Source organism: Salvelinus namaycush, chromosome 33, assembly GCF_016432855.1.
Source record: "Salvelinus namaycush isolate Seneca chromosome 33, SaNama_1.0, whole genome shotgun sequence".
Lineage (NCBI taxonomy): Eukaryota > Metazoa > Chordata > Actinopteri > Salmoniformes > Salmonidae > Salvelinus > Salvelinus namaycush.
Window position 1 is genome coordinate 14380746 of NC_052339.1, and position 144179 is coordinate 14524924.

The following is a 144179-nucleotide window of genomic DNA, read 5'->3' on the forward strand; positions in this document are numbered from 1 at the left end:
TCTCTCTCTCCATGGCTCGGAACAACGTCTGGTAGAACAAACTGAGGCTGTGTCTTAAATGGCATCCTATTCCCTATTTAGTGCACTACTTTTGACCAGGGCTCATAGGGTGACATTTGGGACGTAACCTGAGTGTTTACCCAGCAGCCTGGTACAGTGAACCCATCACCTTTATCCACAACACAACACACAGCTGGCAGACTAACAGACTTTACACTCCAGATAAATTAACTGCCTTTTACCTTAGCGCTTCTAACAAGCATATGTACTGTAGTCTGTATCCCGATTGGGGAGAAAGAAACGTGGACGAACAAGAGACAAAGCGCTAACATGATATTAACAATTACTCAGTGAGTTTTCTTGCCACCCATTACACACGCAGTGCACCTTTTCACCTTGTTAGCAGTGCCAGGCAGGCGGCACGCTAACCGCTGCTCCAGAATATCTCTCCATGTAATTAAAGGGTATCCCAGGTGCTAGATTTATGGAGATTGGGGAGTTGTGAGTAAAATTGAATTCTCAAATCTAATGGAAGAGAGTGAAGGGGGGGTGAGAGAGAGAGAGGAAAAGAAAGAGAGAGGAAAAGTGAGAGAAAAGAGAAAGAGAGATAGAGAAAAAAGAGAGAAAAGAAAAGAGAGAGAAAAGAGAAAGAGAGAGAGAGAAAAAGAAAAAAGAGAAAGAGAGACAGAAAAAAAGAGAGAGAGAAGAAAAGAGAGAGAGAAGAAAAGAGAGAGAGAGAGAGAAGAAAAGAGAGAGAGAGGAAAAGTGAGAGAGAGGAAAAGAGAGAGAGGAAATGAGATAGAGAGAAGAAAAGAGAGAGAGAAGGAAAGAGAGAGAGAGAAGAAAAGAGAGAGGAACGTGAGAGAAGAAGAGAAAGAGAGAGAAGAAAAGAGAGAGAACAAGAGAGGACAAGAGAGAGAGAGGAAAAGAGCGCGAGAGAGAGAGGAAAGGAGAGAGAAGAAAAGAGAGGAGAGAGAGAGACAAGAAAAGAGAGATAAGAAAATAGAGAGAAGAAAAAAGAGAGGAACGTGAGAGAAGAAGAGAAAGAGAGAGAAGAAAAGAGAGAGAACAAGAGAGGACAAGAGAGAGAGAGGAAAAGAGTGCGAGAGAGAGAGGAAAGGAGAGAGAAGAAAAGAGAGGAGAGAGAGACAAGAAAAGAGAGAGAAGAAGAGAGAGAAGAAAAGAGAGAGAGAAGAAAAGAGAGAGAGAAGAAAAGAGAGAGATGGAAAGAGAGAGAAAAGAGAGAGAGAGATGAAAAAAGATAATCTGTTTTCTGTATCAACGTAGAGCAATACTTCAGAGAGGCTGTTCAAACACGGAGTTAAAACAGGCTTATCTGCTCAAAGGTTAATGAGGAGCAAACATAGTGGTGGTGTGTGTGGTCTGTTTGTGTGTGTGGTGGTGATGGGGAGGAAGACACAATAGAGCACTCAGCAGAACAGGAACGTGCAACACACACACACACACACACACACACACACACACACACACACACACACACACACACACACACACACACACACAAGGGTGGCTTGCGAGTGAGGGAAAGAGAGTTAGGTGAGGTGTGTGTGAGTCAGGTGAGGTGTGTGAGTATGTGCAAGTCAGTTGAGGTGTGTTTGTGTTTGGGGAGACTACGTCAGGTGAGTGTGACGGAGAGGCGACAGATTGCTCTTTCCAAAGAGAGTGTCTCTGCTGGTTGTTCATGGTGCGGTTGGCAGTGTGCTGGGGCCTGCTGGAGTCAGGTGGAGGGCTAAAGTGGAACACTAATTGAAGTCAGGGAAGCGGCATGCGTTAGGTTTGGGCCATGCCTCAGTCCCATCGCCCGGCACCGCTCCCACAGGGTGCGTGAAATTGTTTTGTGCTTCCCACCAGTTCTAGCTGTGTACTTTGGACCATTGGCATCTCCTACAGCAACCAACACCCCCCTCCATGAATATCAGTAAGTTAAATGGAAAACAAGTTGGCACTGCCTGTCTCCTTGCTCCACTTTTGCCTGTTACCTGAAAGCCAACTGAATCTATGCTCATTCAAACTAAATTCACGAAGGAAGCATTTAATTGGCTTGGATTACAGGCTAGTTACAGTACCTGACAGGATACATTAGCATTGCAACATTTGTATGTGGAACTCTGGTGGTTGTGTTATTACATGTTGTAACCCCCTAGAGACATGTAATTCCTCTCAATGTAGAACTAAAGAGCATTTGTGCTGTAAATCCTGCATACAGACTGTTATAGTATTTCCTTTAGATAGATTTTGTGGCCATTGAAAAGTATTCTAAAAGTCTGCACTCTACTGTACAGTATGTCAACCTCTCCCACTGAGGTACACATTGTTTTTCACCTGCTTTAAACTAAGTGCCTGTCAGTCTTATCAGCACAGCACTGTGTTGAGTCCTGGCAGGGGAGGCCATGCGGGCCAGACGTGCGTGTGTGTGTCTAGGTGTGTATGCTGTTCTTTCAGTGCAGTGCAGTGGTGGCGTCTCCCTGGCTCTGGGCCTCTGGGCTGTGGCAGCAGGGGCCAGGGTGGGAGATGAATGGCCCGCTGCTCTCAGCCCACTAAGTAATACAGCAGATGATGAATCACTGCTTTCACTATCACCAAAATTGGAATCATTGGGTGCAGGAGCCAAAACTAAGAGGGTTCCTTGGTGGTGGTGTGTAGTCATCTGTTACCATGGCCACCCCAGGGCCAAACAGGGTATTCCCCCTCAACCAAGAACCAGATTAACCCATGTCTACAACGGAAATGTATAATATCCTTGCTAACTGATGGACAAATCTGAAGATAACAAAAAAATAATAATAATAATTTATAAGGAAAATATTTTTTGACACTGGAGGTGTCACTTTTTTATACGATCATAAAATGTATCTGTCCTGTTAAGACACTTTTACTAGCTATGCTGACTCCAAATTGCATTCATTTACACCAAACAGAATACATTCTGTGGGGCATTTTGATATTGTACTAAATATAGTTGGAGGACGTTAATGGGTTAAAGGAAAGGTCCCTGTTAGAATGTGCAGACGTGGTGTTACCGTAATATCGGCCATAAAAAGGGCCCTGCTGTGGCCTAAAGTGGTCTAGCTCACTGGTTCCCAAAATGTTATTTTTTTCCTTTTTTTTAAGGAACTCAGTCTGGATTTAAACTTCCTCTTTAAAGTTGAAATAGTAGAATGCACAAGGTGCGATTTGAAATTGGGTAGTGCATCATCAGTTCCTCTTGTCATGTCAGTCATGGCATACCTTAGAGAGCCCATGTCAGCTAACTTTTTGTTCATAAGTTTTTTTAGCCCATAGATATTCTTGAATTTTTTTGTCATACAAATATCACATGAATACACATTAGACATGGCAAAATGTATAGAATTGCAAGAAAATTAGCTTTAAAACTGCAATATTATCTTTGCACCCCATGACAAAATGTGTAGAAATGCATGAAATAATCTTTAAACCTACAAAAGTCTCTGCACCAACAAGAGATGTGTGAACAGTTTGTGTCATGAACAGTAGATGTCGTGCGTGAGCACACACGGGATGGGGGACCCCGAGGGGAAAAGTTTGGGAACCCCCTGGTCTAGCAGGTCACATACAGCTGCAGCATGTGTTTGAATCCAGTCCACTGCTTTTTCAGAAAAATCTATTTTTCCTGTTGTCTCTCCTCTATCCATTAAAGCATAAAATGCCCGAACTATACACAATAAAAAGAGAGAGAATTGTTAGCTGTGTCTGGTAAAAGGCAGGGCCAGTGCAGTGAGGGACTGCACACTAGGCTTCTTTAAAATGTGAGTGCTAGGTTAATTAATTGTTAAAAGCTCCACACAAAAACAGACTTTTGGTATTTTTGTCATTAGTCCCTGTTGATACAGTCCCAAAATCAAATCCAAATCAAATGTTTTACATGTCAGGTTTTCAAGATATTGGACTTTTAAGAAGCAAATGCATCATCATGATGATGTGGCAAATGACAGTGCTTCTTGAAAATCTATTATCTTGATAACTTGACTACTGACATGCAAAACATTTTGGGACTGTAGCAACAGTGGACTAATAAAAAATAAATATATATATATATTGTTTTTTATGTATTTTTTCCTTTAACTCTGTCTAGTAAAAGACAAAGAGCTAGGGAGCGCTAGGCTAATTCAAAGAGTTAGCACTAGGCTAATTCACTGCCTGGCAGGCAGGCAGCGTTGGTGGCGTATGTAAAACAAATCCTTGAACACAAAGGATGACTTAATGAACTTAATGAGGTTTTCGTAATTACAACAGAGCAGATAAAAGTTAGCCGTGTCAAATTAGTATTTTCTGCTCTCCTTGGCATGGATTAAGAAGCAGGTCATTCAAATAAGACCTACATTATCCCACAGTATTAAAGATCAAATGGTAGCCAACCATATCTACTGACACATTTACACCATGCATGTTGAGCGTCATGTCGTTTTTTACAACAGCTATTTTTCAAATGTGCCCTATTGTTTTTCATCTATTGAGGTTATACTGTTTGTAGTATAACAACATTTGTAAAACGTCCTCTTCCAACTCCTCTGAATTGTTGCGATTCCATACCCCAACATACTGTACATGTCTAGGCCAGCCCAGGCCAGCATATGGTATTGCAACACATAGCATCCAGAGTTAAACCAGTCACTCTAATATAGTTATGTTTCATTCCTTCCACCACTGTATTCATTATTATGCATTCCTGTAAGAGGGTGATTTACTTTGTCATCAAAACGCATCAGACAACCATGAGTGTATATTTCAAAGTCATCAGATAACTGATACTCTTTAATGACATGAAGAAACATAATTAATTTTTTTTAAACATCTAATTTATTTGTTCTGTAAACGAACCCGCCCCATGAAAGCATAAATCCTGTCTGTTACTCCAGCTAGAAATTAATTTATGTGTTCCGTTCGCGTCCTTTGAGAATGCAATTATCTCAACAAACAGCTCCTCGCTCGGTGGTAGAAATACATTCTAACTCGTTCTACAGCAGCCAATAACCAGCCAGCGTTGGCTGCCATGTTATTAATCCCAACGCTCTTCCTCAATATCATGAGCAACACAGCTAACATGAAATCACCCAGCATGAAATGTACTACCAACCTTTCAAACTGTTCTCTAATGAAGTACAGCATTTTTTAAAGAAAGATAGCTTAGTTCACCCAACACATAATACATATTTAGCCTAGTGTCTACCATTTATTGTGTATGTTTAGTGGGATGCTTTGCGCATATTCATATACAGTTGAAGTTGGAGGTTTACATACACCTTAGCCAAATACATTTAAACTCAGTTGTTCACAATTCCTGACATTTAATCTGAGTATAAATTCCCTGTCTTAGGTCAGTTAGGATCACCACTTTATTTTAAGAACGTGAAATGTCAGAATAATAGTAGAGAGAATTATTTTTTTCAGCTTTTATTTCTTTCATCACATTCCCAGTGGGTCAGAAGTTTACATACACTCAATTAGTATTTGGTAGCATTGCCTTTAAATTGTTTAACTTGGGTCAAATGTTTCGGCTAGCCTGAAAAACGAGTTTTAATGACTCCAACCTAAGTGTATGTAAACTTCTGACTTCAACTGTATATACAGTATATATAGGCCGTCATTGTAAATAAGAATTTGTTCTTAACTGACTTGCCTAGTTAAATAAAGGTATTTAAAAATATATATATTTATGTATATATATATATATATATATATATATATACTATATACACTGCTCAAAAAAATAAAGGGAACACTTAAACAACACAATGTAACTCCAAGTCAATCACACTTCTGTGAAATCAAACTGTCCACTTAGGAAGCAACACTGATTGACAATAAATTTCACATGCTGTTGTGCAAATGGAATAGACAAAAGGTGGAAATTATAGGCAATTAGTAAGACACCCCCAAAAAAGGAATGGTTCTGCAGGTGGTGACCACACACCACTTCTCAGTTCCTATGCTTCCTGGCTGATGTTTTGGTCACTTTTGAATGCTGGCGGTGCTTTCACTCTAGTGGTAGCATGAGGCGGAGTCTACAACCCACACAAGTGGCTCAGGTAGTGCAGTTCATCCAGGATGGCACATCAATGCGAGCTGTGGCAAAAAGGTTTGTTGTGTCTGTCAGCGTAGTGTCCAGAGCATGGAGGCGCTACCAGGAGACAGACCAGTACATCAGGAGACGTGGAGGAGGCCGTAGGAGGGCAACAACCCAGCAGCAGGACCGCTACCTCCGCCTTTGTGCAAGGAGGTGCACTGCCAGAGCCCTGCAAAATGACCTCCAGCAGGCCACAAATGTGCATGTGTCAGCATATGGTCTCACAAGGGGTCTGAGGATCTCATCTCGGTACCTAATGGCAGTCAGGCTACCTCTGGCGAGCACATGGAGGGCTGTGCGGCCCCACAAAGAAATGCCACCCCACACCATGACTGACCCACCGCCAAACCGGTCATGCTGGAGGATGTTGCAGGCAGCAGAACGTTCTCCACGGCGTCTCCAGACTCTGTCACGTCTGTCACATGTGCTCATGTGCTCAGTGTGAACCTGCATTCATCTGTGAAGAGCACAGGGCGCCAGTGGCGAATTTGCCAATCTTGGTGTTCTCTGGCAAATGCCAAACGTCCTGCACGGTGTTGGGCTGTAAGCACAACCCCCACCTGTGGACGTCGGGCCCTCATACCACCCTCATGGAGTCTGTTTCTGACCATTTGAGCGGACACATGCACATTTGTGGCCTGCTGGAGGTCATTTTGCAGGGCTCTGGCAGTGCACCTCCTTGCACAAAGGCGGAGGTAGCAGTCCTGCTGCTGGGTTGTTGCCCTCCTACGGCCTCCTCCACGTCTCCTGATGTACTGGCCTGTCTCCTGGTAGCGCCTCCATGCTCTGGACACTACGCTGACAGACACAACAAACCTTTTTGCCACAGCTCGCATTGATGTGCCATCCTGGATGAGCTGCACTACCTGAGCCACTTGTGTGGGTTGTAGACTCCGTCTCATGCTACCACTAGAGTGAAAGCACCGCCAGCATTCAAAAGTGACCAAAACATCAGCCAGGAAGCATAGGAACTGAGAAGTGGTGTGTGGTCACCACCTACAGAACCATTCCTTTTTTGGGGGTGTCTTACTAATTGCCTATAATTTCCACCTTTTGTCTATTCCATTTGCACAATAGCATGTGAAATTTATTGTCAATCAGTGTTGCTTCCTAAGTGGACAGTTTGATTTCACAGAAGTGTGATGGACTTGGAGTTACATTGTGTTGTTTAAGTGTTCCCTTTATTTTTTTGAGCAGTGTATATAAAACGTATCCCATGTGCAGTATCAGAGAGGATCATGCTGAACAGAAAGTACATCCACACACTGGTATAATGTTTAATAGACAACGTTCAACCCCAAACTGGGTCTTCGCCGGGACTATATCTTGTGTAACAGTATTTCTCCAGTCAGCCAACCCTATAGGCTTCCCTGTTGGCCCTTGGTTAATCCCAGTCAATCTGATGTGTTGATATGGGATTCTGAGGGTGGTGGCTCCTGGTGACCCAAGCAGAACCAGTTAAGGTCCTGTCACATATCCAATACAGTAAAAAGCAGTATGCTTCAACTCAGTTCAACTCAGGCCAGCAAGGTTGGTTGAGAGAGGGACTCAAATTGGTCACCCACATACACTTTCTCACAGTACAACTTCACACTCAAAATCAGGGTTGTCAAACTCAATTCCTGGAGGGACTTAATAAGGCACGAATTGAAAGGGAACAACAAAAATCAGCAGACACACGGCCCTCCAGGAATTTGAGTTTGACACCCCTGCTCTTCTATGTTATTTTACTCATCGTCTTTTAAGAAATCAGAGATTGATAGTCAGGAGGAAGTCAGTAAGTGAGATTCTGAATTCAGATCCATCAGTGCATCTATCCATTTCAACCTTGAATCATTTACCTACCAAACAGGCTGACCCTGGTGAGTGTCTGACCCGGGGGTCGGCAGTCTTTTAGCAGGTCGATTAGAATGCTCCTGGGATCTGTGGAGAGGCAGAGGTGGAGGTCAGCTAGTGTCATCCATAACACGTCCGCAAGCAGGAATGGGATGTGTGTGTGTGTGTGTGTGTGTGCGTGCGTGCGTGTGTGTGAAAGTGCATGCGTGCGTGTGCAGGAATGGAGATGAGCCCTGCCACAGGACAGGCCAAGGTTGGGCAGTTGTAAAAAAATATATATAATAATCATTTTTTTTAAAGAACACACACACTGTTCATTGCACCAGAAGCTCAACAGCTCAACATTATGTAGGTAGCTGTGACACATCTAGTACCTGCAAGTTCCTGAATCTGCATACACTACTTCGAAACAAGATTGGTCAGCCAGTTCTCAACTACTGCATATGTTACTTATCATTGAAACCTCAGGATATCAATCTGAAACTGCCATTATTAAAAGCACTGATTGGTGTACTGTACTCTACTGTATTGAGATCAGTTTGCGATAGTGAGCTTCAGTCATGTGGTTTAACCTATTAATTGCACACATCAGGTGCATAGACAAAACCAAAGCTGGTTGACCGGTGGAGGTCAGTGCCGTTTATGATGAGGGAGGACGATTTTTTCATGAGCATGGCCTTATTTCTATTACAGCATGTTGGATGACTGTCATTAATATTCCATTCACCCAGGTCAATGTAACATCAGGCTACTACATAATACAAACATTTTCCATATACCCATCATGAGGTTGCTATAACCTAGCCTATGAATAAAAGTTTACAACGTAAGTGCACACAGGTCGATAGAAACATTTGAGATGAAAGACAGTGACACATTCAATACCGCCTTGCAAACAAGAATTTCTATTGGACAAATTCGGGTATTTTTTATTTCCGTTTTTCAACACAATCGACGGAATTTAATAAACCCCTGATCACACATAAACACAGTTCACTTTTATAGTAGCCACGTTGTATTCCTTCTCGCTTCCATGCACTCTCACCTTTTCCCTTCGTTTGTAGACTTCAATGAACAACACATCAGCTGTATGTGACCAGGCGAAAAAAACGTTCCAAGCCAAACCATGTCATAAAATACAGCCTACATCGTTGTCCCCATATTAGCTAAAGTAACGTCCTAGTCAACATAGCTAATAGAACTAATGCGTTAGTAAACTTGCTACAATAATGCAGTAATGTTGCAGCGTATAGTCAGTAAGCAGTTACACCGGCGGGCCCCGGTGGCAATAAGTTAATAAAACCAAAAGCTTACCTTGACTTGGAAGAGTTCCAGTGTTGTGTTGGATAGTCATAGCCAGCTAGCTAACATAGCATCCCTCTGTTTGAGCCGGCTGTTTGAGTAACTAAACTAGCCAGCTCCATTTGCTAGCTAAGTAAATGAAACTGAAACTGAAATAAAAATGACGAAATCTCTCTCTCTTGCTTCTTCATTTTTTAAGAAATTAATTTGTTGAAAACTGTTAAACTATTGTTTTTCTCTCTCTTTGAATCAATTACTCACCACATTATATGCACTGCAGTGCTAGATAGCTGTAGCTTATGCTTTCAGTACTAGATTAATTCTCTGATTTTGTATTGGTTGAACAACATGTCAGTTCATGCTGCAAGAGCTCCGATAGGTTGGAGGACGTCCTCCGGAAGTTGTCATAATTACTGTGTAAGTCTATGGAAGGGGATGAGAACCAAGAGCCTCCTAGGTTTTGATTTGAAGTCAATATACCAAGAGGAGGACGGAAGCTAGCTGTCCTCTGACTATACCATGGTGCTACCCTACAGAGTGCTGTTGAGGCTACTGTAGACCTTCATTGCAAACAGTGTGTTTTAATCAATTATTTGGTTACATGTGAATATATTTAGTATAGTTTTATCTAAAAAGGATAATTTTTTCAATGTTTTTACTGAGGAGGATGGTCCTCCCCTTCCTCCTCTGAGGAGCCTCCTTGTCACGTTCCTGACCTTATTTCCTTTGTTTAGTCTGTGTTTAGTTGGTCAGGACGTGAGCTGGGTGGGCATTCTATGTTTTGTGTTTCTATGTTGGGTTTGTTGTTTGGCCTAATATGGTTCTCAATCAGAGGCAGGTGTTTGTCATTGTCTCTGATTGGGAACCATATTAAGGTAGCCTGTTTGCACTGTTGGTTTGTGGGTGATTGTTTCCTGTCTTTGTGTTCTGCACCAGATAGGACTGTTTTCGGTTTTCACATTTATTGTTTTGTAGCTTGTAGTGTTCACGTTATTTATTCTTTATTAAACATGTTGAACACTAGCCACGCTGCGTTTTGGTCCTCTCCTTCATCCCAGGAAGAAAGCCGTTACACTCCTCTGTGGTTGACGTACAGTAAAATTGGCATTGTAGTATGTAAAAGTCACTGAGCATAAAGGTGTCAGACAGAATTATGTTGGGGTAGAAAAGGTTTTTCTTTATTCCCAGATGGTATAGCTACAGTGTAGACACATTGTCTGAATATAAGGGGTTATAGCCAGTGTGTTGTGTGTGAAGACTGGCAGCATGAGACAGAGGGGTGTCTTTACTGATCATTCTCCCTCAGGGGTGGGAGGGAGGCCAGTGTAAATCAAGCAGCCTCAGGGTTACAGAACACATATACTGCCTGCTTCTTTATGAGAGAGAGAGAGAGAGAGAGAGAGAGAGAGAGAGAGAGAGAGAGAGAGAGAGAGAGAGAGAGAGAGAGAGAGAGAGAAAAATGCATGAAAACTAGTTGCCTGTCATTGAATGACAACAAACATTTAATTGAAGAATCCCTACTATTGACCAATCACCGACGAAGGGGGGTGGACTTTGGCTACGTAACTCCGACAAACCAGCCGAACACCAAAACAGACAAAAACGTCACAAAATGTTGTCATAATATATGAGTGACTGGGAAACATATGGTAAGCTTAAGACAGAAAGGGTAGGAATACACAGTATAGAGTCATCTTTGATGCCAGGTTTATCTGATGTTTACTACAGTTACTGAGAGCTATATTAAGTCCACACACTGACTGAGTGTGAGAGAGATCTCTGCATACACACACTGCAGGCATAATTCCTCTATAATAATGTGATGTGGGATTTTAGGGCCTCTGAAAATAGTTCTGTCTCAGTGCTTCAAAGGGAGGAACGGAAATGAGCACTAACACACCAGTCAGTTAGTGGTTCAGATACAGATATGAGTCAGGTGTGCCGTGCACTTCAAAGTCAAAGAAGCCATGAAGGCAGCACAAATGAAGCCCTCTTCACCAATTCAAGCAGTGTGTCTTACTAAGGGCCTCGCTCATCTCCCAGCTATTCCCCGCTCGCTGCAGAGTAGCAATGTGAAGGGTACAAACCACGTCAGTCAGCCAGTGTGTTGCCAGTGTATTGTGTAAGTCTCCAAGTACGTAGCTGAATGTATGAGAGACAATATGTGAATGGTGAACTTTCATATTTGTGTGTTGCATAAAGCATATTTCTGTCCTAATGATTTGGCCACATGCACATGCCTCTATTGATTTGATCATAACTGTTTATGTACAGTAATTCTGACAGAATGTACACTCCTGATAAATGCAACGGATTGTCCTGACATAAGGCACATTGATTTGGGACTAGAAAACTGTATTGCACTTAAACAGAGTTTGCACTTTGTCTGAAGTTCATTTCGAGTCGACTTGGAGTTCACATGGAGACCTATTTGAGTGAAGGTGTGTGTGAGCTAGGCAACACTGTTGGCCTTAAAATACCTCAGGGTCTATGTGATCCATGACACTTGATTCTGACAGAGGACACGCTCTTAGCAGCATTAGGACACGGTGACGGTGACGAGCGTTCCACATCAGTGAAATCCTAAAGAACCACTCGCAGGAGAAATACAACGAAACCCTTTCACCACGTATCCCTGCAAAAAAATCCCACAGTTGTATTATTCAAAAGGGCACAAAAAATAGCCAAGTAGCTTATGAATAAAGGGGTTTTAAATGGTCTACTGAGGGTGCTTTGAACAATTTGGGAGGTTTCGCCCTCATGTTTTTTCATTATTCAAAATTCACATACATGCATACTTCATTTCGCTTCTTCACGTAAATTATCCATCCCCATTTTCAAAGAGCGCCCAGCGTCAGATTACCAAAAACGCGCGCTCCTCCAAACTATTGAATCCTCCTATAATGCCATATCAACTGCATATATATATTTTTTTATACAACGCAGCGATACAATTGGCAGGAGCCTAGTAGTTTGTATAGACTTGTGAACGTTATGCGTAAAGACATTTAGGCCTACGTGTGCACACAGTGCCATGGAACGAGAGAAGCGATTTATGATATCATGCTTCTGACCAGATCTTATTTAGAACTATTGTTGTTGGTTTAAAAAGCAGATTGATTGTTTTTCGTTTAATTCATTTAAAAACCAAACATATTGGAAATATTCACCATCCATGGGTTTATGGTGATAATATAAGCTACATGGCTCGAATGCAATGCAATTCCATCTGCTATTTCTGGAGAAGTGAAAACATTACATTTGCGAGCAGTATAACGGTGAGGGGACATTCCCCCTATCTCTTTATATTGGATCTTTATACAGCTCCTGTAAAAGGTTTGGATGGGCGTAAAACTCTCCATAGTCTTAGTTGCCTTGTCTGTATTATACGAACTGTATTTAGACATAACCTATTTAAAACAAGTTGTTTTATTTTGATTAGAATTTCATTAAGAACCTTAGTTATTGACTATGTTTGGCATGTCTGTTTCCAGTCCGTTTCCAGTCCGTTTCCAGTCCGTTTCCAGACTGCAATTTACAGTAGGCCTAGCCCCTATATCAGTGCAAATGCTATAGCGTGTTTAACAATGTATTTCCATATTGAAAGCAATGCCATTAGAACAATGTGGACTGCATATTTAGCAAATGTGGGGAAGTCTATTTAACAAACTAGCTTATAACGGACTAACATTCCAATTGGAGTTGATGCCAATGCAATACATAAAGGACCATAAATACACAACTTGAAGCAACCACATACACCACATGACCAAAAGTATCTGGACACCTGCTCGTTGAACATCTCCTTCCAAAATCATGGGCATTAATATGGAGTTGGTCACCCTTTTGCTGATATAACAGCCTCCACTCTTCTGGAAAGGCTTTCCACCAGATGTTGGAACATTGCTGCGGGGACTTGCTTCCATTCAGCCACAAGAACATTAGTGAGGTCGGGCACTGATGTTGGGCGATTAGGCCTGGCTCGCAGTCGACGTTCAAATTCATCCCAAAGGTGTTCGATGTATATGTATTTATATTTATATATATATGTGTGTATGTATGCATGTATGTGTATGTGTATACATATATTTACAAAACAATATATGGGGGATTGGAAATGATACAGACTATCAAGGCTCAGGCTGTTACCCAGATGCAGACACAGTGAGTTTATTATAGGTCAAGGGGCAGGCAAAAGGTAAGTCAAGGCAGGCAAAGAATCATAGTCCAAATCAGAGTCAGGCAGGTACAGGATGGCAGGCAGAAAGGTCAGAAATGGGAAGATGAGAATAAACAAAAACTAAAGCACAGGAAACACGGGAACACACTGGTAAGACTTGACGGGACAAGATGAACTGGCAACAGACAAACAGAAAACGCAGGTATAAATACACAGGATAATGGGGGGAGATGGGAGACACCTGGTCGGGGGTGGAGACGAGCACAAAGGCAGGTGAAATAGATCAGGGTGTGACAGCAGACAATTACATTGATGGAAGCTACAATCTATTTACAATATTCAAGCTGATCTACCCCCCAAAATGTTTTTAAATAAAAGGTGTTCAATGGAGTTGAGGTCAGGGCTCTGTGCAGGCCAGTCAAGTTCTTCCACACTGATCTAGACAAACCATTTCTGTATGGACCTCGCTTTGTGCACGGGGGCATTGTCATGCTGAAACAGGAAAGGGCCTTCCCCAAACTGTTGCCACAAAGTTGGAATCACAGAATCGTCTGTATTTAAGATTTCCCTTCACTCGAACTAAGGGGCCAAGCCCGAACCAAGAGCAACAGCCCCAGACCAGTATTCCTCTTTCACCTAACTTTATAGTTGGCACTATGCATTGGAGCAGGTAGCATTCTCCTGGCATCCGCCAAAACCCAGATTTGTCTGTCTGACTGCCAGATGGAGAAGCGCGATTCATCACTCCAGAGAAAGCATTTCCACTGCTCCAGAGTCAAATGGCGGCAAATTGTACACCACTCCAGCCGATGCTTGGCATTGGAGCATGGTGATCTTAAGCTTGCGTGCGGCTGTTCAGCCAATGAAAGACATTTCATGAAGCTCCCGACGAACAGTTCTTATGACAGACGTTTCTTCCAGAGGCCGTTTGGAACTCGGTAGTGCAACCGAGAAGAGACTCTTTTTACACGCTACACACTTTAGCACTCGGCGGTCCCGTTCTGTGAGCTTGTGTGGCCTACCACTCCGCGGCTGAGCCGCTGTTGCTCCTAGACATTTCCACTTCACAATAACAGCATTTACAGTTGACCAGGGCAGCTCTAGCAGGGCAGATATTTGACAAAGTGACTTTTTGGAAAGGTGGCATCCTATGACTGAGCCACGTTGAAAGTCACTGAGCTCTTCAGTACGGGCCATTCTACTGCCAAAGTTTGTCTATGGAGATTGCATGGCTGTGTGCTTGATTTTATACACCTTTCAGCAACGGGTTGTGGCTGAAATTGCCAAATCCAGTAATTTGAAGGGTTGTCCACATACTTTTGTAGTGTATTTAGCCAGGAAGCGTGTTCTGATTGGCAGGAGAGGGGCCAAGCCTCGACACACCCACAACTGGTTTATTCATCAAAACACGGCCCTTTCGAGACCACTGCCAGCAACTGCAGCTATAATTGTGGTGGTGAAAATAGCTAAAATATTTCTGCCTCACCCCCAAACCTATAGTGGTACCACCAGCGCTTAGACTCACCATTGCGTTAGATTTGTTAAAATAGATCCCCTAGAGGAGAACTCTTATTCTAATGACCATGTGCAGTCACCGCTCTACTCTCCTCATCTGTGACTAGTGTAATGTATTCACGAGTACGCTTTTAGCATTCTTCTTTAGCAATTTGTCATTAATGTCTACAGTACTCCTTCAAAAAGGTTTGCTTTTCACCCTCCAATATACTTTGGACCAGTTTGAACCACTTAGCCAACCACAAAAGGAAGAAGCACCTTTCCCTTCCTCCATTTAAATGAATGTTAAAAATACATTTTACATGTAGACATACAATAACAAAAGACACACTGCTCTCTGGGATGTTTCCCCTAATGCAGCTGATATTGCCAAGCCTAATCCCCGTTGCTACATTAATGTACTTCTCAGGGACTTGGGAAGTGGCTGTCCTTTGATAAATGCATCTGGTTTTGTTCAAAGAAAAAGATAGATTTCTGTACTAGTGCCAATGCCATTTACATTCCACATCAATTGCACTAGTACATCCCAGGCCCTTTAAATGTATTTTTGTAGTTTAGAATGCCTAGGGAAAAATCACAAAGAAAGAATCACATCATTTACATTGTCCCGACCAGCACAGGTCTGTATTTTACATTTTCCTCACTGCCTTATGGTAGAATGCTGTACACAGGTTAGCACACACACACACACACACACACACACACACACACACACACACACACACACACACACACACACACACACACACACACACACACACACACACACACACACACACACACACACACACACACACACACACACACTCACAGGCAAGAGCAGTGCTACACCATAGTAGTAAATACTACCAGCCCTGTGCTTAATTTCTGAGTCTGAATGGATCAACATCAAACAGTTCTTTAATTGACTCTGAATCACACTTAGTGTGGAGCATAGGATTGGAAATGGGATATCATGAGCTGTCAGTTCATATTTATCGCAATTTCTAGCTGCAGGATTGTGTGAAATATAGAGGGCAGTCAGTGCCTGAATGGAGGGAAATACACCATAGTGTTAGGTTAAGTCCTAAATATCACCCATTTGCAGATACAGTGCACTACTTTTGACCAGGGCCCATAGGGTTTTGGTGAAAATAATGCACTATATAGGGAATAGAGTTCCATTTGGGATGCAGCGTTAGTTAGCCCCCCCCCCTCACACTCAAACATCTCTCGTTCTCCATATTGTGAAATGTGGTGCCAGTTGGTATTTGTCTCTCGTTTACCCAGGACGTTAATTGTTGGTGAGAAGTCACATGACTACATACACATGGGAAGAGTGTAGCTTATTATGAGATATTATTTTTATTTCCATTGTATTCCAATAACCATAATATCTCCATAATACTTATTGTTGTGTTGCGCAGTAGGAAGAATTAAAACATAGTAACATAATTCAAACACCGCTGATGATTCATGGTGAAATTATGTCTGCTTTAAATCAGGGACACATTTTATCATTTTTTTCTACGTTTCCTCCTTCCTTCCGTTCCTCCGTTCATTTCCATCAGTCAGATGGGCTGCTCCTGTAAGTGTGTCCTGAGTGGCCGCGTATCTGAAACTTATGACTAGCCAAGTCTTCAAACATCACGCCGCGACGCAACCAAAGCATGGCAGAATGACAGATAGTCCTTTCAATATATAGTGACAAACAAATTAGTGCAAAGATGTTTCCTCGCTGCATACCAGATGTGTTGGGCGCTGTCGTATGGAACAGGCGATGAAAAAGTGTCCGTGTCCCATCTGTGCTTCCCGGGACCATCGGTGCAGCAATTTCTGCTGAACAAAGTAGTGTAAACACAGAGCCTGATTATAGGTGTCCTAATAGCCGCATAAAGATGGCGTCGCCGTAAATCAGACAGCCAGGTTCATTTTGTTCATGAGGCTCCCCTAGGCAGAAAGAGAAAGAGATGGACAGGTAGAGGAATAGATGGATAGAGTGGGAGAGAGATGGAGGGATGGAAAAAAGGATGGATATATGTAAAGTATATCCAGACTCGTACACAAGTTATCTGTCATGGAAATGTTGCAGTCTGGTATTTCACCTTTCACTCCATCTCACTCATCCTCCTTTCGTAAATGAATACTCAGGCTGTGGTGTTGCTCTCTAGAGTCCCTGCTGGTCTGGATTACGCACGGTGCTCATGGAAGTTTTACATGCGGAGGCCAATTAATCCCTAACTGTACACCTGCTGAATGGTAGCCCAACACTCTGAGATTGGAAGGCGAATGGAGCGTCACAGTGGTCTGTCTGGTCATGCCCTGATGGATAGTTATGGGGTGGAGAGGATAGACGGGTGGATGGACAGGCAGACAGGCAGGCAGACACGCAGACAGATCCTTACAGAATGCAAAACACTTTCCAGTGCAAGACGTAATCACAGACCTGGCTGCATCATTTCATTACACTCCAGACTTATCTGTGTCTCTGTCACTGTCACTGTACCTTGTAAATACATATGAGAAGTTTGTTATCAGATTATTAAGGCAACAGACCCAGAGGGAGGCAGCACATCAAATCTTTGTCTGTCTGTCTGCGTGTCTAGTCTTTATCATGTTTGTTAATTAGTCTCCCTCATGGATGACGGCTCGACTGACATTAATATTCTGTTAAAGAGGAAAAAGACGACTGTGCATTAAATCCCCTGTTTATCAGGTAGTAATCATCATCCGTGAACACTATCAGACATAACGGAGAAGAAAAGAGACGAACAGTTTTAATTGGGTGAGGTTAAGAATAGGAATTCAAGTGCATTGTGGGTCCACGTTGGGAATCTCTGTCGGTTTCTCTTTTCCCATCTACCCTGAATTCGTCTTGTAGAAGTCCTATTCCCTTTCTGGTACCATTTCACAAAGTGAGTGCAATTTTATCCCTGAAAGCACTGGAGGTTGAAGACAAGGACATCCACCACTATCTACATTAGGTGCAAATGCAGAAATCATGCAATGCCAGGTTTATTTATTGAATGCATTAGGCCCAAAATCCTTTTGTCCCGTGCAGTATCCGAGCTCTAACATTGAAAAGCTTTTATGATGCAAAGAAGGAAGTCGTATCTCTCGTGTCACAGTGTTTCTGTAAAGAACCACTAGCGCTCTTCGGTGAGGTGAGTGCTTTAAGAAGAGAGGTAGGTGTGTGTTATGTTATGGGGTGTGTTTGACAGGAAACCTGCTCAGTTTAATGGGTCCTGCTACCATAGCATCAGCACAGACACTGGAGCAGGCCCTTCAATGATACTCATCCACATCAAGCCCCTTTTTGAGACTGTGTGAGAGTGAGTGGGTGCTATGTATCTCTCTGTCTAAAAGCCATAATGGAAGAAGAAGTGTTATTGAATTTTTCCTCTCCTCACTATCAATGATTCATTGACACTGTTTTTTTTCCTCTGCATTTCCCTGCGTAGTCACAATGGTGTGTAATAACGAGTGCCCACTTCAGTTCAGTTCAAGCACAGCTTTGATATCTTCTCAATGCCCTCGTGGCTTTGCATTGCTATGCTGGCCTCACATTCCTCCTTTATAATAAAAATACTTTGGATTCAAGAGCCTTTCCATCGATGTGCAGTATTGTTTTTGTAAATATGTTTCTTTTTAGAGCCTGACTGTATCAGTTTCAAGATTTGAAGATTATATGGCCTTGCCTTCCTTCTCTGAGTTTTGCCCAAATGTGAATGAGCATGAATCTGACACGATTAAACTAATTCAATCAAGCATCATGCCATACGATTGGTTAACTGGATGGTCCAAGCTAGAGCTTAGCTTGGGTTGGCGCTCGGGCTGCGGAGTGGGGGGTTGGACTGGGGCAAGACTGGGGCTGGGGCTAGGCAGCTGGCACTGGGGGGGCTGGTGCTGGGGTTTGGTGCTAGGGCTGGTGGTGTTGGGGTAGAAAGATAGGGCTGGCTGTGGGCTGTGTCTTTGGGTTGGGTTGTCTCCTAAAGCCCTGTCCTTGGCATGGTCGTCCAGGAGAACACATGTAAAGCAGATGGCCTGGCTCCTCTGTCTTCTGTGGCACTAATCAGGTGCTAAATATCCATCCGACTGCTACCCAAAACACTGGCACACACACACACACACACACACACACACACACACACACACACACACACACACACACACACACACACACACACACACACACACACACACACACACACACACACACACACACACACACACACACATACACACACGCACACCCCAATCACTCAGTCCTTGGATGACATACTGCTATTCCCACCTTGCCTGTCAATATGTCTGCATAATCCTTTAATGAATCCTATAATGTTTGGCACAGCCTATCATGCCATTTTATGACAGCACTTGAGATTGTTGGTATGATCTGAAGCACTGTACAGACAAGAGATTATCGAATGTAGAAAGGAATTGGGTGAAGAAGTATAAAGTTAAAAGTTAAATTAACGCAAAAAAACTAGTAAAATAAAGAAATAAAGATATGTCCCAAATGGCACCCTATTCACTTTATAGTGCACTACTTTTGACCATATCCCTATTGGCCCTGTTCAAATGTAGTGCACTATATAGGGAATATGGTGCTATTTGGACCAACCCGGGACCTAGCTCCAATACAGCAGTTAAATGCAGTCATGAATCTTGGCTGTAAAAGATATGTGTTGGTTTTTAATGTAAGCCAGTGGATTTATGTGTGTACACACTGACTGGAGAGTAATTTACTCACACACACACACACACACACACACACACACACACACACACACACACACACACACACACACACACACACACACACACACACACACACACACACACACACACACACACACACACACACAAGCTGTTTATTTATGCAGCTAGTGATCAGCTGCTTAGCGATCAGCTGAGCCATCGGACAGAAATCAGATTTTAAGTGTGGCCGGCAGCTCACTGAGACAATGCAGCCTCTCTCATTTACCAGTTCAGAGCTGTTTAATCTGTGGCCCGCGAGACAGGCAGAGATGGAGAGAGGGGGGGGGGGGCAGAAAGCCAGTCAATGATTTCCCTCAGTGCCTATTTCTAATGTCTCCCGTCGCTCATCTGACCCATCCGTTATGTGGAAGGAACCACAGGGAAATGTGATTGGCTCATTACCCTCCCTCTGCACTGAACCAGGAAAAGAAAGGATAAAGTAGACAGGGCCCTTATCATCTGCTCATTGTGAATTTGCATACACACACACACATGCATGCATAAACACACACTTCACTTGCCAAACTTGGCAAACCTGGTTTTAATAAGAGCCCTATTATACAACAGGTAAATCCCTATTTTACAGGGTGTAGGTTGTTCTCTTCACAATCCCCAGTGCCCAGTATCAGAATCTCTGTCCTTACTGTATGTATGATTGACTTAATATCTTATCAGTTTACCTGAGCAATACCTACAGTATGTTAAAACTTGTTTTTCTTTACTACTGTGCCATACCTAACTAGATCTAAGATCTGAGGCCAACATTTACTGTAAACCTGTCCTGAATGAGTTCCATCTCTTTGTTAGTCTGGCTGATGATGTCATACATATCAGTGGGTTGGTTCTGTCTTTCTCTCTCTCTAGCCCCTCACAGCCCAGTGAGTGTCAACACTTGGCAGAGGTTGTTGAGTTGAGTGGGTGGTGCAGAACCTAAGGCACAACACGATGATAAAAAAATACATTAAAGGCTTCTGAGGCCCACGTGGAAACTTATGCCGGCATGTGGTAATTGCCCTCCTCATATTTTGCGCTGTGTTTTACACTTTGTGTGGACGTTTGTCTTTTAAGGTTCACGGTCAGAAGACATGTCTTCAGAAACACTTCAACAGCTACAGTGTTAGATGGTGTTCTTGATCATTTCAGGATCTAACGTTTGAGAGAAAACACTGCAACGACAATAATTACGTAGGTAGAAACAAGTTGCCCTCTAGAGACATAGCTAACAGCATATAGATTGATTTATCTAGAAACTAGTCAGTGTGTGCCGAGACCTTCTGCTGCTGTTTTCTCTAATGGACAGACCGACTAACAGCTGCATTTTGCTGGTGTTAGTTATACTGTAATTAGGTCACAATGCAGAGTGGTATATTGTAATTTCACCCCACTGGGACACGGCTGATCTGTCCACAGCTCTTAGAGAGCAGCCGTGTGTGTCATTGTGAATCATCAAACCCTTCAGTATTGTTCAACGGGGAGGGAGGGAGGGAGGGAGGGAGGGAGGGAGGGAGGGAGGGAGGGAGGGAGGGAGGGAGCGAAGGAGTTCAAGCAACGGATTGGGAAACAGTGGTCTATTGTAATTAAAGGGGATGGGTACAGTAATATGTGGGCTGCTGTGCCATCCCTTTAAATACAATGGATTCAGGTTGTCTCCCTAGAGGTCCCCCTGGTGCTCCTGCCTCCAGGTGTGCGTGTTGTTTACAGTGTAACACCCTATTAGAGTCCATCACAGCTGGGTCTGGTGCTTTCAGCCCAGGCTGAGCATACATCGACAGGCCAGTCAAACCCCTTTAATTAGAAACCACTTCTTGACTTCCCCAACACCTAATATCTCTTAATGATCAATAGTTTGAGCACTGCACTCTAAGCAGAAAGAGGAGGAGGAGGAGAAATGGACTGAGAAAGACAGGATAGACCAGCCGTACTCCATGTGTAGAGTGTGTAGGTAGAGTGTGTTTACATGTCAGTGTATCAGTAGCACTGTTTCATTCCACAGTAGCACTCATGGTGTGTTTGTCTGTCTCTTTCCTCTCTGTTCACAGAGAAAGTCAGCATGCTCTCTGCATTGATCGCTCCCTTCAAGTACATGAGCCCTGGGACCACCAGCACAGAGGATGAGGACACTTTAAGTAAGTCACACCACTCAGTATATTCCTCCCAACATACTGGATGCACAGCCACTGGTGATATGATAGCCTATGATATACTGTATTCATCCCAAGGAGAAATTTGTCTTGGACAAATTACAGTACTGCTTCCACATATTGTAAATACACTGTACTGTAGACCAGATATGAAAGTGATCTATCTGTACATTTTCTGGTTTTGAAACAAAAATTTGTGAACATTTTTCAGAAATGCAATATGCTTCTTTGTCCCTGTAACTAGGTTTGAAGAGCAGAGCATGATAGCACAGCTGCTCCAACTTTGTCCTCATAGAGAATAGAAGTCTGAAATAAGGCCGATAGCTTTTCTCTTTCACTCCCCAATGTGTGTAACTTTCAATACAATACAATCCCCCCATTACAAAAGAGATTGCTGCTTTGCATTGGGTACAGTAACAAATACTCTCCCACTTAAACCTCAGAGTCACAGAACCAATTTTGCAGCAGATTACAGAATGATTTGGCAGATAATACCCCATTTGAGGGGATTTGGATTTGAATTTTAGAACACTTAAATAAGATAGCCTCCCTCGCTATGAACTTTGGGGACTGTCGACTGGGGGACGCTGGTAGATCTGTTCATTACCCTTTCATTGTGTATCAAGTGGCTAAATCTGCCCCAAGAGCGTTGCTTTCTGAATCTCATTCTATTGCACACTGAAATATAGTGAAAATGGAGCGCCACACAGTTATGTCTGCATTTATTACTTACTTTTATTCTGAACAATGGTTTTATTGCTCTAAATTGTTTTGTTTCCTTTTCTTGTCGTTGTCAGGCACCAGTAGCACTGAGGTCAAAGAGAATCGAAATATTGGTAACCTAGAGGACTGCTGTTCTATTGTCCCCGGCGACCGCCAATCACTGTTCAAATCGGACACATCTAGAGGTGGGACTTCCGGTCTGAAGAGGAAGCGGCCGTTGGAGGAGGACAATAACGGACACCTGTGCAAACTCCGTCTGATCTACAAGAAACTGTTGTGGTCGGACTCACCAAAGAATGCCCTGGTGCAGCTGAATGAGCTGAGGCCAGGCCTCCAGTACCGCATGGTATCCCAGACCGGCCCGGTCCACGCACCCCTGTTCTCAATCGCCGTAGAGGTGAATGGCCTCACCTTCGAGGGCACGGGCCCCACCAAGAAGAAAGCTAAGATGAGGGCGGCCGAGCTGGCCCTCAAGTCCTTCATTCAGTTCCCCAACGCTCCTCAGGCTCACCTGGCCATGGGTAACCATGGCAACCCCTCTGCAGACTTTACCTCGGACCAGGCGGCAGACTTCCCAGACACTCTGTTTAAGGAGTTTGAGCCGTCGTCATGTGGTGGCGTAGTCGGCGACAGCTTCTCCCTCTACCGGTCGGCGTCGGAGAAGAGCGAGCTGCGCCTCTCCAGCGCCCTCCGGCACGGCCGATTACTTCGCCACACGTTGGACCTAATGGTGCAGGCCAAGCAGCGGCTGGCAGGGGTCCCTGTGACCATCCCCGCCGAGGCCCCCAAGACCCCTGTGGTGCTGCTCAACGAGCTGCGTCCAGGCCTGAGGTACGTGTGCCTGTCCGAGAGGACAGAGGGGCGGCGGGCGCGGAGCTTCATCATGGCAGTCCGCGTGGACGGGAGGATATTCGAGGGCTCTGGACGCAGCAAGAAGCTGGCCAAGACCCAGGCGGCCCAGTGCGCTTTGCAGGCCCTCTTCAACATCAGGCTGGCTCCTGAGGGGAGAGGAGGCCTTAAACCCAGCAGGAATAGATGCCCTCATTTGCCCCAGGTGAGTAGCTTGGCTTTTGGTTGGGACATCTGTCAGCTTCTTCTCCCCCATACAGGGTCCTGTAATAGCCAAAGCAGCAGGAACACAGCAGAAACACTATCGCCATCCAACAAGTAATTAAGAGGGAGGAGATATGGGTAAGGATGAGCTGACAGGGGGATGAAGAGAGGGAGGAGGGATGATGATAAGGGAGATTTGTAAGCATGCTGACTTATCATTTACTTTGGACGGGAAGTGTGACGACTGGGTGGCGTATCTAGTGGAAACATGCAAATGGTGTGTGTACGTTGGAAGGCTCAGGCTGCGGGTAAACAAAATCTGCTCAGTGATCTATTCAAACGGAAAGGGATGTAAATGAAGCAAATTATTGGCCTTGTGCCTCCGACACAAGAGAAAACAGAACGGCTCCCAAAATGAGCTTTTCTATTTTGCGTGTGTGTGTTTCTAGAGCTATAATTGGTAGAGTATTGTAATTTTGCACAATCTCTTGTTTCCCCAGGTGTAGCATCTACAAACATTAATTCAATCTCTTGCCCAAAGGAGATCGAAAAGCAAAGAGCAAATCGACAAACAAACCACTGACCCAATCCCGTGCTCATTTACTCAAATATGTAAAGAGCAATCAGACCAGGCAAACAAGTTTTGAGGAACTTTTCCATTTTAGACCCCAAAGTCATTCAGGGCTGGATTCTGTGGTTGGACATTTTAACCTTCAATTCAGCATTTAAGGTTGTGTGCAAAATGGCACCCTATTCTCTAGATAGTGCACAGGGCCTCAACAGAAGTTGTGCACAATATAGAGAATATGATGCCATTTGGGACATGAACAAATATATCGAAGGTAACACTACCAGGGAAACATTTTCTAGCTCATTCAATCATTAGCTGTGAATGTTATTTTCACTTTAGACATGTTTATAATCACACAAATCTAGGTATCTAGGAAACCTAGGCCAACAGTATCATTCATTTTGTTGTAGGCTCTAATAATTAACAATATTTATTCTATACATTTAAGACAAATAGTTGATACATTGTTCATCAATGTCAAAAAATACACAGATACCTGTAGCTATGCGTGCATGGGTGCGTGTGTGCATGCGCGTGTCTGTTCATACACGGTATTTGTGTGTATGGTGTATGCAGTGTAGTCTGAGTGTGTGCGTAGTGTGTACTAGAGGTCTTAATGGGTCCAAAAAGTTTGGTCCCTTCCGAAATGGCTCCGTGGCTTACCAACGAAGGTGAATGCCTACCGTATAGGCCTACTCAACAAACGACACGATATCCATAAAATAATTTCTGATGTGTGTGTCAGACCCGTTCTGAAAAGGACCGTTGAAAACAGACCCAAACAGACCCGTGCTGGTTCGGATCCGAGAGACCCATTCAGATCTGGGAGAAAGAGAGATAGAAAGAAACCTCGTGCTGGGCGCCGTCAGCACCGTCAATAAACAAGCATATTTGTCAAATGATCCACAGTTACGTGTCCTGACAAACTGCCTATAACAAATTACAAAAAATGTGTTTTGTTTGTCTTTCGATGTGAAGCATTAAAAAACGTTGTAGTCTATTCTTTTATTGGTTTTTACGTTCCTCAAACATGATTCAGCTGTCGGAGATTTGAGTGATAAATGCATCAGGGCATTGCATGCATATAGGCCTATAGGCTTAGACGTCCATGATATGATATTCATATAAAACATATATATATTAAAGGAGATTCCTAGCCCTAGAGAGACGGAGAGAAAGATTGAGATATGCCAGCGCCATGTTCGCACCGTTGATATGGATTTCTTTATACTTGTCAGATAGGCTACTACTGCTATTCAGATAAAGGCATAAATAAGGCTAATTCCTTAATTTTTATAAAGATAAGCATTATATTGTTAGATTAAAGGAGTAACTCTGGTAGGCCTAAAACATTCTTCCTCACCTCAAGTTGAACTGTCGGAGTCAGTTGGAGTGCCGGTGCGCACTGCTTTCATAGGCCTGCTGTAGCTAAGCCTAATAGTAACCATAACACACCAAACCTTCACAAAAGATGCTTAACATTATTAGGGTAATATCAAAAGTAAGTCAAGTCATTGTTTATAGAGAAAATGTAAACAGGTTACTATATTGCGGCATTAAATGAATTACCAACGAAGGTGAATGCCTACCGTATAGGCCTACTCAACAAATGACAGCAATAGGCTAATGCTAGGCTATTTATTTGAACTTTAAACTAAATACGGAGCACAAAATGAAAGGTATAACTTAATTTAGTAAACGAAAATGTCTCAATAAAATTAAACAAAACACTTTTTGCAAAGGCTTTTTGTAAAGTACTAGTTCAGATTATTAAATAGGCCTACAATAATAATAATGATTTACAATAATAATAATGACTAAACAATTGCTAAATACGAAAATACAAAAATAAAAAAACTGCATCGTGCTCTCTCCTCAGCAGCAGGCGCACGTGAGGTGAGCAGCCGGAACCAGTTTCAGATGGGTATAAGCTATACGTTTTTTGGAGTTACAATTGGCTGACATACACTACATGACCAAAAGTAAAGCTATTGTGGACCTTTAAATGGGCTATGTCCTATTAGCATTCCCTTCCATGCTTTGAAGGAATAGACAAGCAAAGTGTCCTTCCTTTCCCGAACAACATCAGCCAAACAACCTGCTCATGTTAGCCTGGGAGAAAACTTTTATTTTTTACCTCCTGTCATGGTGTTTAAAAGGATTTTAAGAGGATTTGCCTCACCCGTTTAGTTCCAGAAAGCAGTCGCTTGTGGAAATTCTTGAAAGTCAGCCGTGCTGTCTGCTTGCTCCTGTCGAATGGGGGAAAGGGGGAACAGTCATTTTGAAGTGGTGAAGGACACACACATCAAACACACAATCCTTCTAAGATTGCTCTGCGGATTGTCTAGTAGCTCTTAGTGTCTCTTACAGAAAAACCACATGAATTTCACATGTGATATCTGTTTCACATGTGATTACATTGATCTTAAGTTAATATAATAACGTGACATCATGTAATAACATGAAACTACTCGTGTGAAATAAACGTGACAACATGGGGATCTACATTTCAGCAAAGTTTTTTACATGTGAGAGTTAGAATTTGAGGTGAAAGAAAAACATCAAAATTTCACGTGTTTTAAGTATAAGTTAAGTACGCTGTTCAGCTAAAATAGTATAAACAATCTTCAATCAATGATAATCTGATTATATTTGACATGATCACTTATTACTGACTTTTCAATTTTGTGTACGCTGATCTTTCTGCTGCGTAGCAGCATTTCTGCATCTTGGCATTCCTCTACATATTCATTACCAACAAGTATAATACATCTCTGCACTAAGATAAATAGAGCCATCTGCACTGCTATTTTAGTCATCAGTTAATCTGACTATTCTCTCGTCATTGATTTAATTTACTATTTCAGCAATTTGAGGGTTTTTCTGTATTGTTGTCTGTTAGTGGGGAATATTATTCTGTTTCAGGGGTTGGAACCTAAATTATTTTCTAATCATTTCTTTCTGAATAGAACCACATTTGTTTTTGTTCTGTTCCACTGTTCCTACCAGCAAAATAAAGTTCAGTACCGGTTCGAAACAAACATTTCTTTACGGTTCATATCGTTCCTTTATGTTCCTTTTTTTAACCTGTCAAATCAACCGTTTTTTACATTTACCCCATGAAATTATTTCACCAATCAGTGTGGATAGAGCAGGCAAGCTACTTGTTTAAATGTGTGATGGACAGACAAGTGTAGCCTATGGTGCAAGATGGGACTGACATTTTGCGGGTGGGGAGAGAGCAAGAGAAGATTGAGGAGGCTTGAAGCGCTGGGCATTCTGTTTTGACATGCACTATCTGCTGTGCATTCAGAAAGTATTCAGACCCCTTTACTTTACCCACATTTTGTTACATTACAAAATGTATCAAATGTCTTTTGTCCCTCATCAATCTACACACAATACCCCATAATGACAAAGCGAAAACAGGTTTGTAGAAATGATTGCAAATGTATTAAAAATAAAAAACAGATATCTTATTTACATAAGTATTCAGACCCCTTGCTATGAGACTCACAATTGAGTTCAGGTGCATCCTGTTTCCATTTATCATCCTTGAGATGTTTCTATAACTTGATTGGAGTCCACCTGTGGTAAGTTCAATTGATTGGATATGATTTGGAAAGTCACACACCTGTCTATATAAGGTCCCACAGTTGATGTCAGAGCAAAAACGAAGCCATGAAGTCGAAGGAATTGTCCGTAGAGCTCAGAGACAAGATTATGTCGAGGCATAGATCTGGGGAAGGGTACCCAAACATTTCTGCAGTATTGAAGGTCCCCAAGAACACAGTGGCCTCCATCATTCTTAAATGGAAGAAGTTTGGAACCACCAACACTCTTCCTAGAGCTGGCCGCCCGTCCAAACTGAACAATCGGGGGAGAAGGGCCTTGGTCTAGAAGGAGACCAAGACCCCGATGGTCACTCTGACAGAGCTCCAGAGTTCCTCTGTGGCGATGGGAGAATCTTCCTGAAGAACAACCATCTCTGCAGCACTCCACCAATCAGGCCTTTATGATAGAGTGGCCAGACGGAAGCCACTCCTCAGTAAAAGGCACATGACAGCCCGCTTGAAGTTTGACAAAAGGCACCTAAAGGACTCAGACCATGAGAAACAAGTTTCTCTGTTCTGATGAAACCAAGATTGGTTTCATCAGAGGGAGGTTTTTCAGCAGCAGGGACTGGGAGACTAGTCAGGATCGAGGGAAAGATGAACGGAGCAAAGTACAGAGAGATCCTGAATGAACAGGGCAATGATCCAACAGGACAATGACCCTAAGCACACAGCCAAGACAACTTAGGAGTGGCTTCGGGACAAGTCTCTGAATGTCCTTGATTGGCCCAGCCAGAGACCGGACTTGAACCCGATCGAACATCTGTGGAGAGACCTGAAAATAGCTGTGCAGCGACGCTCCCCATCCAACCTGACAGAGCTTGAGAGCATCTGCAGAGAAGAATGGGGGAAACTCTCCAAATACAGGTGTGCCAAGCTTCTAGCGTCATACCCAAGAAGACTCGAGGCTGTAATCGCTGCCAAAGGTGCTTCAACAAAGTACTGAGTAAAGGGTCTGAATACTTTGCTTTGTCATTATGTAGTATTGTGTGTAGATTGATGAGGGGAAAAAAACAGCAATTTCATCCATTTTAGAATAAGGCTATAATGTAACAAAATGTGGAAAAAGTCAAGGGGGCTGAATACTTTCCGATTGCACTGTAAATTAGATCCACAGAATTATAACTTGGAGGAGTGGCTTCAATGGCGGAACTTTGAATGTCCTTTGAGCTTGCTAGCTAACAAGCTTGAGCTAACTAACAAGCTTGTGTGTGCAGAGCAGCACCATGATTAAAAACCCGTCATCACTTTACCTCTACCTACATGTACATATTACCTCAATTACCTCGACTAACCTGTACCCCTGCACATTGACTTGGTACCAGTAACCCCTGTATACTGAATATAGCCTCGTTATTGTTATTTCATAGTGTACCATTTTTTGTATATATACAGTATATTTATTTTTACTTTAGTTTATTTTTCAAATGTATTTTTGTGGCAAATATTTTCTTACTTAAAAAAACTGCATTATTGGTTAAGTGCTTGTAAGTAAGCATTTCATGGTAAGGTCTACATCTGTTGCATTTGGCACATGTGACAAATACCATTTGACTTGATTTGATTACTAGGCCTATGGTAGCTTGATTTGATTACTAGGTCTATAGTAGCCTTAACTATCATTGAATTAAAAATCTCTCTCCCTATCTTCTGAATTACGATTGTAACGTCAGTACAATAGCCTATGCTTCGGAGAGGGGCAGGTAGTCTAAACATGCGGTGGCAAAGATATTCAGCTTGCAGGCAGACACTGAAATACGTTTGCATAGGCGCTTTGCTGTGTCATTTTTTTGTTGGAGTCAAACAATTTCTGAACGTAAAAGAACGATCTTAATCGGTTCCCATACTTTTAAAATAACGGCTCTGTTCCAGAACAGTATGGATCACTTTCATTCCAGGTTCTGTTTATGTTCCTTGAAAAAAGTTATTTTCCGGTTTTCGGTTCTGTTCCCTAAACCAGTTCCAACCCCTTTTTAATGGTACTCCTGAATCAATCACTATGATGAATATAATAGTTTTTCTTGAGTGTATTTTTAACAAAGCTGAGATTTACTTTACTTATAGTACCAGTCAAAAGTTTGGACACGCCTACTCATTCAAGGGTTTTTCTTTAGTTTAACTATTTTCTACATTGTAGAATAATAGTGAAGACATCAAACTGTGAAAGAACAAATATGGAATCATGGATTAACCAAAAAAGTGTTAAATAAATCAAAATATATTGTATATTTTAGATTCTTCAAAGTAGCCACCCTTTGCCTTGATGACAGCTTTGCACAGTCTTGGCATTCTTTTCCAACAGTCTTGAAGGAGTTCCCACATATGCTGAGCACTTGTTGGCTGCCTTTCCTTCACTCTGCGGTCCAACTCATCCCAATCCATCTCAATTGGGCTGAGGTCGGGTGATTGTGAAGGCCATGTCATCTGATGCAGCACTCCATCCCTCTCCTTCTTGGTCAAATAGCCCTTACACAGCCTGGATGTGTGTTTTGGGTCATTGTCCGGTTGAAAAAAAAAAAAAAACACGCTGGCTGACTAAACATACAAGACGAACTGGCACAGAGAGACAGGAAACACAGGGATAAATACACTGGGGAAAATCAGCGACACCTGGAGAGGGTGGAGACAATCATAGGAACAGGTGAAACAGATCAGGGCGTGACACTTCAAGACTGTGGGAAAAACATTCCAGGTGAAGCTGGTTGAGAGAATGCAAAGACTGTGCAAAGCTGTCATCAAGTCAAAGCGTGGCTATTTGAAGAATCTCAAATATATAATATATTTTGATTTGTTTAACACTTTTTTGGTTACTACATGATTCCATATGTGTTATTTCATCGTTTTGATGTCTTCACTATTATTCTACAATGTAGAAAATAGTAAAAAATAAATAAATAAAAAACTTGAATGAGTAGGTGTTCTAAAACTTTTGACCGGTAGTGTATTTTGATTTGTTTAACACTTTTTGGGGGTTTTAACATGATTACATATATGTGTTATTTCATAGTTTTGATGTCTTCACTATTATTTTACAATGTAGGAAATAGTAAAAATAAAGAAAAAACCTGGAATGAGTAGGTGTGTCCAAACTTTTGACTGGTACTGTAAGTCCAAAGTGTAGGAATACATGTGAAATCAGTCATTGACACAGACGTGGTGGTGTAGCAGGAATGCTGTGAACCAAGAGGTTGTGAGTTCAAATCCCATGTGAGGATATGAATAATAATTACTTTATAAATAAACATACACAATGTAATCATATAAATTTGTCAAATATATACGTAGAAAACATTGTCAAAAGCCCTGTTTGTGTGTGTTTGAATCCACATGTGAAATATCATCATGTGAAGTGTTCCAAAAACACATGATGTGACATAAAATGTCACTTGCAAAACGTGGAAATTTCACGTGAAATCATGCGTTTTTTCCTTATTGGGTATGCGTGCGCGTGCTTATGTGCATGTGAGAGGTTAGGAGTTCAATAGCCACCAGATGTAAGGCCTGGTATTGGGAGAGTGACAGACTTAGTCCCTAGGCCAGCTCAGTAAAGGCCGCTTTCCTTTTACAGAGACTGACTCAGGCTTTACCTTAAGGCACCCACTTTTACTGGAACTCCATCGTAGTCGAGGAACTCCATCGTAGTCGAGGAACGCCATCCTAGGTAAGGAACGCCATCCTAGGTAAGGAACGCCATCCTAGGTAAGGAACTCCATCCTAGGTAAGGAACTCCATCCTAGGTAAGGAACTCCATCCTAGGTAAGGAACTCCATCCTAGGTAAGGAACTCCATCCTAGGTAAGGAACTCCATCCTAGGTAAGGAACGCCATCCTAGGTAAGGAACTCCATCCTAGGTAAGGAACTCCATCCTAGGTAAGGAACGCCATCCTAGGTAAGGAACGCCATCCTAGGTAAGGAACTCCATCCTAGGTAAGGAACGCCATCCTAGGTAAGGAACGCCATCCTAGGTAAGGAACGCCATCCTAGGTAAGGAACTCCATCCTAGGTAAGGAACGCCATCCTAGGTAAGGAACTCCATCCTAGGTAAGGAACGCCATCCTAGGTAAGGAACGCCATCCTAGGTAAGGAACTCCATCCTAGGTAAGGAACTCCATCCTAGGTAAGGAACTCCATCCTAGGTAAGGCGGAAAGGCATGGGTTATTATAAAGACCTTGCTTCCTTTGAGTTTCTCTGTAGATGGAGAGAGAGAGTGAGAGAGAGAATGGTAGAAACCTACAGTAGGTCAACTTTGCAGAATGAAAGAGGGAGAGTAGAGCCAATAGAAAGCGAGAGAGAAGCTGCTGTTTGTCAAGGACATCATATTGTCTTGGAGGAGAGGAATCCAGAACCACGCCAGGATGATAGCCTCAGGCTAACCTGAACAATAACTTGAAGACTAGCTCCAATGTCCAGCTCCTAAATGAAATATTGAACCTCATCCAATGTCTGGTATTGTGGTATGCTGCTCACACTCCGGTATAGCTCCACACATCTCTAAATAATGACGCAGGCGCACACACAAACACGCACACCCCTGATGGCACCGAACATCCGACCATGCAGGTTTTTGTTCTCCATCATCAGAAATAAGACAGTGTTAGGGTCAGTTACAAAGTTATTGCTACTTTGTGATATAAACAAAATGCAGCCCTATTTTAAGAGTTTCAAATATACTCTGTATTCTCCTGTCGTTTTTATTAAAACTATGTTCTAATTTGACAGAATCAGTATCGGATACTCAAACTATATTTCTTTAACAGGTTACTTAAAGACAATTATCCGTCAATGCTGTTCTCTCACTTTGTACTGTACAAAGTGAGAGAACAGCATTGAACACTCTCCAGTCCAGGCAGGTCTGGGTGGGTGTAATTTATCCACTGCAGTGTGACTGTGAGGAGAGAGAGGAGAAGAGAAGTGAATGTAATTTGGCATCAGGATTCCGGTCACATGACTAAGTGGAATGATTACCCCTTGTTCCCAGGTTGATTGGCCACTTAATCTCTCCCTCTCTATCTTCTCGCCTCACGGTGCAGTTGCCGTTCTGACCGCCGTGACAAAGATCTGCCGCGTTGCCAAGTCAACATAAGAGTTCCGATCTTCAAGACGGCGACGGGCAGGGTGGCGGGCAGGGTGGCGGGCAGGGGGGTAGCGGGTGAGTCTGGGCCAGTCTCGGCTGACTGAAGGACAACTCCAGGTCATTGGTCGGGCCATTGTCGGCCACCCCGGCTCTTTAACCTTGGATTAGAGACATAAGGAAATGCACCGGCAAGACAGAATAACAATGGTGGGGACAAGGCTAGGAGGAGGGGGAAGTACAGAGATGCATAAGAATCAAATGTGATTTTTAAACCTGGTAGAAGGTTGGTTAAAAGTACACTCAGTGATTCAGAAAATCTTTATTATATAAACACACCAAATATGATGCCATGATGACGGCAACTTCCTGCTTACAAAAACAACAACATTGCCACTATTGACTGTTCTGTAAGCAGGTTGTCACCCCACTTTGCATGATGAATATGTTTAGGTTTAATCCTTCATCTCAGTAGCAGACTGTACTCAGTCATTACACACTTTTAACACACAACACTAGATATTCCAGATACAGTCAGATCCAAAATGATTGATAAAGATGAGCAAAAAAGACTGTATAAAATAAATAATTTAAATACTGAGCTACATTCTACTGCACAGTAAAATAAGCATTTCCCTGCATCTGCTATAACACCTGAAAATCTGTGTACGCAACCGATACACTTTGATTTGATTTATATTGTATGTTCGAGAAATTATATTATTTTATATTAATGCAATTGCTCAGAGAAATATATTTTGTTTAACAAGTAATATTTTGGGGAGAGAAAATTTATTGTGGCCTTCCACGGCTTCCTGTTTCACTGGGGTATAAAAATTAGGTAACATGCATCTCTTTGTCATCCATCACCATAGGGAAATGCAAAGAGCTCACAAACAAAAAGAGACAAATGGTTGTTGACCTTCATTAATCATACCACTATTAAGGCAAAATTTAAGACGTTTAAAACCACTGGAACAGTGGTAAACTTGCCTGGTATTGGACGCAAGTGTATCTTGTTACCACGCACAGTGAAGAAGATGGTTCGGAAGGCGAAGGAATATCCAAGGGCCAAAGTTGGAGAATTCTCCAAATCTACAATTAGACGTCACCTCCATGCCAATAGGCATATGCTCTTCGGAAGGATTGCCAGCATTTTAAAATTATTATTGAGAGCAACTAACAACTGTAATTGCATGGAGTTTGCTAAACGGTATTGGAACTTGGATTGGAAGCGGTGCTATGGTCAGATGACGCGAAAATAGATCTCCTTGGCCGCGGACGCCAGTGGTGGGTTTGGTGTCGAAAGAAGAACCCCATTGAAAACCTGTTGTTTGTATTGAAGAGGGCAGTCCCTAAGTACAGATAAAGGATATCAAGGATCTAGAAAGATTCTAAGATGGAGGAATGGTCTAAGATCCCTCCCAATGTGTTGTTCAGTCTCATAAAACATTTTAGGAAAAGGCTTAGTTCCATAATCCTCTCAAGGGGAGGGTGCACAAAGCATTGAAAACAGGGTTGCCAATAATTTTGACATCTATCTTTTTGAGACAGAAAAAGGCTCAGTGCTGTAATCCTCGCAAGGGGAGTGTGCCGGAGTAAGGAAAATATGGGTGCCAATAATTTTGACACCTATCTTTTCGAGAATTTTTTTGCATTACTTGTTCAATAAAGTGTCTTTCTCTGAGCAATTGTATTAGTACATCAGAATAAAATTGGAGCAACATTTTTTGGGGCATACATTATAGCTCAGCATTGATATGATTTATTTTATACATGTTTATATGCTCATCTTTATCAATGGTGCCTGACTGTACATGCTCTTGATTAAAGAAACAATTTAAATCCAAATACCAATGATCTAATAATATTTCACAGATGCATTTCATAACATTTCTTTACAGCGTGCTGTATGCTGTATGCTGTATGGTATGCTTTCCCCTCTGCTGAACGTGGTCTCATTGAGCTCTTCTGAATGCAGGCCGTTACTAGACAGAAGATACGCCTAGCTATGGAATCATTTAGCCTGGTAATTTCCCCATGCCGGCAAATTGAATATGATTTGAGACACCAAGGTGACCCCTGTCAGCCACCAAGCATTTCACAGATTGTTTTCTTTTTCTAATCTCTTGACTTCTAATCTGTCTGAATATAAACAGCCATGAAGCGAAAATCATTAATTAATATTGCCACAACAAATTAACGATGGCAGCGGCCAAGCTAGGCCAGGCAAGCAGCGATTTCAAGAAATAGAAAAATTATCCAACAGAGGAGAGGAAAGGAACGTGTGAAAAACGAATGAATTATTACAGAAATTGATTTACACCCTGAGGCCACCTGCAACAGAGTGTTTGCGTTCCAAATAGACCCTATTCCCTATATGGTGCTCTCTTTTAATCCAGGGTCTACAGGGCTCTGGTCAAAAGTAGTGCACTATATAGGAAATAGGGTGCAATATGGGACGCATAAGACAGTGTTACAGACTTATAGAGTGGATGAGCTGCCTGTCTGCCTCACATGCTTATACACTCTTAGAAAAAAGTTCTATCTAGAACCTAAAAGGGTTCTTCGGCTGTCACCGTAGGAGAACCCTTTGAAGAGCCCTTTTGGTTCCAGGTAGAACCCTTTTAGATTCCATATCCCTTTCCACTGAGGGATCTCAGTGGGTTATTCCTGGAACCAAAACGGGTTATTTTATGGACACAGCCAAAGAACCCTTTTGCAACCTTTTTTTCCTAGGAGTGTAGAGACCTGTCGAAGCCTGTTTTATTCACAGATAACAATGACTTCAATGACTTCTAATACCCGATAAGTACCTTTGGATCAAAGGGTTAGAGAGTCAGTAACAGTAAACTAATGGCATGCATTTGCACATCTGATAGCTATTTTTTAAAGTCCTCCTAATTGGATATAACAAGGATATCTAGCTGTTGTCAGTGGATTTTCTAGTTGCTGTAATAGCCTGATACGTATCCTGTCCCCATTGGTGTTATAACTCCTGGGGAATTGAAAGGAAAAGAACGGGAGAGATTGGTGCCTGAAATTATGGAACAATAATGTTTTTACATTTAATGGAAGCACTTTGTACACGGAAAGGTTAGAACCGTCATGAACTGTCTAATACTTATGCAAAATATGACCTATAAGACTGTTAAATCTCTTCCTCCGCCACGTCAGCATGCAGTTTGTACCAGGGCAGGAAAAAATCCCTACACAGGTTGAAATGAAATTAGCAGCGTTCCTCCTGTAAGGTTGACTCCAGTCACCTTTTCTAACTCGTAATGCCCCTAACTAACCTCTCTTAGCCTCGACTGTGACGCTCCCGCTAGCACCTAGTTGTTATTCCCACCGCCATCACTGTCGCTCTCTCTTCCCTCTCTCTCTCTCTCTCTCTCTCTTTCTCTCTCGTCCTCCCTCCTTTTTTCTCTCTCTCTCCTGGCCCCTGCTATGCCACGCATGGTGGCTGTACTGTAATCAGTCCTGAGGAACCCTCACACTTCATTAAAGCATAATCAAGTTCATTACAATTTCATAGACGCTCAGGTACCAAATGGTTTCCGATAAATCACGGCTATTGGTCTTGTGTGCCTGGGCGTACCCGTTTATCTCCCCCACTCAGGCACGAGAGAGGGAAGAGAGGAGAGGAACGACAGAGACAAAATATGAGGATCTGGTTGTGCCCTTTGAATGACCTTAGTGCCAGGAGGCAGGGCACTCCCTCTGTGCTAGACCATTACCACAGTGTCCTTGGATAACCTGAGGACCGGGTAACTATTTACAGATGGAGGTCTGATTGTATGGCAGTGCACCATTTGGTGTTAAGGTGAATGTAGAGATCCATGGGTAGCAGTGTCGTGGAAATGTTCACCTTCACATTCTGTTCATTACCATTCTCAGATACAACTAATGTAAATATTTGTGGATACACAAATATACAGAAATAGAGTGAAAAACAATCCTGAAAACATAATGTGTTCACAGTTCACTTTATTCCACTGGCCAGCCCAAAGTCCAAACCAACAGACACTTACGTTTATATCCTGGGGGTGGTGGGGGAGGAGAGGTGGGACGAGGGGGTGAGGAGGAGGGGGAGGCATTGAGAGGTGGCAGGGAAAGATGAGGGGCTGACTGAGCCGGGCAAGAGAGGACATACCAGGAGAAGAGGATGGATGGAGTGTTGCAGTGGGGGAAAAAAGAGAGAAACCTCAGCGGAACAAAAGACCTTCAGGATTAATTAGGCGTCAGATTGGTTGCAGGGCACACTGGCTCTGCTCTGATTGGTTGCAGGGCGCACTTTTTCTCTGTTCTGATTGGTGGCAGGTCACACTGGTGCTCTGCCCTGATTGGTTGTAGGTCATAGTGTCTCTCTCTCAGAGTTTAGCATTCAGGAAGACCTGCCTGCCTGGACACAGTCCTCATATTTCAGCCAGACAGACCCTGTGTAAACCTAATAGTTGCAGTCGCAATGTTCATTATGGATGTACTGTCCTGTTCATGATATTCCACAGGGCAATAAGGTCCATGACAGGGTCATGTATGTAATGCATATTTCTACATGACATTTACACTCTTTTTCCGTTTACGACAAAGGCATGTTTTGGCTCATATCCACACTGAATGTTTTATGTATGTGTGTTTGGCATGAGGGGAAAAAACTACTTGTATGGTGCTTAAGTTATATTTACATTCTCAAATACTGGATTTGCTTTTTTGGTCTTTGCCGAAATAGAGGAATGCAGCACATGATCTTAGCAAAGATTCACTCACATACAATTTAGCACAAATGTAGTGCCATTATCACCTTTCTGTGCATGGAATCGCATGCATTACTGTTCAATTTCCTAGTCCAGTCAATCACGTCAAGCTTTCTGAAACAGACCCGAGCTAGCTACCAGTTAATAGGAATTGTACTGTCACTGTCATTGAGGCTTGTCTCCTCCTGTGACCTTTTGATTTCACCAGTTTCTGAGGCACAGGAAGTGTTGAACTGTGCATACGGATGACATCGTCAGGGCAGTTGGCTAACCATGACTCACAGCCTAATGTCTGATTCTGATTCTGACAATGACTACTGGTGTACCGGTTAAAAGATTCATTAAGTCCTTTGCTTGCAGTGAGGTTTCAGTTGATGATGTTGTGCGTCCCAAATGCCACCCTATTCCCTAAATGGGCTCTGGTCAAAAGTAGTGCACTATATAGGGAATAAGGTGGTATTTGGAACTCAACCTATGTCTTGGGACATTTTGTGCTTGATCATATCAGTTCAGAAGCAGTTGGTCATAACTTCAGCAAATGTCCTCTGTCTGAGCTTTGGCACGTAGATATTTGGGCAGACCAGTCAATGATGTGATTTGCTCTCATCTCTGAGCATTTTCATTCGCATCAGATCTTGAATACTCATCGTCTGCTTTAGTCGATGACATATCAATAGTATTTTTTCTCTCTCGGCTCTTTCTGTCTGTGAAAATAAAGCTTTTCTACTCTTACATCGGTAAAGAAAACAGAGTTGTAACCAAAGTCTTGAAAGAGTTAAGTTAGATACATTAAAGGAACTGGTTTTGAGGTATTGTCCTCACAAGCAACTCCTGAAGTTATCACCAAGTCAGCCATAGATCTTAGGAGTACCTTACTGCCTTGACACCTAGTTCATTTCAACGGACATACACAAAAAATCCATTTCCACCTGCCTGTTCTGTTCTAACCCAGGTGATTCTTATAGCCACTCCTGTGTTCACTTCTGTCCACTGCCGGCATCTACGATGAACTACCTACCTGCTGCCCTAATGGAGAAACCCAGTAGTGTATGTAAGCACCGGCACATTAGAATGAATGAGTAATGATGATGTGGTTCTGTATGTCGTCAAGGGAAGGGAGAGACTGTTGAGACTCCATCAACAGTTTAGCCCCCTCTTGTGGAATCACGTGAACTTTCCTAATCGGTTAACTTACAACTATCATGATTACAGCTAGATGGAGATTTAGAGAGTGAAATGAAATAGTGATTTTAGTTCTATGATTGTTTGTGCATCATCAACTGAAGTGTTCATTTGCAACAGAAGCAGCCATTTTTATCCACTTGTTTTAATTACTGTGAAGGAGAATGAAGATTGACACTGTGCCGTGAGTCTCCTCTCCTCCTAAACTTTCCCGTGTTCCCACCACACACACACACACACACACACTGCTCTCCCAACCACGCACAACCCCTTACCTGCATGTTAAAAGTCTCACACACTTAGGTGCTTTGAAAAGAGAGAAATCTAGTTTTTATAAGAAGAGGTTTGAAAATGAACGGCATTTGTTGTTGCCACTCTCGGTTGTCTTGTAAAGATGTGAAACTATTCAATTAGTGAGTAGAGGCACACACACACACACACACACACACAGATGAGGAAAGAGGGATGGTTCTCCTTCTCTCTCCTCTGTCTGCTATCCATCCTGCGCCTCACCACAACAACAAAAAGTGGACAAATATCAGCCTCAAATGAGCAGCTAATGAATAAACGATGCTGTTGCTGCTGTTTATAATAATGTCCACCCCGTGTTTTGGATAGAATGGGGTCATGGATTGATACAGTACTGCAGTCTGGTAGTAGCTGTCTGACATGCATCAACAGGGGAGAAGGGAGAGGATGATTCAATATAGTATGACGGATCCCTTGATAATTAGACAGTTCTTCTGCCAGATTGGAAACACTCATCACCTGGTGTTGTTTATCTCTGTCTCTCTACACACATTCTTTCTGTCTCTCTACACACCGTCTCTGTCTCTCTACACACAGTCTCTCTGTCTCTCTACACACATTCTCTCTGTCTCTCTACACACAGGCTCTGTCTCTCTACACACAGTCTCTCTGTCTCTCTACACACAGTCTCTCTGTCTCTCTACACACAGTCTCTCTGTCTCTCTACACACAGTCTCTGTCTCTCTACACACAGTCTCTCTGTCTCTCTACACACCGTCTCTCTACACACCGTCTCTCTGTCTCTCTACTCACAGTCTCTCTGTCTCTCTACACACAGTCTCTCTGTCTCTCTACACACAGTCTCTCTGTCTCTCTACTCACAGTCTCTCTGTCTCTCTACACACAGTCTCTCTGTCTCTCTACTCACAGTCTCTCTGTCTCTCTACACACAGTCTCTCTGTCTCTCTACTCACAGTCTCTCTGTCTCTCTACACACAGTCTCTCTGTCTCTCTACTCACAGTCTCTCTGTCTCTCTACACACAGTCTCTCTGTCTCTCTACTCACAGTCTCTCTGTCTCTCTACACACAGTCTCTCTGTCTCTCTACACACAGGCTCTGTCTCTCTACACACCGTCTCTCTGTCTCTCTACACAGTCTATCTGTCTCTCTACACACATGCTCTCTGTCTCTCTACACACATGCTCTCTGTCTCTCTACACACAGGCTCTGTCTCCCTACACACAGTCTCTCTGTCTCTCTACACACATGCTCTCTCTCTCTCTACACACAGGCTCTCTGTCTCTCTACACACATGCTCTCCGTCTCTCTACACAGTCTCTCTGTCTCTCTACACACAGTCTCTGTCTCTCTACACAGTCTCTCTGTCTCTCTACACACCGTCTCTCTGTCTCTCTTCTACACACACCGTCTCTCTGTCTCTCTACACACCGTCTCTCTGTCTCTCTACTCACAGTCTCTCTGTCTCTCTACACACAGTCTCTCTGTCTCTCTACACACAGTCTCTCTGTCTCTCTACACACAGTCTCTCTGTCTCTCTACTCACAGTCTCTCTGTCTCTCTACACACAGTCTCTCTGTCTCTCTACTCACAGTCTCTCTGTCTCTCTACACACAGTCTCTCTGTCTCTCTACTCACAGTCTCTCTGTCTCTCTACACACAGTCTCTCTGTCTCTCTACTCACAGTCTCTCTGTCTCTCTACACACAGTCTCTCTGTCTCTCTACTCACAGTCTCTCTGTCTCTCTACACACATGCTCTCTGTCTCTCTACACACAGGCTCTGTCTCTCTACACACAGTCTCTCTGTCTCTCTACACACATGCTCTCTCTCTCTACACACAGGCTCTCTGTCTCTATACACATGCTCTCTGTCTCTCTACACACAGTCTCTCTGTCTCTCTACACACATGCTCTCTGTCTCTCTACACACATGCTCTCTGTCTCTACACACAGTCTCTCTGTCTCTCTACACACATGCTCTCTGTCTCTCTACACACATGCTCTCTCTCTCTACACACAGGCTCTCTGTCTCTCTACACACATGCTCTCTGTCTCTCTACACAGTCTCTCTGTCTCTCTACACACAGTCTCTGTCTCTCTACACACAGTCTCTCTGTCTCTCTACACACAGTCTCTCTGTCTCTCTACACACAGTCTCTCTGTCTCTCTACACACAGTCTCTGTCTCTCTACACACAGTCTCTCTGTCTCTCTACACACAGTCTCTCTGTCTCTCTACACACAGTCTCTCTGTCTCTCTACACACAGTCTCTCTGTCTCTCTACACACAGTCTCTCTGTCTCTCTACACACAGTCTCTGTCTCTCTACACACACTCTCTGTCTCTCTACACACAGTCTCTCTGTCTCTCTACACACAGTCTCTCTGTCTCTCTACACACAGTCTCTGTTTCTCTACACACAGTCTCACTGTCTCTCTACACACAGTCTCTCTGTCTCTCTACACACAGTCTCTCTGTCTCTCTACACACAGTCTCTCTGTCTCTCTACACAGTCTCTCTGTGTCTCTACACACAGTCTCTGTCTCTCTACACACAGGCTCTGTCTCTCTACACACAGTCTCTTCTGAGAGTAGTGTGTATGTGTGTGTATGCGTGTGTGTGTGTGTATGCTTGTGTGAGAGAGAGAAAGAAAGAGAGAAAGAAGGAAAAAGAGAGAGAGAAAGAGATATATAGAGAGAACACTATTAGCAGTGTGTTGTGTTCATAATATCCAGCATAATGCTTACTCTGCACACTGCATGTGATGGACTTTGTATAATGTTAAGAGAGCAGGGGCCACAGCCAGACTTATTTCTGTCACACTGAAAAGGGCATTCTTATACAGAAATGTGCATTTATTTCAACGTGGTGTGAAGTGCATATAGTATTAGATGGCTGCATATACACTAATGTTGTCACTGGCAGACAGACACACACACGCACAAATAAACACACAAGCACATTGGACAACCCATTAGAACAAGACAAGTTACCTGAGCTAGCCCTTTTCTTTACCAATCTCAGACATGTCATTCTCTCCATCCAACACACTGCACCATTGACATTTTCCCTTGATACCTTGTTGACTGCTTAGGAATGAAAAAAGAACACCTTAAGCTATAAATCAAATGTCAGGTGTTGCAGTGTAGTGGAACCATATCAATATTCCATGATATATGACCAGCCAGGGGACTTTATAAAGGGCCGCACCCATAGACATGACATTGGGGGACACACTCGTTTCACGGCATTTCGCCCGGTGGCGGTGCTATACATCATGGTGGGAGTGGGTTTCAAAGTGCAAGGACTGTCCGATGCCCGTCCACATTCAACCAAGAAGCATTCGCCTGGGACCTCATTCATAACTTCATCACCGGCATCATTAAACTTTATACTTTATAGTTTACAATTGCACTTTCATATTAATACATTGTTTTGCTATATTTGAAGTAACCATAGCTAGCTACCAAGGGGCTGGACCAGTTTTCCCAAAAGTTAACAATGTGTAACGTTAAGTTTTGCTTGCTAGCCAACCAACAAAGTCAATGCCGCTATCAAGCCAATCTACTTTTCCCCGAATTAAATATATGAAACTGTTCATGACTAGATTTGATCTAATTTCACTCATTTTCTTTTATCTCAACATGCAAAAGTACACTATATATACAAAAGTATGTGGACAACCCTTAAAATGAGTGGATTCGACTATTTCAGCCAAACCCGTTGCTGACAGGTGTATAAAATCGAGTACACAGCCATGCAATCTCCATAGACAAACATTGGCAGTAAATTAGCCTTACTGAAGAGCTCAGAGACTTTCCACGTGGCACCGTCATATGATGCCACCTTTCCAACAAGTCATTTCGTAAAATGTATGCCCTGCTAGAGCTGCCCCGGTCAGCTGTGAGTGCTGTTATTGTGAAGTGGAAATGTCTAGGAGCATCAACGGCTCAGCCGCGAAGTGGTAGGCCACACAAGCTCACAGAACGGGACTGCCGAGTGCTGAAGCACGCAGCGCGTTAAAATCGTCTGTCCTTGGCCGCAACACTCTACCGAGTTCTAAACTGCCTCTGGAAGCAACATCAGCACAAGAACTGTTCGTTGGAAGCTTTATGAAATGGGTTTCCATAACCGAGCAGCCGCACACAAGCCTAAGATCACCATGAGTTATGCCAAGCAACGGCTAGAGTGGTATAAAGCTCACGTTCTCTGGAGTGATGAATCATACTTCACCATCTGGCAGTCCGACAGACGAATCTGGGTTTAGCAGATGCCAGGAGAACGCTACCTGCCCCAATGCATAGTGCCAACTGTAAAGTTTGGTGTAGGAGGAATAATGGTCTGGGGCTGTTTTTCATGGTTCCGGCTAGGCCCCTTAGTTCCAGTGAAGGGAAATCTTAACTCTACAATGACATTCTAGATGATTCTGTGCTTCCAAATTTGTGGCAACAGTTTGGGGAAGGCCCTTCCTGTTTCAGCATGACAATGCACCCGTGCACAAAGTGAGATCCAAACAGAGATGGTTTTTCTAGATCGGTGTGAAAGAACTTGACTGGCCTGCACAGAGCCCTGACCTCAACCCCATCGAACACCTTTGGGATGAATTGGAACGCCGACTGCGAGTCAGGCCTAATCACCCAACATCAGTGCCCAACCTCACGAATGCTCTTGTGGCTGAATGGAAGCAAGTGTTCCAACATCTAGTGGAAAGCCTTCCCAGAAGAGTGGAGACTGTTATAGCAGCAAAGTGGGGGACCAACTCCATGTAAGATGTTAGAAGAGCAGGTGTCCACATACCTTTGGTCATTTAGTGTACTTCACAATAATATTGTGTGGATTTCTTCAACTACAAAAAACAGATGTTTTATCCAGCTGAAGCAATCTATGAACGTGTATAATGTGGTGTGAGTTTTACAGTAGACTAGGCTACATAAGCTTTGCGTATCTCTCTCTCTCTCTCTCTATTTCTCTCTCTCTCTCTCTCTCTCTCTCTCTCTCTCTCTCTCTCTCTCTCTCTCTCTCTCTCTCTCTCTCTCTCTCTCTCTCTCTCTCTCTCTCTATTTCTCTATGTCTCTCTCTCTCTCCTCTCTCTCTCAATCTCTCTCTCTCTCTCCCAATGTGCAAACTTTTTTTTCTTCCCCAAAATTATTTGGTATCAGCGTTGCTGGTTTCATTAAAAACAGTTAATCTAGTGGATTGTGGATGTTCTTATTTATTTGTTAGGGGTCCTATAGCAGTGCTCTCCAACCCTCTTCCTGGAGAGCTACCGTCCTGTACGTTTTCACTCCAACCCTAATCTAGCACGCCTGATGCTAGTAATTAGCTGGTTGATAAGCTGAATCAGGTTAGTTACAAATGCGGTTGAAGCGGAAACCTACAGGAGGGTAGCTCTCCAGGAACAGGGTTGGAGAGCCCTGACCCACACAGTACACAAGGCAAACTTTACCATATTATCCTGGATCCATACTTCCACAAGATTACTTTACATGAATGATATCGCTCAGGTCTAAAAAATTTGAAATTTAAATACAAAATCGTGTATTTAGCTTCTATCTATTCTGTGGCTGCATGAAAGAGAAAACATAACGTGAATTCGGCTATGACAGTTGTTTACGTCATCTTTGTGTCCTTGATGAAACAGAAGAACATCCATAACTGTACTGGCTGTAGGTATAGCCAACCAGTACTCTGTGGCTTAGCGGTGTGTTGAATCAATGCCACGATTGGGACTTGAGCCAGTGTTCGTCTCGTTCTCAACGTGGTGTGCAGCCTCAAATCTACGCCCACCGTGACGTACAGCACCGCCCCGCCGGGCGGAATGGCGTGAAGAGAGTGTCATGACATTGACCATGCTGCCTAGTCACTCACCCAGCCAGTCACGAGCAGTCACAAGCAGTCACAGGCAGTCACAAGCAAAGGGGCCACAATCTCCCTTTGATGCTGTGCTAAAATGGCTTCTGTTTTCTAACCATACTTTTTCTGGCTCAACAACCCACTGAAAACATGTGCTTGAAAACAGTGCTTTCCCATATGCACATTAATGTGCCAGAGACTGTTTTGCTACAGTGCACCAAAAACAACAAAAAACATCAGTTGTGTTTCCGTCCTGCGTTCTCCCTCCTTAATCTCGGAGCCATGTGCGGCTCGGTGTTTGGCAACAGACGTTACGGATCTGTTCAAAGACGGCGTCGTGGGGACGAGGTTTGAAGTCTGCTGATTGCCTGGGTCAACCCCAGAAACAGGCGCTGTCTTGATATCTTCAAGAACGGCAGAGATGACGGTCAATAAATCGTCCCTTCAGAGGATGGCATCGCAGCACTTCACAGGACACGTTTCAATGGTTCCCTGCCTTTCAACACATGAAAGGAGATGCTGGATCCTACCGGGCGGAAAGATCGTGAAGCAGTGGGCATATAGGACTGCAAAATACAAGTACAATTATTCAGTGTTATTTTTCCATATTTCCCTATCCCTCTCTGATGAAAATTAAATTACTCATGTTGGTACAATTTGTCTACATCATTTTCACAGTTAACTTAAAGTAGAGTAAAGTATTGTCAACTATCATCTCATTAAGTATATTCACAATAATATTTTCTAGCTAAATGTATCTTAAAACTGTGTTGCATTTTTATACTTCTTTTGTAACAGTTTAGTCTCCTCTCCCACCTGTAGTGTTTAGCCCATCTCCCCTTTGTGAATTATTTTCACACACAGAGTAATACAGGTAACTGCCAAAATAAAGGAAACACTTGAGCAAATGAGGGATACAATTACAAAGTATATTGAAAGTAGGTGCTTCCACACAGGTGTGGTTCCTGAGTTAATAAAGCAATTAACATCCCATCATGCTTAGGGTCATGTGGAAAAATGACCAGTTGCCCAATATTTTAGCTACCATGTCTAGAAGAAGATATCTCAGTGACTTTGAAAGAGGGGTCTCAAAGGAGCATAGGGGTTTGTGTGTTTGTGTGTGTGTGTGTGTCTCAGTCACCAGATCTCAACCCAATTGAACACTTATTTGAGATTCTGGAGCGACGCCTGAGACAGCGTTTTCCACCACCATCAACAAAACACCAAATGATGGAATTTCTCGTGGAAGAATGGTGTTGCATCCCTCCAATAGAGTTCCAGAAACTTGTAGAATCTATGCCAAGGTGTACTGAAGCTGTTCTGGGTCGTGGTGGCCCAACGCCCTATTAAGACACTTTATGTTGGTGTTACCTTTATTGTGGCAGTTACCTGTATGCAGCATAGCGAGGCAGGTCATTAATGTTAGTCATTAACATCCTCAGATCCTTCTCTCTCTATCTCCTTGTCTCTCTTTCTCGCTCCACTCTCTTTCTCTCTCTCTCTCTCTCTCTCTCTCTCTCTCCCTCCCTCCCCCTCCTCCACGTGGCCCTCCTGAATCATGGCCAGATTAATGAGCAACGTGTGAAAGGCCCTCACGGCCACTGGAGTGGCATCCCTCCTTTTAGTCTCAACTAGAGAGAGTTACGCTCGTTAAAAGCCCATCACTGGCCCTCTCATTTCCTCTCTCTTCATGTAGCTATCTCCCCCCCTTCCCTCTCTCTACCTCTCTCTCTGTCTCTCTTTCTCTCTCATTCCTCTCTCTCTATCGCTCACCCTTTCTCTCCCCCAACCCCTCTCTCTCTATATTGTTCCCTCTGTCGCTCTTTCTCTCTATCCCCCTCTCTTTCTTTCTCCTCCTCCCTCCCTCTGTCTCTGTCTTCCTCCCTTTATCTCTCCCCCTCCCTCCCTCTCTCTTGGGGGTCGGTCATGTTATCCTTTTGAAGGAGCCACTCTCCCTGGCCTTTGATGCATAATGCATAAAGCCACTGATGTGTGTTTTACACCGTCTCTGACATTATTAATTCGTCTCAGCCATATCTCTCTTTTTATCTAGAGTGATCTGTACTATGGCTGTTAACATACCATCTCTGCATGTCAAATCTCTCCCTATTCCCTATAGTGCATTAAAAGTACTTGGCTCTGGTCAAAAGTAGTGCACTATATAGGGAATAGGGTGTGATTTAAGATAGGCCCTAAGGTAAAACTCTGTTAAACCAGGTCAGGATTGTTCTTGTCATCACCAGGTTACATCAAACAGTGGCTTTGTCCCAACAGGCACCTTACCCTATTCACTATTTAGTGGACTACTTTTTTAATCAGAGCCCATAGAGTATTGGGAATAGGATGCCATTTAGGATGCACACACTGTCCCAGATGAAGTTGATCCTGATAGCAGCTTTGTTGTCGTAGTTTATGGATTTGTTGGGATCTGTATGTTCAGATGGACCCAGTTCGGGGTAGATATGAGGTTTAGTCAGAACCTGACCCGCATCCAGCATCTGTTTATCAGAAGGTCAATACAGGCACTGGGTCATGCCATGTGGATTAGCTTTCTTTGTTGAGCCCACACAATGTTGTGTTGTGTTCAACACCACCATTAAACAGCTGTGAAACTAACGTCTTCCTCCATCTAATGAATGAATTCAAATATTTTGGAAAAGTTATTACCCATCCCTAAAAGACTATTGCAGTATATCATGTATTTGCTAGTATTTGTTTGTTCTACAAAGATTTGCTCTGTACCTAGGCTATAATGGGGTTGTGTCCCAAAAGGCACTCTATTCCCTATTTAGTGCACTACTTCTCACAAGTAGTGCACTATGGAATAGGGTGCAGTTTCGGACAAAGCCTAGGACTGTCTTCCTATTACTGGTTGTGATCTGAGTGTCAGGTGACATTAACGGTCATAATTATCTCTGATGCGAAGTCCCTCCCAGGGCTGTCCTGTCAGTCAGGACACTGTGCTATCAGCACATCTCGCCAAACATGTCGACAGTAACATAACGAAATGCCACCCCCTGTCTTTGTCTTTTTACAGAAGGCAGGCAACGCCAGCGAGACGCCTTCTGACATGATCACCTGAACCTGACGTCACACACACACACACACACACACACACACACACACACACACACACACACACACACACACACACACACACACACACACACACACACACACACACACACTCTTCACCTGCCTTGCCTGTCTGCTCGCAGTATATCTCTCTGTTGCTCTGAGAGAGTATGTACCCGATGCAGCGCTGCACTTAAACTTTCCTCTTTATTACATCTGACATCATTCATTCATCCTTATGGAGCTGCTTGATTTGAATGGGTGGTTGTGTCTGTTATATACCCATGTAGGTCACATCCTAATGGGTCAGCTTGATCTGGCTCTGGCTCTGGCTCTAACCCCAATGTGGTTACGAGTTTATCTTTCTAGATCGGCCATTTACAGAAAACAATGTGAAGTCACCACGCGGGTTCGCCAGGTGCATTGTCGGCGGCAACCTCTCGGCGGTGTCGCAGCCTAGCTCTTCCCCCATCCATGGAAACAAGGACAGGAGGCACAGAACCAGAAGCAGACAAAATGCCCTTACTCTCCTCCCTCCGTCCTTTTTTACCCGCCTTTCATCACTCTTTTCTTTCTGCTCTACATCAAGCATGTGGTTGATAGGAAAAAGCTTTTTTCCTAATGATTGTGGCTCAGCCTGGCCGATCTGACTGACAGCACCCTGCTGATGATGCTAAAAGCATGGTGGGGCGGAAATCTGTTCCGCAGGCTGCATGGCCATCTGGACATGATACTAGGAAAGGTTGGACATGGTTTGAGGCAACACGGCAGCAGTGCACGGCTCGCAAATCTGTACACAGTTCATCTTCCAGCCAGTCCTCTTGTCACACGACGTTGTCTGTTGTGGCAAAACAAAAGCAAACCAACAGGACGAGAGATGAAAGGAGAGAAATGTTAGTGTGTTGGGTGTCTGTGATGGAGCTTTGAGAGAGAGAGAGAGAGAGAGAGAGAGAGAGAGAGAGAGAGAGAGAGAGAGAGAGAGAGAGAGACTAATGGTACAGGTTATAGAGTACAAACAAGAGGAGAATCTGTCTCGCGGTGGGTGCCTGGCACTTTGAGAATATAAAAAGCCCCCGAGGCAAGGTTTCACACGTTGAATGGATATCGCCTTTCAAAAGCCTCGCACTCGGCGGCAGGGGCGAGGGAGGGATGATATAGAGGCAGCAGGAAGACACTATTAAAACTTGGAGAATGAATTGTTAAATACCTCTATAAAGAAATATAAGACATGGCCCCATTTTTATGCAGCCATCGCTGCTCTGGTGGCACCTGATAAGCCATAGCGACAGCATGGGGTGAAAAAAATGGCCTCCACTCGTGCAGACATATGATTGGATTTTCTTGAACTGGAGATTGCAATGCTCTCGGCCGTCATGGATGTGCTGCTGGTAATGCATGCTAGTGCCCCCCACACACAATAACCGGCGTTAATTGCAATAGTATTAGCGTCTACCATCTCTGCAGTTTCCCAGAGACCTTTTACATGATTAGGATAGGGAATTCCCTGCTTATAAATTTTACTTAAAATACTACAGAGGTAGGTTATTTTAGAGGTGGCCCATTCAATTTGGTGTGGATCGGGTTTTAGGATTAAACACATTAAATCAATTTCAACGTATTAAACTTTTACTTTGAAATTGATGGAACTACTGTAACGTTGTCAAATATAATGTAATATAACGTAGCCATGGCAACAGAATTAACTCCCAAAGCCACTTACAGTACATGAAATAGAGGAAAACCTCACTGTGGGAAGGTGACGAAGGTCTTATCCTCAGTTGACACCTGGAGCATGGTTATCAGCTAGCAGTATTGCCACATCCTGCTTAGTATTAACCTACAATATTTCCCTCCATGGTAGATTATGCAGTGTGTTTTAGTTCTCCCCATCAGCCCCACGGGCCCCCAGAGAGGGAAAAGTGTCCCCCCCCCCCAAATGACAACCCATTCCCTATATCATGCACTACCTTTGACCAGAGCCCTATGAAGCCTGGTCAAAAGTAGGACACTATATAGGGAATAGGGTGCCATTTAGGACGCAGAAAAAAGACTTGTGGGTAGACTTCTGGGTCAAGGCTCAGTGTATGTCCCCGTTGACATTTGTGTTCCTGGCACAATATTGACTTATGAGGGAGACGGAGACGGCAGGAGAATTGGCAATGACATTCTACATTACCTTGGAGATAAATGTTCCACTGTTAGCGGGGTTAGTCAGTAGAGCTTTTAGCAGGACATTTTGTATGCTAGTTATGTTTTGCGTCCTTCTGGTTCATGTTTAACATTCAAAATTTCTGCTAATATTTAAAAAAAATTGTAACAGCTGCTTCATATTTTATGGAACCTTGTTCGTTTCAAATGTATTTTGTACACATTACTGTTTAGTGTCACTATTCATTTGCAGTGACACTTTCGCGCATGAAGGTTGATCAGATATAGTCATATACCAATAGGGACACAAACATATTTGCCCCTTAACCTACGTTTCACCTCTCAGTCTGTAACTTATATCCACGATTCTCAGTCTATATTTCCATGAACAGTCAGTCCCCTCCTCATCTCTGTGTCTTTATAATGCACCACGTTTTTCTCTCTCTCTCTCTCTCTCTCTCTCTCTCTCTCTCTCTCTCTCTCTCTCTCTCTCTCTCTCTCTCTCTCTCTCTCTCTCTCTCTCTCTCTCTCTCTCTCTCTCTCTCTCTCTCTCTCTCTCTCTCTCTCTCTCTCTCTCTCTCTCTCTCTCTCTCTCTCTCTCTCTCTCTCTCTCTCTCTCTCTCTCTCTCTCTCTCTCTCTCTCTCTCTCTCTCTCTCTCTCTCTCTCTCTCTCTCTCTCTCTCTCTCTCTCTCTCTCTCTCTCAGCGTAGCCTCCGAGTCTTTACAACTGTCACAGCCAATCTCCCTGACAGCTTTCCCTGTCTGCCTTGGCCCGACGGTACTGCGGTGTGTTTAGGCACTACAGTGCTGCTCTGTGATTGTCATAAACATTTTGTCCCCTCCTCCGATATCTCAAATGGACTCCATCAACTGCCAGAGTCCCTCTGAATCAAACAGAACAACATTTCCCTTTGCCTCCAATGTCCTGAATACCAAATGATGTGGAAAATGTCACCTAGTTGTCATTCAAACTTTATTTTTCAGCTCCTGAGGCTAGTGTAATGTTGCATTGAATGGCCTCTATTGAAACTTCGCAACATGCTCTATGTCTTGTTGCCATTTCCCTATATGAACGAGCTTGTACAGCTATTAGATGGTGTTTGCTGGCTTTCTCTACCAAATATGTGTGACATTTTAAACGGTGAGAAGTAGCTAGGGTCTAGCTGATAGAGTTATTAACCTTGTTGTGCATCCAGGGGGAGAGCAGTCAGTTGGGAGGTGGCCCTCCTTTCCTCTCCTCCTCCTCCCCTCATCTGGGTGCACATTACTGTCTAGCAAGCTTCTTGGCCCTGTTATTCTGCAACATTACCCCCATAAGGGTGGCAGTGGTGGGTGGCAGTGGCACCAAGCTACCATGAGAGAGACGGCTGGGGAGAGAGCACGTCATTTCCCCAACGTTGCTGTACGTGAGAGAAAGTCATGGCACATAACGTTTCACCTCAAGATCAGATCAGACGTCCACGGGTCTGTGGAGGAGAGGCGGGGGAGAGGAGAGGAGAAGAGGAAGAGGGGGGAGGAGGAGAAAGCAGGGCATGATGCCAGAGAACATTGCACCTTGGCTCTGAGGGCCAGTAACACCTGCCAGTTCCCTTTAACACACATAATGTCATGAATGAAATACTTAAGTGGCAAAGGACTTGACATAGTTAAATTGTGACCAATCGAGACGCAAGAACCCAATTCTGCCCCAACCAACAACAGTATTCTTACAGTTGGTTAGATCTCACTACGAGAAAAGAAGGACAGCGAATCCCTTGTTTTCAGGGATTTTAACCTCTGAAGCCACTCAGATACACATTATCATTCTAATCTATGACTAGGAGCTTGACAACTGTTTTTAACGCGTTGGCCTATCACATTGCCAGAACAGAAATCTATGTTTGGTTGAAGTTCTCAGTGTGACAACAAGTCATAATGCTGTACAGAGGTGAAGAGCAGCATAGCATAGCATCATGCCACCACAGTTATCTCCCTGTTTCTCCCTGAAGATGACAGTATCTCACACTTTGACACCTCCCAGTTGCCTGGTGTCTTGAACGGGCAGAAGCACTTTACTTTTCACCATTACAAACCAACCAAATGACTCACATACAGTGTAATTGTAGTCATCTTATAGTGATAGATCAGAGCGGTATGTTTCTCACCATTCTAGATCCTAAGTATGCCCAGAGGCATCATGGGAGATCCCAGCTCTCCCCAGGGGCATGCTGGTCCTTACTACCCAGGCTGTTGGTGGCGGTGCGTTGGTGACAGTGTAGCACCACCAAGCCTTACAGCTTCCCCTGAGAACGCCACAAGCTGTGAACGCCCTTGTCACCATTACCTCTTCCATGTGTGAGAGGAGTGCTTCACGGCCAGGGCCCAGCGACGAGGCTATAAAGAGAAATATGCTCCCTAATCGTTTTTTCTTTTCCTTTTTTCTCTCTCTCTCTGTTCTTTAAGCGGTCGCCTCCGTGTCTGTTTATGTCCTCTGAGCTATCGGCTATCTGCTCAATCTTTCGGCGGCTAACTGCTAAGGGACAGAGGCTGGCTGCCTCTCTCTCTCTCTCTCTCTCTCTCTCTCTCTCTCTCTCTCTCTCTCTCTCTCTCTCTCTCTCTCTCTCTCTCTCTCTCTCTCTCTCTGTCTCTGTCTCTGTCTCTGTCTCTGTCTCTCCCACCACATTGTAATCTCTACTTGGCCAGGGTGAGAGACTGAGAGACTAAACTGATGATTATTACACAGAATAACTTCAATAACAGGCACGGGGCTTGAGATGGTGTGAAATCACTGTGCACAGGTTGCCAACTTATTTTAGTTGATAGTATGGGTTTCTTCAGTTGGCTACGGCAGGCTGTCTGAAGGAGGGCTGGCTACTTTGGTCTACATAAGGTTTTTGGAGGGACCAGGGGTGGCTAGGCTTGACTGGGCTATTGTGTTTCTCACCAGGCCGATTGTTATGAACGAACCCTAACCCTAACCACACTAGTGAGAGTGCTTTAGACAACAAATGTTTTTCTTCTTGTTCACACATTTAGTTTTGTGTGGCTATGCATTTATGTTGGATAGTCAGAGGGAGGGGAGGTATATGATTAAATGTAAACTTTTGCCTGAATCAATTTGTGTGTTGCTACCTTTTCTAGTGTACATTTAAATGTGAAATTGACTTAACTAATGTAATCATGTCTGTCTTCAACATCGCCTGTGACCCTCTTAGCACCTCCACTCTTCTCTGGTTATCTATGTCCGTTGCTAGGCTAATCTGTATAAATAACACTTCTTAACAATAACATTTCTTTTTTCTTCTTCAAGGGCTATCTAACCCATATGAAAACAATATGTTTTAAACCATGTATATCGAAATAAAGAAACTGATTGTGTCTTGCAGGACTTTGCCGATTCAATATTCCGCTTGGTGAGGGAGAAATACCACGAACTGGCAGACAGCTGCACCCCCATGCATGCACGACTCAGAGCCCTGGCAGGCATCGTAATGACCAGAGGTATGGTAAATTTCATTGACTTTTATATCACATTACATTTTTAACCAGGCCAATATATATATATATATAGTGAGAAAAAGAGAGAGAGACCACTGCATCCTCATGCACTTGCAGAGCGTCATATACTTCTGATATGAATGATGTATTGACCGTGGTCCCTGGGGGACATGAAGACAGACATTGTACCCGTGTCATTCATCCAGCTATACACCGCGCGGCAGAACCTACACGTCGGTTTGACAGTAGCTCCGCTGGTTTTAGAGAACCACAGAAGGGTTTAACTCCCTCAATAACTTTCTTAATATTGTCAATCGTCAGGAGTGCATTACCGTGTTATTCATGTAAAAAAAATTGGACAATAGCCCTGTTAGCCAACAAACGCCATTAAAATGTCCATTGTAAACACACTTTGATTTGAGTGCATCTATTATTCCCAGTCTTTCTCCTCACCTGGTATTTATATTGGGCCCTCACACACAATCTGTGTCTTTTAGCAACTAATAACCCTATTAGCCTATTAGCCAAGTGAATTAAGAGACATTAATAAACAAAATGTCAATTTAGTGCTTCAATAATATGTATTTTAAACAGACTTTTGATCTTATATCTTATATAGACATTTCAACCGCTCCCCAAACGGCACTCTATTCCCTTCATACTGCTAATGGTCCTGGTGAAATGCAGTGCACTATAAGGGGAATAGGGTGCCATTTGGGGCGCACCCTGTCTTTATCTCCACCTGGTATTTACATTGGGCTCTAGCTCACATCTCCCACACAGAGCTGTAGTGTGCTTAAGTGGAGAGCTTTATCTCTTTGCCTGGCTGCAGTCTGTGGGGCTCAGTGTGATGGCTGTGTGGTGGCTGGTGAGGATGGATCAGTATCTCCACCAGTCTGTCTGTCGAGAGCGGCGGCTCATCAATTTAGACTTCACTGAGACCCGGCTCGCCTTGACCTAATCTTATTCCGCTACTCTCCCTGCCGCTCAATAATTGGCACTTTTTGTTTATTAATAGGCAGTGTTATCTTCAAAGATCCAGACGCGTACACAGCTGTTGCTGGAGCTGCCCAAGTATTTGTGATTGTGAGAGAGAGAGAGCGCGAGAGCTACAGCGAGCTAGCAGGCAGCAGACACAAACTTGACAAGAACACTAGGGGTTCTGTTTTCTGGTCACCTCTCTCTCTCTCTCTCCCTCTCTCTCTCTCTCTCTCTCTCTCTCTCTCTCTCTCTCTCTCTCTCTCTCTCTCTCTCTCAACATCTATTGGCTGTCTCAGCCCTGTGCACACACCACCGACATATTAATAGAGGGACGCGACTTTGAACCACAGCCCCTCCCCCTGCCCAACGTACTCCCATTCAAGGCCTGTGGAGACAATTCCAACCTGGGCGAGATTTGATTTGTCACTGGCACAGTGAGGCTCTTATTGGTTATGTGGCTGTAGAAGGCAAAGTAAACAGAAAACTCATTGGGTTAGAAGGTGTGGATAATTTCATTTGTATCTAAGATAGTGTTGGTCCTTGGAGATGGAAATTAGTTTAGGACATCAGAGTTCCCCTTGTTCCCCATGCAGAGGGAGCGCATGACAAATGCCAAAGTCTTTTTTATTGACTACTTGTTTGGTATGGAGATGTTTTAACACAGCCTGAAATTCAGTTAGGATATGTGAGTCTCTCTTCCATAGAGTGAAATCATAGGAGATTAAATAAAAACAGTTCAGAGAGTGAGAAGCAAGTAGTGAATTATTGCTTTGTAATGTTTTGAAGTCTGGTGCTGGGTATCCATTTCCACAGAAGATTTCTCTCTTTTTATACTTTTTCTTATCTCTTGTTGCCTCCCCTGCTTTTTTATGAATTTGTCATTCAATAATACCCCGTTTTAAAAGGCTTAGAAGTGAGGTTGTCAGAGTCGGGTTAGAGGTGCGGAAGGTTGGAGCTGATGGTCGGGGGCCCGGAACATAATGATAATCATTTGTACACTGCAAATTGACCACAACTAAGCCCAAAAAGAGATTGTACTTGAAAATAACAATAATTTAATATCTTGATTACATTGAGCCACGATCACATATGTAACATTTTTCATTTGTGATAATACTTAGGCACAGATTTCCTAAATTAAACACATTTTTTGCTGAATTCCTGGTGATTTTAGTTTTTTTTTAAACAAACAAAAAAGTTCTTAATTAAATGTATATACAGTATACTGAGCAAAAAAATAAACGCAACGTGTAAAGTGTTGTTGGTCCCATGTTCCATGAGCTGAAATAAATAAGCACAAAAAGCTTATTTCTCTCAAATTTTGTGCACAAATTTGTTTACATCCCTGTTAGTGAGCATTTCTTCTTTGCCAAGATAATTCATCCACCTGACAGGTGTGGCATATCAAGAAGTTGATTAAACGGCATGATCATTTCACAGGTGCACCTTGTGCTGGGGACAATAAAAGACCACTCTAAAATGTGCAGTTTTGTCACACAACACGATGTCTCAAGTTTTGAGGGAGCGTGCAATTGGCATGATGACTGCAGGAATGTCCACCAGAATTGTTGCCAGAGAATGTAATGTTAATTTCTCTACCATAAGCCACCTCCAATGTCGTTTTAGAGAATTTGGCAGTACGTCCAACCGGGCCTCACAACTGCAGACCATGCCAGCCCAGGACCACATCTGGCTTCTTCACCTGCGGGATAGTCTGAGACCAGCCACACGGACAGCTGATGAAACTAAGGAGTATTGTTGTCTGTAATAAAGCCCTTTTGTGGGGAAAGACTCATTCTGATTGGCTGGGCATGGCTCCCCAGTGGGTGGGCCTATGCCCTCCCAGGCCCACCCATGGCGGCGCCCCTGCCCAGTCATGTGAAATCCATAGATTAGGGCCTAATGAATTAAAATCGTTGAAATTGTTGCATGTTGCGTTTATATTTTTGTTTTGTTTTACTAAAAACATTGGGGGACCAAAAACGATCACTTGCGGGCCGGTTTTGTTCCACGGGCCGCCTGTTGCCATCCCTGGGTAAGACGGCTGTATGGCGACAGCACTGTCAGGACAGAAAGGCTAATAACACTGTCAGTTCAGAGGGCAGGGGATTGTTTTTGAATGGAGTGCATTTGTAGGTCAAATTTAATTATCATCATGAGAATGATGTTTAATATTTTTTCGTATCAAGAGATTGAAATGACCCTATTGTCAACACTACTGTAAGGTCATGGGTCATAGTTATTAAAACTAGTAGTACACTTTGTATACATCCCAAATGGCTCCCTATTACCTATACAGTGCCTTCGGAAAGTATTCAGACTCCTTGAAGGGTACCCAAACATTTCTGCAGCATTAAAGGTCCCCAAGAACACAGTGGCCTCCATCATTCTTAAATGGAAGAAGTTTGGAACCACCAAGACTCTTCCTAGAGCTGGCCGCCCGGCCAAACTGAGCAATCGGTGGAGAAGGGCCTTGGTCAGGGAGGTGACCAAGAACCCAATGGTCACTCTGAGAGAGCTCTACAGTTCCTCTGTGCAGATGGGCGAACCTTCCAGAAGGACAACAATCTCTGCAACACTCCGCAAATCAGGCCTTTATGGTAGTAAAAGGCACATGACAGCCTGCTTGGAGTTTGCCAAAAGTCACCTAAAGACTCTCAGACCATGAGAAACAAGATTCCTGGGTCTGATGAAACCAAGATTGAACTCTTTAGCCTGAATGCCAAGCGTCATGTCTGGAGGAAACCTGGCACCATCCCTATGGTGAAGCATGGTGGTGACAGCATCATGCTGTGGGGATGTTTTTCAGTGGCAGGGACTGGGAGACTTGTCAGGATCGAGGCAAAGATGAACGGAGCAAAGTACAGAGAGATCCCTGTTGAAAACCTGGTCGAGAGCTCTCAGGACCTCAGACTGGGGCGAAGGTTTGCGGTCCAACAGGACAACGAACATAAGCAAACAGCCAAGACAATGCAGAAGTGGCTTCGGGACAAGTCTCTGAATGTCCTTGTGTGACCCAGCCAGAGCCCGGACTTGAACACGATGGAACATCTTTGGAGAGACCTGAAAATAGCTGTGTAGCGACGCTCCCCATCCAACCTGACAGAGCTTGAGAGGATCTGCAGAGAAGAATGGGAGAAACTCCCCAAATACAGGTGTGCCAAGCTTGTAGTAGTACACTATGAAGGGAATACGGTAGGGTGGCATTTGGGACACACATATAATACAATTCCGTCAATTCTAGAGGTCGTTAAAGAGTTGCACACCCAGAAAGATTTCAAGGTTCAAAAACATAATTTTCTCTCCTAGCTACCCCTCCCTGTCATTGTATCAGATATATGTTCATATTGATTCTCATGATGATACACATCTTAATTTCACATTGAAGATCTTCAAACATCCTGCGTTCATGAGTCTCTTTATAGCCTAGTGGCATGCAAATGAGTTCACTTGCGTTAACCTTGGCTTGGCGACAATTCCTTTTACTCCAGGAGAAGAACATCATTTTAATGCTCCTTTAGTACTTAAGAATAATGGGTTCTTATTACAGAAAAATATTATTTCTGTCTATTAACATGTCTCTTTGTCTACAGCAACAAAGAAACTGGAAAGGTCTGTGAATAAAGAATACAAACTTGATTTAGCTGATAACAGAGCTGATAACAGAGTAGAAAATTGGAAAGTTGAACTTTATAATAGCCTGTGTATCATTTAATACCTCTTTACTAAACTGAAATATGACTGAAGTTAGTTACTCCAGAAGGCTTCCTTATGATAATAGTCTTATGATGATAGAAACTGATGAGACAAACCTAATTTGGAAAATACCTGCTTGATGATAGCTATTAACCCCACTTAAAATCTCTCTCACGCGCTCTCGCTCTCTCTTTCTCCTCTCAGAGGGGGGAGGGGGGGGCTGCTTGGTGGCAATTTCATGGTGAGATGAAGAGCAGCTAGGAGAAATTATCCCCCGCAAAATGGATCTAAACAATTGCTAAGTGGAACATCAGAGAAAAAGGAGGGGAAAAAAGGAGAGTGAAAAGGGTGTTGCAGTTGGCACGTTTAACTTGTATTATCTCCCCAGAACGAGGCATGTTGCTGCATGCTCAGGGCTGATGTGGAGGATAGATGAGACCTGGAGCTGTTGGTTTGCTTCCACACTAAGACTCAACCTGGCACTGTACAGTAGATGACACAACAGAGGATGAACCATGGTGAGGTTATTGGACCAAGCTATTACCCCACATAGACTAGTCCTGAGGAAATCATTTCGATCAAGGGGAACGTCCCAAACGAAATAGGGTGCCATTTCGGAGGCAGAAAACATAGGTTTAGGTGTCTCAAAATATGCTGCTAGAGGTAAAGTATCTGTTCCTTCTCAACTTGGCACTCAACTTGCATTATGGTTTTGACTTGGCTACTGAGCCTGTGCAGAGCTGGCACTAGTTGACATAACAGAGCAGGAGCAGCCAGCATCTGGTTTGTCCTTAACATTAATCTTGTAGTTCCTGGCGTGGGTTCCCTGGTCTGGGCTGGTGTTGCAGTGGTTCCGCTAAGAGCTAGCCAGGGCACCAATTTCTCTGAGTGATTGTGTTAGTGGAGTTTCTACAACCAAAGAGCATAATTTATTCATTAATGGCTTGATTTTTTTCTCTACGCTAGGTGATTCATCTGCTACATTGTTGCCTTGGTTTGCTGCTGTTAGCAGACTGATCATACAGTGCTTCACGGCTAGAAATGATATTGTGCTAAATAACATCACGGTTGGAATGCACTTTTGATCAATCAGATTGCGCGGCCAGAACCGTTTCGTAATCAACAAGGCAACAGCAAACATGTCGTCCCCCAAGAATGGTGCAGCCCCCACCCCTTGGGCCAATCAGTGTAATTTTGTCAATTATGGATCTCTATGGCAAGACGCATCATTCACCCAAGTTTTGTCAAAATCGGGTCAATGATGTCTGAGATATCTTGTGGGTTAGTTAGACTCCAATCCCTGAGCATGTGTGACAAATTTCATCAAACAGATCAACAGATACGGTATAAACATGTGCCCATTATAACGTGTGGTCTATATGAATGTTCTTGCATATGTTGAGTCTTGCCGGTGTTCGCAACATTTGTCCTGGCTAAATTCCCAATCTGGCCCCCACCATCAGAGCCACCTAATCATCCACAGCTTCCAATTGGCTCATTCATCCCCCCTCTGCGCCCCTGTAAGTAACTATACCCCAGGTCGTTGCTGTAAATAAGAATGTGTTCTCAGTCAACTTACTTTGTAAAAAATGTAATAAAATAAGCAACACATTTTGATACAATACGAATATCCTTGACTGATTTGTATGCCTTTGTTCCGTTGAGAGATGTTGAGAGACATTTGTCCATAGATGCCATATATCAAGTTTCGTGCAGATCGGTCATTCGTTGCCAGAAGAGTAGCGTTCTAAAATTCAAATTGGTGGAAAATCCACATTTCTTCATGACTTTAGGTCAAATGGGGTGAGTGGCGTGACCTTTCAAAGTTTGCATTTTCAATCTCTTGTTACAGCGCCACCATCTGGCCAATCAGTGTAATTTTGTAAATGACAGATCTTAATGGCAAGACGCATCATTCACCCAAGATTCGTAAAAATCAGGCCAATGCTCTCTGAGATATCGCTTGTGACTAACGGACTAACTGACGGATCCAAAATCACCTCCCCGATTTAATCGTGGGGGACAACAATATAGCATTGCTACAAGAACGTATAAAGAAGCTAGGAAATGCATCATGAGAAGAACCATATCTCTTTGTCTCCGTCCTCCTTTGCTCTATCCAAGCAGCCACTGAGTCAGAAGGTGGTTAGTCAAAGCTAGCCGAATGGATTTCAGAGGCCATGACTTTAACCCCACCTCAATATGAGCTGCTCTTATTGTTAATGGCAACCTGGCAGAGGTGGCTCGTCGCCTGTCTGCCTGCATGCACACACACACACACTCTCTCTCTCTCTCTCTCTCTCTCTCTCTCTCTCTCTCTCTCTCTCTTCTCTCTCTCTTCTCTTCTCTCTCTCTCTCTCTCTCTCTCTCTCTCTCTCTCTCTCTCTCTCTTTCTCTCTCTCTCTAGCCTGCCTGTCTGTCTGCTTGCCTGACTACAATACCATCTGGGCCACAGCAGATAAAAGCTCATATGTTGCACCCGCGTTGCCTCCAGGTCCGGCGGACGCAATGAACCCTGAATTTGTGAAGCGATGGAGAGATTTGTGGCAGGCAAAGGAGAGGAGAGCGGAGGAGAGAAAAGGAGACTGACGGTGGTTAAAGCATGCTGAGCCAGCCCCGTCACACACTCATGGTTTATGCTGTCAAAAATCCTGCTGCTGAAGCCCATTTTTTAACCACAGTGCTTTTGAATTAAAATCAAACAAATAGGTTTCAGGGCTGTGGCAGGAGGGGATCTATGGGATGCAAGGGTGGGTTTCTTCTTACTGGGTTCACTAACAATCACGTTTCAAAGAGTGGTAGTAGTGTTCACCTGAAGTGTTCCCCTGAAGTCTGACATGGTATTTAAATGATCTGTGTCCCAAATGGCACCCAATTCCCTACATGGGGCACTACTTTTGACCAGGGCCTGGTCAAAAGTAGTGCACTATATAGGGAATATAGTGCCATTCAGAAATGGCCTATGGTATCTGGTTAAAGGGATTTAGGTGTGGAGAATTGTTGATGGAGTCCACTGTTATCCCCTAACTAATGCAGACTCTAGACATACTCTTGTTTCATAGTTTTCACACCACATGATTACTTGATAACATGGTGTTCTGTCAAATGACACAATGAAGTGTGAGTCATGAGTTCTAAATTATATTTTAAACGTAATAAAGCTATTTTATTTCTAACACTTGTCTCCCTTTTTTTCCTCTCTCTGTCTTTGCCAGGTTTGGACCTGAGACAAGTCCAGGTGGTAGCGTTATCTACCGGGACCAAATGTATCAAGGGAGAATATATCAGTAACCAAGGACTGGTGGTCAACGACTGTCACGCTGAAATCACAGCCAGGAGAGCCTTGGTTCGCTACCTCTACTCTCAGTTAGAGCTCTTCTTAAGGTAACAACATCGAATGCTTCTGTAACATATTATAAACCGTATTATAAGGCCTGATTGTAAGGGCTCATACAAGCTTATAGCATCTAATAAAACATTATACCTGCAGGCTTTAAGTAAAGTGTTGATGTGCTTCCTCTACTCTCAGTAATAACATCTAATTTTGTCTCCTTTGAATAGTACAAGAGTAGGCAGGGGTGTTTTACTAATTATCCTTACAAGTAAAGTGAGGGATATGTAAATTAAGGTGATATACTGGATGTGTTTTTAAACCACTATTCATGAGTTATTTTTCATAGATGTTCATTAAATGCTCCTAAAAATAAGATTCTAAATCAGGTTATATTATAGAACTTGTAGCTACGCTTAAATTACAATTCTGTTCTTACTTAGCACCATGGTAACAGAGAAGCGGTATACAACAAAGACATTTTCACAATCAAGCGTCATACTGTAGGCAGACTGGTATTGTGTCAAAGCAATGAATTCCTGATTAAAATGATATACGTTACAATCTTTAGCTTGTGAAACCGCTATAACTACCTCTCCAAAACCTAATATTTTCCCCACCAGAGAAGAAGAATAGTCTTCTAAAAAAAATTGTTTTTAGTTTGAAATTCTCCTACCTACACAACCACTTTGGTAAATTGCATCATGTGCTACTATGAACCAATCTTACCTGCCAGGCCCTTCTGGCTACTAAATTGCCAGCTTGTCAGATTAGAGTAGAAAAGGCTAGTTCCTTTAATGTCATATTAGCATAATACAGCGTATTGACTTTTGTCTTTCCTCAATGTCTAATACAATCACTGGGCCAGAGTCTCAGCGGCTGAGCAAGAGAAAGCTAATGGGAAAGATAAGTCCTATGAAAATAGCCAAACATAATGCCACAACTGACGTATATTCACTCTATTTAAAAATATATATATATATTTTACCTTTATTTAACCTGGTAGGCCAGTTGAGAACAAGTTCTCATTTACAACTGCGACCTGGCCAAGATAAAGCAAAGCAGTGCGACAAAAACAACACAGAGTTACACATGGGATAAAAGATCGTACAGTCAATAACACAATAGAAAAATCTGTATACAGTGTGAGCAAATGAAGTAAGGAGGTAAGGCAATAAATAGGCCAATAGTGGCGAAGTAATTACAATTTAGCAATTTACACTGGAGTGATAGATGTGCAGATGAGGATGTGCAAGTAGAAATACTGGTTTGCAAAAGAGCAGAAAAACAAAAACAAATATGGGGATGAGGTAGGAAGTTGGTTGGATGGGCTATTTACAGATGGGCTGTGTACAGCTGCAGCGATCGGTAAGCTGCTCTGACAGCTGACGCTTAAAGAGTGAGGGAGATATAAGTCTCCAACTTCAGTGATTTTTGCAATTCGTTGCAGTCATTGGCAGCAGAGAAGTGGAAGGAAAGGCGGCCAAAGGAGGTGTTGGCTTTGGGGATGACCAGTGAAATATACCTGCTGGAGCGCGTGCTACGGGTGGGTGTTGCTATGGTGACCAGTGAGCTGAGATAAGGCGGAGCTTTACCTAGCAAAGACTTATAGATGACCTGGAGCCAGTGGGTTTGGCGACGAATATGTAGCGAGGACCAGCCAACGAGAGCATACAGGTCGCAGTGGTGGGTAGTATATTGGGCTTTGGTGACAAAACGGATGGCACTGTGGTAGACTGCATCCAATTTGCTGAGTAGAGTGTTGGAGGCTATTTTGTAAATGACATCGCCGAAGTCAAGGATCGGTAGGATAGTCAGTTTTACGACGGTATGTTTGGCAGCATGAGTGAAGGAGGCTTTGTTGCGAAATAGGAAGCCGATTCTAGATTTAACTTTGGATTGGAGATGCTTAATGTGAGTCTGGAAAGAGAGTTTACAGTCTAGCCAGACACCTAGGTATATATAGTTGTCCACATATTCTAAGTTAGAACCGTCCAGAGTAGTGATGCTAGTCGGGCGGGCGGGTGCAGGCAGTGATCGGTTGAAGAGCATGCATTTCGTTTTACTAGCATTTAAGAGCAGTTGGAGGCCACGGAAGGAGTGTTGTATGGCGTTGAAGCTCGTTTGGAGGTTTGTTAACACAGTGTCCAAAGAAGGGCCAGATGTATACAGAATGGTGTCGTCTGCGTAGAGGTGGATTAAAGAATCACCAGCAGCAAGAGCGACATCATTGATATATACTATGAAAAGTCTAGGGTTGAGACAGAGAGCGACATAGGGAATATACTGTAGTATCATGCAATGCCTAATGTCTCCAATGATGAAAAATCACAATGGCGAGCTCTGAGTCTATTAGTATATGGTAGAACTGAATTATTTAAATTCAAGGCATCAAATAGTAAACATGTGGCGTGGTTCAATATGGATTTGTGAAATTAAAGTATATTTGAGTAAAACAAATATCTGCAGCCTCAGTTCGTAGTAGCAACTACTATCACACATCACAATCAGTAGCTGAATAACTGGCTGGAGTTTTAGTGGGTAGCCTAGTGTCTAGTATCAGTCAAGGATCATAGTCATTTCAACCATTCAGGGATGATGTAGGAGAAACTGGTATACACACACACATATACACTCAAACACACACACATACCAGCAGCCCTCCGCTCTTCGTGATGTATCATCCAGTTGAGACAGACTGAGTAATGTTCAGGGGGCCGACAGTGACAGAGAGAGAAACTGCTTTGGTCAGGGAGAAGGCCAGTGTTTGTCATCACTCGCTCTCTCCCTCTGTTTCAGTTCATCATTGAAAAATAGACGGGGGCCGGGGGGGTTTATGTGTGTGCTGTGATAGATAGTGGTCACTCTCTTTTTCCTCATCTCTTCTTTCTTTTTCTTTGTCTTTGAAGCAAAAGGCGAGAGGACTGGGAAGAGTCGATATTCGTCCGGCACAAGGAGTCAGGGTACCGGTTGAGGGACAACGTCCATTTCCATATGTACATCAGCACGTCACCCTGCGGAGACGCTCGCCTCAACTCGCCCTACGAAATCACCACAGACCGTAAGACAGACTCTCTCTTTCCATCTTCATCTCTCTCGTTATCTCTCGTTTATTTTCCCTCCCTCCCTCTCTCCTGTCTTCCTCGTGGTTTGGTGTCTTTTTCTCCTTTACCAGAGTTTTTTTTTTTTAAAGGGATCATCTTCTGCCGGCTGATATGTTGAAAGCGACTGCTCTGCTTTTGTCAGACGCTGTCAGAAAACTGGCATCCCTTTCATGTCACATTACATCCACAGGCCTTTCAGACTGCCAAGCCACTGTGCTGAACAGATGACATTTTAATGCTTACTCCATAAAAAAATGTATATTCATTTAGATGGCGACGGCTGGCATTCGTTTTTATGTGTGACTTACAGGGTTAGCAATGTAATCTGCTTGGCAGTTTTCCATCAAAAATATTTCCCCTCCTTTTTTCTCTTAGACAGATCTATTCAGCACTGTAGCCATGCTGCTGGTGTATCATTATATTGACGTGGAGGTTTTCTTACACACACACACACACACACACACACACACACACACACACACACACACACACACACACACACACACACACACACACACACTAAAATGAAGGAAAAAAACATTTGAGGAGGCAAATGAATCACGCCAGTATGAAAGGAACTGAGAGACTGTCTCCCTGGAAAGCTTTGAACTTCAATTTCTTGGTCATTAAACCTTTTAAATGTTCATCAATCAGCTTTTACAGATTAGAAAATTACTTATGCAGAAGGGGCTCCCATAATACCTTTCTCTGCCTTGTCCTCAATACTTCAGAGGGGAACTCAAGGCTTAACTTTAACCTTAACTTCATTGCATCGAGAGAGAGAGAGAGAGAGAGAGAGAGAGAGAGAGAGAGAGAGAGAGAGAGAGAGAGAGAGAGAGAGAGAGAGAGAGAGAGAGAGAGAGAGAGAGAGAGAGAGAGAGAGAGAGAGAGAGAGAGAGAGAGAGAGAGAGAGAGAGAGAGAGAGAGAGAGAGAGAGAGAGAGAGAGAGAGAGAGAGAGAGAGAGAGAGAGAGAGAGAGAGAGAGAGAGAGAGAGAGAGAGAGAGAGAGAGAGAGATGTAGTGGAGAACTACTTGGCAAAGGGTTTAGAATCATTGCCCCTTTTGGTTGATTTCCATATGGGATGAATATGAGGTGGAATTGCAGGCAATAGTGATGTTCAGAACATAGAGACACAAAGTTATGCATGATCAATGTGTGCTACGTACTGAATAGAACCAGTCAGATACACAGACATGTATGAATGAATCAATTAACACACACACAGACACACAAATAAGACTGACCGTCCGGCTCGGTTCTGTTCCCAGTGCACAGCAGCAGACACCTGCTGAAGAAGTTCCACAGCCACCTGAGGACCAAGATCGAGTCCGGGGAGGGGACCCTGCCTGTGAGGTCCTCCAGAGGGGCAGTCCAGACCTGGGATGGGGTACTGCAAGGGGAACAGCTCATCACCATGTCCTGCACAGACAAGATCACAAGGTTAGATCATCACAAACACACCATCAGTGTCATTACCATGAAAACACACTTTTCCCCTCCCTTGTCGAATTTTAGGACCTGCTATGTCATCAAAGGTAAAGCATATATGATCTGCCTATATGACATTTCAGAGGATCTGATGAAAATTGTTGAATCAACAGACAGACAGTCATAGCCAGAGGTAAAACAAAACAGTAGAAGTCAGAAAGTAAAGGGCGATGTTCACAGAGGCCAAACTCTGAGTAATCCACACGCTCCACAGACAGGAACGAAAACACAGCCATCTATTGATCTGAGGGCTATCTTTATTAGTGGATTACCTTTTTATGAAAACACATGATCCCTGTTTAAACAGAGCATTTAAAAATATGGCTTTATTGACTACAGAGAAGGGTTGGGATTGGTCTGGTATTTACTCTGTGTGTGGTGGATAAATCTCTTCCCAAGAGCAGGAGAGACAGAACAGGAGCAGGGAGCCGGAGATGTCAGTCAGTCAGTCAGTCAGTCAGTGATTTGTGTTGTTGATTTTTCTCCTGTTGACTGAAAGACGCTTATTTTCCATATGAGTTTGCATAGGATAATCCTACACTAATTAGTTCATGTAGGGATCGTCCATTGTTTGAATCCCCTGACCCTTAATCTACCTCCTGGTCTTAGATTGCCTAGTGCACTACAGGGAATAGGATGCCATTTGGGACAACCATGGTCTTTAACAGTACACCCACAGTACAGTGAATAAGGGCTGCTACCTCGGCTGTGTGATATTCCTCCACCACCTACCAGTCAGAGGGTTCTGAGATCTGACATGAGGGGAGACAAGGCGGTAGTTTATCGAGGCTTAAGTAAATGTTCAGGGTGATTTTTTTACTCACCACTAGTGTGTTTTTTTCTGAGGCATCTTTTGACAGCAACGAATGATCTCCTTGTTCTCGATACGGTGGTTGAAGAAAGGGATGTTACATTAAATCTCTAGTTCTCACCCTGTCTCTTTCCACCGGGAGGTGAGAGCATGAGTGTCCACACATTAGCTGTATTATCTCACTCAACTAGGGAGAGATGTGGCGATGGCAGCTAGCAGCACTGTTTCCCTACAATTCTCCCAATATTTGGAGGCTAATTGGTGCTGCTAGCATTTTTTTTTTACTGATAGGATACAACAACATCTGCCTGGCCATACCTGTCTATGATCTTGATACATAAAGTTAACTGCCAAAATAAAGGAAACACCAACATAAAGTGCCTTAATAGGGCGTTGGGCCACCACGACCCAGAACAGATTCAATGCACCATGGCATATATTCTACAGTGTCTGGCACTCTGATGGATGTGACGCCATTCTTCCACGAGAAATTCCATCATTTGGTGTTTTGTTGACGGTGGTGGAAAACGCTGTCTCAGTCGCCGCTCCAGAATCTCCCATATTGTAAGTATTCAATTGGGTTGAGATCTGGTGACTGAGACACACACACACACACACACACACACACACACACACACACACACACACACACACACACACACACACACACACACATATTAATTACTTAAACAACTCAGAAACCACACCTGTGTGGAAGCACCTGCTTTCAATATACTTTGTATCCCTCATTTACTCAAGTGTTTCCTTTATTTTGGCAGTATCTTGCTCACTCAGACTAACTAGTCTCTTAGCAGAGATGTTTTAAGCCATAGAAATAGTATTACTAAAACGGACATGCCCAAAGTCAGTGGACCGGTGGCCTTATTGAGTGTACCCTTGAGTATACCATTCAAATGATCATGGTCAGTTGTCCGTTCTAGTCATTATATTTCTATGTAATGATTTTATTTGACACTTTATGTGCAGCGAGCAGGGAGGGTTAGGCCCTCGACTAGCTAGCTACAGATACACTATGTTACCAAAAGTATGTGGACACCTGCTCGACGAACATCTCATTCCAAAATCATGGGCATTAATATGGAGTTGGTCCCCTCTTTGCTGGTGTTTCATGGGGTTGAGGTCAGGGCTCTGTGTAGGCCAGTCAAGTTCTTCCACACCGATCCCGACAAACCATTTCTGTATGGACCTCGCTTTGTGCACGGGGGCATTGTCATGCTGAAACAGGAAAGGGCCTTCCCCAAACTGTTGCCACAAATTTGGAAGCACAGAATCATCTAGAATGTCATTGTATTCTGAAGTGTTAAGATTTCCCTTCACTGGAACTAAGGGGCCTAGCCCAAACCATGAAAAATTGCCCCTGACCATTTTTCCTCCTCCACCAAACTTTACGGTTGGTACACGCACTTGGGCAGGTAGCATTCTCCTGGCATCCGCCAAACACAGATTTGTCCGTTGGACTGCCAGATGGTGAAGCGTGATTAATCACTCCAGAGAACGCATTTCCACTGCTCCAGAGCCCAATGGCTGCAAGCTTTACACCACACCAGCCAATGCTTGGCATTGCGCATGGTGATCTTAGGCTTGTGTGCGGCTGCTCGGCCATAGAAACCCATTTCATGAACAGTTCTTGTGTTGACGTTGCTTCCAGAGGCAGTTTGGAACTCGTAGTGAGTGTTGCAACCGAGGACAGACGATTTTTACGCGCTCGCACTTCAGCACTCGGCTGTCCCATTCTGTGAGCTTGTGTGGCCTACCACTTCGCGTCTGAGCCGTTGTTGCTCCTAAACATTTCCACTTCACAATAACAGCCCTTACAGCTGCCTGGGGCAGCTCTAGCAGGGCAGAAATGAGACAAACGGACTTGTTGGAAAGGTGGCATCCTATGATGGTGCCACGTTGAAAGTCACTGAGCTCTTTAGTAAGGCCATTCTACTGCCAATTTTTGCTATGGAGATTGCACTGAACTGCACTGAACTGTCAGCAATGTGTGGCTGAAATAGCCAAATCCACTAATTTGAAGGGGTGTCCACATACTTTTGTATATATAGTGTATTCTGAGGTGGCTCTCCTCTTTCCCCCTGAAAGTGACCGTTAATCTGCCCAATATGATTCAGTTGGCCGGGGCTGGAGACGCAGCGATTACATCTGTCTAGGTCACCACCATAGGTGAAAGCAATTACTTGGCAAAAAATAGAGGGATATGACACGGCAGTCAGGGGAAAGGAAAAGGGACATCCTACTTCCTTTCTTCCTTTCTTTCTTTCTTTCCACCAAGCTAGATACCGTCCGACACCCTTTCTCTCCCTCTCCACTCCTCTTTCTCCGTTTTAGATCCTTGTAAATTATCCTTGGCCTCCACTGAAGTGAGTGGGTCAGTAAAGGCCGAGATAATTAAGGTCAGGGTGAAAGAGAGAGGGATAAAGAGGGTGGAGAGAGAAAGAGAGAGAGGAGAGGGGACTTTAGCCTTTTATCCTAGTGTAGCCATACTATTTGAGCTGTAAATAGACACATCCGAGGTGAAGCCTGCCCTACTGCCACTGTCTGTTTGTCCCACAGTTACACTCCTTGTTGTATCCCTCCCTTCATCATATATCTCCCTCCATTCATTCATCCCCCACTCCCTCATGTCATCATGTCTGTTTGCATAGGCGTAAAGTTATGTTACGGTAAATGAACCACCATGAAAGCTTTTTTTCATATATTTTTTTTAATCATCATTACTATTGCTGTAATTATTGTGATCGTTACTACTGTCATTATTGTTATCGTTAGTGTTTTTGAAAAAGCACAACAGGGTTGGGCACCTGATTGACCAGAGAGTGGATGTTTGATTAAGTCAATGACTTGTTTTAATTGAAGGGCCTAAATGGCTTTCATATGACTATGAACCTTTATCTTCCATTTGGATGTTATGTAGATGAACACATTACTTTAATGGTCTCCGTTTACGGAGAGGAGGAGGGAGGGATAGAAGGAGGGATAGAGAGAGGAAGGGGGAGAGGGAGGGAGTCTCCCCCTTTAAAATCCATGCAACAGCCAGATGGCTGTCTTTTCTTGCATGAGATTAAAATATGTTTCTAATTCACAGCGTTGCTTCCTAGGTAAATTAATATTTCAAGCTAAATCATTTCTGTTTTGGTGGAAGTAGCGGGAGGGGAAAAGAGAGAATAGAGCTCTTTCTTTTGTTTGGAAAAGGTAGGACAGATCCCACGAACAGATTGTGGTGGCGCAGGTACAGCCGGGGCGGCAGTTAGCGCAGTTTAGCGATTCTTGGAAAACGTCGATGTTAATTGACTGCTCGGGGAAGCAAAAAACATAATGACTCATTATTAGTCATGAACGGGGATGCAAGAGGAAAAGATAATTGCAATTATTGCAGCCATGATAAAGATACATTGATTAACAAAAAGAACAATGGTGTAAAAATGAGCAACATAATGTTTGCCTCTGATTGCGCTTCTCATAAGGTCTTTAGTCCAATGCTTGTGTGAGTACACAGCTACACAACCCAGGTACACACAGAGGGCTTCTATATCTTTGTTCTCTTGCTCTGAAAGGAGGAAATCATTATAAACATGGTAATTATGCCTCATCCATTTGTTAATGTATTCTGGAAAATAGATTAGTCTAAACAGCAAATGACAAGGCAGTCTAGAGACATCTAGACCTACTATCTCTCCACCATTCAGATCTGGGTTCAAATATTATTTGGAGTGACAGATGGGTGGGGTTTTCAGTTTTGCAACTAAATTATTTGAAAATATTTAAAATAGTACTTGAAACCAGGTCTGCCACCAGTGTACAGTAGTACTATCTCGCCACCAGTATAGTATCATCTCACCCCCAGTATAGCACTGCAGTATCTCACCACCAGTATAGTATCATCTCACCACCAGTATAGTATCACCTCACCACCAGTATAGTTTTGCAGTATCTCACCACCAGTATAGTATCACCTCACCACCAGTATAGTACTGCAGTATCTCACCACCAGTATAGTACTGCAGTATCTCACCACCAGTATAGTATCATCTCACAACCAGTATAGTACTGCAGTATCTCACCACCAGTATAGTATCATCTCACCACCAGTATAGTATCACCTCACCACCAGTATAGTATCATCTCACCACCAGTATAGTATCATCTCACCACCAGTATAGTATCATCTCACCACCAGTATAGTATCATCTCACCCCCAGTATAGCACTGCAGTATCTCACCACCAGTATAGTATCATCTCACCACCAGTATAGTATCACCTCACCACCAGTATAGTTTTGCAGTATCTCACCACCAGTATAGTATCACCTCACCACCAGTATAGTACTGCAGTATCTCACCACCAGTATAGTACTGCAGTATCTCACCACCAGTATAGTATCATCTCACCACCAGTATAGTATCATCTCACAACCAGTATAGTACTGCAGTATCTCACCACCAGTATAGTATCATCTCACCACCAGTATAGTATCACCTCACCACCAGTATAGTACTGCAGTATCTCACCACCAGTATAGTATCATCTCACCACCAGTATAGTATCACCTCACCACCAGTATAGTACTGCAGTATCTCACCACCAGTATAGTATCATCTCACCACCAGTATAGTACTGCAGTATCTCACCACCAGTATAGTATCACTTCACCACCAGTATAGTACTGCAGTATCTCACCACCAGTAGAGTATCATCTCACCACCAGTATAGTATCACCTCACCACCAGTATAGTACTGCAGTATCTCACCACCAGTATAGTATCATCTCACCCCCAGTATAGTATCATCTCACCCCCACTATAGTACTGCAGTATCTCACCACCAGTATAGTATCATCTCACCACCAGTATAGTGTCATCTCACCCCCAGTATAGTATCACCTCACCACCAGTATAGTACTGCAGTATCTCACCACCAGTATAGTATCACCTCACCACCAGTATAGTACTGCAGTATCTCACCACCAGTATAGTATCATCTCACCACCAGTATAGTACTGCAGTATCTCACCACCAGTATAGTATCACCTCACCACCAGTATAGTACTGCAGTATCTCACCACCAGTATAGTATCATCTCACCACCAGTATAGTATCACCTCACCACCAGTATAGTACTGCAGTATCTCACCACCAGTATAGTATCATCTCACCACCAGTATAGTATCACCTCACCACCAGTATAGTACTGCAGTATCTCACCACCAGTATAGTATCATCTCACCACCAGTATAGTACTGCAGTATCTCACCACCAGTATAGTATCACCTCACCACCAGTATAGTACTGCAGTATCTCACCACCAGTATAGTATCATCTCACCACCAGTATAGTATCATCTCACCCCCAGTATAGTATCACCTCACCACCAGTATAGTACTGCAGTATCTCACCACCAGTATAGTATCATCTCAGAACCAGTATAGTATTGCAGTATCTCACCACCAGTATATTATCATCTCACCACCAGTATAGTATCACCTCACCACCAGTATAGTATCATCTCACCACCAGTATAGTACTGCATTATCTCACCACCAGTATAGTATCATCTCACCACCAGTATAGTATCACCTCACCACCAGTATAGTACTGCAGTATCTCACGACCAGTATAGTATCATCTCACCACCAGTATAGTATCATCTCACCACCAGTATAGTATCACCTCACCACCAGTATAGTACTGCAGTATCTCACCACCAGTATAGTATCATCTCACCCCCAGTATAGTATCACCTCACCACCAGTATAGTACTGCAGTATCTCACCACCAGTATAGTATCATCTCACCCCCAGTATAGTATCACCTCACCACCAGTATAGTACTACAGCATTTCACCACCAGTATAGTACTATCTCACCATCAGAGTATTACAAACTCACCACCAGTATAGTACTATCTCACCATCAGTATATTACAATCTCACCACCAGTATAGGCATATCTCACTACCAATATACTACTACTACAGTATCTCACCACCAATATAGTACTATCATACCACCAGTATATTTCTATCTCACCACCAGTATATTAAATTAATATCTCACCACCAGTATAGTACTATCATACCACCAGTATATTTCTATCTCACCACCAGTATATTAAATTAATATCTCACCACCAGTATAGTACTATCATACCACCAGTATATTTCTATCTCACCACTGGTATAGGCCTATCTCACCACGGGTATAGGCCTATCTCAGCACCAGTATAGGCCTATCTCAGCACCAGTATAGTAATATCTCACCACCAGTATATTTATATCTCACCACCAGTATATTAAATTAATATCTCACCACCGGTATAGTACTATCATCTCCCCACCAATATAGTACTCCCTCACCACCAGTGTAGTACTATCTCACCACCAGTGTAGTACTATCTCACCACCAGTATAGTACTATCTCACCACCAGTATAGTACTATCTCACCACCAGTAAAGTACTATCTCACCACGGGTATAGGCCTATCTCACCACGGGTATAGGCCTATCTCAGCACCAGTATAGTACTATCTCAGCACCAGTATAGTACTATCATACCACCAGTATATTTCTATCTCACCACCAGTATATTAAATTAATATCTCACCACCAGTACAGTACTATCTCACCACCAATATAGTACTATCTCACCACTGGTATAGGCCTATCTCACCACGGGTATAGGCCTATCTCAGCACCAGTATAGGCCTATCTCAGCACCACTATAGTACTATCTCACCTCCAGTATATTTATATCGCACCACCAGTATATTAAATTAATATCTCACCACCAGTACAGTACTGTCTCACCACCGGTATAGTACTATCATCTCACCACCAATATAGTACTCCCTCACCACCAGTATAGTACTACAGTATCTCACCACCAGTATATTACCATCTCACCATCAGTATATTTATATCTCACCACCAGTATAGTACTCCCTCACCACCAGTATAGTACTATCTCACCACCAGTATAGGCCTATCTCACCACCAGTATAGGCCTATCTCACCACCAGTATATTTCTGTCTCACCATCAGTATATTTCAATCTCACCATCAGTATATTTCAATCTCACCACCAGTGTAGTACTATCTCACCACCAGTATAGTACTGTCTAACCACCAGTTTAGTACTATCTCACCACCAGTATAGTACTATCTCACCACCAGTTTAGTTCTCTCTCACCACCAGTATATGCCTATCTCACAATCAGTATATTACATTAATATCTCACCACAAGTACAGTACTGTCTCACCACCAGTATAGTACTATCATCTCACCACCAATATAGTACTCCCTCACCACCAGTATAGTACTACAGTATCTCACCACCAGTATAGTACTATCTCACCCCCAGTATAGTACTATCTCACCACCAGTGTATAACTATCTCACCACCAGTATAGTACTATCTCACCACCAGTATAGTACTACAGTATCTTACCACCAGTATAGGACTATCTCACCATCAGTATAGTACTATCTCACCACTTGTATAATACTACAGTATCTCACCACCACTATAGTGCTATCTCACCACCAGTATAGTACTATCTCACCATCAGTATATTAAATTAATATCTCACCACAAGTACAGTACTGTCTCACCACCAGTATAGTACTATCATCTCACTACCAATATAGTACTCCCTCACCGCCAGTATAGTACTATCATCTCACTACCAATATAGTACTCCCTCACCGCCAGTATAGTACTATCTCACCACCAGTATAGTACTATCTCACCAACAGTATAGTACTATCTCACCAACAGTATAGGCCTATCTCACCATTAATATAGTACTACAGTATCTCACCACCAGTGTAGTACTATATCACCACCAGTATAGTACTATCTCACCAACAGTATAGACCTATCTCACCAACAGTATTGGCCTATCTCACCACCATTATAGTACTCTCTCACCACCACACTTCTGTGTAACAGATGCAGACAGGATTAGAGCTTTATTGATTATGTGTCACTCGTGGATCTTCCTAAACAAACTCAGAGGTGATTGCCCTTGTCCCTGGTCTTCGAGAAAGAAAAGCACACCTGTAAGCACAAACCTGCTGGAAGTGCATTAACCCTGATGTCAATGTTGAATATATGAATGATAATATCTGGGTGGCTGTAATGAGTGATAATGCTCTGACCTTTGTTGAGTGTGTGTGTGTGTGTCACCATTTGTTCCCTATCTTGTCACGTCCTTTGGCCAGATAATGATCAGATTGTCTCTGTCCACCACTGACGCTCCTTCTGTTTCCCCTCTCTTTTCTCCCCTCTCTCCTCTCCTCTATCTTCTCCCATCTCCCCTCTCCTCTCTTTTCTCCCCTCTCTCCTCTCCTCTATCTTCTCCCATCTCCCCTCTCTCCTCTCCTCTATCTTCTCCCATCTCTCCTCTCCTCTCTTTTCTCCCCTCTCCTCTCTTTTCTCCCCTCTCTCCTCTCCTCTCTTTTCTCCCCTCTCTCCTTCTTCTCTTCACCTTTCCTCTATTTCCTCCTCTCTCCTCTTCTCTCTCCCCCCTCTTTCTCTCTCCTTTCCTCGCTCTCTCTCTCATCTCCCCCCTCTCCTTTCCTGTAGATGGAACGTCCTGGGACTGCAGGGGGCATTGTTGAGTCACTTTGTGGAGCCGGTGTACCTCCACAGTCTGACGGTGGGCAGTCTCAGACACCCGGGTCACTTCAACAGGGTGATGAGTCAGAGACTGGAGTGCCTCGGACCGCTGCCCGCAACTTACAGACGCAACCAGCCTCTTCTTAGTGGTAAGAGACACAGAGACAGACAGACAGACAGAGACAATGCAACGCTATACAAAATCTATCACGATGATAGTTTTAACTTTGGATATGTTTTTGGATAACAGTGTGTTCACCCTCCATACACACACGGCTAGGGATGTAGGTCGTGCACATTACTCTTGAAGGGCATTTTCCCTCTCTAAAGATCCCCAGTGCCACAGAACTCTGGGTAATTAGGTGTCATAAGGATGAATATTTTTACAGCTCCATCATCATCAGGAATGATTATTGTACAGAAGGACCTTTAGTGATGATGGTCATAATGAATTTATCATTGAACAACCAAGAACACTGTAGAGTCACTTGGAAGTTGTCTGAAGTATTAAGTTAGGTACTGAAGACAGTCCCCACATAAAGGACATAGTATGTCTCCATAAGATAATTGCTCCTTCTGCTCTAAATATGAATGTTTTGCTCAAAGGTTGACATAAATTCTTTGAGAAATGTTTCTCCTTCATGTCATCGTTGTTGACAAAGGGCAGAATGGTGACCTTTACCTTGGACAAGGGGAACCTCAAAACAAAACAGACGTGGCCACAGACATCTGCCACAAGCATTCTGCCTGTCGTTCTAGACATCCTTCTGAGTGTGTTTCAAGTTTCAAGTTTTATTAGTCCTATGTACAGGATGCGCATGGTATACATCGTCCAACGAAGTACTTACTTGCAGGTGCCTTCTCAAAAATACAACAACAATAACAAATAAGAAAATATAAGAATATGAACATAAAGTAAAAGGCGGTAGAATAAACCAGAGCGGGTCCGGATACAGAATTGTAAATAATGTCACAAGTCTGGGTCGGATCTGTTATGATTGTCACGGGCCAATTTTAACTGACTGATCCGAACGGGACTGCTGCAGTCGAGAGAGAGAGACATTTTATAATTTATGCTGCTGCTCTTGCTTTTCACGAGAGTGGAGTGTGGCGCTTGTAGCTTGTTGTTACCCAATCATAAGTCATCAAAGCGGAAATAGGCTACAGTCATAGAGCCTCCGTGTGTGGCAAAAGTTAGGAGATAACTAATCAATGGAAGATGGAATTAAAATGAAGGAGAAGGATAGGCTACAACGACCAAGAGCCAACAGGTAGGCTGCTACTTAATATTCTGAATGGAGTTGTTTTTATTTGTAACTGTAGGATGAGAAATCGCATGCACTGCAGCCTCAATTAGCCTAGCTAGCTAACGTTAGCTATTTTAACTAGCTTCTCCCGGTTTGATGCAGTCAAGACAGATACTAAGTAATAATATTTTAAGCTACTTTATTAACTGGTGCTGATAAAGCGTGAGAGGAGGGAGAGAGGTGCGAGGATGGGGCTGTACTGTGAGCGAGTGACACAGCGAGCAGGGAGGGAGAGACCAGAGACAGCAACCAACCAATTGACTCGCGCTATAGTAGACTAATAGGTGCCATAGCAAGGTTACTTATCATCAAATATGATTTTTTTTCTTTTCTGCTTCCCTCACTCGGATCAGACCTGGTCTGGATCCGACCATGTCTACATACGGAATGGGTCTAGTTGTCCTCTGGTCCGTTCGGAATGGGTCTCTATATTTATTTATTTTTATTTATGCAGATCGGGTCCGGGTGGGAAAGCCCCAGGTCCACTTCAACTTTTTGGACCCGTGAAGACTTCTAGTTGGAGCGGTAGGCAGATTGGAGTGGGTCCAGTGTGCCTGGCATGCTGGCCTTGATGTGGGCAATGACCAGCCTCTCGAAGCACTTCATGATGACCGAGGTCATTTGGGAATGTCACTTTGTCTTTCTTGGGCACTGGGACAGTGTTGGTTTCCTTAAAGTAGGTGGGGACTACAGCCTGGGACGGGGACAAGTTGAAGATGTCCGAGAAGATGCCCGCCAGCTGGTTAGCACACATGCTGAGGATGCAGCCAGGGACGCCATATGGGCCAGCGGCTTTGTATTCACTTTTTTGAGAGTTTACCTCACGTCTACCTCTGAGAGTGAAAGCACCTGGTCATCTGGAGCAGCGAGTCATCCTGGATGGCTCGGTATTGTCTGCCTCGAAGCAAGCATAGAATGTGTTAATCTTGTCTGGGAGGAAGGCTTCGATGGGCACCGACAGCTGGTGTGTCTAAGACGGCGGCGTTGAGGAGGGCGCGCTTCTTGCCGGTTCCTGCTCGACTTAGCTTTTTTTATGGCTATTCATGGCGATTAAGAAGAGGAAGGAAACGGGGACTCCAAGCTAGGCTGAAAAGACGGGCCTACACGGCCTCTTCTTCCTAGTATCCTGATGGCTAATGTCCAATCGCTGGGAAATAAACTTTGTAAACTCAGTGCAAGGCTTAAATCGCAGACGGACATCAGAGAATGCTATGTCTATGTGTTTACTGGGACGTGGCTTTGTGTGTGTGTGTGCGTGTCTGCATGCGTGCGTGTGTGTGTGTGTGTGTATCTTTGCTGTCTGAACCATGGAGCCAGTAGAGGACAGGGGGAGGAGGAGAGGAGAGGGGGTCATTGGAGAGATGGCCCTACTCCAAATCAATGTAATCACAGCTCTTATCAGACAACCATTCATTGTGGAGGAGGGAGTGAGCAAAGAGGAGGTGGACGGAGAGGGGGAGAGAGAGAGAGAGAGAGAGAGAGGGAGGGAGGGATGGTTCATTCCATTCACTCCCAGGACCCAGGGCCCATGCTCCCTCCTCCTCCACCCTCCCTCCACCTTTTCATTCATCCTGCCCTGATGAGATCCTCCACCATTGTGTCTGGGCCTCTTGTTCAGGGAAATGGCTGGGTTATTTTAAGTCCTGTCATATGAAAGGCTCTGGCTCTGACTGACTTCCCCAGGAGCTCTTATCACTGCCAACCAAATGACTCCACCTGCAGCAGAGAGCAGAGGGGGCTAAATACATCAATGAGGTTGTCCTTCAAAAAGTCACCTGGATTTAACCAAACCGGGAGACACCACACTGGAGACACGGCCTGGAGTTACTTTTACTATTATAGAGCGTTTACATTGTAGGTATCATACGTTGCCAGTGCTGCCTTTTGCCTCAATCACATTTAAGACTTTTCAATTGACATTTGTTCTTGGATGTGGCGTGGTCTAATAAAGTGTTGTCCCCTCCACATTCACGGTCCTAAGTTGCATGTATCATGTATCATGTATCAACTTTTCAGTTGTCCACTCAATATTAATGCCGCATCTGCGTGCATGGCTCTAAGCAGTGGCCACAGAAATGGTTCTTGAAGTAATTGTAGCGTTAGTGGTGGTGGGTTTTTGATATGAATATTTACATTTTCCAGCTATTATAATTATTATACATCACATAACCACAGGTTTGAATTGGTCTACTTCATGAGCTACCTGCAGAGCGCTAACTAGAATAGAGAAACTGATCAAGACTTCACAGAAAAATCTAATTGGCTATTACAGAGACACAAGAGTCAAGTCGATTGAAGGGATCAAATGAGGCATGAATAGAGGCAGTGTGATAGAGAGAGAGAGGGAGAGAGATGGAGAAAGAGGGGGAGACAGGAGAGGGAGAGGAGGGAGACAGGAGAGGGAGACAGGAGAGGGAGAAAGAGAGAGAGAGGGAGAGGAGGGAGACAGGAGAGGGAGAGGAGGGAGACAGGAGAGGGAGAAAGAGGGAGAGGAGGGAGACAGGAGAGGGAGAAAGAGAGAGAGAGAGGGGGGAGACAGGAGAAAGAGAGAGAGAGCAAGAGAGGGGGGAGTCTTTTGTTCAAAGAGGTGTGTCTCTGTAAGAGAAAGGAGGGATGATAATAAGAGACTAGGTGATTGTTATGTCGGCAGGCAATTTATTCCAGCTCTGAAAAGCTATAGAAAAGAAGGAAGAGAGGAATGAAAGACTGGTGAATGGAAGAGTGAAGATGGGACTATGGGGGAATGAGTCTGCCACAGAGAAAGATGATCACTGAGAATGTGTTAAATCTATTTTGTGTTATATCTCAGAATGCATGGCTTTGTTTCTATACAATTATATGACCAAGTCCTTTTTCTTAAGGTATCTTTATCAAAACTGATCCATCTACTAACTACTGCAATAGTAATAGCGTTATTAATTATGAGCGATTCGATCATATCATTAATATGGACACTTGTCCAGACTTAAACATTTTATTCAAATGGAGACATATTATGGGTGCATCGTACTTTGCATGCGTTTTTAGTTACCCTGTGTCAAGGTAAACATTCCTACTTGTATTTTCTACTTTGTTTCCACCAGTGCATAACTACATTATAATCAGTGTTGATGTCTTGACAATGCTGCTGGAGTGTGTATGTTTTTTTAGCTGCACTCAGCAGGGGTGCTAATTCCCTGTGTCCATAGGGGGGGACTGGTTCTCACTTCTCTTGTTCTGTAACACTGGGTGCTAATTCATTGTACATGAAGTCTAGTGGCTGAGTCTCCTCCCATCCTCCTCCTCTTCCTCCTCCTCCTCCTTGCCCTTCTTCTCTCCTCACCATCCTCCTTTCTCAATATTCTCCTCTTCAACTCATCTCTTCCTCATCCCATTTTCCTCCTCGCCACCTATCCTCCACCTCTCCTCCTACCCTCCACTGCTTTTCGTGCAGAGTGCTATCGGAGCGCTAGGCTAGCTAATTGGATGTGAGAGGCTGTGTCTGATTGAGGAGTCCAGTGAGGGACCTCAGTATCTCAGGCACAGTGTTTACCACAGAGATAGTGAAGCTTCAAACGCCCACGTTACATTATCCACGTCAACACGTTTCCCTTTAATGAAATGCACACTCGCATGCCTGATAGACCCTCGGTCTTTCATTTTCTTTCACTCTCTGTCTTTTCTCTCTCTTTCTTTCTCCCCCATCACTCCCCCCTCACTCTCCTCTCTCTCTCTCTCTCTTCCCCCACTGTTTCCTATCCCTTTCTCCCTCTCTCTCTCACCCTAGTGTCTCTCTCTCTCTGTCTCTCGCTCTCTCTTCCTCTTCCTGTCCCTCCCTCCCGTCTTCTCTCCCTCTCCCCCCAGTGTCTGTAACTGCTCTCTGAGGAGAGAGGCTGGTGTATAAACAGCTTGGAGATAGAGAACCAGGTTGACTAAGCTTTTGCACCACTGCAAACGTTGCATCTGTTCTTTGCTAGAGGGAGTTAACCACAAAAAAAGTGAAAATGAAAAGCAAATCGAAGTATGAAGTTCAGGTTCAGGTGAAACAAACATACAGTAATTTCATGTTTCAGCTGTTTTTTATCCTTCAGATGTTGCATTAGTGTAAAAGTGTAGCAAATATGTCTCTTGGCCTCTATATAACAAGACGGTCCCCATGTGTCTAATCTCTCGTGGACAGACTGCATAAACGGTACCGTAGATCTTTCATGATACAACGGGATGCATGAGATAACCATCAGCATTAGTTACGGTGCTTGGGTTTTTCGTCACTGGTTATTTGGACAAATCACAATTTCGCAGGTGTTAGTATCTTTTGAATTTCGGAAGGGGAGGGTACTTTTGGCCCATAGACTTGCCCGTAACTTGCAAAGAGAGAGGGTGGAGCTCTTCATTCCAGTTCCGATCCTCGTTTTATCTCTTCTCAACATGTATGGATCCAGAACTTAAAGGTAGACTCAGCAATATGACGTAGATGCAGAAAGTAAACAGCGTTGAAGCGCGGGGCTCAACTTCTCTGCTGTTTTGGTCCTGTGGCTACCACGCTGTGACAGCGTGAAGCAATACCGTGCACATGCGCCGATACTGTTTGTGACTGTGTGTGCGAAGTGTTGGATCTCGCTCATCTCAATATCTGCGGTGCTGCTCGTGGCAACATCATTTCGCTGAGTCTACCTTTAATCGAGCATCTAACCAATTACGCAAGTCTTTAGTTCTGGGTTAACCGGGATAACCCTGTGTCTAATATGACTAAAAGCTTAAGCAATCACACACATTCTAAAAAGAAAAAATACCTTTTTTTCCTGTGCATCCCTGCAGGTCTGAGTGTCAGCGGTGAGTGTCGTCAGCCGGGGAAGTCTCTGTGTGTCAGTGTGAACTGGACTTGTGGGGACGGTCAGCTGGAGGTGGTCAACGCGGCTACGGGACGGAAGAGGGACTCTGGGACGCCATCAAGGCTCTGCAAGCACGCTCTGTTCACCCGCTGGGCAAGGCTGTACCGCAAGGTGAGTACTGCAGACAGAAACACGCACACACTATGAACTGTATCATAATGAATACAGATGTTCGATCTTAATTCGATCACTCTGTTGTTGCAGAGAATGTTCAAGGTTTAAAAAGGTTTCTGAAGTTTGAAAGGCTTCTAAGGTGTAATTTCCACTTTAAAATGTCAGCCTTGATTTTCCCTAACGAAAAATGTAACAATCACAAAAATGTATTTATAATCCATAAATTATATTCCACATACGAATTGACATGTCATGTTGCTGCAGGAATATTTTTCTGCTGTGAAAAACGGATCAAATTAAGATAGTATATCTGTACATGGCATTAAAAAAATGTCATACCATGCCTTTAATAGCGACTAACCAAGCTTCCGGTGAGTAGCATGGAACCACTTGACGTCTCTGTGTGTCCAGCAACAGCTGCCACAGTACTCTACAGCAGCTTAACCCCCCCCCCCCTTCACACAATAGCAGCCTATTATTTTAGAACAAACACAAAGCGCAGTTTAATTTTCATTATGAAAATGTATGTAAATGCCTGCAACACCCAAATGGTGGCAGTTAAATTATAATGATTATATAACCATAATTATTTGGAGAAGCACTTGAGGAGCGCCGCCCTTGGAAATTGGTCCCCGCTCGCAGTAAGGCATGCAACAGCAGACACAGTAATCTCCAAAGAAACTTTGTGACTTGACTGTGCCTACGTCCCCTCTCTCGCCTCGCCTAGCGGCTGCTCCTCTTCTCTTTCTGCCTGCGCAACAAAGGAAATGCACAAAAGCACAGAGAATGTTCAATTGCTTGTGAAATTTAAATGGGGAGATTACACAGCTGTTGAAGTTCCCCGTTTGTGCCAGCTCATTAGTTTTGTTTTGCTCTCTATCTCTCTTACCCTAACCCTCTACCCCGTCTTTTTCTCCCTCTCTCTTTCTCGCTACATCTTTATTTCTCTCTCTGCCTTTTTCTCTCCCTCCTTCTTCTTCCTTCTCTCTCCAGTTGAGTATCCATGCTTCCGGGCCCGTGGACCAGCCACTGATGTACTGTGAGGCCAAGATGGCTGCCGGCTCTTACCAGACTGCCAAACAGCAGTGGCTCAGATCGCTACAGGAGACAGGCCTGGGAACCTGGGTGAAGAAACCTCCAGAGCAGGAGAGCTTCCTGCTACAGGACTAAGACATTTCACTCCATTCCAGCCATTATTATGCACACGCACACCAGCTTCCTGTGGTGTGCGTGTCCGTGTTCATCCGTCCGTTTGCGTGCGTGTCTGTAGAAGGAGCATGTGGCAGTTGGCTTTATTGTTGTCCGCTGACTTTGGTTTGCTCTACAAGCCTCCATCTCCTCCTCGGCAAAAGCCACCATTGATGTCGGTCGTTCAAGTTCCACCCAAAAAATAAAAAATGAAAACGGGAATGAAAGAAAGTGGGTTTGATCGGACCTCTCCTTCATTATCCCGCTGGTCCCTGGTTGTCATGTCAAAGCCGGGGAGAAGGCAGGAAAGAAGGCAGGGTAACCTTGGTCAATGTGAAAGGCAGCCGCTATCTTGTCATCAGCCATTTGGGGGCGGCGGTGCGCCTGCAGAGCTCCAGCGGGATGGGGGACAGGGCCAGCCAATTACAGAGCCTGTCATTGTGACGTGTGATGGACAGAGAGATGGAGAAAGAGAAAAGGACCACAAAGAACCAGATAGACAACTCACCGTTACACACACACACGCCCGCTTGCCACAGGCCCAGTTCACATATATCTCACCTATCTCTCCCTTTTCACAGCATCTCTTTGTCTGTCCATCTCCTTTTTTCTCTATCACTTCATCTTTCGACCCCCTTTCTATCCCTCTGTTCCTCTCTGCCATCTTCAACCCCCTCTCCTTCACCGATCTCATTCTCTGCTCCCCTCTCCCCTCTCTCTCGCCTCCTCTCCACCTCTCTCCGCTCGCTTCTGACTCTAACACAAGTCACGAAGCTAGAGGTTCTGACGTGGCCACGACAGGTTAATTCCACCTGCTCTTAGTGGCACAAAGGGAATAGAGGAGAATGGAGGTGATAGCAACATAACTGCTGCCATTAGCCCACACTGGGGTTCCCCTTTCAGATAGAACACCACAGCCATATTAGCTTCTTTAATACCTGTCATTAACGCTCTTGAGTTGATTTCACCTTTTTACCTTTGTAGTCAGGTCTCTCGCTGTAATTGGAATGGCACAGTTTTCCCCCGTTTTTTTACCACTGACAGGTTGATGATAAAGGGGGGTTGATTAACGCACAATAGAGCAGTCGTGAGCCTGACTTGTTAGCTGCGCTCACTTTGAGCTGGTGTAAAAGGGTTGTGACCAACCTGCTACAGTGGTTTGGATGACGAGCGATTACCTGCAATGATGGGAAGGACTCAGAATGGACTGACATTCAGTCGTCACTGGGAGAAAAACAATAAATACAACCCTACTTAACAAAATGCATTTTGGTGTTTAGTTGCGGAGTCATTAACTCTCTATTGGCCCTACTCTATAGCCCAGGTGCTGGGTGGTAGCGAGGGACCGTTCTCTTCTTTGTTTCACATCCTCACTACTCCCCAAGCCAGTATGTAAAGGTTCAGAACGCTAGAACACACTACACGCTATCAAATGTCACCTGTAAAACACTGACTTCTCAACCCTGGCCATGTTTGTCCACGTTGGCCCCCTTACTTTATGTTTGTGTTCATTTCAAATGTCCTATTTTCACCCCCCGTTTAATCTTGAAAATATGCTTTATTTTAGTATTACAAGGTTTTGTTTTTACATGTGTGATGTTCCAATGTAGGAATAAGTTAACGTTATATGCATACATTATCGTCATGTTGTTTAAATCCTCCCACCTTACTCTGACACTTTCCTTGGAGTTCACGAAGAGAACAGTCCAGGCTATTATATTAAACACAGTAACAGTGTCACCTAGTGGTCATAGTTCTTATGTGTCAGTGTTGTTACTTGTCCATCACTCTCCTCTGCCTCAGATCCCATTTTGGTAGTGTGTAAGGTCCACCGGGCAGGTAGACTGTAGGAAATAGTGTCACAGTCATTTCTCTGATATAGTGTTCCAACGGGCAAGAATGTGGATCATCATTATCATCAAAGTGGGATATCGTTTTTTCAATTGGAAAAGTTCCAGAATAGCAGGAGTAGGTCTTTAAGTTTTTATAAAATCCTCCCTGTCCCCGTTAGTTGAGTAGAGATCCAGTGAAGGTTGTTGTCTTTTATAAAGAGAACCCACCCCTTGTCAAGGCTAGTATGACCCCAATCACAGATCACTAGATGCATGTCATACATACATAAACACAGTGCACATCAGGGTTGGGGTAAATTCCATTGAAATGCATTGTCTGAATTGAATTGGAATTGACCCTAACCCTGGTACACATAGGACATTATGTGGAGTGATAATGAACCATGAATAAACTCAAACTCTTTTGTCATCTTCATACACATACATGTGTTGTAAAGAATAATCTAACTAGTTTTCCCTCTGAAGGTTCATCTTGTACATATTTCTCTTTTATTTTCTAATTCGCTCTATTATTAAATGTAGAGGCACATTCTGTTGGAAGCTTGTGGTATGTTTTACCAGTTATTTTTCATAGTCATTCAATTAGTCAAACATACACTATATATACAAAAGTATGTGGACACCCCTTCAAATTAATGGATTTGGATATTTCAGCCACAGCTGTTACCGACAGGTGTAAGAAATCGAGCACAAAGCCATGCAATCTCCATAGACAAACATTGGCAGTAGAATAGCCTTACTGAAGAGCTCAGTGACTTCCAATGTGGCACCATCATAGGATGCCACCTTTCAAACAAGTCAGTTCGTCAAATGTCTGCCCTGCTAGAGCTACCCGGTCAACTGTAAGTGCTGTTATTGTGAAGTGGAAACATCTAGGAGCAACAACGGCTCAGCGGTGAAGTGGTAGGCCACACAAGCTCACAGAATGGAACCGCCAAGTGCTGAAGCGTGTAGCGTGGTAAAAAAACATCTGTCCTCGGTTGCAACACTCACTACCGAGTTCCAAACTGCCTCTGGAAGCAATGTCAGCACAATAACTGTTCATTGGGAGCCTCATGAAATGGGTTTCCATGGCAGAGCAGCTGCACACAAGCCTAAGATCACCGTGCGCAATGCCAAGCGTCAGCTGGAGTGGTGTAAAGCTCGCCGCCATCGTACTCTGGAGCAGTGGTAACACGTTCTCTGGAGTGATGAATCCCGCTTCACCATCTGGCAGTCCAACAGATGAATCTGGGTTTGGCAGATGCCAGGAGAACGCTACATGCCCCAATGCATAGGGCCAACTGTAAAGTTTGGTGGAGGAGGAATAATGGTTCGGGCTAGGCCCCTTAGTTACAGTGAAGGGGAATCTTAACGCTACAGCATACAATGACATTCTAAACGATTCTGTGTTTCGAACTTTGGGGCAACAGTTTGGGGAAGGCCCTTTCCTGTTTCATCATGACAATGCCCCCGTGCACAAAGTGAGGTCCATACAGAAATGGTTTGTCGAATTTGGTGTGGAAGAACTTGACTGGCCTGCACAGAGCACTGACCTTAACCCCATTGAACACCTTTTGGATGAATGGGATGAATTGGAATGCCGACTGCGAGCCAGGCCTAATTGTCCAACCTTACTAATGCTCGTGGTTGAATGGAAGCAAGTCCTCTCAGCAATGTTCCAACATCTAGCCTTCCCAGAAGAGTGGAGGCTGTTATAGCAGCAAAGGGGGGACCAACTCCATATTAATGATTTTGGAATGAGACGTTCGACAAGCAGGTGTCCACATACTTTTGGTCACGTAGTGTAGTTTTGTGGTTTCTGGCAAATATAAAAAACTGATTCCTCGTTAAAAACCCGTTGATTATTTTGAGAGATATTAACAGTATGGCATGACTGAATGGTAATGTTGTATTAAATGAGTGTATATTTGTAAAAATTTTAAACAATAAAAAAATACAATATGGGAAGACGATAATGAAGATATGTCTAATTCAGATGTAAATTGAAGTTCTATGAATACATGCTGCTAAGGTTGTAAATTGCACTTCAGTAATACCTTAAAAGTGAATGTTTGTACATGTGAATAAAATCTGAAAATCTGGTCATTTTATCTTTGTCTTGGTTATTTGTGATGATATAGGTTACTGTGCAATATTTAGTCTCCAGGATACTCATTAGCTTGGTCTGTGGGAAGAGAAAACCGGGTAACGTGTGCATCACAATTTATCAACCTAAAACATATAAAATGTTCTTTAGGCCTACAGTATGTGGCCCTTTCCACTATGAATTGAAATAAACACTGTTTTCATGACTGTCTGTCTCCACAGATGCATCACCTCCACACACAAATATTAGAGACTCTTCCCTTCCCCAAGGAAATACATTGGAATTGGTAATCATCCTGTCTCAGTGACAGGTGTCAAACTGGGTGGGGAGCCACCAAATGAGCTATGAGAAGGGATAGTTGTATGTATCTCTCTTTTCCCCTCAGGGCACGTATGTCTCATGACTGTCCACACTACAACAAACATCATAATTGACTATTTACTCCACAGCCTGGCCCTTGTGCTTGGTCATCTAACTGTAATCTAATAGACATGATCGGGAGCTAGGGCTGGGCTCTGGATACCACTCCGCTCAGAAGTAATGAATGAAATCTACTGTACTGTATGAGCTTAATACCAAAACCAGGGATTTTCCCAACTTGTTCAAACACAAAAAAATACTGCTTTGTAATTACACATTAACATCCTACATGACTGGAGATTTGGAATAGCCTGAAGGTGATCCAATTCTGGATTTAACAAGAAAAGAGACATCAATAGAATGCCGTTAGGTCTTGTCTGATAAAGTTAAATAGAAATCTAACCTTGATCGTGTCAACTGTCAACCAATCCAAATGTGTTATAAAACACATTATTCCCACTGAGGGATGACAAGCGACCCTTATCTATGTGACTAACCCCTGACCTTTCCATCAGACTGCTTACTACCCCCAGTCAGAGGGGCTTTACAGAGAAGAAGGGAGAGACAGACAGACGGAGACAAGAAAACAAGAGAGAGCGAGAGAGAGATATTGATAGAAAGAGGGAGAGAGCTTGCTGGGGTTTACAGACAGCCAGTCTCTCCTCCGTATTGATCTCCAGACCATCATGCATCATCTCCTCCACACCTGCTTGTTTATTAGACTTGGCTCATGTCCTCCTCAATGCCACATAAAGGGAATAGGGTACCATTTGGGAGGCAGCCAGGGGCTGTGAAATCTACTTACCTGGCCGCCACCAAGATTTATTACTGTCCATTTGTATTTACTTGACTTTACTTGGAGGCTGCCACCAAGGGTGCCTCCTATTGGGAAGGACCTATATAGTGCACTACTTTTGACCAGAGCCCTATGCACTATGTAGGGAATATGGTGCCATTTGAGATGTAGGCCAAGCATTAGTACTGTCTATTTGTATTGACTTTACTTCGAGACCGATCTTATTACTGTCTCAATTTCTATTTACTTTACTTGGATGAGATTTCCTTCCAGTCTCAGTAAAACATTGATTGTATTCTCTTCTTTTAAACCAATCGTTAACCAGATCAGAAAAGTGTTTGACCTAGTCTATGTTTTTTTTACTGGCTTGCTTGACATGTGCACAAATTGATCTGTAAAACACACAAAGGCTAACATTCTGTAAGCTTTGTATAATTTTGCTGCCTCCTTTCTGCTTTAGAAAGGTAACGAATCAAGTTGACAACCTAACATCACTCAATTAATAACTGTGTTACGGAGGAAGGAAAACTACTTCTGTATTTTTGTGATCTTGAGCACAATATCAGTTAGTGTTGTAACACACTACGTATTATAACTAGGGCACTTACCACGTTCACTCATTCTATTATTATCTGAGATGTATCATTCAAATTAATTCAATGAACTTTCAAATTAATTTAGCATTCAATTTATGTCAAATAAATTCAGTTACGAGTTAAAATTATTAAACTATTCAGTTAGATTCATAATGAAAATACAAAACATTTCAACGAATGGAAAAGGAATCATACTTTTAATTGGATTTTGACAAGCATCTGTGCAGAATACATCTATCCCAAAAATGATAATACAGTGTGCAAAAAGTGTAATGAAAGAATGAGGTTTAGGGTGAATATATTTTCTTACAATGAAGCCGCTGTGCCTTGCCTATCTACCGGTACTTTTTCCAATCTCATACCACAGTTCAAAATATAAAAAAACATATTCCTTTTTCCCCTTCATTATAATTCATACATGAGGGTTCTCTGTCCAGCCATACCTCTTTGAAGATTAAAGATGATTCTGATACAGTGAAAGTGACATACAAACTGCCGGAATAAAATAAAAAGTACAATGATGAAGAAATCTGAGCTATATGCTAAAAACAGAACGTGTACATCCCAAATGGCACCCTATACCCTATATTAGTGCACTACGTTTGACCAGAGTCCATAGGGCTCTGATCAAAAGTACTGTAGCACACCATGAAGGGAATAGGGTGACTTTTTGTACACAACCCCAAGTTATTTTATTAGCAGATGTAATTTGATATTCTGACAGATGCTGGTAACAAGATTAATGCAAATGTGTAACTACATTGTACAACATTCTTATACGTTAAACTTTTTTATCCATACTGAATTTATCTTGAATGTGTAAATGTATAACTTATAACAGTACATTTATAACAGTTTTCTTTATATTATCTATTGTGAAAACATCACAGCAGTATAACTGTGATGTTGATGCGCAACACACAGACAAACAGATGAGGTACAGTAGAAAGTGACAGACACACAACAACAAAGCCACTTGGTGAAATTTCATCTTTTACAACCATGAGTAGAGTTGATTAACTATTGTACAGCACATGCAGAACATCGAAACTAACCCTATTGAAGAGCGATCAGATGCACAACAAGCATGGGTGGGTTATACATTATGTCGATACAAAGAGCACTTGATAGGAATGGTTGTCACTCAGGATGGGTTGTACTGTAACAGTGTTAACTCTCATTGTCATGACACTACTTTTCTGGCCAGGGGAAACTACAGCAGCAACTAGATACAGTGCCTTCCCGAAAGTATTCACAACCCTTGACTTTTTCCACATTTTGTTGTGTTACAGCCCGAATTTAAAATTGGTTAAATTGAGATTTTGTGTCACTGATCTACAAACAATACCCCATAATGTCAAAGTGGAATTTATTTTTGAAATGTTTACAAATTAAAAATGAAAAGCTGAAATGTCTTGAGTCAATAAGTATTCAACCACAAAGACCAGGGAGGTTTTCCAAGGGTTCGCAAAGGGCACCTGTTGGTAGATAAAAAATAAATAAGCAGACATTGAATATCCCTTTGAGCATAATGCAGTTATTAATTACACTTTGGATCGTTTATCAATAAACCCAGTCACTAAAAAGATAGAGGCCTCCTTCCTAACTCAGTTGCAGGAGAGGAAGGCCAATGGTGATTTTAAAACAGTTAAGAGTTTCATGGCTGTGATAGGAGAACACTGAGGATAGATCAACAACATTGTAGTTACTCCACAAAACTAACCTAAATGACAGGGTGAAAAGAAGGAAGCCTGTACAGAACAAAAATATTCCCAAAAATGCATCCTGTTTGTAATAAGGCAGTAAAGTAATACTGCAAAAAATGTGGCAAAGAAATTAACTTTTTGTCCTGAATACAAAGCGTTATTGTTTGGGGCAAATCCAACACAACACATCACGGAGTACCACTCCTCATATTTTCAAGCACGGTGGTGGCTGCATCATGTTATGGGTATGCTTGTCATCGACAAGGACTAGGGAGTTTTTAGGAATGAAAAGACATGGGATAGAGATAAGCACAGGAAAAGTCCTAGAGGAAAACTTTGTTCAGTCTGCTTTCCAACAGACACTGGGAGACAAATTAACATTTCAGCAGGACAATAACCTAAAACACAAGGCCAAATATACACTGGCGTTGCTTACCAAGACGATGTTGAATGTTCGATTGGCCTAGTTACAGTTTTGACTTAGAAATCGGCTTAAAAATCTATGGCAAGACTTGAAAATGGCTGTCTAGCAATGATCAACAACCAACTTGACAGAGCTTGAATAAAAAAAATAAAAAAAGAATAATGGGCAAATATTGTACAATCCAGGTGTGCAAAGCTCTTAAGAGACTTACCCAGAAATACTCACAGTTGTAAATCACCGGCAAAAATGATTCTAACATGTATTGACTCGGAGGGTTGAATTGTTATCTAATCAAGTTATATTAGTGTTTATTTTCCAAAGATTAAAAAAAAGTATTTTTCTTCCACTTTGACAGACTATTTTGTGTAGATCGTTGCCAGAAAATGACAATTAAATCAATTTTTATCCCACTTTAACAACAAAATGTGGAAAAAATCAAGGGGTGTGAATACTTTCTGAAGGCACTGTGTATCCTATAACTACGGTTTAATTTCTTCGTGGTCAGGTAACATGAGTCGGAAAAACTCCTGGCCCTAATCATCCGAACTATGCTTCATCCTGACGCGCCTCAGCCAATTTCCTGTGTAACCATGGTGATAATTAACCAAATAATTTTATTGAGCTCTTTTGTGGCTTTGCTATTGGAGGATGTTATGATCACATATTCAACATTAGATTAGCCTATGCAATACAGTAAACAGTGTACTGGCCAGGAGGACTACACACTTCAAGCTGATCATCTATCATTTTCATTGAGATCTATGTACAGCAAACATTAATATCAGTCAAGCATATTTATCTAAACAGGTGACCAGTAACCATATCAGCACATTGTGACACATGGAGGAAATGTGAAATATGATATTGAACAAGCCCCATTGCTGCTGCATGCATGAATGCATTTTCTTGCAAAAAAACATAATTGCAGGTTCCCTATTGTCAAATCTACAGTACACCCACCTAGTCATATTGAGTACTACACAGTATAGAAAGAACAAGGCAGATGTATCCTAACAGCATGGCAAAAAAAATGTTTTTAAAAAGAAATCTGTACAATGGACAGTGTAAAATGTGACTGACTCAAAACAACTCAGTAGGTCAAATGTGTAGTAGGCCTCTAGATGACACAGTATAGTAAACTCCTAGCCCTTGATCATGCAGGCCAAAGAGGGTGAAAACAGCCAAGATTACCCACTCAGTGTAAAGATCATCCATCTGGGTTAGACCAGGCCACCATATGATACGCGTGGTACAAATGTATTGCCTCTCCTATCGTTCTTCAGACAGTTTTACAAATACATTGACGGGATTTTGAGTGCATGCAAGATCAACTAGGGCTTGCTATTCACCCATTCATGTTCATCAGCAGTAAACAAGACCATAGAAGTAGTGTTTTCTGGAGTCAACCAAATATATTTTTACGTATATAGATTGGTTTAAAATATGACTTTGTCCTCTCCATTAAAACACACAAAAACACTCAGTCCATGCAAAGTGGATGGAGATAATGTACATCAAATACAGTGGCATGTGTGTAGTGTGTGTGTGTCTGCACGCCCGTGTATGTGCAGTGTGTGTGTCACTTGTCCTGCATCACTTCTCCTGCAGCAGAGCTGGGATGTTTATGTTCCATCCGATGGCTTGCCGGTCGAAGCCACAGGTGAACAGGTTACATGACGCATTCTCCTCGTTCCACACCGAGCAGCACACCATGCGTCGATGACCCTGGAATACACAGGCACATACCAACACAGAAAAACCTCAAAGACCACACAACATGGATAACAAAGCTCAAACAGACTTCAATGGAGTTGTGTACAGTATCACACAACTACACACAAGTTAAAACCCCCAACAACCCTTTGACCTCCCTGGTGCGCAGCAGTACATTTCCACATCAGCAGTGTTAATGGCTATAGACACTGAGGCAGTGTCAGCACTCAGCCTGCAGGAAGTGACTATGTGTGGAAATGGGATGGAGAATCTCTCCTCCCACTCTCTACCTCTCTACAGAAGGGGCTGTCTATGACAGAAAGAGATGGAGAATCTTTCCTTCTCATCTCGCTCCCATTGTTTCTCCCTCCCTCCCCCTCTCAGGAAGGGACTGTCTGCGTGACAGAAGGATAGATGGAGAATCTTTCCTCCTTCTGCTCTCTTCCCTCAGCACCTACCTGTCTGTTGCTGCGTGGTAGTCGTGCCAGTCTTACTCCAGTCATGTCAAACAGCCTGACTTGCCGATTGTCGTGTGGGAGAGCGATGATTCTTTGGTTGGCTGAGACACTTATCCTGGAAGGAGTTCATACAGAGAGTATGGCGTGTTAGACAAGAGAAGGGAATAAAGCTTGACTTGATGTGTTCTTGACAATGCTATTAATAACTATATGTACAGGTGGAGCTGTCACTCAACCACTACACCTAAACTATCAATCTGAACTGTGCTTGAGTTCAAACTAAAACATTTTGGAAAACATGACCATAAAATGTTCTGAATTGTATGAGCTCTGTTGGTCTTTTTTCAGCTCTTCACATACAATGAAATGCCTCTCCCACCTGTTAACAGCAGAGTCCGTGCGGATGGTTGCTATGGGTGACCTCATGTTCTTCAAGTCCCACACCTTGACGGTGCGATCGTCACTCCCCGACACCACGTTGTCCCCCACTGTGAACACAGCTGATGTCACCGTGCTGGAGAGACACACACACACACACAAAAAAAACGAATGATCACTGTTAAAATCTCTCAAAGCCATCAAATCTACACTACATTGACAAAAGTATGTGGACACCCCATCAAATGACTTGATTTGGCTATTTTAGCCACACCGGTTGCTGACAGGTGTATAAAATCGAGCAAACAGCCATGCAATCTCCATAGACAAACATTGGCAATAGAATGGCCTTACTGAAGAGCTCAGTGACTTTCAACGTGGCACTCTCATATGATGCCACCTTTCCAACAAGTCACTTCATCAAATATCTGCCCTGCTAGAGCTGTCCGGTCAACTGTAAGTGCTGTTATTGTGAAGTGGAAATGTCTAGGAGCAACAACGGCTCAGCCCCGCGAAGTGGTAGGCCACACAAGCTCACAGAACGGGCCTGTCGAATGCTGAAGCGTGGTACAAATTGTCTGTGCTCGGTTGCAACACTCAGTACGGAGTGTCAAACTGTCTCTGGAAGCAACGTCAGCACAATAACTGTCCGTCGGGAGCTTCATGAAATGGGTTTCCATGGCTGAGCAGCCGCACACAATCCTAAGATCACCATGCACAATGCCAAGCGTTGGCTGGAGTGGTGTAAAGCTCGCCGCCATTGGACTCTGCAGCAGTGGAAACACGTTCTCTGGAGTGATGAATCACGCTTCACCATCTGGCAGTCCGACGGACGAATCTGGGTTTGGTGGATGCCAGGAGAACGCGACCTGCCCGAATGCATAGTACCAACTGTAAAATTTGGTGGAGGAGGAATAATGGTCTGGGGCTGCTTTTCACGATTCGGGCTAGGCCCCTTAGTTCCAGTGAAGGGAAATCTGAACGCTACAGCATACAATGACATTCTAGACGATTCTGTGCTTCCAACTTTGTGGCAACAGTTTTGGGAAGGCCCTTTCCTGTTTTAGCATGACAATGCCCAAGAGCACAAAGCGAGGTCCATACAGAAATAGTTTGTTGAGATCAGCGTGGAAGAACTTGACTGGCCTGCACAGAACCCTTACCTCAACCCCATCGAACACCTTTGGGATGTATTGGAACACCGACTGCGAGCCAGACCTAGCCCAACATCAGTGCCCAACCTCAATAATGTTTGTGGCTGAATGGAAGCAAATCCCTGCAGCAATGTTCCTACACATACTAGAAAGCCTTCCCAGAAGAGTGGAGGATGTTATAGTAGCAAAGGGGGGGGACCAACTCTATATTAATCCCATGATTTTGGAATGAGATCTTTGACGAGCAGGTGTCCACATACTTTTGGCCATGTAGCATATCAAATCAAAAACAAACAAAAAAAGTATCTCAAAGCTATCACATCAAAACACTGCTGGCAAACAACAGGAAAATGGAGTCTATTAAAGCTGGAATTCGTAGCGGTGAAACTACCACGTCCGTTTGCGATATTACAACATCAAAGGCGTTCATTCAAACAACAAACACAGTTTATTTCACTAATAACTAACCCGCCTGGGGGCGACCAGTGGTGCGGTTTCACTTTATGTGGATCTTTAAAGGTGTGTTACTTTTCTTCTAAGACTCATCATGTGTGACTCAAGTGAAGTCATTCAGCCTGTAGGGAGAGTCATCTCCCTGCCGTCACACAGTCATTCATAAATGAGTGATATAAACCGTGAGGAAAGAGGTTAAGACTATTTTTAATAATCTACCAGCGGGGGTGTAACAGTCAGGCAGTTCCAGAGTGGAGATCCTCTCCCCAGCCCTGCGGTTGCCTCTCAGTGTGCCGTCACTGGGTACGCCTGCCTCCGGCACTGGGGAGGCTGGTTGGTGGGTGGGATCTGTGAGCCACAGCTACTGGAGCAGAGTGACAGTGTAGAGGGCATGTTCTGACATCAGTAGCCTGAGGAGGTGCTCAGTGTTTCGCCTGGGGTGGGGGGTGGGTAGTGTGAGTGTCTTGAAAGTCATTGTAGTCTCTGAGGGTCAGTAGAGGTTGGCCCAAAAGTGCTCACCTCAGCACAACTTCCCAGGCGGGAGCCAGGCGTGATGTAGCGCGTCGCTCTCACACGTCGCTGAGGTCAGGACCATTCCTTTAATGGACTCATTTAAGATTTCTTATTCCTTTCACACATCACTGTCATCTTTTTCTTCCAACCCCCCTCTCTCTACTGAAGGAGCCAGGAGGATTCGATTTGGCGCTCTGTTCGTTCTGATTAAGATTAGCAGCAGAAAAGCCCCATGCAGCACCACCTTAGCCTCACTCACTGGCTAACTCCTAGCCATCTTTAATTTAAATTGACATTATATTACGGTATAATTAAGGGGCTAAACTCTGCCATATTAAAGATGTGGGGCCGTGCCCAACTGTACGTATATGACCACCGGGGGGGGGGGGGGGGGCGCGGCTCGCTCATGGGCAATTTTAAATCCCAAATGGCACCCTATCCCCTATATAGTGTACTACTTTTGACCCAGGCTCATAGTGCTCAGGTCAAAAGTAGTACACTATATAGGGAATAGCTAACCAGTCCAATGCACTTTTTAACATTGTACGGTAAGGTTGCGTTATTAAAGTCCTATTATAACTTGGGAGGTATTCTGAAAGTCTCTCCTGAGCCGACTGACAAGCAAGGTCAAGGCTCATTAGGAAAAGGGGAGAATGGGGTAGGAGGGAAGGAGAAGGACCAGGGGTATCAGTGACTGGGACAGTTTTTGTTAAAGGCTAACGAGAGACGTCCATCTATTAACCCTGACATGATCTTTTAGGTCTACATCCTTAGCTATCATTAATGTGAGTGTAGATTCTGCATTACAAATCATACACAGCATTTTTCAGCAAACATCCTAAAAATATATTTGGCGTACATTAAATAAAATAATTCATATAATAAGTCATTTCTTTGTTTGAGTATCATTACGATCAAACATTTCCTCCCCGTTTCTATGCATATCATATTTATAGAAGATTCTAACCTGTCAAATAGAACCTGTTCTCTACATTTTTTCCAACATTACGTTTAAATTGCACTGAGACGAACATTCACAGTGACTATAGAATCAGATTTATGGTGGCATATTCCTCTGAAGCGCTGTGTTAGACAGACACAGACACGCACACACACACACACACACAGATGCCTGCCTGTGATCAAACGCCTCGGGAACAGAAGCGAGAGACAAACGCGACATGGCATCTCGTTGGTAAAGCAAGTCTGCTGCCACTTCTCATCTGCACTTTACGTGTTAGCTCACGTACATTGGCCATATCCCAAAAGGCACCCTGTTCCCTATACAGTGCACTGCTGTTGACCAGAGCCATGTGGATCCTGGTCAAAAATAGTGCACTACACAGCGAATAGGGTGGCATTTGGGACGCACTTACAATTATTTCACAACTATAAGGAGGGGGGACTTAGAGGCTGAATATGCTGTGCTTTTGACTGCCACCATGCTCTGTCACTGTGCATTAGCTATAATTGCGTCTGAAGACACTGCAAATGAGCTACTCCTTCCCAAAGCTCTCTATCTATTAAACCCTTTACACTGACGCTCCCCTGCAACATTACACTGTGCTGCTCTGTCAAGAGGACATGTTATCAGAAACATTCAATTGTTACATTTACAGTTGAAGTCGGAAGTTTACATACACTTAGGTTGGAGTCATTAAAACTCGTTTTTCAACCACTCCACAAATTTCTTGTTAACAAACTATAGTTTTGGCAATTCGGTTAGGACATCTACTTTGTGCATGACACAAGTAATTTTTTCAACAATTGTTTACAGACAGATTATTTCACTTATAATTCACTGTATCACAATTCCAGTGGGTCAGAAGTTTACATACACTAAGTTGACTGTGCCTTTAAACAGCTTGGAAAATTCCAGAAAAGTATGTCATGGCTTTAGAAGCTTCTGATAGGCTAATTGACATCATTTGAGTCAATTGGAGGTGTACCTGTGGATGTATTTCAAGGCCTACCTTTAAACTCAGTGCCTCTTTGCTTGACATCATGGGAAAATCAAAAGAAATCAGCCAAGATGTCAGAAAAAAATTGTACTGGTTCATCCTTGGGAGTAATTTCCAAACGCCTGAGGTACCACATTCATCTGTACAAACAATAGTACGCAAGTATAAACACCATGGGACCACGCAGCCGTCATACCACTCAGGAAGGAGACGCGTTGGGTCTCCTAGAGATGAATGTACTATGGTGCGAAAAGTGCAAATCAATCCCAGAACAACAGCAAAGGATCTTGTGAAGATGCTGGAGGAAACAGGTACAAAAGTATCTATATCCACAGTAAAACGAGTCCTATAATCGACATAACCTGAAAGGCCGCTCAACAAGGAAGAAGCCACTGCTCCAAAACCTCCATAAATAAGCCAGACTACGGTTTGCAACTGCACATGGGGACAAAGATCGTACTTTTTGGAGAAATGTCCTCTGGTCTGATGAAACAAAAATAGAACTGTTTGGCCATAATGACCATCGCTATGTTTGGAGGAAAAAGGGGAAGGCTTGCAAGTCGAAGAACACCATTCCAACTGTGGAGCACGGGGGTGGCAGCACCATGTTGTGGGGGTGCTTTGCTGCAGGAAGGACTGGTGCACTTCACAAAATAGATGGCATCATGAGGAAGGGAAATTATGTGGATATATTGAAGCAACATCTCAAGACATCAGTCAGGAACTTAAAGCTTGGTCGCATGGGTCTTCCAAATGAACAATGACCCCAAGCATACTTCCAAAGTTGTGGCAAAATGGTTTAAGGACAACAAAGTCAAGGTATTGGAGTGGCCATCACAAAGCCCTGACCTCAATCCTATAGAACATTTGTGGGCAGAACTGAAAAAGCGTGTGCGAGCAAGGAGGCCTACAAACCTGACCCAGTTACACCAGCTCTGTCAGGAGGAATGGGCCAAAATTCACCCAACTAATTGTGGGAAGCTTGTGGAAGGCTACCCGAAATGTTTTACCCAAGTTAAACAATTTAAAGGCAATGCTACCAAATACTAATTGAGTGTATGTAAACTTCTGACCCACTGGGAATGTGATGAAAGAAATAAAAACTGAAATAAATCATTCTCTCTACTATTATTCTGACATTTCACATTCTTCAAATAAAGTGGTGGTCCTAGCTGACCTAAGACAGGGGATTTTTACTAGGATTAAATGTCAGGAATTGTGAAAAGTTGAAATGTATTTGGCTAAGGTGTATGTAAACTTCCGACTTCAACTGTACATTTTAGTAATTTAACATACGCTCTTATCCATAACGACTGACAGGAGCAATTATGGTTAAGCACCTTGCTCAACGGCACAGAGTTTTCCTAGTCGGCTCGGGGTTTGACCCAGCGACCTTTCTGTTACTGGCCCAACGCTCTTAACCGCTAGGCTTAACAGCTAGGCCATTGTATTCTTCTTCAGTCACGCTGCGGAGCCAATTCAGACAAGACAAACCTCTGAACAAGAGACAGATACTGTGGGAAGAAACATCTAATCCAAACATCCTAAGACACCTCTCCCCAGAGACAATTGTACCTAGTAGCATCCTCTGCCATTTAACCAATGATTACAATTGGCATTTTAAAGTACTGTACGAAAACATTCTGCAAATGGTACAATGTGTGTCCAAATGAGGGGCTTGGTATTTGGTAGCAGTGATATGACCAACAGCTACTCTCTATAGTCAAACTAATCAGGCGTTTTGTTTGTCACATATTTGTCCCTTCTGAAACAGATTGCAGCATTTCTAACCCCCTGCTGTCAGTGTGTACGACAGGAGCTCCCTAAGGGAAAGCCCCTCTGTGGTGTCACTCAGCAGCTCATAACTCATGGCTCCACATGACGTGTGTGTGTGGCGGGACAAAGCGGTTGTAGGGAGTTCCAGGGCCAGGGGACATGAGCTTGTGTGCGCGCGCGTGCGTGCGTTCGTCCGACTGTGCCTTCACAGGGAGGCCTCCTGCCAGGCTGTGTGTGGGCCTCATTCATCTTGTTGGGTGCAGGGCAGCCAAGCGTCTCCCTACAGCTGACAGTACACACACAAACAGTCTACTGCAACACTGGGTTCCCTGAGAGGGCCTCAATCAGCACACACACTGCTATGACTGACACTCATTAGGACTAACAGCTGTCTCAGCTAACACACACACACACACACACACGAGAGAGCAGTTTTTCAGATACAGTTTGCACGTGTTAAAGTAAACACATTCTTAAACAAGTAATTTATTATTCCAGGTCTAGAAACAGAACTGTAAGACACGATTTCACTGCCTACCTCTGAATATAAATAGACCTCCTCCCACTCATCATTACTGTTAAGGGTTCTGAGGGACTGAGTTATAATATAGTTCTTAGTTAAAGAGCTCGTATAAAGATGAACAACTATGAATGGTTCAAGAGGGACACAGACTTTGTTCACACGTGGATAGTTTGAGTAATTTTCAATTTTGGCCAATTTTTGAGCATTTATCAGAGTACTAAAGCTACAAAGTTATAAGCAGCCATGTTTTTAGAGCACTTCACATCATGGGTGAGCTTTATGTGGTAGTTCTGACTACAATGAACTGCAGCTGTTGCTCAATGGTTGACTTAGCTCAAAAAACGAACCCTTTTTGTCTTAGAAAAAGGCGAGCGAGAGAGAGCGAGGGTGTGAGCGAGGGAGTGATTCAGGCGAGTGGAGGAGGTATCAGTTGACTTGCTTGAGATGCTGTGAACGTAGAGAGAGGAAGGAGAAGGTAATTGCCTTAGCACTAACGGGCCACGACAGACAGCCGACACACACACACACACACACACACACACACACACACACACACACACTGAGTGGCTGGCTGTGTGCTTGTGCTAATCTCATTACAGTGATTGTCTATGAGAGAGAATGAAAGTGGGGATCTGTAGGAATTATACATGTTGGGGTCGAACATAATGAGCACCATGTAATCCCCAGCAATCAAAGGCTGCCAGAAGCAGCCTGCCTGTACTACACCACTTTGCATTAACGAGACTGACGACAGGAGTCACATTCAAATGGTTTGAGAGTAAGAGGGGGGTGGAGGGTTTGGGGGGAGCTGACAGTCCACGTTTTCAAATGAGCCACTCAAATTGAGCCTTTAACAGCATTGGAACGAGAGGGGCCAAATTACACAGAGCGGGGATGAGCGAGGGATTAACGGGGAAAAGGAGTGATAAATGGAGAGAGCTGAAGGAGGAAGTGAGTCTCAGAAGGTGGTGAAAGTGGTGAAGATGAAGTGCTCAATAATAAATGATCAAGAGGCAAGTGGAGGATTTTGCCTAAAGCTAGTCGGGCCCAGGAAATTAATGTGACATGTTTTTAAAAAGAAAGAAAAACATAAAAACACTGAAAATGGTAGGAGAATGCTTCAGAGTGGTAATGTAGCGACTGCTCTATGTGTGAAATAAGATGTTGCACTGCCATCTTGTGGAGGAATTAGCTCCAACCTTACAACTGCTTCTGTTTTAGTGAATATTATGTATAGTATAGCTACTGAAATAACAATACGACATCACGTGTGACGTTAAGACCTAAATTGCTTGTAGGGGACTGTGTGTGTGTGTGTGTGTGTAACTCACTCGGTGTGTCCCTGAAACACGTTAACAGAGTGGATGGAGGGGTCTCTGAAGTCCCACAGACGGAAGGTGGTGTCTCTGGACGAGGTGACCACCAGACGCTGGCTTGGATGGGTACAGCAGTGGGTCAGCTCCTGGTCGTGGCCTGGACACACACACAGTATTAAAGATTTGGGTCCGTGTGAAACTGTACTTAACATGACAGTGTTATGATATGAGGGCAAGGTTAGTGTTAGGGCATAGACAAATACACTATCCAGGATACACTTCAACAATTCATTCCCACAAGGGGCAGCAGCAACTTTGTCCAGGTGCTGAGCCTGGTTGATACGCATATCAGGTGCTGATAATTAAGGTGATCGTCATTCAGGGTCTCAGCTTGCAAACCATGAGGCTTCTGGTTTGTTTGGTGTCCATGAGACCTTTCGTTTGGTTTTGAATCTTTAGGTTTTATTTACTTGTATAACATTTTATTTAATTTCTATTGACAGAGGGGTAAAAATAACCCTCTGTGCGGAACACACTCAATCATAAAATTAAACAAACGAGAAAATAGCAGGATTCTAAAACTTTACCCTCACACCACTTTTTGTAGCCTAGGGTCCGGGAAAAATGTGTCCTTTTCTAAAAGCATTTCATGCAATTTGACATTTAGCAGAATCTTTTTTAATACCGCACAAATTATCAAAATGACAGGCTACTTTGACACTGACAAACAGAATCTGAGATCAATAAAAACCACATTGTCTTGAATCTATCAATAGCCTAGGCCTAGGTGTGTGGAGACACACATATTGTACAATATGAGGAGGAAATTATAGTCCTAAAAAAGCTTTCCAGTTTCACTAACTCGCCCAATGATGTACAGCTCACACACCGGAGATGGCAGGTGCGCTCATGCCAAAAGCATCTCTCTTGTTTTACTTTGTAAAACAACGCCGTCCACTCAATAGGCCTATTTGGAAGTTGATTGAATATTTTGGTAGCCTCTACAGACAGATTAGAGTCTTCTCTTTTCAGCAGGAGCCATTTGCTTTCCAACCTGTGTTTTCCCGCGATTGTATTTGAAATATTGCGAAAGTCCTGTTTTGGCTGCATGCTGTTAACTGACAGATTTGCCGCACATTCTGGACTGTGATTGGGCTACACATAATCCACAGCTAGGCAATAATAAAACATTTCAAAAGCCATTGATCCTCTGTGGCTAAATTATAGGCCTTCTTCTGGTGTAGAGTACTGAATGATTTCATTTATTTCTGAACAGACAGCAGTAATTCTATAACGTTGGCAAATGCTTTTCAATTCATCATGGGTGCTGCAACACCCTTCCCGCGGCTATTATTCTATAAGGAAATAAATGATGAATTGCAACGCAGGAGAGACAATAGTTGCAGGCTCATGTCAATCTGAGCAGAGGGAGAGATATACAGTACCAGTCAAAAGTTTGGACACACCTAGTCATTCAAGGGTTTTTCTTTATTTCGACAATTTCCTACATTATAGAATAATAGTGAAGACATCACAACTATGAAATAACACATATGGAATCATGTAGTAACCAAAAAAAAAAGTGTTAAACAAATCAAAATATATTTTATATTTGAAATTCTTCAAAGTAGCCACCCTTTGCCTTGATGGCAGCTTTGCACAGCTTTGGAATTTCTATCCTTCTTAATGTGTTTGAGCCAATCAGTTGTGTTGTGACAAGGTAGGGGTGGTATACAGAAGATAGCCCTATTTGGTAAAAGACCAAGTCCATATTATGGCAAGAACAGTCCATCATTACATGAAGGTTAGTCAATCCGGAAAATGTCAACTTTGAAAGTTTCTTCAAGTGCAGTCGCAAAAACAATCAAGCGCTATGATGAAACTGGCTCTCATGAGGACCGCGACAGGAAAGGAAGACCCAGAGTTACCTCTGCTGCAGAGGATAAATTCATTAGAATTACAAGTCTCAGAAATTTCAGCCCAAATAAATGCTTCACAGAGTTCAAGTAACAGACATCTCAACATCAACTGTTCAACTGTGTGAATCAGGCCTTCATGGTCGAATTGATGCAAAGAAACCACTACTAAACGACGCCAATAAGAAGAAGAGACTTGCTTGGGCCAAGAAACACGAGCAATGGACATTAGACTGGTGGAAATCTGTCCTTTGGTCTGATGAGTCCAAATTGGAGATTTTTGGTTCCAACCGCCGTGTCTTTGTGAGACGCAGAGTAGGTAAACGGATGATCTCCGCATGTGTGGTTCCCACCGTGAAGCATGGAGGAGGAGGTTTGATGGTGTGGGGGTGCTTTACTGGTGACACAGTCTGATTTATTTAGAATTCAAGGCACACTTAACCAACATGGCTACCACAGCATTCTGCAGCGATAAGCCATCCCATCTGGTTTGCGCTTAGTGGGACTATCATTTGTTTTTCAACAAGACAATGACCCAAAACACACCTCCATTGTGTGTAAGGGCTATTTGACCAAGAAGGAGAGTGATGGATTGCTGCATCAGATGACCTGGCCTCCACAATCACCCAACCTCAACCCAATTGAGATGGTTTGGGATGAGTTGGACGGCAGAGTGAAGGAAAAGCAGCCAGCAAGTGCTCAGCATATGCTGGAACTCCTTCAAGGCTGTTGGAAAAGCATTCCAGGTGAAGCTGGTTGAGAGAATGCCAAGAGTGTGCAAAGCTGCCATCAAGGCAAAGGGTGGCTACTTTGAAGAATATGAAATATAAAATATATTTTGATTTGTTTAACACTTATTAAACACTAGTGTTATTTCAAAGTTTTGATGTCTTCACTATTATTCTACAATTTAATTTTTTTTTTTTAAATATATATATATTTTTAAACTTGAATGAGTAGGTGTGTCCAAACTTTTGACTGGTACTGTAATATAAAGTGAATGTCATTCTAGTTCTGTAAGAGATACAGGCACGCTTCTCTCTCTCCCCACAGCAACGACCACGTGTTGATCTCTAGGCTACAACGATAAACCCGGGTCGCCCAACCCAGATCAATTCTTAGAAAATTAGGCACGGGCTGAAAGTCTTTCTTTTCACAATTTGTTCTTTTAGGGGACATTAGAATTACAGAGCCAACTGAAATCAACTCTTATCGCTTTTATTCAAAATGTTACTTTGCAAACAGTGAAAAAAAATGTCATGAGAGGTAGGCCTACTGAATCCTGGAACAATCCAAAACTCAAGAGGTGCCGGATCCAAATTAAGCACAGCCCCCCCTTACCCTCCCACAGGAGGTACCCTCCCATCGACAGGTAAACATTTTATTGGCTGCCGTGAGGCCAGCCAGCCATAATCGCTTTTCTTGCAAAGAGAGATCCAATTTGGAGGTGTCACTGAAGAGTATAATCTGCATGGAACATGTTTAGAGTGCATTGTGGAGAGCATATTGGAGACTAGTCTCCAAAATTGGGATACCTCAGGGCACTCCCAGACCATATGAATGAAGGTACCAGGAGCATCCTGAGGGCATAGAGAGCATTTCAGTGTTGGATGTATTTTCATTTGGAACAGCCTGCACGGGTCAGATAAGATCTGAAGACAAAATGTAAGTGGTTGTTCTGTTGATGAGGATTTCTAGAAGGAAATCGATTACAGTTTGCCAGTTAATTTCAGTGACTTAAGGTGAGAAGTCTTTCTTCCATAGCGGTCAATTGACAGGGGCTTCTGAGATGCTTCTCAGAAACCAGTGCCCTGGGTTTAGGCCAGATCCCAACAATTTTCCGGAGAGGGTGAATTGGTAGTGTTTCGCATGGCAGAGCAAAGTTGTAAATAAAATAACGATTTTCCCGGTAAATTAAAAGTTGTTTGTAAATTCTAAAATGCACAGAGCCCTCCCTCATCGAGAACATTACCTTGATGTGTACACCCTTGTCACTCCAGTGGTGGAAGGATATAGGGCAGCCCCCCAAACAGATGTCGGAATTGTGGAACAAAGGAGAGTGATTGTACCAATTGGTTTTGGATAATTCTTCGACGGTGCGACACACAGAGATGGCCTGTGTTATTAAGGGGACAAAGTTTGTTTTGAAGTATCTCAAGGAGACGTTGGAGTGGACCAGATCCTGCAACCAGTGCGAATGTACTAGGTAGGTTGTCCTCTATGGGATGCCAAGCCACCTTAGCATCTGGATCGAACCATGTGGAAAGAGGACGGAGAACAAATGACCAGAAATTAAAAATTAAAAATTGGAAGGCATTGGCCACCTGCCCTCTTTTTCCTTGACAGAGTATGTTGTTTAATGCAATGGAGGCATGTTTTAGAGACTGAGGAATAAAATGTATTCCAATATCCAGTCGGTGGTGCCAGAGGGAGCATTGAGCTCAAAAGGTTAAAGCGTGTTCATCTTGATAATAGAGATCCGTGATTTGAATTAATCTGGAAATGTTGATCTTTCCAGATCTGACACCACGTCTTTGAGAATCTTGTTGTATTTATTTGTAACTATGAATTGGACTGTGGGGTGGACATCAACTCCCAGGTATCTAAACTGTTTAACTCCAGGGATACCAAGTGTTTCCATCAGGGCATAAAATTTACGAGCCACTCAAGATTTTTTTACCAGCCCAAATATATTTTTTACACTACAAACAAAAACAAATGAGCATGGTTTGTAATGTTTCTAAAACAAAATGTATTACTAGTAAGAAGTCATGTGGTATATTGTTTAACTTAATTTTGACCAAAATATTACAGAGACAAAAATTCACCTGCCCCTTTAATGGTTGGCGAGAGGTTATTGTGGTAGTGCGACTTGAGTCATGTTTGTGCCTGTGAGATTGCTCTTACAAAGAAAGATTTCAGTTTTTAAACCGCAGTAAAAGTGAAAAAGAGAATAACTGCAGTACAATGCAGTTGAACTGTGGTTACTGCACTGAACATTGTTGTTTTGGACGCAGTATTTGCAGCAAACTGCAGTTATACTGCACTCTGACTGCAATCTTTTTTCGTCATGGTGAGCTAGCTTGTGAACAAAACAATGCAAATAGCCAAGAGACACAAGGACAAAGTCTCACTTCAGTAGACTTTCATTTAAAGGAAATTAAACCAACGTTTATGCTTGTGCGCAGCGCTTCTAAAAATTTACATGGGCACAGCCCCTAGCCAGGCAGTGTCAAAGTGCAAGGTGGAATAAGCTCTATAGATTCGTAGTCCTTTGATTTTGTACCATTCATTTACCAGCTATGAAACAAAACGTCAGAAATACTTTGAAAACAGCTACTGCAGCATTTATTTGACTATAAATGTAATCATATTTCTATTCACAACCCCTAAGAAAAGAGATTGCTTCATTATACTGCACTTTGACTGCAATAAGGCCCGAGGAGGTGTGGTATATGGCCAACGTACCACGGCTAAGGGCTGTTCTTATGCACAACACAACACAGAGTGCCTGGATACAGCCCTTAGCCGTGGTATATTGGCCATATACCACAAACCCGAGGTGCCTTATTGCTATTAGAAACTGGTTACCAACGTAATTAGAGCAGTAAATTGAAATGTTTTGTCATACCAGTGGTATACTGTCTGATACCACAACTGTCAGCCAATCAACATTCAGGGCTCGAACCACCCAGTTTATAACTGCAGTTAGAGTGCAGTACGCAACTACTGCGTCCAAAATAATACCTTTTTATTTTATTACTGCGACCAAAACACCACAGTCGCCTGCAGTTACTGCAATTTCAAAACTGCAATCTTTTTTTGTTAGGGAAACACGAGTGAAATGCTCGCACTGTGGAGCACTGACCACCCGCCAACGTGGCTGGTGAAATATACATTTTACCCGCCAACGCCAAAATATACCCACATTTGGCAGGTGGCGAGTGTTCATTTTAGGCACTGGTTGCTATTGAATAATCTCCCATATTAAATATAGGTAAAAGGTCAGACTTGACTCAGTAGACTTTATAGTAGTTCTCCTTTTTGTATATATTTATTTTTGTCCCCATCTGAACATGACCTCTCGTCCAAGTGGATCGTTAAGACAGAGCTTCCCCTGAACTTGGCAAGTTGTTGTCTCCTGGGCACATAACACTGTCCTCAGATGCCGATTTTTCACATAAATGTACCCATTCATTCAGGTTACAGACCATGTAACTAGGCCTAGGACCCCTAGACTTCGGAAGTGCAACAATATTGGCAGGCTAGTTTATTGGTTTTCGTAAACAACAGCCAGGGGCTCGCTCGGGCACAGGTTTGAATGTATTTTTTACATTGTAGCGTTGCCCACCACAGCATGCAGGGAGAGGAGATTGCAATGAAGAGAACCATTGATAATACATATGCAGATGGGCTATACTTAGATTCCCCTACACTCCTATAGTCGGGATGTGTCCGTCCTCTGTGCCTACCTGTCAGTGTGTGGACCAGCTCTGAGGTCTCCACCTCATATAGGTTGGCAGCCCGGTCCCAGGAAGCAGTGACCACCTGCTTGCCCCCTACCAGCCAGTCTGCAGCGATGACCACCCCTTGGTGGCTCTTCAAGGTGGTGGTGGCCACGCGGATGGTGGGGACCTCACTGCACGGACCCTCCCCGTCCCCGTCACCATCCTCCCTGTCTGAGAAGTCCAGCTCGTCGTCACACAGTGCCTAGGGCAGTGGGGGAAGAGAGAGGAACAGAGTTTCTTTACAGGGCCCTTATCTTAAAATGTATCTCCTTTTCATTCATTATTTAAGAATAACTATGAGTGAGTTAGAGGTATGTGAGAGAGAGGTGTATGAGTAAATGTCCACATGAGAGAAAGGTGCTTATATGAGAGATATGATGAAGGGTGGTGAATGAATCAGTGAGTGAGTGAGTGAGTGAGTGAGTGAGTGAGTGAGTGAGTGAGTGAGTGAGTGAGTGAGTGAGTGAGTGAGTGAGTGAGTGAGTGAGTGAGTGAGTGAGTGAGTGAGTGAGTGAGTGAGTGAGTGAGTGAGTGAGTGGGGCTGTGAGTAGAAGACAGGGGATGAGACTCACGCTGATATCTGCTAGAGGCGGGATGACGGGCAGTTGCACCATGTAGCGCCAGATGTGAGCCGTCTGGTCCCCAGACGCTGAGGAAACACGAACACACACACAAACATGAATAAACACAGATGGACTGAGAAGCGTCACTTTAGCAAACACACCACCACACACACACAGGCAGTCATCGATCACATCTCATAGTTCTAACGATGTGCCAACTCACAGCTACCATAGCAAACACACACAGAGAGAACAGAGATTATGAATGGGACGATGAAACACGTCAAAATGGAGGGAAAGATAAGTGAACACTCGCTGATGAGAGAGATGTTTCAACACATCTGTACTGAGGTGACGGCACAGTTGAACAATAGTTAAACAACAAGCACAGTTGAACAACAGCTGAACTAACTATAACAGTCATACAATCTACAACACAGGTTAACACCTGCATGTGGTGGATTCGTGGCATTACCATACATTAGCATACCTGTCAGGGCCATCTGTTCCGTAGGGTGAAACTTGATGGAGTTGACTGATCCGGCATGGCCAGCATATCTAAGCAGACATTTTCCTGTCTCTATACTCCACAGAGCAGCAGAGTGGTCTGTGGGGAACATTGAAAAAAAAGTTAACCTATTTATCCAAAGCTTAATGGCAAAACATTTCCCAGCAAGTTTTTATCTAAAAATACCTCCTAGTACTTCATCAGCACAATTCCAGACCCCAGTCATTAGACAATGATGTCCACCTCTTCATATGTTAACATGTAGCCTAAATGTGTAAGCGTTCCTCTTGTTATTTTTTAAGTTTATCCTTTCAAATGTATACATTTCAATTTCAGGTCCACTTTACAGGTGACATATCTGACCTGCTGATGCGGTCCCAAGAACCACAGGTGAGTTCCGTGTGACTGCCAGGTCCCAGATGCCGTCCCGGTGGCCCACATACTCCCTCAGGATCTGACACACAGCTCTGGACGTGGTGGCTTTGAAACTCGACACTATCTACAGAGAGGAGACACCACAATGTTCTCACTCACCAACCACACATCGGTGCTGGATGAGGCGAGTTTCCCCCTTACTACATAAAGCGCTATGAGTACCTCACCTGGTAAAAAGGCGCTGTAAAAGTCCAATCCATTACTGACACACTGGCTCACTACTACCCTGTGAACAGTAACTGTGCCTTATTCATTATTATTTTGGGGCAGCAGGTAGCCTAGCGGTTAGAGCGTTGGGCCAGTAACCGAAAGGTTGCTGGATCGAATCCCTGAGCTGATAAGGTAAAAATCTGTTGTTCTGCCCCTGAACAAGGCAGTTAACCCACTGTTCCCTGGTAGGCCGTCATTGTAAAAAAAAAAATGTTCTTAACTTCTTGAGCCTATGGGGGCGCCATTTCGACTTTGTAAAAATGAGTTCCCAAATTAAACTGCCTCGTACTCAATTCTTGCTCGTACAATATGCATATTATTATTACTATTGGATAGAAAACACTCTCTAGTTTCTAAAACCGTTTGAATTATTTCTCTGAGTGAAACAGAACTCATTCTGCAGCACATTTCCTGTCAGGGAGTGAGATTTCAGAAATCGAGGTCCCTGTTCTGAGGTCAGTTTATAAGTCCCCATGTAAGCCATCGGGCTACATGCACTGCATACGTCTTCCTCTAGATGTCAGTAAGCGGGGAGAATTTGAATGGAGTGGATTGCGCAATCTCGGACCTTATATAAGACCGTGGAATGGAAGTACCGTCCTTTTCAACGGTGCGCCTGGCGCAAGAAGACATCACAATGGCGTCCTGCAAACGCTTTCGTTTTAGTAGTTCTATATCTCCGGTCATGTTTTTATTCGTTATAGGTGTTAAAGACATCATAAGGTAGTTAATTTAAACCAACTTATAGCAGTTTATAGCAGTTTATTGCGATTTTCTGGGATTTCTTTGTCATGCGCTTTCACGAGTTGGACACGTCTCCAGTGGGTGGCTATCGTTAGCTGCTATTTCGACAGGAGAAGAGGACATCTTTCAACCCAAAGACGATTGTTCTGGAGAAAGGACACCTTGCCCAAGATTCTGATGGAAGCTCAGCTAATAGTAAGCAGTCTTTATGCTGTTAATTCGTACTTATGTTGACAAATGTCAAATAATAATTCCGCCATGAATTTCGGTGCGTCTCGCTTTAGCGCACGCTGTATGCTTGAAGTAACGTTAATTTTAAAAATGTAACCCAGCGATTGCATTAAGAACTAATTTGTCTTTCAATTGCTGTCCAACCTGTATTTTTTAGTCAAGTTTTGGAATAGTTACTGATTAGAATAGGTGCCTCTTCAAAGATTTCTCCTGACATTTTCTGGGCAGCTTTGCTACTTTTCTCATTGTATAACCACGATTTGTGCCGCTAAATATGCACATTTTCGAACAAACTCTATATGCATTGTGTAATATGATGTTATAGGACTGTCATCTGAAGAATTCTGAGAAGGTTAGTGAAAAAATTAATATATTTTGGTGGTTTATACGTTATCGCTATTTTTGCCTTGAATCAATGCTGTTGTGATGTTTGCTATTGTGGTAAGCTAATATAATGCTATATTGTGTTTTCGCTGTAAAACACTTAGAAAATCTGAAATATTGGCTGGATTCACAAGATCTGTGTCTTATCTGCTGTACGCTGTGTATTTTTAAGAAATGTTTTATGATGAGTAATTAGCTAATTCACGTTGCTCTCTGTAGTTATTCTAGTCGCTTTGGTGAGAGTTGTGATGGTGGCTGCAATGGTAAACTATGATTTATACCTGAAATATGCACATTTTTCTAACAAAACATATGCTATACAATAAATATGTTATCAGACTGTCATCTGATGAAGTTGTTTCTTGGTTAGTGGCTATTTATATCTTTATTTGGTCGAATTTGTGATAGCTACTGATGGAGTAAAAAAATGGTGGAGTAAAAAAGTGGTGTCTTTTGCTAACGTGGTTAGCTAATAGATTTACATATTGTGTCTTCCCTGTAAAACATTTTAAAAATCAGAAATGATGGCTGGATTCACAAGATGTGTATCTTTCATTTGGTGTCTTGGACTTGTGATTTCATGAACATTTTATTATATGATATCCCTGTGGCTTTAGGCTAGGCTAGTCAGCTTTTTTGATGGGGGGGATCCCGGATCCGGGTTTGGGAGGTGTTAGAGGTTAACTGACTTGCCTAGTTAAATAAAGGTTACATTCAGACTCAAAAGCACCATTATTGAACAACCAGTACACAAGAAGAAGCAGAGAAAGATCATTGGAAATAGTGTTTGGGTTACAAATAGTGAGTTTGACATAAACATAAAAGTACAACACTTAACTGTGGAGTTAAATATTGAAACAAGGAAAAGCTTTCAGTCAACACAGATCTGTTCAGTCGTTCAATAAACATTTGCGGGAAAGGAAGTATTCATCTAAACCACAACTTAGTTACAAAAGGGCTTTTGATAGCAGTAAATCATTACACAAGCTCTAATGATCTGAAACAGCTAGAACGTTTACATAGAAGCTTACTCTTACTTCCTCATAATCAACAATGAATGAGCACCAGTGTGTAACACTCTGTGTAATCAAACATACCTTGCTCGTGGAGGCTTTGTAAGTGGTCATCAGTTTCTGAGACAGCTGGCTGGTACTGTGACTGGCTGTGTATGCACACGAAGATGAACACATGGTTTGATTGTTAGAGAAACAGGTTAGATTTCATTTTCATAGAGGAAGGAATAAACACCCCTAAACTATAAAAATATATATATATATTAAAAATACACAATCTATTCATCACAATCTTGGCTTTACTACTGTGTCAGCCCACATAGTAATACTGTGATGTGATTCAGACTATATGCAAGGATAACAAAACTGTACCTTGTTCATTTGAATGGTTTAACACTAGGGTAGCACTTACATTTACTACAAGAAAAGCCAGTGAAAATAAACTAGCAAATAAATTCATCAATTAACAAAATCTAAGCCTATTCCAAATGCAATACAACTTTATTATTCCTCAAGTGAAGACTAAATACTAAACTTCAGGTTAACTGTACCTTTCGCTTTCAGAGCTCCTTTGCTCAGCTCTCCTCCGTCTATGGTTTGTCCTTCGGATACTAGGCGCTCGTTGAGTGTATCAATTTCCCGGCGCACTACAGAATTAGCGCACACACACGGTTATCGGACAACAGAGACAACAGAGCCACTACAAAACCACAAGGAAGTCAATCAGCTTCCTCAAGATCAGTATTTCACCCCACAAACATAAAACAAACCGGTGGACGAGCGGTAGACGACTGTGGTAGCCAATCAGTCCCCGCAAGGGGGCAGGTGTTCCTTCCTACAATACCTCCATAACATTATCCATTGATCAGTTACTGTCTGTATGTAAATAGGCAACTCATTTTTATCAATAATCATCCATTTTGTGCGTTACATTAAATACACATGACACGCCCTCTTGTTATCACTTACATTCTAAGTTTTCGATGTAGAGATTCTCAAACTCCCGCTCTATCTGGCCAAACAGGTCTAGTAGATTGCTCCGCAAGGATAGGGGCAACTTGGAGTCCTGCAAACAAACGAAAACTGTTCACTTCAACGTCATAAAATAAACAGCAGTTCCGTATGCATTGGATGGAAAAAGGGAAGCAGTTTCATTAAACAACTTCACATTCTGACAGGCGAATATCTATCCAGACATGACAAGCAATTGTTTTCTGTAACTGATGCAAAATAGACACAATTGTAGCACTGACTGTAACTATAGTAAGTAAATTCACTAACTAACACAGATGTCACTACCGTAAAACCAAGTTACAACAGACAGTAGTCCATTACAAGAACACAGCCATAAATGTCTCATTACAAAACAATATTGAACTACCTTTTGTTCTGACTTACCAGTATCTCCATTCTCTACAACTGACAGTTCCCAGTGAACAGTTTGCATGTACGCAGATTAAAACTATGCAAAGAAAAGTAGGCCACCATGAAAAGTCATACGGTTTTGACAGCTACTGAAACTGCTGCTATCCATATAGTTGAAGTCGGAAGTTTACATACACTTTGGTTGGAGTCATTAAAACTAGTTTTTCAACCACTCCACAAATTTCTTGGGAACAAACTATAGTTTTGGCAAGTCGGTTAGGACATCTACTTTGTGCATGACACAAGTCATTTTTCCAACAATTGTTTACAGACAGATTATTTCACTAATCATTTACGGAATTACAATTCCAGTGGATCAGAAGTTTACATACACTAAGTTGACTGTGACTTGAAACAGCTTGGAAAATTCCAGAAAATTATGTCATGGCTTTAGAAGCTTCTGATAGGCTAATTGACATCATTTGAGTCAATTGGAGGTGTACCTGTGGATGTATTTCAAGGCCTACCTTCAAACTCAGTGCCTCTTTGCTTGACATCATGGGAAAATCAAAAGAAATCAGCCAAAAAATTGTAGCCCTCCACAAGTCTGGTTCATCCTTGGGAGCAATTTCCAAACGCCTGAAGGTACCACGTTCATCTGTACAAATAACAGTACGCAAGTATAAACACCATGGGACCATGCAGCCGTCATACTGCTCAGGAAGGAGACGCATTCTGTCTCCAAGAGATGAACGTACTTTGGTGCGAAAGGTGCAAATCAATCCCAGAACAACAGCAAAGGACCTTGTGAAGATGCTGGAGGAAACAGGACTAAAGTATCTATATCCAGAGTAAAACGAGTCCTATATCGACATAACCTGAAAAGCTGCTCAGCAAGGAAGAAGCCACTGCTCCAAAACCGCCATAAAAAAGCCAGACTACGGTTTGCAACAGCACATGGGGACAAAGAATGTACTTTTTGGAGAAATGTCCTCTGGTCTGATGAAAGAAAAATAGAACTGTTTGGCCATAAATACCATCGTTATGTTTGGAGGAAAAGGGGGGAGGCTTGCAAGCTGAAGAACACCCTCCCAACCGTGAAGCACGGGGGTGACAGCATCATGTTGTGGGGGTGCTTTGCTGCAGGAGGGACTGGTGCACTTCACAAAATGGATGGCATCATGAGGAAGGGAAATTATGTGGATATATTGAAGCAACATCTCAAGACATCAGTCAGGAACTTAAAGCTTGATCGCAAATGGGTCTTCCAAATGAACAATGACCCCAAGCATACTTCCAAAGTTGTGGCAAAATGGCTTAAGTACAACAAAGTCAAGGTATTGGAGTGGCCATCACAAAGCAGTGACCTCAATCCGATAGAAAACTTGTGGGCAGAACTGAAAAAGCGTGTGTGAGCAAGGAGGCCTACAAACCTGACTCAGTTACACCAGCTCTGTCAGGAGGAATGGGCCAAAATTCACCCAACTTATTGTGGGAAGCTTGTGGAAGGCTACCCAAAATGTTCAATTTAAAGGCAATGCTACCAAATACTAATTGAGTGTATGTAAACTTCTGACCCACTGGGAATGTGATGAAAGAAATAAAAGCTGAAATAAATCATTCTCTACTATTATTCTGACATTTCACATTCTTAAAATAAAGTGGTGAAACTAACTGACCTAAGACAGGGAATTTTTACTATGATTAAATGTCAAGAATTGGGAAAAATGTGTTTAAATGTATTTGGCTAAGGTGTATGTAAACTTCCGACTTCCACTGTAGCTTAGTCACTAAACTGTAACATGACATGAGGAAACCAAATAGCCTATCTCTCAGGTCTTTAAATTGACACAAACCCACACACAAAGATATTCAAGACCACGAGAGTCAGTGAGAATGAGGTTAACCACTCTCTCGCCATTCAGTCAACGGCACATGTAAACAACCTATGTATACATTTTTTTTTTAAAGGCAATTTGCAGCAAACAGTCAGCCCCTTAAGTCTTTCAAAGCTGCTCAATCATGTGCATAAAGATTTCCTTGGTTAGTGCGTGAAAGGATATGAGGGCCTAACCTCTAGTGTAGCAGTAGATTCTGCCAAGATGGCACCGACCGAGAGGGCAGCCTCGCTTCTAGTTCTTAGAAAACTTTGCAGTATGTTGTTTTTCATGTATTATTTCTTACATTGTTAGCCCAGAAGATGTTATGTGCTATTACATACAGCCGGGAAGAACTATTAGATATCAGAGCGGCGGTAACTCAGCACTATGCTGCTCTGACATTGCTTGTCTAAATATTCCTTTACTTATATCCAATAAACACAAATCTATGTTGTGAAATTGTTAGATATTACTTGTTACATATTGCTGCACTGTCGGAACTAGAAGCACAAGCACTTACATCTGCTAAACACATGTATGTGACCCAAATATTTTTATTTGATTTGATACAGTGGCTGGCGGATGGATACAGTCAACAATGAGCCAACAGGTACTGGAGATGGAGAGAGAGCCTTGATGAAAAGAATACTCATACCTGCACAAGCGGACGGCATTAAAACTTGATGAGACAACAGCAGCATGTGGTACTGTTACTATATGCTCAGAGCAAATAGAATGGATAGACAGGCCAATGACAGGCTATAGAAGGACTGTCTAGAGAACCGATGCCAGTCACCTGAAAACAACGTCACCTCAGTATACTTAGGTCTAGGTTATGCTTATTCGTCATGACTACTCACTCACACGTGAGGCTAGCCTACACAATTTATTAACAACGCCCAAAACATTGAGTGGACAAATTCTAACGTAATTTCAGTTTCTGTACTGTACTGCTGTCCTCTTCCTTTTTATTGGTATAATGATAAGATGGTCTTGATTAAACAGTACGCCTAGGATGTATTATCTCACTGACTGAGGTAGCAAACACTGTGTTTGCATCAGGGATGGTGCCTGACTGTCTGTCTCATCAAAAAGCTCTTAGTCTTGCTGTTAGAGACAAATCGACTGTGTCCGAGTATTTTTGAATTCCAAATAGACCTTACATGTGAGACACTATCTGATTGATCGTGGAGGTATGGTTATTCACTAACTTATTTGACTTAAATATTAAGCCAGGAATTGTAAATAGAGATAGGCTAATTCACTTATTTAATGTATTGAGTCAATAATTTAACATTCATGTATTTTCAGCAACTCTGGCAGACAATGTCTTTGTACTCTTCTCTGAATGAGTATTTTCATCTTAGGTTTCTTTTTAATAGGCTACTACCATGGCTAACACACACATTTGATTAACTAGCCTACACACATACTGTGTACACACTTGACTAACTACACACGTTTCCGTTTCAAAATGAAAAATAAAAACTAGGCTAAATATACACCTATGTGCACCTCGGTCCCCAAGAGACCACGAGAAACATGATGTACAGTACCAGTCAAAAGTTTGGACACACCTACTCATTCAAGGGTTCTTCTTAATTTTTACTATTTTCTAAGCTGTCATCAAGGCAAAGGGTGGCTACTTTGAAGAATCTCAAATATAAAATATATTTTGATTTGTTTCACACTTTTTTGGTTACTACATGATTCCATGTGTTATTTCATAGTGTTGATGTCTTCACTATTATTCTACAATGTAGAAAATAGTAAAAAAAATAAAAACCCCAGAATGAGTAGGTGTGTACATCTCACTTAAAGCATGTTGCAACACCAGGTAGAAAGCAAGTCGCAAAAACCATCAGATACTGTCCTCTCTCCCTGGTAATATCACACAAACAAACCTCCCATCAACAACAGGTTGACAATTGACATGATAATCAACATACAATGGTTGGCTGTTTTTAATTTTTACTGTAATGGTTTCAATTTCAGTAGTACATCACTAAATCTTAACAGCTAACATTATAAGCAGATACAAGCCAACTGCTTTTTAAAACATTCATATGCTTTAGAGAAAGAGAGATAGAGCATGTGTGTGTGCGCATGTACGTTTGTGTATTAAGGTACCGTGTCTACTGTTTGTGTTTACTGCGGTAGTCAGCTCACTCACCTGTCCGTCCAGCATCTCTCTCTGCATGCCTGTCACTGTGCGCTGCTCCTGGTCAGTGCTGTTGCTGCGCCGAATGGACAGGCTGTGGGACTTGCGCTTCTGCTTGGTGTGACGGGCGGCGGCACTACTTCCACTCTCTACAGGCATCCCTCCTCTGTGACGTCCTCCGGTTCACTTCCTACCTGAGGCTGAGCAAACACAACCCATGGTTCAACCCTGGCTGTCAGGTTTCACATTACTGCTCTCTGCTGGCACCTGGAGAATGGCTGTCCTAAATGGAACCATATTCCCTATATAGTGCACTACTTTCAACCAGAGTCCTACAGGCCCTGGTCAAAAGTAGTGCACTATAAAGGGAATAGGGTGCCATTTGAGACTAAGCCAGAGGCTTTATTGTTCTTATCATACCACTGCTGTTTAATACACTTCCCTTGTAGTGTAGCTACAGGATAGTAAACATTCACTCTATCTAGGCACGTTATCAGGAGAATGAGTAAATTGTCCATAGACTAGAGCAGTAGACATTCAACATGATCATGCAAAAGATGTGAGCATTTCAAAAGCCAAAGAAAGCACGACTAGTCCCAAATTGCATTTTATTCCCTAGTATAAAATGCCCTACTTTAGACCAAAACCCTGTGCTCTTGTCAAAAGTAGTGCACTATATAGATATGGAATAGGGTGATATTATGGACACAACCTGGGACATGGATATAAGGATGCATACCATTAGTGAGAAGCAGCATGACAAGTACATCGTTGCATCCTAAACTGGCAGGTAATGAAGGTGATCACAATGATGTGGGTGGCCAGTAGCCTAGTCTCCACAGTTGATGGGGAAAGCCTTCAAAGACACCACTGGCTGGACAGACATATGGAAAAACAAGATGTCAATAAACGGGCAAAAGAGTGATCTGGAGAGCAATTTGCTTATAAATCTGACTTCCACACTCGGATTCGAAAGAGACAAGACAGCAATGAGAACACAACAAATGTGAAACAACGTATTGATAGATGACGCTGCATCGGTTGTTTGATTTTGAGTTGCTTTACTTTTAGCTGTTAGCTATGTGAATTAGTTAGCTATGAGAGAACCAGTCAATTAGCTACCAATGGCATGTAACTAGCTTGTTAGTACCCGCCAACTAGCAGGCTAATAATGTTTGCATGCGACCTGTTATAGTCATGCAGACAGGCCTTCATGCAGTAGCTATGGTTAGCAAGGCTGCCGTATATATTAAGGCCATACTACCGGTACCTAACTAACGTTAGTTGGAGTACATACTCAGATGGAGAACGCAGCTAGCTAGCCTCAATTTCTAACTACGCTACTAGCTAGCTAACCATCTAGAAAGCTAACTAACTGGCTCTGAAAAGTCGTTTTTTCAACACAGTAGTACTCTAACTAAACTACTTACTTTATAAAGGTAACTACGCAAGTGTCTTTTGAAGGTCGTAGAAAAATAAAGGGAGAGAGCACGTATATTTCCAGAAAATTGGCTCTCGGGTTTATGATACGAGTCGGCTCATCACCGCTCATGAATCAAGCGTCATGGGACACAAGCAACGCGAGGCTTTGGTGGACGAGAAAGGCAATCAAGGAATTGTCAAAAAGTTACTTATTTGATTTGACAGTCGTAGAGATATCTCAGTTAGGGGACACAGACAAATCTCTAATCTATTGTGAGTAGCTAAAACGTTGCAAATTAATACGTTTGACTGTTTTAGCTGGTGTAGCTTTCATAAAACTGAGTAGGAGAGATGCCGCAAGTGCTGCTATGTCATGTGATAAGGCATACGTTTCCCATCACTAGCCAATACGATTTCCGTTTCTGTAAGAACCAATGATCAACTCAAACGTCAGCGATGAGCAAATTTACAAGGAGACTTACCAATGTGTGTACTGATAATCGTCGGAAACAGAATGTAAGTAAAACATAATTTCTAGGGCTGAAACTGCATTGCGCATTTATAAGGAGTTGTGCTTTCTTATCAGCGATTGTGTAGACCGTATTCTACGTGGATAGGTCGTTGTCCAAGGTTTAATTCCACTTGAAAGCGGGAGGTGGTTCGATGGCGTGTTGGCGACCCCATCCTATCTGATTGGTCTTCGTTTTTGGTCTGGCGATGGTGCGCGGCTTGTGGGCGGTGCTTCGGGTGGTGTCCAGCGAGGGACGTGCTTTGTTAAAGCCAAATATACCTGTTTCTGGAGGACTAGGCATTACAAGAAATCCTATATTTCACTCCAGGTCTGTCTCTTTGAGGAATATATCAAGGTATGTATTGGCTTTTTACTTACATGTATGCATTTGTTTACTCTTTTGCTATTGTCTGCAGCAGCAAACGCATCGTTTCTCGTGTCTGTGTATTGTGCTTCTGTTAAACGTTTACATACGCCTCTTCTATTAATAGCCTACATAGGCATGTATTTAGAGCCTTCTTGCCTCATATTACTGTACTTGAATTCAACTATATCTTCAAATATTCTGCTGTCTAAATATAATGTTATATGCACCAATAACCAATTCATTCCAATGTAGGTCGGAAACCTGTACTGCTATATGCGCCCATCCGCTAATCAAATTGTTGTTCTGCTCAGCAGTGAGGTGAGAAAGCTGCGAGGGTCTGCTGTCGGGATGCCTGAAATAAATACAGATAACCTGGACGAGAAGCAGGTCCAGCTGCTGGCAGAGATGTGTATCCTTATTGACGAGAACGACCAGAAGACTGGAGCAGACAGCAAAAAGAACTGCCACCTCAACTCTAATATTGACAAAGGTAGAGTGACAGCCCTATGGTTATGTGTCCGATTATTGCTGATATATACCCAACGTGTCTCTCAAGTTGGTCAACATTGTTGCAACTCACATTGACATGGAGTAATTATGGAGGATAAAATAAACAACCGCATTACAGGTCCTGCCCTAATTTCTGTGCTCTCTGTCACCATGGGGCCGCATGGCAAATTGCCCCAAAACGCAGTGATCAAGAGCCAGTCCGCCCTTCTCAAAGCTCTATACGTCTATAATAATAATAATGCTGTCTAACTTAAGTTTTATGCCTTGTATGTGAGTTCAATCATTCGCCTCACCTTGATCTTAGTGATCTCAGTGAAATTCATAATACTTGATTGCACATTCTTTAACTCTAATATTAAAGTGGAGTCAGATATGAAATGTAGATAATTTAACCCACTATAACAGTTTCTCTATATACTACACACATGAAAGCTGTGTTGCAAAGCCATGCAGCTCACAGTCATGTTGAATGGTAACTAATCAGATCATTTCTTCTGCTCCAGGCTTATTGCATCGTGCATTCAGCGTCTTCCTGTTCAACAGTGAAGACAAGCTGCTCTTACAACAGAGATCTGATGCTAAGATCACTTTTCCAGGTCAGTAAACCACCCGCTGACTCTTAATCACTAATGTAACTTTTGTGTGCATCCATAGCTATAGTCATCAGATCAGTAGTGGAATAATGAATGTTTCCCTCCCTGTTTCTGTTCAGGGTGTTATACCAACACATGCTGCAGTCACCCCTTACACACATCCAGTGAGCTGGAGGAGCTAGAGGCCATCGGGGTGAGGAGAGCTGCATCAAGACGACTGGAAGCCGAGCTGGGAATTCCCATGGATCAGGTACAGCTTTCATAGGTTATTCCCAGGTTATTACAATATACTAACCATTTCATCATGTAATTTCTTAGTAAATATCTAGTAATTTGTGCACAGTAAATTAAAGTGCAACTGGCTTTATTTTATGAAGTATATAGTATTGAGATGGTGTTTGAGAGCTTTGAGATATGTAAGATGTGGCTACTGTATGTTTGATGATAGTTGCCCTTTGTTCTGATCATGTCCAATGGTTCACCCTCAGGTTCCACCAGAGGAGATGACCTATTTGACCCGTATCCACTACAAGGCCCAGTCAGACGGTGTGTGGGGGGAACATGAGATCGACTACATCCTCTTCATGCAGAAAGACATAGAGGTGAACCCAGACCCCAATGAGATCAAGACCCACTGTTATGTCACCAAAGAGGAGCTGAAAGAGATGCTGAAGAAGGCCAAGAACAACGAGTTACTGATCACGCCCTGGTTCAGCCTCATCGCAGAGACCTTCCTCTTCCAGTGGTGGGACAACCTGCAGAACCTCAAACAGTTCATGGATCATGACAAAATACACAGGATGTGATTCTGCGTAGGATGTGCATCTTTGGTTACCACCCAAAGTGGCACTCTATTCCCTAGGGGCCCTGGTAAAAAGCAGTACACTACATAGGGAATAAGGTACCATTTGGGATGTAGACATTGTTTGTGTAGGGTTTACATGGAAAGCTGCTATGAGGGATGTAGGGTACTTTAGTCTTACTAGAGTTTGAGAGTTGATACTTTTTTTTTTTGTTGATTTCTGTAAATTGAATAGAAAGAACGTGGTAGGAATGAAAATCAAATGGAATTCACCCAGTTTAAAAAAGGAATGATTGAGGCTGTATTGAGGTATGATTTTTGTATAGCTTGTACTGTATAGCATTTTTTTATGTAGTAGCTATACAAGTGCCTGACTGTCACTTAGGCTAAGGTTGTTATGAATGTTGTTTTTAGCGATCTGGCACTGTTTCCCATTTCCCATTGTAATGTAAATGTATTATATGAATAAGCAAAAATTTTGTTGCGTTTGACTTCAATAAAATATCTAATTAGGGAATCAAATGATTTTACAAGTAATAGAATTGTCCAGTAAATATTTTCTTAAATAGAGCCAGATACCTCTGACAATGCACTTCACACCATTGAACAGTAGGTGGCAGTAAACACCCACTTTAGTTTCAAAGGCTCATTTAGTGTGTTTTTTTTCTTCAGGAATGTGTTAAACTGCTATGCCTCAACCTTTTCACGTTTGGTGTTGAAATTCAACTATGTAAAAATGTCTCCATGCATATGTTCACTACTTTTACATTCAACAACGACAACATTTTAAATGTGTTTTTTTTTGTGCTCCAGGGTGGGAGTCCTTTTTTGAGATGCTTTCTTGCATCTGCTAATTTGAATGCCCTGAAAAAATTGCTTAGCCAAAATCAGGTCACAGGCGGGGTAGTAGGCCCAGATAAATTGAGAGAGGCCTGTTACATACACAGTAGGCAATGACTGTCATAGCCATTGGTCAGTCAGATTGCTGTGCTGTCTGTGCAGCCTTCAGCCTACCTTCTGGCCCCAACTTTATTAGGTAAGAGGGTTTCCTGAAGGGTTATTAAATCCAACAGTGCGTTCACCAATTTCCATCAGTGTTCATTGCTTTGTAAAGGAAACATAAGTAACTGATGTTTTGCAGTGATTGAACAGAAATGTCCTTTGTGCACTTCAGTTCAATTATTTGTGCAAAATACTATTGTACACCCAAATACCATACCAATTCACATTTGTTATGATTTTATAACACTCTCTTGCATTATAATTCACTGTTTCTTATGCCTTACCAAAGCCATAGATATGCAGCCTATATGTGCTTTACCCCCCCCTCCAAAAAAAGATATATTTGGGCAAAGATTGTTGGCGCGTCAGGGCATATGCGTGATGACGTCCACTTTTCCTGGAGTGACTGTTGTCGGCGTTGTACACTAGTCTTGCGTATGACAGTTGGCAAAAACAAGTAGGATATCTTTCACTATAAACAACCAGAAATGTTAACATCTATGATGAAGCAACTGAACATGGAGCGAGAACATCCTGCGGTGAGTAACGTTATGCAGATCTCGTTCTTCTGTGCTGTTGCATCAAGCAAAAAGTGTCTGCGGTAACGTTAACTGGCTAGAAGCTAGCTAGTAACTTAGCTAATGTTAGCCTAGCCAGGTGATAAGCTTGCTGAATAGCTATTATGCGAATTAAATGGCAAGTTAGTTAGCTAAATAATGATGGTGTTAACTCTACCTCGTTTTCAGTGGTGAAACCTTTGCTCCAGCTTGTACAAAAGCTAGCCATTTTAAACAATCAGTACTCAGCCAAGGCGCCTCATTATGGAGAGAGTCTTTCATGTTTACAACTCCTCTTCACCTCCCTACATGGGTTCTGTTTTACAGTCAACAAGAAGCTCATTACACATCACAGGGTTAGGCAAGATCACATCTGCAACTAAAATTGGGTCCTGACTTTTCCGTGTGGAAACATAAAATACTCCAAAGGCTTGTAATATGAAGCTCCGTATGAGGTTAAATTAACTGAACGCGTGTGTGTGTGTGCGTGCGTTAGACACACACAACACTGTGGCTATCTAGTTATGTGGTGTGCTGTTGTGAATAAAGCAAACCAGGACATAGCTAGGAAGACATTGATTCTGCATTTTCTGCAGCAACAGAATAAATCTGGGATGTTTATTTGTGTCACCTGTATTTTAAGCCTTGTCTTTAATCTATAAATACCAGACACACTCCACTGACTTACTATAACCATGCTCAATTAGTGCTCTGTCATTATGTGTTTCCCAAATGCCACCCTATTTCCATTGTAGTGTATTACCTATGGGCCCTGGTCAAAAGTAGTGCGGTATATAGGAAATAGGGTGTCATTTGCGATGCAGACATTGACTGGCAGGGAGTTCTGTCAGACAGACACCAGACAATCAATACAGTTCCAGGATGAATGAAAGCTTATTTAATGTGCAAGTGACCATTCTCTCCTAGCCCCCCCCCCCCCCCCCTCCATGCATTTTACTCATCCACACATCTATCAATTATAAGTGACATCTGGCTTTATCAATAATTTGTGCCTCTTGGTTGCAATGTGCAAATAGTTGGCCTCATTCAGGGGACAGTACTTTATTCAATAACATGATCAATGTATGCTGCTTCCTTATGATCAGCAAGCAAAAGGTGGGAAGATAAGTCAGTTTTATTTTCTGTATCCTCTATTTTTTTACAGGGTGCTGGATCCTAGAGCGAGAGTGAGTACTGGCCCTGTCTTTTTATCACCAGCTCCTCCTATGCTGACCTGCTGCCCTGCCAGTTTGCAAGGCTGTGAGAGTAAGAGTTTGGCGGTAGAGGTGGGTGTGGAGGGTTGGGGTATCTGACAACCAGAGGGAGGACACTGACAGCCCAGCCAGATGTCCTCGCCCTTTGTGCCTGTACCTGTCTCCATCAGAGATAGGACCCTGCCAGGGGCCAATGGGAAGCCCAGGCGGAGCCCTCAGAGGACCTCATCTTTGAACAGTGTCTCCAGCAGCTCTGAGTCCTCCTCCACTAGAGGCCCCGGGGATGAGACCCTGGGCCCTGGCCGTGACCCTGCGAGGAGAGGGAATCGAGTCGGAGGGCCTCGGTCCCAGAGCTCAGAGAGAGGCTGCTGCTTCACTTCTCCACCCTCCCTGTTGCAGTGTCAGAGCCCAGTGACCCGGGCCAGGCTGAACGGGCTGGGGCTGGAGCCCACGGTGGAGTACTCCACCTCCTCCCGGATGAACATGGATCAGGAATCACCACCAGAACCTCCAGGGTCCTCAGCCTGGGAAGAGAGGCCCATCACCCCCACCGTGCTGGGCTACGAGGTCATGGAGGAGCGGGCCAAGTTGACGGTGAGAGAGCGAGGGAGGCAATTCTTAGCTTGGTCATAGATCTTTGTGTTGTCTTGCCTATGGTTATTGTCATGCAAGGAGTTGGCTTTATAGCACAGATCTGGGACCAGGATATGCAATTCAAACATGCCAGCAAGACGGGGACCAGCAGGAAGCTATATGCCAAACTCAACTAGTCAGCAAACATTTCGTCCTTATTTTAACCACTTTTTCCCAAGTCGCAAGTCATTTGAAATATCCTTCCTTTCTGTTTTGATGCCTGGACTTGTTGGGAATGTTGTTAATGTCATTACTGGAACTTTTAAAGGGATACTTTGAGATTTTGGCATGCTAGCAGAGACCCATAGACTTCCAGTCATTGCGCTAATGCTAGTTAGCATTGTCTCACGAAACTACCTCTAACTTCCTTCATACTGGACACAGAGACATAAAAATCATATCCACAAGTTCATCTCACCCTGGGGAAGTAGATATCGGAACTCATTGCCAAAATCCCGAAGTATCCCTTTAAGCTCTGGGCTAAGCACCAAGTGGCACAAATGACCAGTTGGCTTTAGTTAGGCTACATTACCATTCATTTATCATGGTCTGTCAGGATTAGTCTGTTTGTTTCCTGACTGTCGTGTCCCCAAATCCAGCTCATTATCGCTGTGGATAGTCTGTAGTCTACGCATAGTCACTCTGTTGTCAATGGGTAGTCTGTGGATTGTCTGTGGTCTGCCTTCTCCCCCTATATTTGTTCACATAGATGGGATTAGAAGCCCTGTACTGTTCCTGCTGTCTGGACAGATTTTTAGGAGTGTTAGGGAGATGTAGGTGCCATTGGATCAGGAACAGATTATTAAAGCCAGCCGCCTGCCAAAAGTGTTAACATCATGGCAGGAGGTGAGGAGAGGTGTAGGAACTGCTGGAGGTTATTAGGAGCGACTGAGGGATGTGTTGGAATGTGAAATCATGATCTCAGTACATCAGCCCTGCCATCAATGACCATTTGTTAACCCCCTGCATCCCTCTCATCCAGTACAGATGGACGATGATACAGCAGGATAAGGATTTGATTCAAAGCAACTGAGTGGTTGCACATTCTTCTTCTCTCTCATTTATAGTTTGCAACATTAATTGTATTGAAGGCCTAACACTTTTGTATAAAGTGTTTGCTGCTCATGGCTTCAAGTTGTATTCATGATCTAGCCTAGTTGCAGATTGGTACTGCAGTGGCAGTGTACTGCCCCTTCCACTCAAACAGGCGTTGTAATTTCACTCTCCAACAGCACTTTAATTAAAAGGAATCAGAATATGCTGCTGAAGACTTCAGTCATTGATTTAAAGGTCAAGTCCAGTAATTAACTCACTCCTAAAATGGCTTCTGCATTCCAACTGCTTTCCTTTAACGCAATCTAAAATAGACTGCATCATTTGCAACAAGTACACAACAGCTTAGTGTAACGCCAAAATGGTGTCCTATATAGTGCACTACTTTTGACCAGAGCCCTGATCAAACATAGTGCACTATAGTCAATAGGGTGCCAATTGGGCCGTAACCTCAGTTTGTGGACATAACGTACACATGATGATGCCAGGGTTTCTATTATATTTACGCCTATTAGTCTCTCTTTTGCATGGTGTCCCTGTTGTCGGTTAGGTACTGTCCTCTCCTGGCTTTTCCTGGCTTCCAAGTTCCTGCTAACCCATTTGAAATTAGTGCCAGTGTGTTCTTGTGAACCTTGGCTGGAACACCTTCTTTTCAGTCTATCCTTTCACTCAGACACAACGCTCTAACCAAACCCAAGGAGTTGGACTTATAAATTCTTATCTCTGAGCCGTCATGCTCAGAATAGCTTTTGGCATCAAAGGTGTTCCATAAAACCCCAAATCAGTGGGATTGTATCCCAAATGGCACATGTATTCCTTATTTAGTGCACTGCTTTTGACCAGGGCCCAAGTAGTGCACTATTTAGGCAATATGGCGCCATTCGTGATGCAGACAGTGTGTTCTGAATGCCTGTGGTTTGAAAGTCCTGAACGGGGTCAGAGCTAGACGAGATGAAGAAATGCTATACGTCTGACTTTCTTAAGACATTGGTTATGAAAGGGAGAAAGTAGGCTCTTTTTAAAAGCAAGCTCACGTCCATATTGTCTTTGTCTCTTGGTATTACTAAGCTTCTACTATACGTCTTTACTAATATTGAGAAAATACATCTCTGTTAGGTTCCGATTCAGTCTCCGGCGCACTGTGCTGCTGTGGTTTTGAAGGAAGGATTGTTCATCTATGACTGTAATTGAATATAAGATAACTGCTATCATAAGGTCAAAGGTGAGCTGTTAACGTGTGTGTGTGTGTGTGTGTTTGGTCTCCTGCTGCAGGTTTATAAGGTCCTGGTGAAGAAGACTCAGAACGAGAGTTGGGTGGTTTTCAGAAGATACACTGACTTCTCCAGACTCAACGACAAGGTACGTCCTCACTCGAGGATAGTTACTCCTCGCAGGGACTGTCCTGGGCCTCGTAGGAGGAAAGGTTTGTCTGAATACATTAGGGTGGAGTAACTATCCTCTGTATGTCAAAAATGGGCCCCTATCTAAACTCAAAGGCAGTGTAGTGTCATGATTCACAATGGCTTCTTAATTTACCGTCTATGACATCATTGGGTGCGTAGTATGCTAGCTAGCATACTACTCATCCATGTGACAACCCTTCGTCATCACACACATGCCCTAGTTTCCACTTTTCCTGATCTGTATCCCATCTGAATAGTCTTAAGTAACAAACCCTATTACTGTTGTCAATAATTTAGGCCTATCCAGTGCTCAATTGCCCTGACACTGTGTTTATGGCTGTAGATTCTCTCATGGAGGGACAGTACTCAGTACTGTGGGAGAGACAGGGTTATACTCAGTACTATAGGAGAAACAGTAGATGTGTTCGAATACTCATACTAACCGCATGTACCGTACAATCTTTGACTTGAATTGAGTTAACTCGTAATGCTTATTGGTCATAGTATGGATATAGTTAATATACCAAAAGTTCCCTGATGTCGTACTAAATTCGCCAAAATATGAAGTATACATGCAGAGGACACTATTTTTGTACTTTAGGGCCCATAATACAGATTTTGAAGAAAATGGCGGAAAATAGGCAGCCGAAGTACAACAGGAGCGGATGCAAATTCATTGCTTTAACTAATTATGACAAATGTTAAGAAAATGTTGAACAGTGTAATAAAGTAATGACTTTTCAAATATGTTATCTTACACGTTATGTTGGCTGACAATTTGTTAGCTATGCTGTCCTTACGAACCACATAGCATATCATTACAGCAGTATGTACCGGTATGTTAGCTAGCTACCTAACATTAGTTGGCTAATAATACATCAAACTTGCCAGTAGATTAACTATAGCCTAATCTAATTACTAGTTACCCAACGTTTATTGACTTGATTATTCCCGTCATTCTTAGCTTAGCTAAAAGGTATCATTGTTGTGCATTCTCAATGGACATTCGGGTGCTTTCGTAAATTCGCTCTGGCTTTCTACTCCGATTTCAGAGCACTCTCATCTGAGTATACCAGAGCACAGAATAATGAATTTCCGAGTGCTCAAGACCTGTTGAATATGGCCTGTGTCAGTAAACGTCGGCAAAAAAAGCAGAAGTAATTTGTTGCTACTTTCTGCACACGCCACTGTCAGTGTGAACTGTACCGTTTCTACCTTCTGTGCATTTAACAAATACATTTAGATGATATTTTATATAGTGTGTTTTACTACTTTTACCACTTTTAGTCTTGAAATATTTGATTGTTTACTTCACTACCTTACTCTGTTTAGCACAGGCCCTCACATGTGAATCCTTTAAAGAGATGGGTAGGGAAAAGTCTTAAGACGGTGTGAATGATGCTGAATGGGTGTAGACAAAAGCTCCTTAATAGGTGTACCAAAACATTCAAGGGCCATTTTCTCAAAAGTGGGGTTACAAGTTTATCAACTTTCAAAGCAGAATTACTTTCCCATTGTTCCTCAACTGTAGTGTTTGAAATACTGTTTTCTAGCTCTGAGTCTCTACTTTTATCCAATGTAAAAAATACTATTTCAAATTTTTGCTGCATAGGACTGAATCCTGGTGGTGGGTCACACATGCGTTCACCTGTATTGTGAATAGGCTACATACTGATTTGCCCAGTTTATCAATAGAGATTTACCATTAAAATAAATTATTACTATTATGTTGTTATGTAGCTAGATTGGTAAAAAAACTAATTCAAATTGATTGTTTGATTAATTAATGCATACATCAAACATTCTAAAATGTCAAATGTAATGATCTTGATCTGTCTGGATCAAGTGCCATTCTGTGACTTTGGCCAATATGCCTTTATTTGTGGTATTGTTTTGGTGTCGCGTATACTGATACTAAACCTGATATCGCAGTAAACATTTCGGTATCATGACAACACTGCGTCCAGAGCTGCCAACTCGTTGAAGTAGAAATTGTCATCCAAATTGAGTTTAGTGATCGCTGTTCTAATGTCCAGAAGGTGTGTTCGGTGGTAGGAAATTATGTCTGAGACGTTATCTACAAAAAAAAGAAACACAAAATATTGGTCAGGAGCCCGTAAAGCAGCACCATCTCACGACTGTGGGAGAGATTGTCTGTAATCATCAGTACTGTGGGAGAGATTGTCTGTAATCATCAGTACTGTGGGAGAGACCGTCTGTAATCATCAGTACTGTGGGAGAGACCGTCTAATCATCAGTACTGTGGGAGAGACTGTCTGTAATCATCAGTATTGTGGGAGAGACCGTCTGTAATCATCAGTACTGTGGGTGAGACCGTCTGTAATCATCAGTACTGTGGGAGAGACCGTCTTTAGGCATCAGTATTGTGGGAGAGACCGTCTGTAATCATCAGTACTGTGGGAGAGACCGTCTGTAATCATCAGTACTGTGGGAGAGACCGTCTGTAATCATCAGTACTGTGGGAGAGACCGTCTGTAATCATCAGTACTGTGGGAGAGACCGTCTGTAATCATCAGTACTGTGGGAGAGACCGTCTGTAATCATCAGTACTGTGGGAGAGACCGTCTGTAATCATCAGTACTGTGGGAGAGACCGTCTGTAATCATCAGTACTGTGGGAGAGACCGTCTGTAATCATCAGTACTGTGGGAGAGACCGTCTTTAGGCATCAGTACTGTGGGAGAGACCGTCTGTAATCATCAGTACTGTGGGAGAGACCGTCTTTAGGCATCAGTACTGTGGGCGAGACCGTCTTTAGGCATCAGTACTGTGGGAGAGACCGTCTTTAGGCATCAGTACTGTGGGAGAGACCGTCTGTAATCAGTACTGTGGGCGAGACGTCTGTAATCATCAGTACTGTGGGCGAGACCGTCTTTAGGCATCAGTACTGTGGGCGAGACCGTCTTTAGGCATCAGTACTGTGGGAGAGACCGTCTGTAATCATCAGTACTGTGGGAGAGACCGTCTCTAATCATCAGTACTGTGGGAGAGACCGTCTTTAGGCATCAGTACTGTGGGAGAGACCGTCTGTAATCATCAGTACTGTGGGAGAGACCGTCTTTAGGCATCAGTACTGTGGGAGAGACCGTCTGTAATCATCAGTACTGTGGGAGAGACCGTCTTTAGGCATCAGTACTGTGGGAGAGACCGTCTTTAGGCATCAGTACTGTGGGAGAGACCGTCTGTAATCAGTACTGTGGGCGAGACCGTCTGTAATCATCAGTACTGTGGGCGAGACCGTCTTTAGGCATCAGTACTGTGGGCGAGACCGTCTTTAGGCATCAGTACTGTGGGAGAGACCGTCTGTAATCATCAGTACTGTGGGAGAGACCGTCTGTAATCATCAGTACTGTGGGAGAGACCGTCTTTAGGCATCAGTACTGTGGGAGAGATTGTCTGTAATCATCAGTACTGTGGGAGAGACCGTCTGTAATCATCAGTACTGTGGGAGAGACCGTCTGTAATCATCAGTACTGTGGGAGAGACCGTCTGTAATCATCAGTACTGTGGGAGAGACCGTCTGTAATCATCAGTACTGTGGGCGAGACCGTCTGTAATCATCAGTACTGTGGGCGAGACCGTCTGTAATCATCAGTACTGTGGGCGAGACCGTCTGTAATCATCAGTACTGTGGGAGAGACCGTCTGTAATCATCAGTACTGTGGGAGAGACCGTCTGTAATCATCAGTACTGTGGGAGAGACCGTCTGTAATCATCAGTACTGTGGGAGAGACCGTCTGTAATCATCAGTACTGTGGGAGAGACCGTCTGTAATCATCAGTACTGTGGGAGAGACCGTCTTTAGGCATCAGTACTGTGGGCGAGACCGTCTTTAGGCATCAGTACTGTGGGAGAGACCGTCTTTAGGCAACAGTACTGTGGGAGAGACGTCTGTAATCATCAGTACTGTGGGAGAGACCGTCTTTAGGCAACAGTACTGTGGGAGAGACCGTCTTTAGGCAACAGTACTGTGGGTGAGACCGTGTGTAATCATCAGTAGTGTGGGAGTAGCTCTGTTGTGTTGGAGAGTAATACAGAAATGAAGTGAATCCCTTCTGCCCTGCCCCCCCCCCCCCCCCCCCCCCAGCACACAAAGAGCCAGTGTTCCACAAACAACAACAGCAGCAGTACCTTTGTCTAGCCAGTCACAGGAAGCCAACTCCTAGCGGGACATGTCAGAGATAGTATTTCTCCCCTTGTCTATGTGGATTAGGTGTAATAATCATTCACTTCATAAAAGTCTTACAGCTGAAGTGCTTCATGTGACGTCCAAATCGTCAACTATTTTCTTAAATCTAGTCTATCCTTTCAAGTAAGCACACTGCCAACAATGCCCTTCGATGGGCTACTACATTTTTCTGTTAGAAATATTTCTAGTAATAGCACACAAAGACTACAGAAGGCTAAATGCCGACTATACGCCTACAAATCCTGTTTTGCTTCTAGACACAGTAGCCTGGGGTAGGATAGGAAAAGGCCACACCCTCCATCAGACACACAGAGGCTGTGGACAGGCTGCACAGCCATTCCTGTGGTCTCTCTCTCTCTATCTTTCTTTAGAGGAGAGAACTAACCAATCTGGACACCTATTCACAAAGACTCAAAGTAAGAGTGCTGATCTAGGATCAGGCTTATTTATGATTTGAAATGTATGTATTTAAAAACGGATCCAAGATCAGCACTCCTCTGATTTGTGAATAAGGGCACTGGCCTAACGGGATGAACACTGGGCTGGATGTGCTGTACTTGTAAACTGGAATTTGGGAAAATAGTTTGAAGAGTTTTACCAGAGTTGACATGGATATGTTTTTGAAAGATCAATAACTCAAGCCCCTCCCGTCCCTGTTGAGCAAACAGGCCTTGTTTGGTTTTCCTGGTCATAACAAACCATGTGATGTTACATTTGTTCAGGGTGTGTTGGTGATATTGCGATAATTGGCCCGTGCTTCTTCGTCTCTCTTTTCCGTGTGTGTTTTGTACGGTGTGTGTAATGTGTGTGTACTGGGTGTGTTTTTAAGATGCCGTGTGTCTATGAGTGTTGCTTTTACCCTGCCCAACCTGTATCTGTGTGTGAGTTTCAGCTGAAGGAGATGTTCCCAGGGTTCAGACTGTCTCTGCCTCCAAAGCGCTGGTTCAAAGACAACTACAACTCTGACTTCCTAGAGGACAGACAGCTGGGCCTGCAGGCCTTCCTACAGAACCTGGTGGCACACAAAGACGTTGCCAACTGGTGCGTGCGTGTCTGCGTGCGTGTCTGCGTGAACATGCCTCATCATGCAGTGCAAACCTCAAGTGCTTTGAGGTTCCACTCACACACACACAGCCTTAAGTTTACTGATGGGCTTGCTGGTTGCCCATGACCTGAGACAGACTTAGCACCTGGCCAACAACAATGAATGTCTGTGGAACCAGCTGAATGTATCCCCACACACTTTAATTAGGCTATATTAGAGTTATGTAGTCAAGGTTAAAAGCATACATTACACAGTAACTGTATTTTCCGTTGTAATACAAACCTTTTCTGATACCCTGTCTAGTTATGTAAAGGTACGTTCCTGTTGGTTATTAAAACTCTTTGTCTTTCCTTGTCTCTTTAACAGCATAGCAGTGCGAGAGTTCCTGTGTTTAGATGATCCACCAGGTCCTTTTGACAGTCTGGAGGAGAGCCGGGTAAGACTGATCTTCTGTTACCAGCATGCAACTTGAGTTAGACTTTCACAAAAGCCTATTGAGAAGTCACGTAGACCCAAACGAGACCAGTTCAATCCAGTTTCTGCAGTGTTTGTTTCTGTGACCCATAATCCTGAGAGTAATCTGGGACATGCTTTGTTGTTCTCTGTCTGGAATGAGCCTCCGATGCCAGCACCACATCTAATTAGTATATACAACCATTAGCATAACTGTCATTAGAATAGCTTTTACAGTCTTTGGTTAGTAGTGGATTAGGATTTGGCTTCCTCTCCTCTACGTGCTCCACTAGGGGAGAGTGGGGTAAGTTAAGCCTCCTACACATTTCTGTACTGAATGAACTATTAACCCTACCTTTTTAAAACCATGTCTATCTTTATGTCCTTAACACAATTCAACACAATTACAATCGCTTTTTTGTCTTTCAATAATTTAAAGCATTTAAACACTTAAACCCTTAGGCCCTGGTGTTACCTCATATCCCAGCGATAATGCCTTTAATTACGCCTGGGAAGAAAACACTTCCATTTGCTCAACTTGCAACTGGCTCAACCATTGGCCCAAATTACCCCAAGGCAAAAATTTAAACTATATTTGCCCACACAGCTACAAGGATGGATAACTTGTATGCTGGGTTAAGTACCTCATATTGTATTTTATAGAGACCCCCACTGATGTATAGAACAATCTTAAAATGATCTACTTAGCATCATGAAACCTCTAACACAATAGATTCATTTGACTTGATGGAAATCAGTATTTTGGACCTAACTTGCTTACCACTTTTTCCATGTGGTTCCTTCCTTCACAGACTCATGAAATGATGACCTCTTCCTAAATATTTGGTCAAATTATACTTTTTGTGTATGGTTTCCTAGAAACAACTTACCCAACTTGTTTTTTTCCCCCATGTCAGTTGTTGTCCTGTCACGTTTTCATAACTCAGTGTCTGTCTCTCTCGCCCCCCACCCCCCTACCAGGCATTCTGTGAGACTCTGGAGGAGAGTAACTATCGTCTGCAGAAAGAGATGGTTGAGAAGCAGAGAGAGATCAGTTCCCTCAAGAAGAGACTGGAGGAGAAGGACCATCACATCCACCTTCTGGAGAAGCGCCTCAAGTACTGAACAACAGACACACACAGGTTTACTGCAATTGTGTTACATGGCTTGTGTTTCTAGGGTGTGTAACAGATTTTGTGTGTGTGCACGCGTTACAGCGGGGAGTCTCTGACCCCAGAGAGCCAGAGTGGGTTGTCAGCTCAGGGCAGTGATAGCAGCGTAGACGCAGATGGAGACGTGGAGTCATCTACCGCCGAGGCAGACCAGGACATTATGTCAGAGGAGAACGGGTAAGACACACACACACACACACACACACACACACACACACAATCCAAGGTTTCACTATATCCCGTAAGTTAACATTGCCTCGATTTAATTATTCAAGACACTATTCACAACCAAGGCCTGATGGGGTTCCGTGGTTTTCTTACTCATAACTGATTTTTCACTGCACTACACGCACACTCGCATCGAGAAGCCCTTTTGTATAATGCTCAAACTCCCTTCATTCAGTTAGCTGTCTTTTCAAATGATCAACCCCTCTTCCTGAAGACCAGCTGGCATCATGCCACCTGTTATAGCAGTGGCCATCACAATCAATCTCCTCAAAGAGAACTGTGCTCGTGACCTGAACTTCAACTGCCGTTAGCTGATACTACTGTATCCCCTCCCCCAGAGCATTCACTTTCAAAAACAGAAATGACCTTGAAAGCCTTTGAAAACAGCAACCCCCACCCTCCTAACTTAATTTTCCTGATGCTAGTGAAGTAGTGAAGGTAGCTAGCTGCATTGCAAAATATCAACTATTAACCTATATCTGTCATATCAAGCCATAGTGTTTCCTCAATAGTTGTCCAATGAAAAATGACAAAGCCTTGAGGATTGCAGAACCGACAGAGCTGTGTTTAGTGGTTGGGAAAGGAAAGACATCGGGTGGCTGCCTCAGTCGGCTAATCGGATTAGAGATATTGATTACAGACCAGACTGGACATTTTATTTAGTTGACTTAACATTAAACCTCAGACAGGAATGGGCCTTGAACCATATAAATACTTTACCAATTTTGGCCTGTGAGTGATTTTCTTTGCCCCCCCCCCCCCAAAGTTTTATTTGTAATTATTGGACATAAGACTAAAAACACCAGCAAATCAGCTCCAAGTGATTTTAAATTGAGAAATCTGTTCCATAGTATTCCTACGCATAATAGAGAGATACAGTACCAGTCAAAAGTTTGGACATTCCAGGGTTTTTCTTTATTTTTACTATTTTCTACATTGTAGAATAATAGTGAAGACATTAAAACTATGAAATAACAAATATGGAATCATGTAGTAACCAAAAAAGTGTTAAACAAATCTAAATATATTTGAGATTCTTCAAGTAGCCACCCTTTGCCTTGATGACAGCTTTGCACACTCTGGCATTGTCTCAACCAGCTTCTTGAGGTAGTGTCACGAACCGGCTCAAAGCCCGTAACAAAAAGGGAGACAACGTGGAGATAAGGAATAACAAAGCATATATTTATTAAAGTAAACTAAGTACAATATACAATGGTGTGTGTAATCAGTAATGTAAGTGAGTGTTTAGCATGCATGAATGTGATAATGCAGGGTGTTGAAAGGTGCCAAAGCAAACAACCAAAAACCACCAAGATACACAACAAAATCTATCAAGGTGTCTGCATGGAGAGAGTCTCTTCCATGAATGGGGAAGGGGTGTATTTATCCTATGACCCAGCGGGCCCAGGTGTTTCCCATGTAGCTGACGACCCTCCCAACTCCGCCCACCGGCATCCTAATAAGGAAACAAGAACAAAAAGAGAATACGGCAGACAGTGAGAGGGTCGTCACAGTAGTCACCTGGAATGCATTTCAATTAACAGGTGTGCCTTGTTAAAAGTTAATTTGTGGAATTTCTTTCCTTAATGTGTTGGAGCCAATCGGTTGGGACAAGGTAGGGGGTGGTATACAGAAGATAACCCTATTTGGTAAAAGACCAAGTCCATATTATGGCAAGAACAGCTCAAATGAGCAAAGAGAAATGACAGTCCATCATTACTTTAATACATGAAGGTCAGTCAATCTGGAAAATTTCAAGAACTTTGTGCAGTCGCAAAAACCATTAAGTGCTATGATGAAACTGGCTCTCATGAGGACCGCCACAGGAAAGGAAGACGCAGAGTTACCTCTGCTGCAGAGGATAAGTTCATTAGTTACCAGCCTCAGAAATTGCAGCTCAAATAAATGCTTCACTGAGTTAAAGTAACAGACACATCTCAAAATTAACTGTTCAGAGGAGACTGCGTGAATCAGGCCTTCATGGTTAAATTGCTGCGAAGAAACCACTACTAAAGGACACCAATAAGAAAAAGAGACTTGCTTGGGCCAAGAAACACAATCAATGGACATTAGTGGAAATCTGTCCTTTGGTCTGATGAGTCCAAATTTTAGATTTTTGGTTCCAAACGCTTTGTCTTTATGAGACGCAGAGTAGGTGAACGGAAGATCTCTGCATGTGTTGTTCCCACCGTGAAGCATGGAAGAGGTGTGGGGGTGCTTTGCTGGTGACACTGTCTGTGATTTTTATTTAGAATTCAAGGCACACTTGGCTACCAGCATGGCTACCACAGTATTCTGCAGCGATACGCCATCCCATCTGGTTTGTGCTTAGTGGGACTATAATTTGTTTTTCAGCAAGACAATGGACCAACACATCTCCAGGCTGTGTAAGGGCTATTTGACCAAGAAGGAGAGGGATCAGATGACCTGGCATCCACAATCACCTGACCTCAACCCAATTGAGATGGTTTGGGATGAGTTGGACCACAGAGTGAAGGAAAAGCAGCCAACAAGTGCTCAGCATATGTGGAAACTCCTTCAAGACTGTTGGAAACACATTCCAGGTGAAGCTGGTTGAGAGAATGCCAAGAGTGTTCAAGCTGTCATCAATGCAGGGTGGCTACTTTGAAGCTAAAATATATTTTGATTAGTTTAACACTTTTTTTGTTGTTACTACATGATTCCAAATGTGTTATTTCAAAGTTTTGATGTCTTCACTATTATTCTGCAATGTAGAAAATAGTATAAAAAATGTTTTTTTTTAAACTTGACTGAGCAGGTGTGTCCAAACTTTTGACTTGTACTATATATGTGATCATATACAAATGTAAGCAAGGATTGAAATTATTGTTTTAGTCAAATATTATATATGTTTGGGTTTCTTGCGGTCAATTTGCAGTCTACGAATGATTTGTAATTATGTTTCAGCCCCTTGACCATCTGCTCAATAAGAAATTGGCCCGTGGCTGAATCTACACTGAACAAAAATATAAACGTGTTGGTCCTGCGTTTCATCAGCCGAAATAAGCTCCCAGCAATTTTCTATACGCACAAAAAGCTTACTTCACTCAAATGTTGTGCACAAATTAGTTTACATCCCTGTTAGTGTGCATTTAACCTTTGCCAAGATAATCCATCCACCTGACAGGTGTGGCATATCAAGAATCTGATTTAACAGCATGATCATTACAAGGGTGCACCTTGTGCTGGGGACAATAAAAGGCCACTCTAAAAGGTGCAGTTTTGTCACACAACACAATACCACAGAATGTCTCAAGTTTTGAGGTTACGTGTAATTGGCATGCTGACTGCAGGAACGTCCATAAGAGCTGTTAATTTCTCTACCAAAAGCCACCTCCAATGTCATTTCAGAGAATTTGTCAGTACTTCCAACCGGCCTCACAACCACACCATGTGTATGGCGTCGTGTGGGCGAGAGGTTTGCTGATGTCAACGTTGAGAACAGAGTGCCCCATGGTGGTGATGGGGTTATAGTATGGGCAGGCATAAGTTACAGGCAACAAACACGATTGCAATTTTATCGATGGCAATTTGAATGCACAGAGATGCCGTGACGAGATCCTGAGACCCATTGTTGTACCATTCATCCACCGCCATCACCTCATGTTTCAGCATGATAATGCACGGCCCCATGTCGCAAGGATCTGTACACAATTCCTGGAAGCTGAAAATGTCCCAGTTCTTCCATGGCCTGCATATTCACCAGACATGTCACCCATTGAGCATGTTTGGAATGCTCTGGATCGATGTGTACCACAGCGTGTTCAAGTTGTCGCCAATATCCAGCAACTTCACACCGCCATTGAGGAGTGGGACAACATTCCACAGGCCACAATCAACAGCCTGATTAACTCTATGTGAAGGAGATGTGTCACGCTGCATGTTGGTGGTCACACCAGATACTGACTGGTTTTCTGATCCACGACCCAACCTTTTTATTTGAGGTATGTCACCAACAGATGCATATCTGTATTCCCAGTCATGTGAAATCCATAGATTAGGGCCTAATTTATTTATTCCAATTGACTGATTTCCTATTAGGAACTATAACTCAGTAAAACCTTTGAAATTGTTGCATTTATATTTTTGTTCATTATAGTTGATGATCCCTGGTCTAAAGGGCTGTGTGTATGGTTAATTGCAGAGCCAAACAATGTGGACATGCAGTAGATGGATTGGTGGCAACAGCAGGGTGGTTTCTGTCTTAGTTTGAATGACCTTGACCATATCCTTCCTTTGTGTTTTTCCCTCCATGTTACACAGCTGTGCAGCCCCTATCTGAGCTAGAGTGCAGAATAGTTGGAGGTGCTGAATAGTTCACATCATATGGTATCATGATAATGGTGTCTAGTACCATTGTCCATGTCTTCTGACTGACCTGTGGGCCACCATGTGCATCGTTACCCCAGAGTATTTACTTATAGTTCTTTTCACATGTGCAGTGATGGTCTCGGTACTTATTCTGGTGTGTCTCAATGTGTTACCACTGTCTTTTATCAGTGAGATATGTTTGTTGAAATGTTCATCCCCTCTTCTCTCGACCTACACTGGTCCATCTATTCATGTCACCTTTTCTATCTTTTAAATTTTCCCCTCTCTCTGTCTCTCCAGGAAGTGTGAGGCCCACCAGTCTCTGCGTCTCTCAGGGTGTTGGTGTGGGCCTGCCACAAGCAGCTCTCCGCCTGTTATCGAGGTAACCCAGGTGTGTGACGCTCGGCTGGAGCACTGAGCCACCTGGGACAACTCTGCTCTTCCCTCAATGCACCCCCCTCCCTCCCTCCCTCCTTCATGACTGTGATCACTGTTACTCAAGGATCTTGGGACTGAAACATTCTGAGGGTGGGGCTTTGGACGTGATCCCCTCCAACATCGTTTAGTTTGTTGGCAGGATAGTTGATCAACCCCCTGCCTTGCTGCTCATTTAGACTTCCACAGACCCTGGCCACTGTTTTACAGAGAGAATATGAATTGGGTGGGGGCACTTTATTCAGTAACACCCCCAGGTCTTCCCAGCTGCCAGATAATCTGACTGGACTCAAGGATACTGACAGGAGCAGAGTAGGGACACTTTATCCCGTAACACTCCTTCAATGGTTGATTTGTCCCCATGAAGTTGTGGATCGAGTAATTGAGGGACCTTGCATAGACCTGCAGGGACACTTTACTATGAAACAAACTTCTTTTTTTTTTCTTAACTGAGGGCAGTCCTCAGATTCACCTAGTCAATTTGCTAATCAAAGCTTGAAGACAATACATCCACCTCAGAATGGTGCAATCAGACCACGTAGGATGAATGCATACATCTAATGAACTGGTAACTGTAGCTAGTACTGTAGCTCATTAGTTTAGTTCTTGAGGTTAGTTGGTTCCACACCTTATCTGTACGAAACAGGTTTCCAGAGCCCCCAGATCCTGTGGTCTCCCAGCCAAAGAGTGGATGTGTCTGAAATGACACCCTATATAGAACAGAGCCATATGGGTCCTGGTCAAAAGTAGTGCACTAAATAGCCGGTAGGGTGCCTTTTCAGACACAACCAAAAACCTGGAGAGGGACTCCAACACCACCTTAAAGCCGATTGGATAATTGGGTCTTGCAATATGTTGAACCATATGAAAATCCATAGACCGAGAAATGGAACCTCACAACTTGACTACCACAGCACCTCTGCATCAGCACCACCCTGTGGCTATAGCAGGTATGGCCACAGATGATGACTGGACAAGGACTGGCGCATGGGAATATTCTGGCGGTCGATGATGTGTTCGAGATGGCGGGGATTAACATGTCATTTCCTGTTATTATAAAGGTCAAGGCTGTTATGGGGTGGTTGGCAGATATTTGGAGAATGATAGAGCTCATATGTCTTCTAGCTTGTCTACTAATATTGTCCTTGTAGTCACATCTCATTGCTTTATACTGCCCATCTGGCATACAGTATCTTCAACAAAAGTAGGACAGAAAGTATTTGTGGGGGTGGTACATCAAATACATGTTGTGTTATTTTGGTTCTGTGATAGTTTAGATTTGACCCTATACATTGTTGAACTGACATTTTGTTGATTTGTCATGTGTTGCTTGCACTACTAAACCTCGTCATCTCTGTGAAGGTCTAAACACAGTGAACCTTAACATATCAGTCTACGGGCCCCGTTGGAGAGAGCATTGACATCCTTAGCGTTCAGACACCTTGTTTATCATGTCAGTCCCACATTCCATGAAATCACATCTTTTATGCCCATATTAACCTAATTTCTACACTAAGAAATGTATTTTGCCTAAATACATTAGCAGAAGAAACCCATTGAAAACAGACAAATGTGGCTGAATGCTACATGCCAGAGTCATAAAGAGATACTGTATATGTATGTGTATTGCTCTGCTATTCACGTTCAAAAGGACAAAACATTTATCTTTTGTCCACTGATACATGCTGATATGATTGGTGGATGGAATCATGAATATATCAACGATGAGCAGAATGACCCCTGTCTGCATGGAATCGGTTTCCTCAAACTTACCAGACCACTATCACTGACCTCATCACTGCCTGTGAACTACGGGTATTCCAATCCTAGAACTAGAATTAGTGATTCCATTCAATGGTTCCGGCTCCCTTGTGAATGTCACTTTGTCTTTGTGAATGCTTGCGAGAGAGAATATATTGACCACACTCAAAATCACGATAAGCCATAATCTGAGCACTAGTTGACATTGAGTGTACACAAACATCCCAAAAAGCAATGCTCAATACAGTACAATGTATACACTGAGTGGACAAAACTATTAAGAACACCTTCCTAATATTGAGTTGCACCCCTTTTTGCCCTCGGAACAGCCTCAATTTGTTGGGGCATGGACTCTACAAGGTGTCGAAAGCATTCCACAAGGATGCTGACTCCAATGCTTCCCACAGTTGTCAAGTTGGCTTAATGTCCTTTAAGTGGTGGACCATTCTTGATACACAGTGTGAAAAACCCAGCAACGTTGCTGTTCTTGACACAAACCAGTGTGCCTGGCACCTACTACCATACCCCGTTCAAAGGCATTTAAATATTTTGTCTTACCCATTCACCTCCCTGAATGGTGCACACACAATCCATGTCTCTGGGCTTAAAAATCCTTCTTTAACCGGTCTCCTCTCTTCAGCTACACTGATTTTAAGTGGATTTAACAGGTGACATCAATAAGGGATCATAGCTTTCACCTGGATTCACCTGGGCAGTACGTCATGGAAAGAGCAGGTGTTCATAATGTTTTGTGCACTGTGTGTATAGTACAATGGACTGTGAGTTCACCATTTCTCAAAATGTCACATTTTGGTGTGTTTGTTTCTTGTTATGAGCTAAGAGCTTTCACAGACAGCTTTAGCTCCTATCTCTATTGCAGAGTTTATGTTTGTTACTTGGCCAGTAGTGGCTGTATAATGCACTTTATGTATGTACTGTATGACATAGGAGCATGTTGCTAGCTTGGTTAGCATAGCCTCCATTTTATAGCAGCTTATTTGAAGCAGAGTGCCTTTTCTGTTTTTTTTCATACACACTGCATAGCTTTCCATATTACTTGTGGTTGATGTTGGCTTAATGTTCATCCCACATATTTGTGTAGTCCCTCTAAAACTCATTGAAGTGCCTTGAGTTTCTGCTTTTAGCTCCATAGATTTTAGTGTGAAATGTAAAGAGAGAAAAAAGATAATAGAATTATTTTGATGGAAAGAGGTTTAAAATTACATTTCCTTTTGTTTTCAACTAGTTTTAGTGTCACGTTAAAGTTGAACACGTGTCCTGTGGACAAAATCAAGTATGAACTGTGGTTGGTATGTAACAACTATGTTATTAAAATCAATGCGATTTGTTGTCGGAATAAGTTTGTTTGCTTAAAGGAATAGTTCACCCACAAAAATGTGTTTGTTAGACAGGATGGATCAAACCTCATAATTACTTTAAAGTCAAGCATTTTCCAATACATAGCTATTTGTGGACAACTACTTAATCCTGCGATTCTCTTTTAGTGATCATTTGGTGATATCCATGTTTTGGTGATTTTATGCATACAGTTTATCTGGGATAAATGGTCAAATGACATGTGGGTTTTGTTTTTTCTAAACTGGGCTGTAGCTTTTAGTTGGGTTCTGTTCAGAACAATGACTTGTCTTTATGCAGCCATGATCCTTTCATGCGTGACCTTTTCAAAAGACAAATATTTTTCAATGAAAAACATTTAACCAGTTCTTCCTCATCTCTGTATACTATGTATGTCAGCGTGTTCCTTCAGAAGGTATTCTCACCCCTTGACATGTTCCACATGCTGTGTTACAGCCAAGAATTACAATTGATTTCACTTTAGATTTTGTGTCACTGGCCTACACACAATACCCCATAATGTCAAAGTGGAATTAGGTTTTTAGAAATGTTTTATTACAAATGAAAACTGAAATGTCTTGAGTCAATCAGTTTTCAACCCTTTTGTTATGGCATGCCTAAATACATTGAGTAAAAATGTGCTTAACAAGTCACAAGTTGCATGGACACTGAAATACTAGTGTTTAACATGATTTTTGATTGACTACCTCATCTCTGTACCCCACACACACAATTATCTGTAAGGTCCCTCAGTCGAGCAGTGAATTTCAAACACAGATTCAACCACTAAGACCAGGGAGGTTATCTAATGCCTCGCAAAGAAGGGCACCTATTGGTAGATAGGTAAAAATTAAAAAGCAGACATTGATTTATTAATGACATTTTGGATGGTGTGTCATTACACACAGTCACTACAAAGATACAGACGTCCTTCCTAACTCAGTTGCCCGGAGAGGAAGGAAACCGCTCAGGGATTTCACCATGAGGCCAATGGTGACTTTAAAACAGTTGGTGTTTAATGGCTGTGACAGGAAAAAACTGAGTAACATTGTAGTTACTCCACAATACTAATCTAAATGAGAGTGAAAAGAAGGAAGCCTGTACAGAATAAAAATATTCGAAAACATGAATCCTGTTTTGCATTAAACGGCAATAAAGTAAAACTGCTAAAAATGTGGCAAAGAAATTTACTTCATGTCCTGAATACAAAGCATTATGTTTGGGGAAAATCCAACACAACACCTGACTGAGTACCACACTTCATATTTTCAGGCATGGTGGTGGCTGCATCATGTTATGGGTATGATTCTCATCAGCTAGGACTAGTGAATAAAAATGTATGTTATAGAGCTAAGCACAGGTGAAATCCAAGAGGAAAACCTTTTTTCAGTCTGCTTTCCAACAGGCACTGGCAGACAAATTAACCTTTCAGCAAGACAATAACCTAAATCACAAGGCCAAATATACACTGGCGTTGCTTACCAAAATGACATTGAATGTTCCTGAGTGGCCGAGTAACAGTTTTGACTTAAATTAGCTTGAAAATCCATGACAAGACTTGAAAATGGCTGTCTAGCAATGATCAACAACCAACTTGACAGAGCTTGACTAATTTTATAAAGAATAATGCAAATATTGTACAATCCAAGTGTGCAACGCTCTTTTTCACTTTGTCATTATGGGCTATTGTGTGTAGATGGTTGAGAAGAAAAAAAATCATTTTTGAATTCAGGGTGTAGCACAACAAAGTGTGGAAAAGGTCAAGGGGTATGAATACTTTCTGGTATACTACAAAGTAGGTTCAATGAGTTAGCCAACTAACTTTGATAAACAACCAGAAAAAATAAAATCTTGTTCATTTAGAAAGCTAAACTTACATATTTGTTTTTCGTTGTTGAGTCAATTAGACCATGCCTAAATATCCCGAAATAACTTTTAATTTTGAAGAAAGATAAGCTTGAAATGGGCAAGTTAGCTGGCTAACTTCTTGAT

General features: G+C 42.9%; 4 protein-coding genes across 6 annotated transcripts; 3 read left to right on the forward strand and 1 right to left on the reverse strand.

The window, feature by feature from the left end:
* The first annotated feature begins 21265 nt into the window (after positions 1-21265).
* adarb2 (adenosine deaminase RNA specific B2 (inactive)) lies at positions 21266-83124 on the forward strand. Its single transcript, XM_038972657.1, has 10 exons — positions 21266-21269; positions 21719-21805; positions 22618-23597; positions 53499-53613; positions 61503-61671; positions 64528-64679; positions 65992-66163; positions 75630-75811; positions 81767-81951; positions 82948-83124. The coding sequence occupies exons 1-10, from the start codon at positions 21266-21268 to the stop codon at positions 83122-83124; spliced, it is 2223 nt and encodes a 740-aa protein (XP_038828585.1).
* A 7967-nt stretch (positions 83125-91091) lies between these two features.
* On the reverse strand, positions 91092-119247 carry LOC120027601 (WD repeat-containing protein 37-like). Of its 2 annotated transcripts, none has more exons than XM_038972592.1 (14): positions 119034-119247; positions 117869-118003; positions 117142-117329; positions 112693-112789; positions 112275-112370; positions 111808-111872; positions 109070-109205; positions 108689-108805; positions 108208-108284; positions 107600-107837; positions 101227-101368; positions 93517-93651; positions 93138-93252; positions 91092-92691 (listed from the first exon to the last, which is right to left on the reverse strand). In XM_038972592.1, exons 3-14 carry the CDS (start codon positions 117286-117288, stop codon positions 92560-92562), a joined length of 1497 nt encoding a protein of 498 aa, XP_038828520.1. In that variant the 5' UTR covers positions 117289-117329; positions 117869-118003; positions 119034-119247; the 3' UTR covers positions 91092-92559. The 2 variants fall into 2 exon arrangements, with proteins under 2 accessions (XP_038828520.1, XP_038828521.1); XM_038972593.1 differs by lacking the exon at positions 119034-119247 and adding an exon at positions 118560-118706.
* On the forward strand, positions 119022-121871 carry idi1 (isopentenyl-diphosphate delta isomerase 1). 2 transcript variants are annotated; one of them, XM_038972594.1, is made up of 5 exons: positions 119022-119417; positions 119741-119919; positions 120443-120535; positions 120652-120782; positions 121021-121871. In XM_038972594.1, exons 1-5 carry the CDS (start codon positions 119269-119271, stop codon positions 121336-121338), a joined length of 870 nt encoding a protein of 289 aa, XP_038828522.1. In that variant the 5' UTR covers positions 119022-119268; the 3' UTR covers positions 121339-121871. The 2 variants fall into 2 exon arrangements, with proteins under 2 accessions (XP_038828522.1, XP_038828523.1); XM_038972595.1 differs by having other exon boundaries at positions 119744-119919.
* Positions 121872-122764: 893 nt separating this feature from the next.
* snx16 (sorting nexin 16) lies at positions 122765-141183 on the forward strand. The gene is made up of 8 exons (XM_038973133.1): positions 122765-122875; positions 124059-124701; positions 127066-127152; positions 132298-132446; positions 132817-132886; positions 133885-134021; positions 134121-134252; positions 138936-141183. Exons 2-8 carry the CDS (start codon positions 124240-124242, stop codon positions 139051-139053), a joined length of 1155 nt encoding a protein of 384 aa, XP_038829061.1. The 5' UTR covers positions 122765-122875; positions 124059-124239; the 3' UTR covers positions 139054-141183.
* Positions 141184-144179: the final 2996 nt, after the last annotated feature.

Bases quoted from the DNA above. Each gene is read 5' to 3' on its own strand.
- adarb2 (XM_038972657.1), top strand. The intron at 53,614-61,502 runs GTATGGTAAATT...TGTCTTTGCCAG, and splicing joins AGGCATCGTAATGACCAGAG to GTTTGGACCTGAGACAAGTC. The intron at 75,812-81,766 runs GTAAGAGACACA...GCATCCCTGCAG, and splicing joins CAACCAGCCTCTTCTTAGTG to GTCTGAGTGTCAGCGGTGAG.
- LOC120027601 (XM_038972592.1), bottom strand. From the start codon at position 117,288: ATGCCTGTAGAGAGTGGAAGTAGTGCCGCCGCCCGTCACACCAAGCAG. The intron at 108,806-109,069 runs GTCAGATATGTC...TGTTCCCCACAG, and splicing joins TCTTGGGACCGCATCAGCAG to ACCACTCTGCTGCTCTGTGG. The intron at 93,652-101,226 runs GTGAGTTACACA...GTGTCTCTCCAG, and splicing joins GTGTTTCAGGGACACACCGA to CACGGTGACATCAGCTGTGT.
- idi1 (XM_038972594.1), top strand. From the start codon at position 119,269: ATGGTGCGCGGCTTGTGGGCGGTGCTTCGGGTGGTGTCCAGCGAGGGA. The intron at 119,418-119,740 runs GTATGTATTGGC...TGTTCTGCTCAG, and splicing joins TCTTTGAGGAATATATCAAG to CAGTGAGGTGAGAAAGCTGC. The intron at 119,920-120,442 runs GTAGAGTGACAG...CTTCTGCTCCAG, and splicing joins CAACTCTAATATTGACAAAG to GCTTATTGCATCGTGCATTC.
- snx16 (XM_038973133.1), top strand. From the start codon at position 124,240: ATGTCCTCGCCCTTTGTGCCTGTACCTGTCTCCATCAGAGATAGGACC. The intron at 127,153-132,297 runs GTACGTCCTCAC...TGTGAGTTTCAG, and splicing joins TCTCCAGACTCAACGACAAG to CTGAAGGAGATGTTCCCAGG. The intron at 134,022-134,120 runs GTACTGAACAAC...CACGCGTTACAG, and splicing joins CTTCTGGAGAAGCGCCTCAA to CGGGGAGTCTCTGACCCCAG.